General features: G+C 36.7%; 2 protein-coding genes and 1 non-coding gene across 4 annotated transcripts; 2 read left to right on the top strand and 1 right to left on the bottom strand.

Annotated features, from left to right (window-relative positions):
* Positions 1-43,091: 43,091 nt before the first annotated feature.
* Positions 43,092-43,223, top strand: LOC139035779 (small nucleolar RNA SNORA72). Its single transcript, XR_011488492.1, has one exon. It is a non-coding gene; the product is annotated as a small nucleolar RNA SNORA72 (small nucleolar RNA).
* Positions 43,224-43,675: 452 nt separating this feature from the next.
* Positions 43,676-67,492, bottom strand: AP5M1 (adaptor related protein complex 5 subunit mu 1). The gene is made up of 8 exons (XM_020874182.2): positions 67,109-67,492; positions 60,574-61,219; positions 57,021-57,248; positions 56,322-56,461; positions 55,513-55,598; positions 55,302-55,420; positions 52,187-52,283; positions 43,676-49,151 (listed from the first exon to the last, which is right to left on the bottom strand). Exons 1-8 carry the CDS (start codon positions 67,180-67,182, stop codon positions 49,069-49,071), a joined length of 1,473 nt encoding a protein of 490 aa, XP_020729841.2. The 5' UTR covers positions 67,183-67,492; the 3' UTR covers positions 43,676-49,068.
* Positions 67,493-67,636: 144 nt separating this feature from the next.
* On the top strand, positions 67,637-120,850 carry EXOC5 (exocyst complex component 5). Of its 2 annotated transcripts, none has more exons than XM_070469402.1 (18): positions 67,637-67,854; positions 82,692-82,786; positions 83,541-83,688; positions 84,830-85,024; positions 90,212-90,276; positions 92,527-92,555; positions 93,576-93,685; positions 94,418-94,462; positions 94,567-94,707; positions 95,738-95,820; positions 96,781-96,990; positions 98,284-98,431; positions 108,801-108,909; positions 113,650-113,770; positions 115,648-115,734; positions 117,531-117,639; positions 117,833-118,048; positions 118,660-120,850. In XM_070469402.1, the coding sequence occupies exons 1-18, from the start codon at positions 67,828-67,830 to the stop codon at positions 118,828-118,830; spliced, it is 2,109 nt and encodes a 702-aa protein (XP_070325503.1). In that variant the 5' UTR covers positions 67,637-67,827; the 3' UTR covers positions 118,831-120,850. The 2 variants fall into 2 exon arrangements, with proteins under 2 accessions (XP_070325503.1, XP_020729838.1); XM_020874179.2 differs by having other exon boundaries at positions 67,640-67,854; positions 118,642-120,850.
* The last annotated feature ends 23,329 nt before the right edge of the window (positions 120,851-144,179 follow it).

Below are 144,179 nucleotides of genomic sequence, written 5' to 3'. Positions count from 1 at the left end.
AGTCCTCTACATATGAACCTTCGAGTTGCATAGTTTCAGAGATGCAAACGTATTCCATCAATCCCAAAGGTGTGAGTGAATTACAGCTTGCCCATTGTTTTCTGTTGCTGATTATCCTTCAGCTTTACCACCTCCCACCTCCTTTCCTTCCTCCAGTCAGTAACTCTTCTTGCCTGTTCACTCAATGATCTCTCCTGTTCACCAGTTGTTCTACTGCACTACTGTACTTTCTGAGGCACTATACTGTACGATTAAAAATATTTTCTTTATTTTTGTGTTTACTGTTTTATTTGTTTATTGTATTATTTGTGTGAAAAGTATTATAAACTATTACAGTACAGTACTATATAGCCAATTGTATTAGCTGGTTACCTAGGCTAACTTTGTTGGACTTGTGAACAAACTGGATTTATGGAACACACTCTCATAAAGAAACTTGTTCATATGTAGGAGAATTACCATAGTGCTGTTTGTTGAAAAGGGTTCTGTGGACAAATCTGAGACATAGGGTCATGATCAGGTAGAGATGTGGGTCACAAGGTAGGGTGTTCTCACTCATGTGTCTTGTATTTGTTAACTCAGCCTAAGTATTATGGTGGGTATCATCCCCAGAGCTACCAGGATATTCTCACCTTTTCCTCAGGGTTTAGGACTCAGGACCTTAAGAAGTTTGAAACCTGGCAAAACAAAGAGCAAACCCCTAACTCATTATGCTTTTGTGTTCAGAGTAGTTATCTGCATCACTATTCTATTTAGTCACTCTAGTGGCTTTGAAAAGTATAGGAAGATTATCAATTGCCCCAAATTTTCCTATCCCTTGGACGGGTTTGTTTTTCCTTGAGTATTAAGAACTTGTATACTTCTATTTTCTGTATTATCACAATGTCTTGGAGTAATAGAATAATAGATCTATTTCATTCTTTTGCTACTGAGCATAACTATACTCACACCAGCCCCCAATCTTACTCTTTTATCTCCAGGAGGTTCTATATCTTTAAAATTCATCATATCTATACTATATATATACACATACTATCTTATATATAGTATACTATAGTATAGTAATATACTATACTATACATATCTATACTATCTATACTATTCCTATCCTATCTAAACTTTCTTCTGTCATATGTAGATCTACTAAGTTATTCAGTATTACCTTAAAGTCTATCATGCATTCCTATTAAAGTTATACTATTCAAATTTGAAAGTTTGTATATTTTATCTTATCCATTGAATAAATATTCAAAAATGTTTTAACAATCAATGTTGCATTGAACCTAGCTAATGATAAATATTGTTCTTTTAATGATTCCTGAAAGTGTGAATCTTATTTGCCCAAGTTCATAGCCAATGGAAATGTCTTTGAAAATCATGAATAGATGCACTAAAAGAATTTAAGTATAGGAGGAAAGGGACCAGGGATTATATACTAACTGCTGAGTCTGGGTTATTTTTGTATTGAACATTTTTTTTAGTATATAACCATTGAGTTTCAAGAGGACCACAAGTTTGCAAAGAAGAGAATATAATTATAATTCAAAAATTCCTGCTTACTTTTTGTATGGGAAGGTAAGAATGAAGTATCTCACTTTGAGTTCAGAATGAAAAATTATTATTTCGATAGCTTATTTCCCAAAGCACACATATCTCCTGGGAGAGCTATACTTGGCTTCAAATTTCTTAACAGAAGATTCTTACAAGTCTCTTCTTACAATTCTAATTCCTGATTCCTACATGGACTGTTTTAGGTCCATGGGTCAATAAAAGACAAAAGTTGCCCATAAAATTTCTGAACTTCACTTTAACTGATCTGACTCTGAGCAAAAAGCTGAAAATGATTCTGAGGATTCTAGGGCATAAAGACAAGGATATTTTTGGTACAAAGTGATGCTAGTTAAAGAACTGGTAGGTTTATCAGATCCCAACCAATTAATTCCTCGCCTATTTAATTTTTAATTAATTAACTCATTCCAAACCAATTCCTCACTTTCTGTGGACCAGAAAACCTTTTATGAGTCAAAGATAACTTGTTATCTACTAATAAAGAAATATGAAAATATCATCCCCTTTAAAATTCTTTTCACGTAGGACTAGATTCTGCAAAATATATTAAAAATTGGGACACTGATCTAATATTTTGCTTAAGTCTCACTGGAAGCCCAGTGGAACAAGAAAATATTTTAATTTTCTCTATTGTGCACATACATACACACATAAATACTTACACATATTTTTTTTTAACTAGAACTGAAATTGCAAGGCATTTATCATCTGACTTGGATAAAATTATTCTTAATATCTTTACACATCTCCAAAGGAAATTCTTTTTCAAAAAGCTAACCCAGTTTATGTCTGTAAGAACTGGAGTACAAAATATCAAGAACCTAGACCTGAGATGTCATATATTAGGAGTTCCTTTTTTCCCCAAGTAATCTAAAGCTCAAACCATAAGGCTGATGCACAGTCAAATCCTTGCATTTTGCTGCCTTTCTTCAAAACTTCAAACTTCACTGTGAAATAATTTCTAAAACAAACTGAGGAAGTGTGAAGCTACATGTGCTATTACACTTATTACACTGAGGCCAGACATATGTGTTAGATATGTTCTCGGGTAAAGAGGAACAAGAACTGCATTCTTAAGATTTATAATAGACAATGATCCAGCTCACTTTAATTTTTTTTAAATTAACATAAAATTCATATACTATAAAGTCCCCTCTTTTAATATATACAGTTTAGTAGCTTTTTAAATATTTAAAGTTGTACACTATTACCACTATCTAATTCTAATACATTTTCATCCCCTTCCAAAGAAATCCCATGCCCACTAGGAGTTCTCCCTCTCCCTCAGCTGCTGGCAACCAATAATCTGCTTTCTGTCTCTACAGATTTGCCTATTTTGGACATTTCACACAAATGGAATCATATAATATGTGGCCTTTGGTATCTGGCTTATTTTACTTAGCTTAATGTTTTCAAAGTTTATCCATGTTGTAGGAGTATCAACACTGCATTGCTTTTTATAGCTAAATTTCATTGCATGGATGAATATACCATATTTTGTTTATCCACTCACCGACTGATGGACAGTTGGATAGTTTCTGCCTCTTGGCTATGTGAAAAGTGCTGCTATGAATATTCAGTACAATCATTTATCTGAGTATCTGTTTTTAGTTCTTGGGGGAATAAATCTAGAAGTAGTATGGCAATTTTTTGTTTAACTTTTTGAGGAACTGCTAAACTGTTTTCCACAGCACCTGCACCATTTTACATTTATATTACCAATATATGGGGTTTCCAAGTTCTCCACATTCTTGTCAACAATTATTGATTGTCTTTTTTGATTAAAGCTCTCCTAAAAGCAAGAGAGTTCCAGAAAAACATCTATTTCTGCTTTACTGACTATGCCAAAGCCTTCGACTGTGTGGATCGCAATAAATTGTGGAAAATTCTTAAAGAGATGGGAATACCAGACCACCTGACCTGCCTCTTGAGAAACCTGTATGCAAGTCAGGAAGCAACAGTTAGAACTGGACATGGAACAACAGACTGGTTCCCAATAGGAAAAGGAGTATGTCAAGGCTGTATATTGTCACCCTGCTTATTTAACTTATATGCAGAGTACATCATGAGGAACGCCGGGCTGGAAGAAGCACAAGCTGCAATCAAGATTGCTGGGAGAAATATCAATAACCTCAGATATGCAGATGACACCACCCTTAAGGCAGAAAGTGAAGAGGAACTAAAAAGCCTCTTGATGAAAGTAAAAGAGAAGAGTGAAAAATTTGGCTTAAGGCTTAACTTTCAGAAAACTAAGATCATGGCATCTGGTCCCATCACTTCATGGGAAATAGATGGGGAGAGAGTGGAAACAGTGTCAGACTTTAATTCAGGGGACTCCAAAATCACTGCAGATGATGACTGCGGCCATGAAATTAAAAGACGCTTACTCCTCAGAAGGAAAGTTATGACCAACCTAGACAGCATATTAAAAAGCAGAGACATTACTTTGCCAACAAATGTCCGTCTGGTCAAGGCTATGGTTTTTCCGTGGTCATGTATGGATGTGAGAGTTGGACTGTGAAGAAAGCTGAGCACCAAAAAATTGATGCTTTTGAACTATGGTGTTGGAGAAGACTCTTGAGAGTCCCTTGGACTGTAAGGAAATCCAACCAATCCATCCCAGTCCTGGGTGTTCATTGGAAGGACTGATGCTGAAGCTGAAACTCCAGTACCTTGGCCACCTCATGCAAAGAGTTGACTCATTGGAAAAGACCCTGATGCTTGGATGGATTGGGGGCAGGAGGAGAAGGGAATGACAGAGGATGAGATGGTTGGATGGCATCACTGACTCAATGGACATGGGTTTGGGTAAACTCCGGGAGTTGGTGATGAACAGGGAGGCCTGGCGTGCTGCGATTCATGGGGTCGCAAAGAGTCGGACACGACTGAGCGACTGAACTGAACTGAACTGAACTTAGTGGGTAGAAAGTAATATCTCTTTATGGTTTTGATTTTCATATCCCTGATGACTAATGATAATGAGCATCTTTTCATGTGCTTATTGGCTCTTTGTATATCTTCTTTGGAGAGATGTCTATCCAAATCCTTTGCCCACTTTGTACTTGCGTAACCTGCCTTTTTATTGTTATGATTTCATTTTGTGAGTTTGTCGAAAGTCAGAACCACACATCATCATTGTTTGAGAATAAAAGAGGACTTCCCAGGTGGACCAGTGGTTAAGAATCTGCCTGCCAGTACAGGGGATGTGGGTTCGATCCCTGGTCCAGGAAGATTCCACATGCCTCGGGGCAACTAAGCCCATGCAGCACTACTGAGCCTACGTGCTGCAACAAGGGAAGCCACCATCCCCACCCCCCTCCCTGCACCACAGAGATTGCTCTTGCACAGCCGAGATAAACTCATGCAGCCAAAACCAACCAAAGGAAAAAGAAAATAGAATGAAAGAAACGATTATCAGATTTCAATAGGGGAAGAAAAAAATCAAATTTTCTTTCATCATAGAAAAATATACATACTAGATTTCCTTTTTAAATGCACAGTAAAATGACTCAATTTTTAATATTTTTATGTGAGTGAAAATATTTAGATAGTACAATTTTACTTGTAATATGTGAATTAACAATAGCTCTCTTACAGGGTTGTTGTAAGAACTAAATGAGATATAAAGGAAATCATACATTGTGTGGCTTTTGGTGTCTGGCTTGTTGTATTTAGTTCACCACTCTAAATCCTATAACTTCATATACTGTCTGGTATATAATAAGCACTCAATAACAGAGTGAATTTGTGAGTATCTTAGAGAGTCCCACAAGCACCTCAGTAAATACGTTTCTCCCCTTCAGGAAACTTGAAGGAAGAAACAATAACTACACTAGCAGTCCCTCTTGAACTATCAAGATTGTGGTACACTTTGAGTTGAGTCACTTGTCACCTTAATACTGTGAGATTTATGGAGTGTTTTAAAGGATGTGAATGCTAGAACTCCACCTATCTTCAAAGAAAAATTAATATGCTGGAGAATGTTTGAGTTTGGGAAGTGACACTGCGTCACTTACCAACTAATTTTCTGACTTGAAGTTCTGAGTATTGGTGAATTAGACCCCCAGTAAGGAGGTACATTGGTGGTGGTGTTGCCAAAATTCTGGCCTCTATTCTCTGGTGCCAAATAGAAACACAGAGACAGAGTTTTGGGTGAAGTAGAAAAGAGTAGCTTTTATTGCTTTGCCAGACAAAGGGGGTCACAGTGGGGCTAATGCCCTGAAAACCATGTGACCCACCGTAGTGGGGGTAATGAGGAGTTTTATTGTGTTCAAGGAGCAGGGTCAGCTTGTGGACAGTTCTTGGATTGCTTAGCATCAAGGTGAAGTTTCAAGCATCATCATCCTTCAGGTTTCAACCAGTTTAGGGTCTGTGTGTTTGTGGTCTGCAGTTTTCATCTGGAGAGGCTCTGCTTCCTGTAAAAACAACTTAGGAATGTGTGTCAGGCCTTTATCTGTATCTTTCAATACTGGGAGTTTGATGATTCTGTTATGTGGCAGAATTATAGTCTAAATTGTTACCAGTTCCTTAGCCCAATAGTTAGTCTTTGTTTCTACATCTTCACATTTCCCAATCATTAACTCTTGAGACAGCATTTTACTTCAAAAGATAAAGACATCTAGGTTGCTTCCATGTCCTAGCTATTGTAACAGTGCTGTGATGATGATCATTGGGATACATGTATCTCTCTCAATTTTGTTTTTCTTAGTGTGTTTTCCCAGCAGTGGGATTGCTGAGAGCAACCTAGATGTCCATCAGCAGATGAATGGATAAGAAAACTGTGGTACATATACACAATGGAATATTACTCAGCTATTAAAAAGAATGCATTTGGCTAATTCATGTCAATGTATGACAAAACCCACTACAATATTGTAAAGTAATTAGCCTCCAACTAATAAAAAAAAAAAGAATGCATTTGAATCTATTCTAATGAGGTAGATGAAACTGGAGCCTATTATGCAGAGTGAAGTAAGTCAGAAAGAAAAACACCAAAGCAGTATATTAACGCATATATATGGAATTTAGAAAGTTGGTAAGGATGACCCTATATGTGAGACATCAAAAGAGACACAGACACAAAGAACAGACTTTTGGACTCTGTGGGAGAAGGCGAGGGTGGGATGATTTAAAAGAATGGCATTGAAACATGTATATTATCACATGTGAAACAGATCACCAGTCCAGGTTGATGCATGAGACAGGGTGCTCAGGACTGGTGCACTGGGACGACCCTGAGGGATGGGATGGGGAGGGAGGTGGGAGGGGGGTTCAGGATGGGGAACACATGTACACCCATGGCTGACTCATGTCAATGTATGGCAAAAACCACTACAATATTGTAAAGTAGTTAGCCTCCAATTAAAATAAATTAATTAATTTAAAAAAAGAAAAAAAAAGAACTGGGAATGAGACTTCCCAGCAACGTGGGACAAAATGGTCATGAAATGCCCCCCCAAAGTATGGTCGGATTTATGACCACAAGGGGCTGTGTCAACTAAAAATCGGCACTTACCAAGAGCATTGCCAGTGACTGAACAACAAAGGCCTTTGCCATCTTCCTGTACGGAGACTGAACCCCACGCTGCTATAGCTGCTGACCTTCAACACCCCCTGAGGGAGGTCAGGGTGGAGGGAGGCGCTCTGTGCTCCAGGAAATCTGCTGGACAGGTCTTTAGATAGTTGGGTGTTTTTAGGAACAGATTTTATGATCTCCATCCTTGCATCTCCTCATATCTAGAGAAGCACTAAATCTCTTCATGGTGACATCAGATCCTCACGACTAAGAAAAACCTTTTGTAAAATGAGTGCTTCATGGCATCGAACTCCCTCTTCTCCAAAACCTTATATATAGACTTTCCCCGACCGCTGCTTTGGAGCATCTCTCAGAGCTATCTGAGATGCTGCCTCCCACTCTGCAGTCCTCATTTTGCCCCAAATAAAACTTAACTCACAACTCTCAAAAAAAAAAAAAAAAAAAGGGAAGATAAGGAAGGACAAAGAGGCTTGTACAGGGTTTCAGTGGTGGTGGTTTCATCGCTAAGTCGTGTCCGACTCTTGCCACCCCATAAACTAGCCCGCCAGGCTCCTCTGTCCAAGGCATTTCCCAGGTGTGAATACTGGGATGGGTAGCCATTTCTTTCTCCAGGGGATCTTTCTGGCCCAGGGGTTGAACCTGCGTCTCCTGCACTGCAGGTGGTCCTTTACCGCTGAGCCCCAGGGATTCCCTTATACCCTTCATTACAGCACCTTAAATAGACAGTAAGAAAACTTAGCAGGCCAGGCAACTCAAGACAGAGAGGTGGCTCCAAGACAGGGGTGTTGTTTGTTTTCTGCAAGTGGCTGCAGGGTTACTGTCATAATTCATATTTGATCATTGAAATTTCAGGCACCTGTCTTACTATCCCCTGTCCCCATATAACTAGTTTTGTTCTCCAGAAATATTAAGAGAATAGTGCATAAGTGAGGAAAATTTATTATTCAACTTCTAATACTATTAATGTCAATGCACATAGTTCAACACAACTAAAAAAAAAATCTTTTTTACACATTTTTATAAATGGTATGTGACTCTGGATCTGAGAAAGAAATCTACTTATTGCAAATTGGAAATGTCATTCTCTGTAATATAAAATTGCCTGTTAGGAGCATGGCAAGTATACAGTTTAAGACGACACGGTTTATTTATTTATTTATTTTTATTTTTTTTCCATTTACTTTTATTAGTTGGAGGCTAATTACTTTATAATATTGTAGTGGTTTCTGTCATACATTGGCATGATTTACATGGGTTTACATGTATTCCCCATCCCGATCCCCCGTCCCAACTCCCTCTCTGCCCGATCCCTCTGGGTCTTCCCAGTGCACCAGCCCCAAGCACTTGTCTCATGCATCCAACCTGGGCTGGTGATCTGTTTCACCCTAGATAATATATATGTTTTGATGCTGTTCTCTTGAAACATCCCACCCTCACCTTCTCCCACAGAGTCCAAAAGTCTGTTCTGTACATCTGTGTCTCTTTTTCTGTTTTGCATATAGGGTTATCGTTACCATCTTTCTAAATTCCATATATATGCATTAGTATACTGTATTGGTCTTTATCTTTCTGGCTTACTTCACTTTGTATAATGGGCTCCAGTTTCATCCATCTCATTAGAACTGATTCAAATATATTCTTTTTAATGGCTGAGTAATATTCCATGGTGTATATGTACCACAGCTTCCTCATCCATTCGTCTGCTGATGGGCATCTAGGTTGCTTCCATGTCCTGGCTATTATAAACAGTGCTGTGATGAACATTGGGGTGCACGTGTCTCTTGCAGATCTGGTTTCCTCGGTGTGTATGCCCAGGAGTGGGATTGCTGGGTCATATGGCTTATCTATTTCCAGTTTTTTAAGAAATCTCCACACTGTTCTCCATAGCGGCTGTACTAGTTTGCATTCCCACCAACAGTGTAAGAGGGTTCCCTTTTCTCCACACCCTCTCCAGCATTTATTGCTTATAGACTTTTGGATAGCAGCCATCCTGACTGGCATGTAATGGTACCTCATTGTGGTTTTGATTTGCATTTCTCTGATAATGAGTGATGTTGAGCATCTTTTCATGTGTTTGTTAGCCATCTGTATGTCTTCTTTGGAGAAATGTCTGTTTAGTTCTTTGGCCCAGTTTTTGATTGGGTCATTTATTTTTCTGGAGTTGAGCTGCAGGAGTTGCTTGTATATTTTTGAGATTAATCCTTTGTCTGTTGCTTCATTTGCTATTATTTTCTCCCAATCTGAGGGCTGTCTTTTCACCTTGCTTATAGTTTCCTTTGTCATGCAAAAGCTTTGGAGTTTCATTAGGTCCCATTTGTTTATTTTTGCTTTTATTTCCAATATTCTGGGAGGTGGGTCATAGAGGATCCTACTGTGATTTATGTCAGAGAGTGTTTTGCCTATGTTCTCCTCTAGGAGTTTTATAGTTTCTGGTCTTATATTTAGATCTTTAATCCATTTTGAGTTTATTGTTGTTTGGAAAAAAGACAACCTCTTTAACAAGTGGTTCTGGGAAAACTGGTCAACCACTTGTAACAGAATGAAACTAGAACACTTTCTAACACCATACACAAAAATAAAGACGACACAGTTTAAATTAATACAATATGAATAGTTGAAAGTAAAAATTAAAAATCATTAGTTTTTCCAAAGTATTAAAAAGAATTATTTTAATTTTATAAAAGTACTTTGATGATCAACAAACTGCATGTTGCACTTTTTAAACAATCTGATTTTTATAATAAATTATATTGCTGAATACTCATAATAATAATCTTTGAAACAAAAGAAGACTTACCTCTTAAAGCTACTAGACACAAGGAAACCATTGTGAATCTACAAATCTCTTTTAGTCCCAAACCTAAACTGTAGCTAATTTCCTTTCTTAGGGACACACCAGGCAGAACTGAAAGACCAAGTTATTGTGGTAAATTTCATAAGCTCCCCAAGGTCAGTGATTTGGAATACATCTTCCTGAAGCTTAAAATCTGCTAATTCTGTGCTATTCTAAGACAGTTCTTACGTTACTAGCTCTGAAAGGCAGAATTTCCTTTTAACCTCTGGTATTTCTCAGCAGTTTCTAACTGTAGTATGATCACCTGATGGTGTACTTTTAGCCAGCTGTGTATCTTCATGGTGGTTCATCTGTCTTAAAGAAAAAAAAAAAAGGGATGGCTAGTTACAAACAGGTGATCATATTAGTGGAGGTTTAAGGCAGAATTAGACAAAAGTTACTGGAAATAGGATGTACTTTGTAGAAGGATAACATATCCAATAATATGAAAAATCATTAGAAATAAAATTGAAAAAAAGAATATTTATGAAACAGGTAAATGGCTGTTTTACCTAGTGATCAAATGTTCAGAGATTGAAGCCACAGAAGATAATTATGTGGCTTTGCAAGCACTCTTTTATTCAGAAACAGCAGAAGGTTTTTGTCTAATAAGCCTGCAGGCAGAGACGTAGTAGATGATAGCCATGGAAATATCAGCCCTGGGACAACTGGGTGCTGTGAGGGGTGGCATGGTGACCTGCACGCATGGGTGGAAGCAGGCAGCTGTTTTAATATGACCAGTCATGTCCTCGGCTCTCGCAGTAGCTAGTTCTAAACTCAGTTTTGCTTCTTGGGTGTGTTTTTCACTTGGGAAATTCAAAACAAGATCAGCAAAGGGATCTATGGCATTGGCATGTTTTAGACACTATGTGGAATGAATAAAAGAGTCCTCAGGATTCAGGCAATTAAATCAATTCATCTGCTTTATTTCTCAAGTTTTTATTATTTTTAAAAGCCTATTCTGGATTTTATTTCATGAATTATTGTTTTCCTCTGAAGTTGTATGTAAATGCTACACATATAGGAATAAGGGCATATTTTCAAATATTTGAGATGAAAACTTGCCTCTTGACAGATACTACTTTTGTAAACAACAGTTTTCCTCTTTTATTATGGTTTCCTAGATGGCTCAGTGGTAAAGAATCTGCTTACAATGCAGAAGACGCAGGTTCAATCCCTGGGCCAGGAAGATCCCCTGGAGGAGGAAATGGCAACCCACTCCAGTATTCTTGTCTGGGAAATTCTGACTTGAATGGGAGAATCTGAAAAGTGTTTCTAAAAACAAGTTCTTCAAAGTCACATCATCCTGAAAAGATGATAATGCTTATTATACTTACAAGAGGCAGAAGTGAAAGTTGTTGAAACAGTTTGTCCAAATGATCTAATAAATTCACAGTTGAGTTATAATGTATCCTGAATTGCTAGGGTACTATCTAAGTAAATTTTGCTTCTGTTTGTTCTAATAAAAGAATATTGAGGGCTTCTCCGGTGGCTCAGTGGTAAAGATTCTGTCTGCCAATGCACAAGACACGGGTTTGATCCCTGATCCGGGCGGAGCCCTCCTATTGCAGGGCAACTAAACATGCGTGCCACAACTACTGAGCCTGCGTGTCTTCCACTCTCTGCAACTAGACGAAAGCCCAAGCAGCAGCAAATACCCAACACAGCCAAAAGTAAAATAAATAAATAAAATTGTTAAAAAATAGAAGTATATTGATTTTAAGATGATCACAACTGAGGTATAGTTCAAATTTCTAATAATTTTCTCAGCAATGCTGTCTTATTTCTCACCTGGAAGTAAAAGCATGTGCGATTGTGTTGATATTGTATACTAAAGTCTCTACATTTTCATAAATTAAAAAAATTATGAGACAGGAGCTTAGCTGGCAGTCAAAGTGAGAAAAGGTATATTAATATATAATATCCTTCTTACACTTTTAATTTCTTGATATAGTGACAAGATGAAGAAATCATAGAGTCTCATAGAGGTAAGATATATTATGATGTTGAGGCTGACTTTGAAAGCAAAACAGTATTGTCTCTTTATCAAGTAAACCAAGCAGTGGGGTTTTTTAATTGGTTAACTGAATTTTAAAATTCTGAACTTCCAGATGACCATCTCCACCAACTAGTTCCTTTGCTTCAGCTGGAGTATCATTTTTAGGTAAATAGTGAAAAATTACCCTATATTCACTCTCCTAAGGATATAATAAATTAGGCTAATTAGATAACATTCCTATACTACTTTAAAAATCATGGTCATAAAGTTTCATTTTATGGAGCAACCAAAAGCAATTTTTTCAAAATGAAATTAATACTCCTTCTGAAGGAAAACTGAAAATAAGTATGTAATTAAACATATACAAAGAAAAAATTTCTTATTCAATAATTCTAATAGAACTAAATTTATAGACTTTAACATCAAAGACAAGCATTCATTCAAACATTATTGTCAATAACCTACAGCATCACATTGTTGTTGACAATTACTAATAAGACAGGCATTTTGATGAATGCAAAATGTCATGGAAAATATCACAGGATGCAAAATAACACTTTGCAGTTATCTAGTTCTTTTTATTTATCAAAGTGCTTTCACACTTACTATATTAAATATTTTACTCTCAATTTTTAAATAATGATTTTTTTATACCTTATACATATGTACATAATTAAAATTTTCTTTCCCCTGAAGAAATGCCAACCAAATATCCACAAACTCTTTTAACAGGTTTTTTTTTAACCATTGTTTTTCAGATGTTGCTCCTTTGATTAACTCCTATCTCTCTGCCTCTACTTTCCCTTGTTTTATCCTCTGGAAAAATGCTACCTCAGGAAAATCTTTATCCTCATGATCACAGTTTTTTCATGTTTTCTTTCCTTTTCCCATTGAAAAGGTCCACTCAGGGTCTTCCTTGGTAACTGTGGTATATTCTTCCTTGTATTGTAACACAGATCATATTGTTTTGCTGCAAGATGTATTGCAGGCTATTTTCTATACTTGCTAATTTGTACCTTTCACTCAGAACATAACATGGAGCAGAGATAATAAGATTCAGTAGGGAATCAAGTTTAAAATCAGTTGTGTTTGGTAGTGCCTTGGTGGTCCAGTGGTTAAGAATTCACCTTCCAATGAGGGTTTGATCCCCAGTTGGGGAAGTAAGATCTCACACGCTAAGTCTGGGCAACTTAGCCCAGACTCTGATTAGAGAGAAGCCTGTGTGCGGCAACAGAGATTCCCTGTGCTGCAGCTAAGACCTGATACAGCTGAGTAAATAAATAAATACTTCTAAAAATCAGTTGTCTTTGCTATATGATAAAGGCTGCATTTATTTGCTCTGATTTCTTTTAGGACAACAGAAATACTATATTCTATACTTTCATGTTTTTATTACAACTACTCCTTTGATAGAAACAGCTATACATGCTATAAATAGCTATACATAACAGTATGTACTTAATAGGTATCTATTGTCAACATAGAAATAGCCTTAAGATACTACCTGCTGAGTTGTCATTAAAATGAGTCACCAGTCTACATGAAACCAGATTACCAAGATGATTACTTGTCTTATTTTTTGCCTCTTCATTTAACTTTTCCTCTTCCAAAACTAATATCTTAATTATTTTTGTATGTTTCATTGAGACAGTTGTATCAGTTACTTCTCCAAAATTATTGCTTTATAGACTCAGAACAACTGTGTTGACTCTATGGACTGGTATGACTATATAAATTAGAGGAACTTATAATCTCTTCAGTACTATAATACTTGTTTAAAATTTATTCATTCTCTATATGTTTCATTGTTTAGTTGAAACAGAAACCAGATTATTTACTACCTTATTCTTGATGTCACCTTGTGTAGGAATTATCCAACTGTGAATTTCCATGGAAATTATTTGTGGCAAATGTTGACTTGTATCTTGTCAAACCTTTTGCTTCCATCACTATCATTGGTGCCTTTTGCATGTCTCATGATGACTGTCCCAGTTCATACTGAGGAATTGTGTGACTGATCATGAAAAAACAATCACAGTGGCATTTTGGCCTGTTTTATCATTTTAAATTGGATTCTGTGAATAACTTGCTAAAATATATGTGGATTGTTGGATCTACTATGAGGTATCTGTTTTTGGCCATTCACACTGTCTTAACAAGTTGTGAGAGCAGGCTACAGGGTAAATTTTAAAAGATAGTAATCATTGCAAGGCTAGTCATCACCGTATTATAAACTTCTTAACTGTCTCTATGCTACAGTCACAGATGATATTTACACTTAATCTAGTGCATTTCCGTCTTGTTCAAATGAGAAAATGACTCTTGTGGGAATTCTATTGACTGTTTCCACCTGCTACAGGGTATTAACAGATTAGACCAAACATTGAGAGGTGCCTCATGTCATCTACGGGAACAATAGCAGGTTTGTTTGTCTTTCTTCCTTCAAGGATATTTGAAGGTCAACTTTTGAAGAGAGTGTTTAGTGAACATAGAAGAAACCATGTTCTTGTGTGGAAGTGGGCAGATGCTTGACCTGAAAGATCTTCCAACCACATGACTACAAATAGGAAAAGAAAGCCTAACTTGACAGACCGGTTGTCTTAGTGTCTGCTTTTTCAGCGTGCTGAGGGCTTCACCCGCCCTTTGACATCTCCCACTCAGGGAGAACCTGTCTCAGAGAATCACGCAGTGAATCACAGTGTTCAGTGCTCCTAGCTTAGAGTTGACACAGGAGAAAATCCAAAAGAAGAAGTGGTGAAAGAAGTGTCTTTTTTTCCCCCCCCAAATTGCATTCTATAGAGGTTTGAAACATGCACATTTCTCAATATTGTTTCTACACTGATAAATGACAATATAATAGCAATTAAATAATTTAATGGGTGATGTTCCTGGAGTTTCTCATGTCCCCACTGCATGGTAAAGGTATGCAGAAATCACGCAACTGGCTTTTATTTCCTTTTCTATACAATGGAAAGCATAATGGGTAATTCTTTCTTATGTAATAGGATGTTTTATACACATTTAAGAAATGTTCATTGAAGAAATGAATGCTATGGGCTGACAGTTCTTAAGATTCATAAATATCTTATTATGCTTGACATCCATAATATTAGATGAAAGAAAATGCTTTTTCTTTTTACCTCTTATTGAAGAAAACGACGATATTTTAAAAGTTGATATACCATGACAACTGGCAGAAGACACTCAAAAGAGTAGTCTGTGATGATTAGTATTATAGTAAACAGTAAATGGATAATTGAAAGAGAGATTAGTTTGGGTTGTCAAAGGGTTATGTAAGAGATATACATGCTAATATTAGAAGCATGTGGCTAATTCCATATGCCTCCAGAAAAAGGAGACTGCACTTGTGTTCAGCTATTGAAAAAGAAATTATTTTCAACAGTTGTGTCATGCCTCATTTTATAGTTCATTAAAAAAAAAAAAAGAGGTTCAACTTAAAATCAGTGAAGCCTGAGGAATAAAATCTCCATATGAATAAGCATTCAAATATTCAGAAACAAGGAACTTCTGTGACCAGAGTCCCGTCTTCTTGCCGTGGAAAGTTTTTCCAGAGGCCTGCAGGAGGAGACGTGGCCAAGCTTCAGCTGAATTCAGGTGCTTCTCTTCCACAGATAAGGAACAATGTCCAGAGTTAGCCAGCACTGGTTTGTAGTACCCCATAGTGACTGCCAGTCCTTTGCTGGCTTTTGTCTGTTCTTTGCGTATGGCTGGACTCAGCTTGAACCAAAGAATCAGCAACTAAACCTGGAGCCTACCTTTCTGCAGAGAGAGTAACGTTTGATGTTTCTGGACATTTTTGCAACACGTAACTCCTATCTGAGTTCCTGCTGCCTTACAAGCCCTTCTCACATGAAAGTACAAAGCCCTAAAACAGTACCTTCAGCACACTGCCCTCTCGTTTAGGAGGCAAGCAGACTGTTTTCTGACAGCTGCTTGTCCATCTGGTGTTTGATGTGTGGCAGAAAAGCACAGTGGGGTGATAAGGGAGATGCCGTTTCTCTAGGTGACAACTCTGCGTTCCTGAGAGCAGGCTCCTCTGGACTCCCTGCCCTTCGGCCCTACTTCTCCCCACAGGACCCTTGGCTGTCTTCTCAGCGCAGTGCAGTGAAGCTCTTTCTATGTGCCTACTTGGCTTTTCATTGATTCACAATTTCTTGATGACAACAAACATTTCAGCCACTTTATGACGGTGCTGTCAGCATGAATGCATTGGTAAAGGTTTTTTTTTTTAACAGTTCCATTCTTTTTCAGTGTTTATTTGTGCCTGAAATTCTCTTTCATTTTTTATTTATTTGTGAATATTTTCTGGTCTTCCCACTATATTTACATTAGACAAAAAGCTAACTTTTTGTTACTTGGCCCTGTAAACTGTGTCAGGCCAGAGATAAATTTTTTAAAACTCTGATAATCTTCAGTTGACTATGTCTGAAGTTTATAAATAGTTCAGATATTTACATACACATTGCTTTATTATGCATGCCTCTTTTGCCTATGGACTAAGTGGAAAATTCATTGCCACATTCTGCTACCTCTCAGCAACCTTTCTCAGAGCCACCAGCAACTTCCCCTTATGTCTTTTTATTATTATTATTATTTATTTTTTTGCTCACAGCATGCAGCATTCAGGATCTTAGTTCCCTGATCAAGGATTGAACTTGTGCTGTGCGTGGAAGCATGGAGTCTTAACCACTGGACCACCAGGGAAGTCTCAGACTTCCCCTTAAGTCTTATTGGCCAAAAGAACATTGTTTGCCCATGTGTAGGCCAATCCTGACAAAAGAGTGTTGCCATCATAATTAACTCGTATCAATCAAGACTCACCATCTAGGCTTTGGAGCTAGTACTATCCCCTCTGGAAGGACATGGCTTCCAGGAAGAGGGCAGATACCTGAGAGCAGTCAGAACTCATAGGAAGGAAGAAGGGGTGTGGGAAAAGGGGTGCCCAGAGTAAACTTGGTAGCCAGGTCACCTGTATACTCTCTGCATAGAGTACAACAGTATCCATGTCCTTGATTATATTTTAAGTGCAACTGAAATGTTTGTCTGTGATGGTTCCTGTTACATAGTCCCATCTCTTCTCAACTGCCAGAATCAATAGTGAATTTATTTTGTATTTATGTGGGAGGAGTTGAGAAAATGGGATGGAACAAAGTCCAATTAAACCCAGTTACTACTAACAACTTCCTCAATATGTCTTCTCTCCTCTACCTATGGGCTAATTTAAATTAAGTCTGAATATTGAAATTATCTGTATTCAGGAGTTTGAATCAGATAAACTTCCCAGGGAAAATATAATTATTCCTTACTTATTGTTGTCCAGGAGGATCCCTGAAGAGTGAAATCAGAGCAAACAAATTGGCATTTAGAATTTAGGGCCTTTTGATTAGTCACATACACTCTTTGCCACACATAAATTTGGTGAGGCGGAAGGAAGCCAATGTATCAAAAAAGATGAAGAAAATTGCATGGAAGAAAAAGGTGATGAATGAAAGTAGGTAAAAGAGCAACAGTAACAGCACATATTTAAGAGGGAAGGAAGGAGCTGTGTGCTTTTGTCACTATTAAGTTGCTATGGTAATGAAGCAAAATTAGGCTGATGCTGCTGTAATGGTTTTGTTTTGAATGAGGAACCAACTATGAGCAAGAAAATGACAAATTAACTCTTCAGTAAACCAAAAAGAGAGTCTATCTGTATTTCGTCTATAATTTCAATATAACCTTTATAAGAGATCTGACATTCCTCTGAAATAATAAGATCTAAAAACATTCTGAATGCTTAGACAATAATATTAAAGTTTCCTTTTGTGAATTAGCAGTGAATGAAAACATCTCCATTATAAAACATGTTTGTTGTAGAAAAAATTTAAATGAATAAAAGAAAAAAAATCAGATGATTAAAAATAAAAAAGCACCTGATTCTGGCTGTTCATGTTTTCATGAGTAGTTCTTTAATCTTTTCATTTGTGGGTTTTTGCCAAATGGGATTGTACTTTATTATTGTATGGTGAATATTTGGGCTAATTCTAGTTTTTCAGCATCTTAGCTTGGGCTGCTACAACAAATTATTATAGGCTGGGTGGTTTATACAACAAATACTTAACTATTTCTCACAGTTCTGGAGTTTAGGAATTCCAAGATCAAAGTGCTAGCAGATTCAGTGTCTGATGAGAGCTGGTAGTGTCTCCTTGGTTTGCAGACAGCTACTTTCTGATTGTATCTCCATATGGCACAGGGTCGATCGAAAGAGTGGGCAAACTCTCTTGCCTCTTCTAATAAGGGCATTAATACCATTCATGAGAGCCCCAGCCTCATGAACTAATCACCTCCCAAAGGCCTCACTTCAGTGCTGAGAATTAGGGTTTCATCATTTGAATTTTGGAGGAATATGAATATCCAGTTCATAGCACACCGTTATAAATAAGGTTTCAAGGGAAAAATTTAGCTTTTTTGTATACCTCCATAAATTACCTACAGGCTTTCCAAGTGGTACAGTGGTAAAGCATCTGCCTGCCGAAGCAGGAGATCTAGGTTCAATCCCTGGGTTGGGAAGATACCCTGGAGAAGGAAGGGACAATCTATTCCAGAATTCTTGCCTAGAAATTCCATGGACAGAGGAGCTGGACAGGCTACAGTCCATGGGATTGCAAAGAGTAGGACATGACTGAGCATATCGATATATAAAAGTTACCTACAGCTACTTGTGACATATTGTGGACATTCAACAAATAAGAATTATCATTTTCACTAACAACCACACAAGTTTAGTGTGGTCAATAATTATTTTCTGGCTTATCAATTGGGGTTCCTTTGACTAATATAGAAGGTAGTAGTGGGGATTCTGTTCAAGAGTATGGCTGGAAGGATTAACAAGCCTTCTGCAAGCGGGTCCCAAAAAGTGGCATTTATGCAAGCTTTTCTAAGGCTTTCAAACCTGATATTTTGCAGAACCTGCAATTGCCTAAGCAAGCAGGATTTGGAGATGCCAACTCTCATAACTAAACTCACAGTAGAGACGGTGAAATTAACACCAAAATTTAAATTGCCAATGAGAACTATAACTGCTATGAATATGGTGCATTTCCATCTGTACAACCAGTATCTTCCCCCTTTATAGTCAAACAACTCCCCAAAAGAAAATCAGAAGTTCACTAATGAACAGAATTAGATGAGATATATGTAGTCTTGTTATTCAGAGAGGTCACTCTTTTTCCTGGACAGTTCATACAGCCTATCTCCAATTTCAATACCATATAATTCACTATATTAGTTTACCCTTTCTAAATGTAAGTTTCTGATATTCTTAATTAGAATTGTGGGAATTCCTCATTCCCTCATTGTGGGAATTTAAGTCACATATTTATAGACAAAGTCTTAGTTTACTTCCTCAGATGGCTGTTCATTTATTGTGGGTTTCACTATTTAGGTAACTGGGTAACCTTATTTTTCTTTATCAATATATTTATCAATGATCCCTGGAGGTTGGGCATTTTGGCAGACAGAATAAAAAGGGTTTAGTCTATTTATTAAAATGGTTATAGAATAAAAAAATGTAAAGGCTATGGATATATCTTGAAATATATGCTTGACAGATATTTATTATTTAATGAAAAAAATAGATGGAGTAACTCATAACGTCCAGGAACTGTGGATTTCTCTAGTGGCATTGAGAAGCTGCCATTTAAAAAGTATGGTAACTTTTACTGGCATCTTCTGAACTTCTTCGGAGGAAAGGATTTGGTCAAGAATGCAATCTCACTTTAAAACATTTCAAAACAATTTGGTTTGGAGTTACACGAGGTAGTATGGGCCAATAAGCTGAGTATCATCTGAACTAGGGGTTTGGGACATTAAGGAGTATGTGAATATTCAGGTCTGAGTCCAGAAGATAATTCAGGACAGTCACGGTCCATCCTCAGGCTGCTCAATGTCTTCTATGAGTCTCCCGTGATCCTATATGAGCCCACAATAACCAAAACTGATGACCTATATGGTCCAGACTGGAAGGAGAAGGAAGGAGACCTGGAAGGATGATGATATAAGGGAGAAATGGGCAGGGTCTGCAGACTAGAGTCCTAGATGAACTTGAAAATTAGGTTTAGTGCAAGTATGAGATTGGAGTTGATGGAGACAGATGTGGGATGAGAGAAGGCTGTGATGGGAACATGGAATTTCTGATGTGGAGGAGTTACAGAAGTATACATTTTCAGGATGCCGTCATGAGAATGAGTTCTTGTCAGAAGGTAATGAACTAAACTGAACTGAATGAATGATGGATAGAGGGAAGTTGGGGACATTTGTTGCTTTGTGCAGCCCTCTTACATCCTTTGGGAAACAACCCTTCTAGTAAGTAAACAATCCTTCCAGTAAGCCTAGTGAAAAGTGAAAGTGAAGTCTCTCAGTCCTGTCTGACTCTTTGCGACCCCATGGACTGCAGCCTACCAGGCTCCTCCATCCATGGGATTTTCCAGGCAAGAGTACTGGAGTGGGGTGCCATTGCCTTCTCCAGGGGATCAGTAAGCCTAGTAGAGTCTGCAAATCACAGAAACCCACCCTCTTCCCCACAGGTTTGGACGTATCATCAAAACCTGTAGAATTCTTCCACAGGACTTTTTAGTACCTGGTTGGTGAAGTAGGTAGTAGATAGGAAAAGAGAGTTCCACTGGGCACTGAGCTGTGAGGACATGATTCTGGAACAACAGTCCAGATGACTCCCAAATCAATACCTCTGGCTCTAGTCCTCTAGCACCCCTCGAGATATCTCCATCTGAATGCCTCATTAGCCCAAGGCCCAGACAAGAGTCCTCATTTCCCCACCCAAACTGATCTCCATGCTCCACTGCTGTCAATGGCACCAGCCATCCTAGCTAGACATCTGCTCCCTTCACCCTCAAGAACAGTCAGTCCCCAAACCCTGCTAACTCTACCTTATAAACATTTGCAATTTCTTCCCCCCTCTCTTGTTCCACTGCTAAGGCCTCAGTACAGAACTTTGTCACAAGCTCTTAACTGGTCTTCTTGCCACCAGTCTTAAAAAACCCCAATCTATACTGTTGTATTCCCACCCCTGTTCTCACTTGGGTAGAAGGAGCTTTGTCCTCCAGCTCACTCCTTCTCTCTCTACAGCCCCTTCTCTGGCCACATCCCTGCTTGTGATTCGCTGAACCTCCTGCGTTTTCTCCTTGCTCCAGCCTTGAGTTCAAAGGCTGCTCACTTTGCCTAAAATGCACCCTTCTTTTTTCCTCCGTGGCTAACTTCTGTTCAGGGCTTAAGGGGGAATTTGGGTGTTGCGGCTCCGGGCATCCTTTGTGACCTTTTCTTTGTGACCATCATTTTCACCCTTGGCTCCTTGATTGAGATCTTCCAACCACTCTTAAAGTTGTGGCATAGGCTAGCAGAGGACTCACTGTTCTGTGCTGTGAAAACAATTTGTCTTCCTTCCCCACTGAGTTGCAAGTTCTTTGAGGGAAGAGACTTAATTATACGCAAATTTATATTCTATTTCCTCTTTGGAGTCTGACACATACTAGATCCTTAAAAAAAAAACTATTAAAGAATAAATAAATGAGTGAATCCAGGGAAGATGCATCATTAACTTTAGTTCGTGGATTCTGTGGACACCTCTTCTTGAACAATGATGGTTTTATGAAGCTCTGCTAGATCATGTTTTGTCTGAATCCTGTATCCTCATTAAAATTTCTTTTGCTATCAAAGCTGGACAAATAGTCAATGTCTTTAATTTTAAAGATGAGGCAAATAAGGCACGAGAGGTTTGGACACTCAAAGACACACAGCTGGTGTAGGATCTTGAGCTTTTCTGTCCTGACCCAGGGTGTTCTTCCAACTACTAAGCTGCCTCCCTCAAGCACTTGTAATCTCAAATACTTCCAGTTTTGTTTCTGACAGGAATGTGTTGAGTGCTTCTAGCCTCAGGAAATCAACACTCTCACCTGCAGACAACTCCCAGAAATTATCTGACTCCTTTCTCAAATCACGTTACTCTGTATTTCAGGCAGGAGGGTTAAACAAAGTGCTTTCCAACTCGGCTACCCCCAGTCTCCTCCAAGTACTTCAAAAATTCCAAGAAGGGGGAACTTCCCTGATGGTCCAGTGGTTAAGACTCCATGCTTGCTATGCTGGGGTCGTGGGTCTAATCCCTAGATTCCACATACCTTGTGGCATGGTCCCCAAAAATCTTTTTCGAAGGAAATAAAGTCAGCTTCTCCTCTCTGACCGGGAACATGAACATGGACTCTGGGATAGGATCTTCTTGGTTGGGCATTGGGTCTCCCTGGTAGGTTTTTAGAAAAACCATTTTTAAGTTAGTCATGAAACTTCCCTGGTGGTTCAGATGGTGAAGCGTCTGCCTATAATGCAGGAGACCCTGGTTCAATCCCTCGGTCGGGAAGATCTCCTGGAGAAGGAAATGGCAACCCACTCCAGCACTCTTGCCTGGAAAATCCCATGGATGGAGGAGCCTGGCGGGCTACAGTCCATGGGGCTGCAGAGAGTCGGATGTGAATGAGTGACTTCACTTTCTTTTTTTTTCTCTCATGAAACTAAAGCAGTTGGTGCTGGAGGTGGTGAGATGGGTGCTCAGAAAGTCAAGCAAAGCTTTGTTTCTCTGCTCATTTTCCACAGTAATTCAGGCTTTTTTCAAGTCAGGCCTAGTTTCAGCGCTTGCTTCTGCTTCCTTCTTTCTTTCATCCTCTCTCTGACTCTGCCCCCGTCTGTTAAAATGATCACTCTTGATTTTTCTTCAGCTTATTTCTCTGATAACTGTACTTACTACTTGTGATATTTAAAGATGTTTAGCAAGTCAGCCTGGAGGAGATTTCTTTCAATTATATGACAAAACCCAATTTAAACTTTTGATTTATTGGAATTGCTGAATTCAAAATACTGTTGGGCATCTTGCAGCAATTTTAAAGAGTATGCTTTATAGATGGCTAATCTGTTCGTCAAATTATTGCTTTGTACCATTTCTCAAAAGTTTTCCTATTCTTTTAAAAATTTTTTTAAAATTTCTTTTTGTTTTTATTTTTGGCTATGCTGCTGTGCACAGGCTTTCTCTAGTTGCTGCGAGAAGGGCTCTTTTTTCCTTGCAGTGCATGGGCTTCTCATTGGGATGGCTTCTCTCACTGCAGAGCACAGACAGTAGGCTGATGGGCTTCAGTAGTTGCAGCTCACAGGCTCTAGAGCATGGGCTCAGTAGCTGTGGGGCATGGGCTTAGCTGCTCCACAGCATGTGGGATCTTCCCGGACTAGGGATCGAACCTATGTCCACTGTGTTGGCAGGTGGATTCCTAACCCCTAGACCACCAGAGAAGTCCCATATTCCTTCTTGTAAGTGATTGTTAAGAATGCTTACTCACCTAGAGATTAGCATAAAAAAGTCATAAACCTGAACCAAAGAGGTCGAGTTGATGGTGAAGACTTTCCATCAGACTTTCCATCTTAGCCGGGCTTCTCTCGGTTCCACTTTGAACCATAAGTAACACACTGTTTGTATATATGGGTGTGTGTGTGTGTAAGAGAGAGTATGTGTGTGTGAGAGTGTGTATGTATATTTTGTATACAGATATATACACAGTGCATGCTTGTTGGGGTGTCAAATCAAAGCACCCTCTAAAAATTCTCTACTAAGGGCTGGAACAATTCTGAGCACAGGGGGGGAATTCTAAGGAAACCTAATTAAAAATCTTTGCCTAAACAGATATTGATTTTTCATGTAGAGTATTTATCACAGAAATTTAGATTTCTTTAAAAAAAAAAAAGGTACTTTAAAGTAAAACATTCTGAGTCAATTTCTTCCTCATTATAAATTCTAGGTGATGAGATTACGATTGTGATTACACAATATTAGGAAGAAATGATTGATCTGGGGACTAATGCACATGAATTTCATGGCGGCTCCACCTGCCAGTAGGGGTCTGAGCATCTTCACAAACCCATTCTTCTTGCACATGCTTTCCAATAGCCCCTATGGATGCCTGCCCAGGCAGCCGCAAGCTTCCGGTAGGGGTTGCTGTTGTCTAATACAAGACCTATTGTTCTCAATAGAATTTGGTTATCTCTTCAGATCATTGCTCACCTTTGCCCTTTCCCAGGATTTAATCTGTTTAAATTGATATTGGTTATTTGCTCTTGAGTTTACTGTGAATTTAATCTTATATTACTGTTTAATACATTAAAGTGGTATTTTGGTCACTGCCACTGCACTGATTAGCATTAATTTTCTCCAGAATGTGTTCTGAATATCAGTGAGCTTGTTCAGGAGAAGGAATGATAATTTTATTGTTTTTAAAACAGTGAAGTATTTGATTACTTTATAGAATGCATAAAGTGAATTTTGATGAGATCAGTTCTAGAATCAAACTAAGACTTTCAGAGGAATGGAAACACTGGTCTTAACATACAGGTTTTGCCTTTAAATTTTTATTTCCCTGCTACTAGAGATGCATTATATTTGCATTTTTGAGCCTGAATAATTTTAATTCCATTTTTATTATACAAACCCAAGAGGAACATTTACTTTGTTTTCACTGATTAGTTATACAATTATTCTTTTCAGATACTACGTGAACCATGAACCATAATATTATATTCCTTGCTAATACATTTTGGCAAAAGTATTTACATGAAAACACAATACATAAATGTAATGACTTTCTCAAATGAGCACACTGTTGCCATGAAGCAATCACCTCTATTTTAATACAAGTAAAATTCATTAAATTTTTCTCAATTAGCAAAGCGACTTTTCCAAATGAACTAGTGAAGGAAAAACATTGCCTGTTTTATCCTAACCCAGCTGATTTGCCTTTTATTACCAGATGCCTATTTCAAGAGGAGAAAAAAAAAAAAGTCTTTAATTTTAATAAACTTGATGCAATGCTGACTCCTAGGGGATTAAGTATGGCTCTGATATACTTAGTTTCTTTTTGGTTAGTTTCAAAGTAAAAGTTAGATTCAAAAGCAAAAGCCTTTGAAGCCAAGATCCTACCTTCAAGGCTCTCTAATGTTGAAAAGAGGAACTTTGAGACCCAAGGGAACAAATCCTTTGAATTGCAAAACTTAAACAAAAGAATATTTTTTCCCCTTTCATTAAAATGTTTAAATCCCATCATAAGTCTAATAACCAGATTATGTCATTTGACACAGACAGTTGAGTTGAGCCTTGTATCTATAAGTACAAATGTAGTTGTTTGGAAAAAAATATAATTAACTTTGCATTCACATTTACATAGTATAGGTTTCAGACTAATTTAACTGCCCCTTTCTGAAGTAATTTTTTTAGTTGTAGTGTTGGTTATTCATTTTATGTGTAGGGTAAAAACACCTTTTTTTCACCCTTAAGATAAGTTGGAAAAAATGACACTACCTATGCACACACTGAATAACTCAGAGTATGGGATTTATGAAATCTGTTAGCTATTCCTAATAAAAATGCAAAGACTAAGGATGTTAACTATCTTAAATATTTGTGGGCCTCCTGCTCTTAAAATACTTAATATCACTGGATCTAATTCTTGGAATACCTGTTTAGCATTCTTCAGATGGATTGCAAAATGTTAGTTAAGTAATATTTCTAAGGGTACAAGGTTAAGACTGAAAATTCCAATTTCTAGTACTGTTTCTCTAAGATAAGGGACAACTAATACAGTCTTCGTCTTGTAAGAAGCTAGAGTCAGATGTTAAAGTAAAGTTTACATTAATCCTGAGGAAAATTATCAGTATCTTCCTCTTTCCCTGGTATTCAAATAGCTCTTAAGTTGACAGTGGGGTGGAGCACAGCAATAAATTAGGGGTACGTGACATTCTCTAGTAAAAGGAACCAGGTTCCTTGGGAAAATGGCTAATTATAGGACTGAGGCAAAAAAATATTCAAGATGAACCAGGAATATCCTGTAGTGCCAGCTAGTGAGGAAGTGCTCAAAAAACAAAAAGAAAGAAACAAAAAAAATGAGGCAAGTTAAAGAGAAATAAAAGCCAACCTGGAAAAACTTACTATCAGACAAACCTGGAACAATGTGGGCAGCCAAATAAATAAGGTAGTATTAGATGTATGACCCACAGTGTAAAACAGTCATAAATTCACAATTGAACAATGAAATACAAAAAATGAAATGCTAAAATATTACTATGAAATAGCACGATTAAAAACTTTTAAACATTACTAGGCAGTTAAAAATCTTTTTGAAATACTGTTCAAAGAAAATATATTTGTGAACCAAATTGAGTTGCAGTCTTCTATTTGCTTTGGGTTCATTTTTCAAGATTATATAGGATCATTCAAAATTTTCATGGCAACTGTAAACCTGAGTGAGTCACTCAGTCTTGTCCATCTCTTTGCAACCCCATGGACGATACAGGAATTCTCCAGGCCAGAATACTGGAGTGGGCAGCCGTTCCCTTCTCCAGGGGATCTTCCCAACCCAGGGATTGAACCCAGGTCTCCCACATTGTGGGCGGATTCTTTACCAGCTGAGCCATCAGGGTAACCCTGAAATTTGATGTTAATCTTTGGGGAATAGTAAGCTTGTTAAGATGTGAAAAAAGAAGATAAGAAAAATGGACTTAAAATCCTGTACACTCCTTGCCAAGGAGCTACACTATTTTCTCATATAGATTTGACCCCATTCCTCAAAAACCAACCTGCTTTTCCAAGGTCCTTCTGATCAAAATGGATCCTATAGTAGTATCTAGCCTCATAAAGGAATGGAGAAAGTCCCTCACCTTTGATAGGAAAAGACTGACAAGATACATTGTTAGGTGAAATGCAAAGTAGAGAACAATATCTAATATAATACTTTTTGTGTTAAAATAGAGAAAAACAGAGATATATTTTACAGTTGCTTGTATAAGCATGAAGTAAATCTGTAAGGTTACATAAAAAATTAAGAACAACTGTGAACGTATAGAGTGGAAACTGGGCAGATGGGACAGTCTGAAAAGGAGGCTTTTGTTATATATGTATATATATATGTATATATATATATATATATATATATACACCTTTTTCTTCAGGTAGACTATCACCTTTCTGACAAATGAAATTTAAAATATATTCTATTTGAATCACAAATCCATATTCTACTAACTTAAGTTTAAAAAAAATGTGTTTTGTCGGTTCACGTCCTGGAAGAGTCCAAGGACAAGGGTAAGACATGGCTGGAGGAATCAGAACTTTCTTGTTTTTGTTCTCTTTCAGTTCTCAGCTCCTGGGTGTTGGCTGTATTCTCGCTTGCAATAGATGTCTGACCCTCAAGGTTAACGAAAAATGGCCACAAGATGCATGAGTCATAGGCTTGTATTATTCTGAGAGCTTGCCAAAGAGGAAGAGAAAACATCTTACCTTCTCTGACAGAAAAGTCTAGAACATCTTGGTTACATATCCTTCTTGATCCCTGAACTGGTCCTTGTGGTCAGGATATAGAATACTCCAACTGCCCAGGCCCAGGTCACATGGGAAGGTGAGGATGCTCTCATTTGCACCACATAGGAAGGGGAGGAATATTCACCAATGTTGTGATAATGGGCAAAGCCAGAGTGTGTGTGTGCTCAGTTGTGTCTGATTGCAAAGGATTTTGCAATCCTTTGGACTGAAGCCTGCCAGGTGCCTCTGTCCTTGGGATTTTTCAAGCAAGAATACTGGAGCCATTTCCTTCTCCAGGAGATCTTCCTGACCCAGGATTCGAATTACGTCTCCTGTGTCTTCTGCATTGCAGGTAAATTCTTTACTAAAGAGCCAGATATGCTTAGCACCAAAATAAATCCAAATCCCTGTGGCTCAAGCCTTCCTATCTAGACTTACGGCAGAACTTAGGGATCCGCAAGATGCTAGGGACTTGGAAAATGACAATCATATAAAAGTTTGCTCTCCGTTTCTGCAGGTTATGAACTTTAAACTGTAACATGATATCCTTCTCTAAGACCCTACATGATTAAAGGTGCTCTAACAAAACTAGAAAACACAACAGGTCCCTTCCCCTCACTCATTGTTGATTAATTCCTGATATAAATAGTTTTCCAAGTCCAAACTTAAATGATGAGACAAAGGAAGATGTTTGCCAAAGGAAGGAGTAATGCAAGAAGCTCTGACTACATAACTGCTGAATTAATCTTCATAACTGCCATAATTTTAGAGAATAAAAAACTCAGCTAAGCTCATTAAGAAATCATCTAACCTGATGATTGATGACAAAAGGGTGGGTGTTCAGTGAGTGAGTCACCTGACTCATGCATCTTGCAGCTTTTGCAGCTCATTAGGAGAGTTCATTGCTTTCAGAGAGAAAGCTGCTACACTCAAAAATAGCTACACACTCTGCATTGTGAGAGGAAGCAGGGTAAACTAAGCCTCTTGAAGTCCTTTAAATGTCAGTTTGCTCATCTGTAAAATGGAGATTAGTTTGTTTTGCAAAGCTATTGGGGGTTGTATTTGTGCCCTATTGCTGCTATAACAAATTACTACAAACTTAGTGGCTTAAAACAACAAAAACTTATTATCTACAGTTCTGTTAGTCAGAGTTCAAAATGAGTCAACAGGGCTGTATTCTTTCTGGAGTCTCTAGAGGAGTAATCCATTTTCCTGCTTTTTCTAGCTTCTACAGGCTACCCACATTCCTTAGCTCATGGCTACATCCCTCTAGCTTCTGCTTCTGTGCTCATATTTTCTTTCTGATGCTGACCCTCCTGCCTCCCTCTTACAATGATCCTTGTGATTACAGTGGCCCACTGGATAATCCAGGATAATCTTCCCGTATGATGATCCTTAACTCAATCACATCTGTAAGTTCCCTTTTGCCATATAAGGCTTCTCTGGTGGCTCAGATGGTAAATAAAGAATCTGCCTGCAATGCAGGAGACCCAGATTCAGTTCCTGGGTCAAGAAGATCCCCTGGAGAAGGGAACAACTACCCACTCCAGGATTCTTGCCTAGAGAATTCCATGGACAGAGGGGCCTAGCAGACTACTGTCAATAGGATTGAAAAGAGTCAGACACGACTGAGCGACTAACACTTCTTTCACTTTTGTCATAGAAGGTAACACACTACAGAATTCAGGGATTAGAATAAAGACATCTTTGGAGGTAACCATTCTGCCTGCTATAGCTATATAGAATGAGACAATATCTGTGATGATTCTTAGCACTGTGTTTCCACATAACAGATATTTGACCAATGCCTATTGGCAGTTTGTAAATTTTAATAATTCAGGTATTTGACTATGTATTCTGTCCAGCAATAAATTCTTAGATGTTCGGTATCTTTGTAGAGGCAGAATACACAATGCTATGTTCTCATGGACCCCAACATAATTTTATACATTTATGAGTGCTGTGTACTGACCTTAGAAAATACTTTCTATTCAAAAGTAAAGGGCAGTCCTTGAATGGAACTATTTTAAACAGCAAATGGTAAACATGCAAGCTCTCTTTAGTTACTCTTTAAGGAAGACCAAGTGCAGCACACAAATTGTGGAGAATGTTGGGAGAATACTCAATGTCCTGAAGAATGCTACAGCTTGTAAAAAATAGTCAAAAGGCTATTTCATCAAAGTATGTTGTAAGAGATCACAATGTAGCAATACAGAGTTGGTGCCTCAGCAGAACTCCTCATTTGTATTTGGGTCAAGTTCCCAAGGCATTTTGGCATCCCTCTTTTGGGGAGGGTGCTGCTGGCCCCAGACTAGTGCAGTGCACTACTGAATCGGGGTGGGTGGGTGCATGCTAAGTCACTTCAGTTGTGTCTGACTCTTTGCAACCCCACCAGGCTCCTCTGTCCATGGGATTCTCCAGGCAAGAATACTGTATTGGGTTCGAGGTTGCTAAATGTTGAGTTTTTCTCCAGGTGCATGATGCACCAAGGACTTTAGTGACCAAACAAAACTCCCCATCACTTTGAAGAAGGTAGGCAGTAGCCTTCAGGAACCTCTCCAAAAGACTAATGAAGCTTAGTCACATATCTAAAAAGAAGTAAAGTGAGCTCTCCACTAATTTTAGTAAAAAAAAAAAAAAAAAAACCACCCGTGACATCCAGAGGAGCCAATCTTTGCAGTAATGAAGTTTATATTTGGTATGATGGACCATCCCTAGCATGTGCTCTTTCTGGTTAATAATAGTCTTTGTTTAGCAGTCACTTTCCTAGAAGGGAATACTAATGTAATACAGTTTTCTGCTGCTGGCTAGGACCTATTATCAATAGGTCATAAATAAACTACCACCACATAGGAAAGACAATATGATTATATATACTCCTACTACCCCCAATTACAGTTAAGAGCAACAATTATAAGGTTGTACTCCTACAGCTTCCCTAGGGAGAAAATGGGAGGAAAATGTTCCATTAGCTTAATGAAGAGAGCACAGCAGAAGCACAGTCAAATTTTCTCACTATTAGCACCTGTGGTGCTCCGCGAGGGACGCTGGAGATGCAGGGTAACAATTAAACTTTCTGACAATTAGCCCCGACAAAGTGCATTCCCTGAACCCAAAGGAGATATTTAAAGAATCATATTTACATTTTTCTTACCTCTTGCCTATGAAATCTGAGTGAGTCATTTTGCTTGTGGAAACAGAGGGAGTCAGGATGAAAGTTTAGTTCAGAGATGACTACCAAGTATTATTGGCAGGCTTGCTGGAGAATGCACATCAACTGAAAGGTGTCCTTTGTAAAACGGAAGGTTAGGAGAGATCAGAGCAGGGAAACATTCATTCACACCAACCCAAATTAGAGGAAAGATGGATTGATTCACTGTGAATAATTTAGCTCTCTTGTTATCCCTGCTAAGAAGACCATAAGGGTGGGGGTGGGGGAGGGATGCGACATGAGGTCTTTGATTACAACTGCCAAAGAAATCAGATCTGCCTCCTGGAAGGCATTGTATGAGAGAGAGAGTTCTTCCGAGACTGGCTGCCCTATGCTCTGACTCTGGTCCACACTTAACCTCACCAGTTTCCCTGTTCTGCAAGATGGAACTACCAAACCCCATAGGTTATTGGGAGGATTAAAAGAGAAAATGCCTAGGAATTAATCAATAGTAACTGCTTAACAGAGGTTTCCCTGATAGCTCAGTTGGTAAAGAATCTGCCTGCAATGCAGGAGACCGGGGTTTGATTCCTGGGTCAGGAAGGTCCCCTAGAGAAGGGATAGGCTACCCACTCCAGTATTCTTGGGCTTCCCTTGTGACTCAGCTGGTAAAGAATCCCGCTGCAATGCGGGAGACCTGGGTTTAATCCCTGGGTTGAGAAGATCCCCAGGGGAATGGAAAGGCTACCCACTCCAGTTTGTGGCCTGGAGAATTCCATGGACTGTATAGTACATGGGGTCTCAAAGAGCTGGATACGACTGAGCGATTTTCACTTTCTTTCAAGTGCTTAACAAATGTTATTTGTTATCATCTATGTTCAAAATCTGGAGAAGGAAATGGCAACCCTCTCCAGTATTCTTGCCTGGAGAATCCCATGGACAGAGGAACCTGGCAGGGTACGGTCTGTGGGGTCGCAAGAGTCAGATACGACTTAGCGACTAAACTACTACTACTAAAATTCACATTGGAGAAGGAAATGGCAACCCACTCCAATGTTTCTGCCTGGAGAATTCCATGGACTGGGGAGCCTGGTGGACTGCAGTCCATGGGGTCACAGAGAGTTGGATATGACTGAGTGACTAACACACACACACACACACACACATGTTCAGAATCAGCCTAAACATTATGCATTTGGGTACGGTAAGAGTAAATATTTGTGTGGTAATGAATACTGAAAATTTCCTACTAGAGACCAAAATTTAAACATAACTTGGGTGGTAGACCGTGAACAGTTCACTTGGTTTCATCTCAATTTAAGGAGAATAAAATGATATTTTTGCAATCTGGAGTTGTGACTGAACTGCTCTTTAAGCTATTCATAAAAATATGAATGTCTTCAGTTGTGTCCGACTCTTTGCAACCCCACGTACCTCTCTGTCCATGGAATTTTCCAGGCAAGAACATGGGTGTGGGTTTCCATTTCCTGCTCCATGGGATCTTCCAGACCCAGGGATCGAACCTGTGTCTCCTGCATTGGCAGGTGGATTCTTTACCACTGTGCCACCTGGGAAGCCCCCAAAGACATGGATAAATAGAGGCAAATAATGCCTCCCCCCCACGAAACCTGATTATTCAGAGTACAAGGGATTTTTGCATGGTCCACCCCCTCTACCCAAAGAAGCAGAATACTGACCTTGATCACACCGGTCCACAGCTGCTGTGCTTCTTACTGCCCCACAGAGTCGCTGTTGAAAAATATCCACACATCTGCAAAGAGGCATCTCTGAGTAGGACAAAGCCCATCTTAGATGAAGGCTAACTCCTCTTCTTTGAAGCTGGCTTTGATCAGGATATGCCTATTTCTGATTTACACCCTGAGTCCTGCAGTGTACTAGTCAGCCTCAGCAACTCTGGGTCAGGACTGGTTCAACCCATGACCCTTTCTCCCCACCCTTCCCTGGATTTGAGACATCCAGGAATTGGGCAACTTCTCAGTTTAAACCCTTGAAATACCCTCAGAGTGGCCTCCTGGATTACAAATTTCCAAACTCTGACTTTCAATAATAGTTATTGAGAAAAAGTTGAAAAGAAATAGGGTGAGTCCTGTAGCAGACTGTACCTTATTGAAGAATAATATTGCCTAGGACGGTGTTTCAAGCATTACTATCCTTAGTGTCTGTGGACCTTGCTCCTATTTCAGAAGTTAGTTTGTGGCTGCAATTAGGCTTAAGGTGTTTGGTGACGTTATCACAATTGTTTTCAAATCATTTAGTTTGTATCAAGGTACTGAGTTTGAGAAAAAGTACTTCTCAATGACACCTTGAGCAGCCCTTGTGACCAGCGTGATGACTTCCTTTCCTGAATCGTGTGGCTGCTACTTTTCACGATACTTGCTGCTCTTTTCCCAATTACCAGAAGCTCACTCTTGTCCCTGCCACGAGCACCCTCAGTTTCTGTGGCCATTGTGCATTATGTTGTAAGCATTATAGCCCTGGACCTCTGCACCCTTCTTCCTTCCCCCCCTTTTTTTTAAAAAAAAAATTATTTATTTTAATTAATTTCTTTGAATGCACTGGGTCTTAGCTGCAGCACTCAGGGATCTTTGATCTTCATTGGGGCATCTTTAGTTGCGGCATGTGAACTCTAAGTTGCAGCATGAAGGATATAGGCCCCTGACCAGGGCTTGAACCCAGGCCCTCTGCAATGGGAGTGCAAAGTCTTAGCCACTAGACCACCAGAGAAGTCCTCCTACCCCCTTGTTTTAATTTCGAAGAATTTATCGCTACTAACAGACTCCATGTTTTACCTATTGTTATGACTTAGCTAACATTTGTTAAGCAGGGGGCCATGAGGGGCTCAGTGAAAACCACCAGTGAAATAGAGAAGCTTATTACTCACAGGTCCTGGGGAAGGAACATGACCCACGGGGAGGGTCCATGAGAAGTCGAGTCAGGGTGTGGGCAGAGAGAGTGTGGCAGGACCCAGGGCGCGTCTTAATAAGGTCCTCAGGTGGGCTGCTTTGACACTCTCAGGTGAAGGCTGAATTAGTCAGTTCAAACCAAAAACTTGCTGTGGTTATTGTTGAGTTGAAATAGACTACATTAAAGTTTTAAATGAGCACATTTTGATAACCTATCTTTTAATAAACATTGTACCCTGCATGTAAATTAATTTGGACAACTCTTGATTACACTGTTGGCCCCACATGTGGAGCTGGCTGCAGCCATTCCTTTTCCAGAGTAATAACAACTGAGGATTGCTGAAGCTGCCTTCAAAAGCAGTTCTCTGTCTAAGCTTTGCAGCACTACATAATCCTGTGTTTAAGCAGTAATTTTTTTTTTTAAGCAGTAATTTTTTTGAAATTAATAGGTTTGCACAGTGACTGGAAAGATGAAGAAATAGAACCTGAGTTGCTTCGATTCAGTCTTTCTGGGCAGCTTCTATTACAATAGTAGGACAGCATGCTAACTCTGAGGACTGGTATCATGTTTGAGAAGTGTAAATTTTGTTTCACACATCAAATCTTTTACTAATTAGAATAATATTTTCATGTTAATATTTGTTTTAAAATAAGAATACTGAGATAATAGAATGTTACCTCAGTGGTAAGATTTAGTTGTCTCAACTGTACCTTTTTAAATATAAAATTAATAAATATTAATTAATTAATTAATATTAAATTAAAATTCACTTATCAATTACTGTAATGTTATTATTTGTGTATCAGACTGATAAGTAGGTATAAATTCGACCCCCTTTAAAAATACATTAATGAAATTTAAAAGTAAGGACATTTTAATCTATTCTGTAATAAATGTTTCATTTTGTATTTTTATGATTATTATTATATACATGGCATATAGATACATATATGAGATACACACATATGTACATATATATTCAATTTTTACTATCTGCACCCCTTTTTTGGCCATCATTCTTCTCCCTTTGATCTTGCAGAAAATAATTTTGTCATTTGGTAGTGAGAAGTGTTAAAAAATGATCCACTCCATATATTAAATATTCCAGATATGCCACAAATATTCACACCTGACATTACACTGAGATCTTCTACTGGCATCTCTAGTAACAAATAGTAACTTTGCAAATAATACTTTGTCCTTTGGTTAATTTTTCTAGTGATTACTAAGCCAATGGGCTATATAACAATTTGAGTTCCATTTTTAACCCCATCAAAAGATAAGAACTCTTATTATTGTAATTACTTTGTCTTTACTGGTTAAATTAACATTCAGCTATTGGGGGTTGCTGTGCAATATACGATATGATTTTACCTACTGTGTGTTCAAAGTAGTCTTGTCACAGTAACAGCATGCTAGCTTGAAAAGCCTTATAGCAAATAGGTAAATACACGTCTTTTGTGAATTAAAAGGGAGTAATTATGTCAGCCTTCCTGCATTTGTGGGTGAATAGCTAAAAATAATTGAAGTAAAAGTGTCAGGAAATATTTAACCTTAAATACAAGTAGTCAAAAGCTTGTCATAAAAAATGAGAATGACCTATCAAACATAATTTTTTAGTTTCTCTTGATAGAGTAGCCACATTAGAATATGAAAACACATGCACAAATACTCTTTTTTTATTTTTCTTTCATTTTAAGCAGTCCCAGTCCCTTACACTACAGATACAATTGCTGTAATTTTCCTGTCAAAATAGGACTTTGCTATGAAAGACCCCCAAATTATTATTTTTATTTTAAAAATTTATCTTTATGCTTTATACAAACAGAACCCAAGTAAATCCTGATACTGAAAATATTTTGGCTTGCTAGAAGTAGACAGGATTACGCTGTACAGGGTGTGCTTATTATCGAGACTCGTTTAAAAACAAACACACTAGATTTTGCAATTGAGCTTCAAAGTAGTCTTTGGTTAACTACACACTTACTCCATGATTCTGTCTTTGTGCCAGATTTTCCTGAGAATTCCTTTTATTTTTTCATGAATAGCCTTTAAACCGTGTGGCATATTCTCCCAAATATTTGATTTCTTAAATTTAAGCCCCATGACTATAAGATGATTGATTAAGCCAGATAAAATGGTTTTTGTATTTAATACAAAGCAACAATCATAAGGTCCATTTTCCGTCTGCAGCTTTTAAATTAGCTTTGAAGGCTTTTGCAAAGAAATTCCTCCAAATATTTTTCTCTTTCTGATAGCTTCACTAGAATCACCTATAGAGAAGACTAATCTAAAAGACAACATGTATATATTTGAATACTTGGAACTGGTGTGTTATTGATGATGCAAGTCCCATTTTTAAAAGATAGCCAAATGGATTCGAATGGCTTTTGATGTAAAACAATGACAGGTGACATAACTAAGTTAGCTGTCTTTGAGAAAGTGAAATACTTCATGTTAGAATTCACTAGGAAACTGTCTGACATAATCAGTTTCAGAATCACATTAAATTTTCTCCAATCCTTTTCTCTTAAATTTTGCCAGGAACATTATCAGTGGTGGATCAATGACACCCTTTTGCATATAGAATTATTCTCAGCCTCATTCCAAAAATGATTTGAAGAAATTAAAAGTAAAGGATATAACAGTATATTAGTAAAGACCAATATAAAGGCTAGGGTAGTACAATATGATATAGTAGGATAAAATGATAGAGAAATTGAGGCAAAGGGAAAGTAAAGTTAGAATAGTAAAACGATTCAATACAAAGATGACAAAAATAAATATGAAAAATTCTGCACATCTTTAAAATAAGATCAAGATTTCAGCTCTCAGTTTCCTAGTTACCAGAGAGGAAAATGATCTGTTACAGGAACAATAATATATATGTGTGTGTATGAATTCATTCTCTCACTCCCCACTTCCTCCTCTCCCTGACCCCATGTGTTTGTGTGTGTTTAAGAAGAAGCAGTGGGGTTGGTTATCTAACTACATGGAAATCTAAAGCTAACTTTGCTATTAACACAAACTTTAAATTTCTCCGTCCTATAGTAAATGTGGGAATTTAATATTTTACTTTTTCCTATTGTGCTATCACATTACAAAAAAAAAAATACTTGGGTTATAAATAATAGTGACCTACTTCCAGTTCCTAAGTCTTTGGTAACACGGTATCTTTATTGGAGGGAGAGTCAAAGGAATGTATGCCATCACCTATGTACCATTCACTTTATACGAGCTATGTCATTTTATTGATTTACAATTTTTATGAAGATTCCTATTTCACAAATGAGGATGCTGGGGCCAAGGTTTCCTTAAAAAAGAGATGGCTTTTGAACTGTGTCTGCCTAACCTGAAAGTCACACTATATACTCCACTGACCACGCTGTTTACTAACCCCTCCAAGGGCTTTCCTAGGAAACTATGCTGATGGCTCAGATGGTAAAGAATCTGCCTGCAATGCAGGATACCTGGGTTCAATCCCTGGGTTGGGAAGATCCCCTGGAGAAGGGAATAGCTACCCACTGGTGGCTCAGATGGTAAAGAATCCACCTACAATGCAGGATACCTGGGTTCGATCCCTGGGTTGGGAAGATCCCCTGGAGGAAGGCATGGCAACCCACTTCAATATTCTTGCCTGGAGAATCCCCATGGACAGAGGAGCCTGGTGGGCTCCAGTCCATTGGGTTGCAGAGTCGGACAGGACTGAGTAACTAAGAACACATACACACTAGTGTTCTTGCCTGGAGAATTCCATGGACAGAGTAGCCTGGTGGGCTACAGTTCAGGGGGTCGCAAAGAGACAGGACTGAACAACTAACACTTTCACTTTTTTTTTCATTCTCAGTAGCACAATGAAGAGTCCTAGTTTCAGATTCCCTGAGCATCCAATCTTTCATTTTCAACACCCCCCCACCCCAGATAACTTCTGTGCATTCATTTGAGTTTCAACCTTTCTGTCATTTAACACCTGAACTCTTATTTACACAATATTTTTCTTTATACATATTCATTTTAAATTTAGCTTTAAGGAAGACACTTTCTATTACCATTAAAAATGTAAAACCAGTATGTTTGCTAGAAATAAAAACACAGAGAAATAACTATTAAGAGATGTGAGTTTAGATGCCTCTAGGAAGCTCTCAGGAGAAAGCAATGGCAAACCACTCCAGTACTCTTGCCTGGAAAATCCCATGGATGGAGGAACTTGGTAGGCTGCAGTCCATGGGGTCGCAAAGAGTCAGACACGACTGAGCGACTTCACTTTCACTTTTCATTTTCATGCATTGGAGAAGGAAATGGCAAGCCACTCCAGTGTTCTTGCCTGGAGAATCCCAGGGACGGCGGAGCCTGGTGGGCTGCCGTCTATGGGGTCGCACGAGTCGGACACTGAAGTGACTTAGCAGCAGCAGCAGGAAGCTCTCAGGCACTGCTGGCAGAGAACCCAAAGGGTGGCCTCCTTGCAGGACTAGGGAGTTAGGAAGCTCCTCCCCCCTTGGCTGTGGGCAGTGGTCTTCAGCAGGACTTTCCTGGGGTTCACATCCAGGCCTGGAGGATGTTAACACATCACTCACTTTTCTACGTTCATACATCAAGAGAGCGTGGCATGGTGGTAGAGACTCAGGCCTAGGGAAGATGAAGGAGTATGCCCACTGGTATTAGAAATCTGCAGCTGCAACTCAGAGTACTTTATTCCTAAAGCTAATTTGGGCGAAGGGGCTAGTGCAATAACACAAAGCAAAATGTTACTATCCTGTGAGAAGAGAACAAATTATTTTCAACTCTTTTTAGCGTTACTAAGATGTAAGTGCCATGATCTAAAACTTCAGATTTCTAGGAAGCTAAATTTGACAATTTAAATGTTTCATTAAATCAATAAACCAATCAATCTGACATTTAAAAAAATTATTATACTGTCAAATAACTTTTCTACTTTTAGGAAAAAAATTTCAAGAAAATTTAAGAAATGACGTCTACATGTAGCAATTAGTTATGAATGGTACAGGCTGTATCTTGGACAACATAAAGAAAAGCCTTCCAGAAGTTAATTGAGCTCCATTAATATTTTGTGGGTTATTACTGCATTTGTTCAATGTTCCTGTGGATTAATTTTATTTTTGTTCAATCCCACTTTTGGCAGAATATGGCTGCTCAGTCATCTTTAATATGTGAATTTTGAGTAAATGTCTTTCCATGAATAATGATAAATTGTTAAACTTTAGCAAACTTAAACACTTACACCTACTCAGTTCTATAGCCATTTTATTAAATCCCAAATACCCATTCAAGCAATGGAGTAGGCATTCCTGCAATGTAATATACAGCTGAACATTTAAAACCAAGGGCAAATGGACAATACATAAAATTTTGATAGTCTGAAGGCATAACTATCTAATAACTAGTTGCATGAAAAGGCCATTTTAAATCTTTGACATGGAAGGGAATGAACACTAATTGAATACATATGTAATTAGAAATTTGCATCATTCAATGCTTACAGTAACCCTATGAAACTTGGATAAAAGTGAAGACCTCAGATGTTAATTTATCCAAGACTACCCAGCTTGTAAATGGCAGAGCCTGGGATTTGAAATCAGGCCCATATGACTGGAAAGACTGTATATTTCCTACCTTCTGCCTTTATGATAAATGGAAATTTTCAAAATAATCACTTGGAATTCTTGGATACAGGCAACTCTATTTCATCAGTACATGGGACTCACTGAAAGCTGTGGCTTTATGGGGTGAGGGGAATCATAGCATATCAGGTCATATTATACTGAACAAAATCAGGATCAACTCTGGTGAACAGTGGGGAGCTCTCAAAGCCATTGGAGAGTGAGCTCCAGAACAGAATTCCCAAGATGAGAGTGCCAAATGCTTTAGGGTTCACGAAGCATAATTGCAAAGAACGTGTCCTAGGATGGGCAGTAAATGCAGACCTCAGCTGTTGCTAGTTTAACAGGTTGAGCCAAAACTCTACAGAGTGTGTCTGAAGGGAAGTGTCACAGACAGCAATAAATCCTCCAAATAGCGTTAGAGATGACAATCACAGGGCAGAAATCACCTGTGCTGAACGTGGATGGAATCACAGTTTGCACAAAACCATAATCACTAGTCATCACTGATTTGTGTGAAGTGAGAGAACAACCTGCTTTACTTCATTTTTAACATTTCACTTAATGAATCAAGATTAAGCTTGTTTTGTGTTTCTAGTGGCACTTGGAATACAAAGATGTGAAGAGATGAATGTCATTGTCCTCAAGAAACTCAAAATATTAGCATGAGAGGTGGGGTACAATTTGCAAACTAGTATGTAAGAGCAGTGCTCTGGAGCCTGTAGTTTTCTTTTACTTATACACATATGCACATTCGTGTGTATATGTATGTGTATACACCCAAATGAAACATGGTTAAGAAAGTGTTCCATGGTAGTTCTGTGGGATGTGAACTAAAAAATTTAGCTTATCAATTGACTGAGTATGCTGTATATTAATGTATCAATAGATTATATAACAGTTCTTCACATGTATTTTCTGTATAGTCCTATTTATATTTATTTTCTTCATTGATAATGCAGATCTAAGTCTCATATGAACACATGTGAACATGCATTTAATTATTAGCAAGGAAGGAAGGCAGAAAGGGGAGACGGAGTGTGGAAGTGTATGTCTGTCTTTAGGAATGTTTTCACATGCCTGCATATTCAGGTGGAAATTAAATATAGTAATTGCTTTCCTTAGAAATTTATATCTATCTAAATATCCAAATATTGAACATTTGGAAGGAAAAAATATTCCCTTGTATGCACATGTACATACTTACTATATCAGACGCTCAGGTTTCTGGGGTGCTCTTTTCAGAGAACTAGACATCCAGGTTTATGACGTTGTCTCTGGGATGTCCTCTTTCCTTTGTATGCCTGGTGAACTTCAACCATCACACCTCTTTGGACAATTTCTGTACAATGTATAGTCTTCCATAGTACAGTGCTAATACATTGCAGGAGTTATGTACCATTCAAAATCAGGTACTATTTGTTGTCTTTTTGTCTAGTTCTGGAGTGGCATGTAATAGCACAGTACTAGTATTAGTTATGCATTTTCCTTGCCTAATGTCTCAATTTCAACCGGATTACTCAGCAGGTTTTATTTTACTTTTGGCCGTGCTAGGTCTTCGTTGCTGTGCATGGGCTTTCTCTAGTGGCGAGCAGGGGCTCCCCTCCACTGGCAGTGGCCTCTCTTGTAGATCCGGAGTAATAGGGCGTGCGGGCTCAATAGTTGTAGCACACGGGCTTAGTTGCTCTACGTCGTGTGGGATCTTCCCAGACCAGAGATTGCATTCGTGTCCCCTGCACTGGCAGGAGGATTCTTAACCACTAGACTAACAGGGAAGCCCACTCAGCAACTTTTTTTTTTTTGGTTTAGGCCTTTAACATTAAATTATAAAATTTAATGTTTATACAATGTGACATTAAATTCTCTATTTTAAGTATAAGGGAAATATGTTAATTATGGGCCTGAAGCCACTTATATTAAAAAGTCCTCTTGCTGCTACCAGTTAAGAAACCAGTTAAGAAAGCATTTACTAACCACTTCTGGTGATTTCTTTAGCAAAAGCAGAGCTAGAAGTTTGGCATTTGCTTTATTTTAGATTCAAAACTTTTTTTTTTAAAGATTATGGACAAAGATTGAAGTTCCATAGGATATTTTAAATATTTAGGATATTTTAAATATAAAATATTCAGTTTAACTCAAGTAATTTTAATCATTTCTAGACTTTAAAAAATATATGCTGCTCAGCAAATACCATAGGAAATGGTAAATAATAAAATATCTGACAAAGAGGTTCTCAAGAGCCTATAGCATGGTTTAATAATCTTTGCTAAGTATAACATAGATTTTCAGGCTGAAATACAGAAGACTGACAACTTGTTATCTTGATGAATCTAAGAAAATTATTCTTCAAAAATGAGTCAATCCATCAAATTACAGAATACTGAATTGTATTCCATAACATCTGCTAAGATACCAAGTAAAGTATGATACTTGGATCCCTATTAAATACTACACTTCTACTTCTAAAAGTGTTTCACATTGTTTATTTCCCATAAATGAAAGCTAAAATTTTGAATTTTTAATTATTGCTTTCCTCAATTTTACCAATACATATAATACTAAATTTTTAAATGTGAGATTGGCATTCCTGCTTTTCACTGACGTATTGTTTAATTCTCAACTTAGTCTTTATGAGGTAGTTCAAAAAAGCTCTTATAATTATCAAACTTTTTCTCCAATACACATATATCCAGTAACACTCACTTAAGTAATTTCATAACTGTTTTTATTCAAAAATTATTTTATTATGTCTCATGCATTGCAGAGTCTGGGAGGAAAGTTACATAAAGCATTTAGAAATAATTTGAATGTGTATTCCAGTAGATGAATTTTTTTTTAATAGGATACTTTTCCTAGTGACAAAAAAAATCTTTAAAAGAGAAAGTATTGATACTTATTATTTTTGATACTTGAATATTTTGAAGTAAGATGGCTCAGGAACATTTAAGTTAAATGTTACTTATTTTTCTAAAATGTACAAATGATTCATTTTTATTATCACTCATGCATTGTAATAGTCAGAGAATAGCAGGTTGCTCGAAGACGCAACATTCTTTGAACACTTCAATAAACAGAATGTAAACATTCACTTTAATAATGTTTCCTTTGTTAATGCAAAACCGAGTGCATTTTTTCCTTGCCTCTGGCTGAACCATGACTAGCTGAGTAGCAACAGCACAGTGCTGAAAGAATTTTTCAACAGCAATTTGCTTGTTCTAATTTACTTTTCAAGGTTGATGATCAGGATCATTATGTAGCTTGCAAAAGGATCTATTTCTATTAACTTGATCCAGTCACTCCTCTACTTCTCGTCATATTTAGTTTCCCTGGCAGTTTTAAGTGAATCAGAAGTGCCACCAGTGCTCCAGTTCTATAGTTTCATATAAAAAAAGAATTCCTATATCCTTTCGAAATAAATCTGTTGCACTTGTTGAGAAAGTATGGGTACTTTGAAATGAGTGACTCAGATATGAAACCTCTGCATTTTAAGTAAAAATACTCTTTCTAGTTAGTAGATCTATGCAACAATAACACCAAAGCATTATCTGTTCAATCTTAACTTTGTTTGAATAAGTAAATTCTAATTGGCCTTATGTTTTGAGCTTGAACCCAATCACCACTCACCAACAAGATTAAGAAATAAAACTTATGTAATTTAATAAATTTACATGATGCATATTTGAAAAGGCTTATTTCAATGTATAATATTCTAAAAATGTAATTGAAATAATCAAGTGTTTCTCCACATTTTCAATAAATTTCAAAATAGCTGAATATTTTCCCAATCTGCTTTCTGTAAGAGAATGTGTATTATTATAGTTCTAACATTTAAAGAGTTCCACCAAAAAAAAAAAAAAGCCAGCTAAGTGATTTGGAAAATTCAATGGTATTAACATGATATTCTTCACACTAAACTATAAAACTGACAAGCCCCCACCCCACCCCCTCAAAACCTCTTACTTCAATCACTGGCAAATTAACAAAGTTAACAATATGGATAAAATAGATCACATCAGGCTTTGGTTCTAAAAGGGAAAAACCACAGAGTTTAAAAATACAGTCACTGCGAATATTCTCACTGTTCTGATTTTGTAATAATTAGGGCAGGTCAAATGTTCACTATGTTAAGACCGTGCATGTGTTCCCAGATCTAGTTCTTTACCTAGGTCTGGTTTTATAAATGCTGGTGATAAACCAAGTCCAATTTATATGTTGCATCTTGTGTGAGAAATGTCTGTGACTCTAGGTATCTGATCAACCTTGAGAAATGGCAGCACAGCTAGTGTGATAACTTTTGAAGACAACCATTGCTAGTTTGATGATAACCAGTTACCATTAAATGAATTGAAAAATTATTGTGTTTTATTTTCTAGGTGATTCTGATATCATTAAAAGACTGGAACAAACTGGTGAAAAGTAAATCGTGTACAGTTTTTCTTTTTAATAAAACTGGTTGGAGCTTGTTTTGTTTTAAATTACAGTCATTGGTTATCTCTATAACCTGTAGAGGGCACTCAAGTCCCTTGAAAGAAAAAGTAAAAAATTTAAGAGGTTTTCATTATTTATTAGTAGTTTGTTAACTAAACAATCTGTTTTTCTTCTATAGAAACCATTATTTAAAAAGAAGACATTTAAACAAAACATAGCTTCATTTTAAATGTTTAATGGACTATTAAGATATACAAATTTTCACATGTCCTATTGGAAAAACAATTTAGCAGGTGGTTTCCATTCCAGGACATCTGTCCATCTGTAAATGCTGTGCATCAAATATTAAACACTACACTGCCATCAATTACACAGACTGGCCAAGGCCTGAGAGAAGTCAATCTGGACCTCAGAATAATCTGCTTTCAAAGCAGTAAACTAGTAATACAGGTAAGGCATTCCACTGCTCCAACCTATTTACGGACAATAATGTTATCATATCCATAAAACAGCTGTTGATAATAATAGTTGAGAAACTTTCAACTCATACTAGTTTTAACCATTTTATAAGAGCAACCTCAAGAGTTCTTTGGCAATACTCATTTTATGCTTCTCTTCATTACTACTAAGTGTGGTGAGATGGAAGATATTTGAATATTTGACTTCGAATATTCTTCTTCCTGACACGTTAATGAATTATTTCATAGGGAAACCTTCCAAGTTGGACACACTAACATCTAATTATATAAACACAAGCACATAAACATCTATGTTTTATATTCTTTCTCTGATAGCATATTTCAAAATATATTGCAATGTTAACTAAAAATTTATATATATATATAAATTTATATATATATATAATTATTAAAAATACTATTGTAGTTTCTTAGCAACATGGTCAGGGATCCTGCCTTCTATCTTATATTTTTTATGATCCTCAGTTTTACCATGATTAAGTAACTTGCTATTAAAAGATATTCAGAAAGTTTAGTTATCAAATTCAAATTAGAGATGCTCATTTGGCACCAACGTATGTTAGATATGCCTTTATTTGAGTCACTGTTTCTATTTAGAAATTGGAATATAAAAGTCTGAGCCAAAAAGATGTGTAAGAAAATTATACAAATATATAACCTACAAATTGATACCAGAATAATGAACAACTATAAAGCGTTTAAAAAAGCTTTGTCTATAATAATAACACTAGTCATTAAGAATTTACTATTTAAAAACAAATTTTGTTATTCATCATTGTCTCTACTTTTAAGGTTCTCAAAATATACTCGAGAGATAAATCTCCAAATTTGACATCTGGCAAGGTAAACACTGATACCGATATTGATAATAGTTTTACAAAGTGAATTTTTTAAGAAATCTAGCATGAAACATCTTACAAGTTTATCCTTCAAATACTGTACATATTTTCATAGAATATTTCAAAGGTGAGAGTTATGGAAGAAGGATACCCAGTTAAGCAAGAAAAAGGCAGAAAAATTAGTAAAACAGTAAGCAATACTGTGGAAAAGTTATTTTGATAAATTTAAAATAAGGAGTTTGAAGTATTTTTGTAGTGGTATCTTTCTTTATGAAAAAGATCTGATTCATGATGGGAACATAAGCTTTTTCCTCAAGAAAGGATGAAGTTAAATAAAGCTCTGAAATCAGAAGTCTTAAGATGAGTAATTGTATATCGTGACGTGTTTTCCCCAATTGGATTTACCACATTCCATGACAGTTTTTAATGGGGGCGGATGGGGAGAAACTGAAGTTTCTTAAAATAGAAGCATTTCTCTTAGCCTAAGCTGCAGCTTTGATTTTTGGGTTATCGCAGGGCCAATGTATATACACTCTAGTATATGAAACAAAACTAAAAGATATACTTAGAATGTAGTCTTTGTTACTTCAAAGCCTAAGTTTCCTAAAATCATTGTTGGGCAAAGTAAAAAGAAACGTTTGTTCTATTACATAAGAAATAAACTTCATTTGGTATTCAATTGACTTTCTAACTTAGCAGGCAGGACTTTTACATCTTCAAATACTGAAAATAAATTGCATTCTTGGCCCTTGCTTTAAAAGGTTATGGAGAATAAATGCACACCATGGTAGTGTTCTAGTGATCTCCCTAATCTCAGTTGCACTTTGTCAGAACGAGGTAACTGGTAGTTAAGTGAAATACCCTAGATCAAAGGGGGATTAATCACCAACTGAATCCTTGCTGAATAAACCTGTCATTCAAGAAAATTATTTCCACTGAACTTAGCAGAGGATTGAAGGTATTTGCATAACAGGGACCAACGTACTTCAGCCAGGTTAAAAGGTTCAGAATTCATCCCATGTTTAGCTTTTTGCCTCCTTTTCCTTTCAGCAGGCTGGTACAATGGTTTCTAATCTGATAATACAGCTAACTATCTAAATGATGTCAGAACAGGAAAGTATTGCAAAGTTTGGATGAGGGATGGATCAATTTCACTTTCAGTAACTCCTAAATCTGATTTGTTGGAATTTAAGATGTAATCCTAAAAAAGTCCCTTAAACCTGAGGGCTGTTTATTAACATCCCTTTTCTGACCTTTGTCTTAGAAACAACCATTGTGCTGTGGCAGCGGTCCCAGCAGAGACTCTAGATGATAACTCGACCTACCTACCTCCCAGGGGTGGTGCAGGAGTCCATGAATGTCTATAAAGGATTCTGAAATACGACAATAAAAACTAGAAGAAAAATACTAGCGTTGTTCTATGTATAAAATTGTGCTTTGAAACACCTTAAACCATATGATGTATAAAACTACAGTTTTAACTCACTAGAAATAGTTAGTGTGAATAAATTAATTTTATAAGACTAATGTTTAATTAAAATTTTTTAAACAAATAATTTAAGAATCCCTGACACGTTGTTTACTTCAAACCTGACATTTGAATTAATTATTTAAAAAGTAAAAGGTAAAAACTGCCCACCACTGTGAGGGGACTGACTTACACTGTAAGGGTACTGCTGACTTTAAAAAAGTTTAAAAAACACTGTTTGTAAGAAATGAAGAGTTTTATCAAAATCATGAACTATCTTTTCTGGAGTACATTTTCAGAAATTTAACACTTTTTGTATATTTTGGGTCTACTGAAGAATAATCACTCATATGATAGACACCAGATTTCATAATCATATTTTGGCACTAAAAGGGAATTTAGCAATTCTGCCTCTGGAGTAGGTCTGACACCATCCAAATCTTCAACTGGAAGTAGGTGCTCATATTCAGTGCAAATGCACAACATCTTTCAAGTTAAAAAATGCAAAGAATAGTTATCAAAGAAAATGAATAAAATCCATAGTGGGATAATTTTTTAGAAAATGATTGAAGTTTTAACCCAAGAAAGGACTCTTAGAGTGTCTTATAGCTTAGAATAAGAACATGTCAATCACGATTAAGCTTCTGGAATCGGAATCCCTTTGAAATGCAGCTGTTTCTTCTTTAATTGTGGCAGCGGACTCTGAAGAAAAGAAAGGTCCAGCCTTAAAGATGAGTAAGGAATACAAAATAGCTCAGGATTAGTTGTGGAGTTCAAAGGTCGCTAATTACACTAAGGAGTTCCCAGACACAGAGAAAACATTAAACAGGTCACCTACCAAACGGGAAACAGACTTTGTCTTCAGAAATTATCCTGAAGTGACAGGTTTCTAGACAAAATCAAAAGCATCACAGTGTGCCCAGCTGATCTCAACAGGATGAAAACATGAGTTAGTTTAAGTTCTGTAGCGGTATGTTAGAATGGAATGGCAACAGATGGCATCAGGTTCCCCATCGTCCCTATACTCCTCCAGTACTTCTTAGATTTTCCTCAGGTTTCTAGAAATGTCAGAGCAAAGATTCACTGGTTTTTCCAATTGCTTATACAGTTTTACCTAGGGGTTCATTATATGGAATCTCAGCCCACTCACTAGAGAAATGCCTCTTCCCTGTTTTATACTTGGATAAACATTTATACAATCAAGATGTACAAATAGCTCCATTAATAAGTGAAATGTTAAACTTTGCTTGAGTTTAAGAGATTAAAAAAACTTAAGGGAAATGATTTCTTCTTTCAAAAGGAAAGTTTTTTACTACTGATTATCTGTGATTAGCCTAGAATAACAAGCTAAAGTCCTGGTCTGGAATTAACTCTATTTTCATTACTTGGGATAATTTTGAACATAGAACATTATGCCATAATGCTTTGCAGAAAAGGAATTTATAATGAGTAGGACCGACCTTAATTTTATTTATTTATTTTTGACCTTAATTTTAAAAATCATATTTCAAATCCTAAATTAATATGCAATCTCATTTCAAAGTATCATAGCTTTCACGAAGTTCGCAGCTTTTTCTAAGCTTTTCCTTAAGAGACTCATAAAAAAGAAACCAAGATACAATTTAACTGAATATTAATTTGTGATGCATATTTTTTATAACTCTTCTGTTCTGTAAAAAGAAACTTGACATGGAGTAAGTTTTGAGGATCTTGAGATTTCATCTTTTCTTGCATTTCATCCTTCCTTTAAAGTCCAACTTGACAATAAGCTACTATGAAAACAGAATGTGATATATAATTGTAAAAACAGGTAGAGGATAGAGTATGACTGGATGGTTCCTAAAGAAACCCAGAGCATGCCAATAAGGAAACAAGAGTGACAGCTGTAAAGACAATGTGCTACATGAAACTGAAATAAGATTAAGTGGTACTTTACACCCATAAAATAGTTTTTGAATTTTAACCTGAATTCATCCATTAATGAATTATAATAAAACAGAGAAAAACCAATACTATATCTAAATTTATCTTTAAAAATTTGGCTGCAGATATTCAGTAATCACAAAACACTATGCTCATCTTCAGAAGGTATCCCACACCTCTTAATATGCTTACTGACATCCTAAACAAGATGTTACTGTTGCAGCTTAATAAGTTTGCCTGAAAAGTAACTCCAGAACAGAGATAAGCACTGTAAATAGAATTATGCAGATTCTTTATTAGTCAGTAGGATAGTTCTTATTAAAAACAGGTTACTATTTAAATGATTTTCCTTCATTTTCATTGGCTATTTTCTCAAGAGATTTACAGTTGTTTCTAATGTGTTGTCTGGTATTCTGTTACAAAGCATTGTACTAGCACTTAGTACTCAGGTTTGCAAGAGCAAATAGTTTTTTTTTATCTTACACGTCATCTACAATTTATTGGGAGTGGCAGCCTGCAGCTCTGTACTGAGAAGGAGCCTGATTCCAAATCCAGGAATGCCCAATGGAGAAAGAGGGCTGCGATTGATTAGCCATGTCTGCCACAGGGGCAGGAAGAAGCACATATGGCAAGCAAAGTCAAGACTAGTCTAAAATGAGATGAAAGTGAATCACTAGATTTTATGCTCTGAATCATACTTAAGTAAAATCAAGGGAAAAAAAACTGGATATATTAGTTTTTAAAATGTTCTTTCAAACTAAATCAGACTAAAAACATTGAACAAGAAAAATTTATAATTAAATAAATGATTTTCAATTACAGGTTATGTGCATATGCATTAAAAATAAAAGACTATGATTTAACTTGTTACTAGTGTATAAATCCCATTTAAACATGAGACAATTACAGTAATAATGATCCATATGTTACTGGAGCAGGAGCTTTAGAATTCCAGATGTAATAGTCAGAAGAAATTAGCTTCCGGTCTAAAAAAAAAGATAAAAGATTATATTAACAAAAATTCAGTGAGAAAACAAAGTCATGGTATTTAAAATTTTGGAACACATTTATTTCAAGGAAGGAAATTCTTGGAGACAGTCATTTCAATTCAGTTTTTATCAAGGCATTATTATAACTTTTACCACTTTAAAAGTATGGGTTTATTAAATGCATGAATAATCCATCTTTTAGCCTATATATGCCAAATTTATGCTGATATCCCTCATGCTAAACCTGCTAATTTTTTCCTCACATCTTCCCTAAATTCTGTTTCTTATAGACCATTACTTCAGCTACAAAAACATTAAAAATATTTTTATTGGTTTCCTTCTGTAACCTCTCCATCACAGTCCTGAGTCTATTCTTGCTATTCTTTATGCATTCAAAGTTTCATAGACAGAAATACATTCTCAACTTTCCAGTAATGTTTTACAAAGGTTGCTTTAGTGGTTTCTTATAGTTCTGATCAGATTTAAGGTTTCTGTTTTAATAGTTTTGAACAAATGACAACTTCTTTCAATTAAAGGTTTTTGACATGTAAAACTGAGATGATAATGCTCGTTTGGAGCTGCTGCTGCTGCTGCGTCACTTCAGTCGTGTGTGACTCTGTGCGACTCCATAGACAGCAGCCCACCAGACTCCCCCGTCCCTGGGATTCTCCAGGCAAGAACACTGGAGTGGGTTGCCATTTCCTTCTCCAATGCATGAAAGTGAAAAGTGAAAAGTGAAAGTGAAGTCACTCAGTCGTGTCCAACTCCTAGCGACCCCATGGACTGAAGCCTACCAGGTCCCTCTGTCCATGGGATTTTCCAGACAAGGGTACTGGAGGGGGGTGCCATTGCCTTCTCCACGTTTGGAGCTAGACATATGTAAATTCTTATTCCATACATCTCTATTTATCCAATCCTGCCTTTTCTACAATACCTCTTCATGCATCTTCTTCATAATGAAAAGGATAAGTGTACGACACTGGCTGCTACTGTCCATGGGGTCACAAAGAGTTGGACACCACTGGGTGACTGAAAAACAACAATGATACATTACCTTGTTGCCTTTTTCCACTGTTACTTCAGTTTGAGAATCTAGTAACACTGAGAGGCAACAGCATGTTGGTTAGGTGGTCAGGCTCTAGTGACTAACTGCTTGGATTGGAGTCCGTTTCGCCACTTACTAGCTATGTGATCCTAATCTCTCTGTTCCATCAGCATCCTCATCCCCAAATGGAGATAACACTTACATAGGGCATTCTAAGGATTAATGGGTTAGCCCGTACTCAGAACTATGCCTGGCACATAGTAAGCAATCAAGATTAGTTATTATTATTTAAATTACCATTATTAAACTACTATCAGAACTAAGTTGTATATTATGAATATAGATTTTCTTGTCAAGATGATGGCAAAATAAAGTTTCTCACATAGCTGCACAAAGTGATAGCTATATTTTGAAACTAAAAGATGGAAATAAAAGATTGGTTATAATTATCCATTTAAAATAACCTCTTTCATTCATATATTAAGAAGCAGGTATATTACTGAAACATTCCATTCTGTATTATGCTCTCTGAAAATTACTACAATGTTTAGTAATATTAACAATATACTTATTGCTTAAAATATTTTAGATTTTATCTAAAGAGACAACTATTTCCCATAGAAACACTGGTCTATTTATATTTAGACAATACTTCTGGTTTGTCCAAACTGACAACTATACTATGCCTTCAAAAAAATTTTTAAAAAAGCATTATGAAGATTCTTTCATATGTATGAATTTCTTAAAAAATAAAACAAAACAAAAAGTGGTACAGGAGAAAGCACAGGGAAAACCTACGGCAGTAAAGAATATGGCTTATTCTGATTAGACCTCACAGAATTTATTACTTCCATTCACAAGTAATTGCCTAGAATTCAGCAGTTGAGTTCGATAATCTTTTGAAACTTTCAAATTATAAAGTCTTGTCCTATCTTTCCTACTTTAAGGACCCTAACCCTTAGTTTAAGATTGTTGTTTTTCAGCTGCTAACTTGGGTCCAACTCTTTGTGACCCTATGGACTGCAGCCCACCAGGTTCCTCTGTCCACATGGTTTTCCAGACAAGAATATTACAGTGGGATGCAATTTCCTTCTCCAGGGTATCTTTCGCAACCAGGGATTGAACCCGCATCTCCTGCATTGGCGGGTAGATTCTTTACCACTGAATCACCAGAGAAGCCCTGATGCTTTAGATATACTTATCTAAATATGACAGTTTTATTCTTAACATATGAGGCAAAAAGGTTTCTACTTACGTTCTGCTAACTCTGCCCTCATTCTAATGACTTGTTTGCTTTATGCCATATGTCTGTATTTGACCCAAATTAAAGTCTTAATAATTTTAATTAAATTGCTGTTTACCTATATTTTCATGTATGTGTTTATATATAAAACACTATATATATATGAAACACATACATATATATGTAAAAACTAACAAACTCACTAAAGGCAGGAAACTTTCTATTGCTCTCCTTCTGGTAAAACAGGGTACTAAGTAATGGTCACTGACTATGACACTGGCTAAAAATATTTCAAATTTTAATACTAATACTTAATATTTATTGAATCCATGCTACATGCTAAATATTATGTTGAGTGCTTGATCAATATAAGTTTTATTTAAACGTCATAAAAATCCTGACATAAATACTACTACTAATTCCAATTTATACATGAGGAAATGAAAACTTTAAGAAGTTTACTAACTTGCCCAAGAGTCAAAGAGTATATTATAAACTGAGCAAAGCAAGTTCAACTTTAGACTAGAGCCCTCTATGTCAATCCTTGCTCATTCAGACCACTTTATAAATAGAAGGCAGAGGGCAATGTACATAACCTATTAACACAGGATGGATTAGGCCAGAATTTTTATAAATTGGGATTATCTTCTGATCTTTTTCTTTCACATTTTAATTTTATCTTAGTTAATAATAACATAACACCACTTTAATTCCCCCAAGTTGGCTTGAATCTGTACAACTTACGTGTACTTATTTTTGGTTTCCCCGATGCAAAAACTTGAACCGAATGCTGATCAACATAACATCCAGTGAGTGTGTAATCTAAGATCCTAAAATGAAGCTAGAACAAGAAGAGAAATGTACCAAGTTAAGGTGATTATTTGGTAAAAATGATGGTCACATTTTTTGACACAATTTTAGGAATTTATTTCACACAATTCACAAAATAAAAATCAAATAATATTGTTTATGTGTGCGTATATACACATGTGTACATATGGACACATATACACTATCTTTCCATTTTACATTAGAGTCATTTCTTTGTAAGGCTGCCATTATGAAGTGCTTAACACATACCAGGCCCATCATTAATATACAGTCTAATCTACACTGCAAGTTATCTGTATTCCACAAACCAGGGAACCAAGGTTCAGAGACGGAAATACGTAGGTGGTAGAGCTGGCACCTGAACTCAGAACTGACTGACTGCAAACGTTGCTGGTCCTTCCCAGGGGTGTCTGTTGTTCTGTGTGTTCTCTTCTATCTCTAAGACTGGGTGATTGTGACATAGTTCAGATCATAATACTTTTACACACCTTTTAGCCAAACACAAGCATGTAATTACTAAAAAGGGAACAGGAGTTTATTTGGTTTTGGAGGGAATAAAATGCTCCACTTAATTTTTCAGAAAACTAAAATTTAACTTACATAGAACTAACTTTTCTAAAATGTAATCAATGAATGTTATGAATGAATGTAAGTTCCTGAATTTAACTGATCATGTAGTGTCATTAGTATGGTGCCAGTTAATATATTGTGCTATAACAGAGAGGGCCATTAGTACCTTCTCTGAAGGCATAGTGATAGCCACATAAACTATGAAAGGTCTATCACAGACCAGCCTTCTTTTGCTGTGATTCTCCTTACCTTTGCTGCTAAAAGCTTTTGAATTTGCAATAACCTGATAGTTTTCCTATACTTTTTTCTTTCTTCTTTCCCTGGATATTTCTCTCATTTCCTATCTTTCTTCTTTTGACTGTCAAACTAACTGATCACATGCATAGATGTAATTTTCAGGTCTCCTCAGCAATTTTTTCCCCTATTGCCACTCAAATTATCTAACAGTAAAGGGCTCTGGCTTCCTTGTTTGGCATAATTCTGGATGCTGGAAGTTATGACAAGGCAGATTTCCACAAAACTAGCTGTTATAAAAATAAATTTATTTGGTGAATACAAATACCTATTACGTGCTTTCTACGACACTGTTACTTTTTATGTAACTGGTTAGGTGATAAAAATGAATAGAAAAGTTACAGTCCCTATCTTTGAAAAAACATATAGTTAACATCCCACTTTTTTTTTTTCTGAAAAACATACAGAAGTGGGAATTTTTTTTAATCATCATTGAAACAAACCTTCTGGACACAGTTGAAGTCAATACAGAAGAAATACCATCAGTGTACTTCTGATTTCACAACTATTTCCCCTAGTCACTTTTATGTATAGATTGAAATCTATCTTCTTTGATTTCTTTGATACTATTCTATTTAGATTTTCCGCTACCTTTCTGACCACCTTTTCACTTTCCTTCACTGATTCTCCTGAATCTTCCTATTTTCTCTTATCTTTTTCTGACCTTATTCATTTCAACTGCCTCAACTATTTCTTTTCCGTGGATAACTCCTAGATCCTAAGAATAGCTGAGCTTTCTCTTAAGAATCAACTTTAGATTTTTTAGCCCCTACTAGATACCCACCTTGGTATAAGTTGCTATTACCTGCAACAATGTGATATGAAGCCCACTCCCTCTCAACTTTCTCTATACTTCTTCTAAGAAATAGAACTTTCTTTGAAGTATGTTTATCCATTCATCAAATATTTATGTGTGAGGTACTGAACTAGATGCTCAGAATAGAATAATGAATGAATGAGATTCACATGGTCTCTGCTCTCCGGGAGCTTCAAGTCTGGTTTGTTGTTGTTTAGTCACTCAGTTGTGTCTGACTCTTTTGTGACCTCACAGACTGTAGCCTGCCAGGCTCTTTTGTCCATGGGATTTCCCAGGCAAGAATACTAGAGTATGTTGCCATTTCCTCCTCCAGGAGTGCTTCTCGACCCAGGGATCAAACGTATGTCTCTTGTGTCTCCTGCACTAGCCAGACAGATCCTTTACCATTGAGCCACTTGGGAAGCCCCTGTTTTAAGTCATAATTTTTTTTAATGACACCATCTTTGACTTAAAACTATTTCTTATCTTTCTACTTAAGTAGTGAGATTAAAGGATTTACCCTTATCACAGCTCTATTCTTTTTTTTCCCTTTCTTTCTCTTCTGTGACACTAAACTAGCTCAGCATCATTTATTTATCAACTTCCATCTGAAATATTAAAAAAGTTTTGTCTCTAGCTTTTTTCCTTTCTCATCTTCTTCACATCCATCTCAGGCTGATCCTTATAAAGTACCACTTTCTGAAGGGACCACTCCCATATTCAAAAAAAAGTATAACATTTTCTAACAAGCAATGAAAGCCAGATTCAAACCTTCCATAGTCCAGACCTAAATCACTTATCCAGCCTTCTGTGTGACTACTGTTTCTAGCACGGGTTCCTAAATATGCCTAGTTATCCTTCATTTTCATGATTAAACCATGTCTTTACCTATACAAATGTTAGTCCATCTTCAAGGCTTCATAGTCATGCTCATCTGGGCCTCAGAGTTTTCCTTAAAGTTCATTGCTACTACAAAGTTTTCCATGACCACTTTGGTTGGAAGAGCTTAGTCTTTTTTTGAAAGTCCAAAAGTAGGCAGTCCTGATTAATTACTGACAAACATCACTGAAAAATCCATAGAGCGCCAAGACTGTATCTTACATTCTTTGTATACAAATCTCAAATGTGGTATCTTAAGAGCTGGGTAGAAAGAAGTTAAATTGAAGTGTTTTAAATTTTACATAATTCTTTCACCTTAAAATATTAAAGTATTACGTGAAATAGAAAGTGATTAATAAACAGAATTTTACTAAAATCTAGAATTCCTACCACCAAAAGGATTAGAAGACATTAAAAATCAATTAGATACATGCACTTCAGAAACAAAAGAAAGATCTCTAATGTAGTGAGCCATATAAATATATTTACCTTTAAATATGCTGTACCTCCAATGCAAATCTGGTCAAATGGCTGCTTTTCATGGTTCTTGGCTCCGAAAGTTACAGTACCAGAAAGACTAATTTCCATTGATTTGGGAAACTTCTGTCCTAAAAACAGAAATACACCAATCAACTATTATAAATTAAATAGGTTCTATAGCAAATGAATGAAAGAAAAAAAAAAACAAAACCTAGTTTACCAATAATCCAGACCAATAAGCTTTTCTCTCGAAATACTTCAAGCTGGCCAAAACTAGCTTTGTACTCCACATGTGTGATGGGACCTCTAAAAAAGAAATGGAGATAATGGGGAAAAAAAAATCACAGATTTAAGTTTGAAGAGATGTATGTCAAATCTTGCTACTGTCGCTTAATACAAGGACAACATAAAGCAGATCTGCATTTAAGTTTGCAGAATAGAGCAGAATAAATAACTGAGTATCGTATCTCAAAAAACAGAGAAACACAATAAACTTTTTTGATGATGCTATACATTTCATTATTAATTCTAAAGATGACTACAAAGTCATACAGAATGTATTAATACAGGCACATGAATTGACATAACATGAAAACTATGAATTTTTACTATATAGTATGTAGCCTTTGAAAAGAACTATGCTGTAGAACAAATTTAAAAGTAGAACTGGTAAGGAAAAATCTTGCAATTGACTTAATTCACCAGGTTTTATCATTGGCTTAACTTATTAATATAGGTACAGTGCAGAGAAACTGCTAGAAATAAAGCCAGTAGAAAAATAATCCCCAAGGAAGCTATACTGGCTGAAGCTTATAATTTACTAGCAAATTTAACCAGAAAAATGGTGACATTTAAAAACAAAGAGGTTATTTTTATGACTATGTTTTGGTTCAGAATCAACATATATTTGAATAACACAAAATTTTTAAATCTTAAAAATAAGGTAAAAATTAAGACAACTTTATTACAGGGCAGTGCGAATGTACTGAAGAAGGCAGAAATCATGGCATCATGTAATTTTATTCCTACCTGTTGTAAAAAGGTATATGAGCTTCACAGAATTCAAAACTATTTTTCACACTTTCATGAAGTTTTAAATTAACTGCTATCTTTAGTTGTACTTCTTCTTCTTTCACTTGATAAAAACCCAAAATTGGTGGAACAGGGACCTGGAAACAAAACAAAGACATTTTTTACATGATTCTCAAGTTAATGGGTCTAAAATGCCAATGGTGACTGAGGAAAGAGCTGTGCAGTAATGTAGTCATTATATACACATATGCCTTTAATGACTAATAGGTTACTCCAAGTCATCCTGACAATAGATGATGGAGCAACATTCCTTCTAAGAACAGGGATTCTTCCATCTCATTCCATTTCCAGAAAGGTACCTTACAAAGGTGTGTGATACATTCTTTTTCCTACTCTTGCTTGTCCAGGTTCTCCTCCTCCGGGTGCTCTATGACGTACAACACAGGACATGCACTAGACATACTGACCCCTGACCCCTGCCCATAGTCCCTGCTTGTATCTTCACTCCCCCACCCTCCCAGGTCAGCAGTTACTTAAATTGGTCATGAAAAAGCTGATTAAGGGGAAACAATCTGAATCTTCTGGTAAGTAACTCATGAAAAGGTTTTGTTTGGACCAAAAGTATGGTGATTTCCTAGCAACACAATTCATAGATATAAAGATTACCAAAGTGCCAACTTTTCCAAGGTTGCTTACCTGGGAAGTGTAGTAGCATAAGTTGAATGACTCTAATGGTGGAGTGAGCGGAAATTTGTACGGTCCACTAAATGCAGAATCATCCATTGCATCAATGCTACTAGAAGTCAGAATGGCAGAGTCAAGAGACGTCACACACGGATGAACCAGAATATCCTGAAGTGGAGATCCATTGGTAGGGAGACTCAAGCTAATGGTAACATTTGGCATGCTTCCCTCTAGATCACACTGCAACAAAACAGGTATCACCGAGAGCTTTCAAGAAGTCATCTTCTGGATGAGGCTTTTCTTAATTTATCTGAGGCACTTTTCGCAACTTAACTCACTTTTCTTTCAAGGAATTATTCTCATTGCCTTCTGTGTTCTAGATAACGATTCTATTATGCTCTCAGACACCCAAGCCAGAGACCAGGAGAGCCTTCCTAGAACCCTCTGCTTACATTTAAAATCCTTAAAAAACTACTTTTCTCTATTCATGTTACAAAAAATATTTGTCACAGCCCTCTAAGTGTATCTAGACTCACTTTCCTCTAATCAATAGATTCTCCATCAATGCCAAAGCTATCTTAATAAGATAATTCTAATTCTACTGTACCCATGTCAAAACCTCTTAATAGTTGCCCCTCAGTTTTATATTACTTTTAAAGCCTTTTGCTATTTGGTTCCCACCTATTTCTTTAACCATTTTCTACCCCACAAGTAATGCTCTAGACTTACTGGGTTCTTGAATTTACCTGAATAAATCATATCTTGTATCTACACTTTTGTATGTGCTATTCCCTCCAGCAACAATGCTCTTTTCTTCTTAAAAAGTCAATTCATTACATGCGTTGTGTGAAGCCTTATATTCTGTATTGTCACCTCTGTGGCCTACCTTTGTTATGCAGAGAAGCCCAGGACCTTCTTCCCTATGTGGACTGGGTTAGTTTGCCAATGAGAGGTACTCATGAGAGATTTAGGAGATAGAAGGGAAAGGGAAGTCATTATAGTAGGAAAGTCATGGAAACCAGATATGATAGCTTCACAGACCTCACTCTGAGCTCTGCTTGAAGGCAGTGGTGGCCAGACACCGCACTTTCACAGACTTTTCCATGAACTGCTGCTTTGGGGTCGTAACAGATATGGTTGCTTTCCCGTGAACTCTGGCTTCTCTGTCTATCCTCGTCTCTAGGCTGGAGTCATTAGTGACTGCCAGAGGGTCAGAGACTTACTCTCTCAGCTCCTCTTATATTTGAGTAAACAAACCCTCATTCCTATACTAAACATCATGATCATCTATCTGTATTAGACCAAGAATAGGAGCCAATTCAAAATTCCCAGAAGCATAAAACTTGGGTCAGTCTACCAAAGAGTTATTTAAATACCATGATATGAATTAGTATTAAATTATATATAACATATTCCCCGTTCATTACCACAGAATGAAAAAACACATAGTGAATTTCCCTACTTTTATTTCACAGAACTTAAGAGAGAAGTGCATTCAACAACTTTAAGAGGTGTGAATGACATAATCTGCAAACACCTTAAGTTGGAGACATTTATGATAATTATTTCCATTAAAATTAATAACTGGAATGTATTTTTGACCATAATAGAAGAGAGTGTAAGGCAAACACATACATTTTTAGGTCACTTTAAGGTTAAAAGGGGCTTCCAACATGGTGCTAGTGGTAAAGAACTCATTTGTCAATAAAGGGAAAGTAAGAGATTCAGATACAATCCCTGGGTTGGGAAGATCCCCTGAAAGAGGGCATGGAAACCCATCCCAGTATTCTTGTTTGGAGAATCTCATGGACAGAGGAGCCAGGTGGGCTACGGTCTATAAGATCTCAAAGAGTCAGAGTTGGACACAACTGAAGTGACTTTGCTCGCACACAAGGTTAAAAAGAAAAATAAAGACTCAATTTGTCTGCCAGAACTGTTTTAATTCTCTGTTCTTGAAATCTACTTTTTATCTATTAGATTTTTACATAGCTACTCAACATTAATATGGGCTTCCCGTATAGTTCAGTTGGTAGAGAATCTGCCTGCAATGCAGGAGTCCGGAACTGGGAAGGGTTGGGAAGATCCACTGGAGAAGGGATAGGCTACCCACTCCAGTATTCTTGGGCTTCCCTTGTGGTTCAGCTGGTAAAGAATCCTCCTGCAACGCAGCAGACCTGGGTTCAATCCCTGGGTTGGGAAGATCCCCTGGAGAAGGAAAAGGTTACCTACTCCAGTATTCTGGCCTGGAAAATTTCATGGACTGTATAGTCCATGGCCTCACAAAGAGTCAGATACAACTGAGTGACTTTCACTCACTCAACATTAATATGATATATAAAAAATTTATTAGTTCAGAAAATAAAGGAGGAAAACAGAAAAAGACACCTCAGAATATTAATATACATGTATAAGCCTTCTTTTTTGGAGGGTTTCTATTTTTGATCATTATTGAATGTGGCACTTATCACTGCTAACTGTATTGTTATTTTCATTGTCTTTTCCTATTATTTAACCTCAAACCAGAGAACCCTATATTAACCTAGTGACTTGTTTAAATAAAACATGAGTCCTTGAAAATGATTTCAGATATTAAGTCAAAGATTTGTCAATTTCACCCTCTCTAGAAAAAATGGAAAATAAGTAGGGTGACTATAAAATATTTTCACAAGTTCTTTGACATTACTGTTTCAAGAGATGGAGCCTAATTCCACTTCCCTTGAATGTGGAATGACAAAGTGATCTGCTTCTGGTGAACAGAAAGTGGTAGAAGTGATGCAATGTGACCTCTCAGTCTCGGTGATAAGAAGAGTAGCTTTCACTTGTGCCTCAGGTGGCTGGCTGGCTGCCTGCTCGAGCAAAGGGAAGTCACCAAGCTGTGAGAATGTTCTTAAGCAGCCTGCTGAGAAGTCCATGTGGAAGAGAACTGCGGTCTCCTGCCGATAATCAGGCCAACTTGCCGGCCATGTGACTGAGTCGCCTTGCAAGCAGAACTCCCAGTCCTGCTCACGCCTTCAGGTGGCTACGGCCCCAGCTGAGACCTTGACTGTGACAGACATCCACACTAGAAGCTCCCGGCTAAGCTGATCCTAAAGTCCTGACCTGCAAAGACTACAACTATTGTAGATGTTTATTGGTTGTGATGACAGGTTAACTCATTACACAGCAATGCAGCTCACCCTCTGTGCAGTCAAAAATCCATGTATAACTTTACAGTCAGCAGTCTGTATCCCAAGTTCTGCATGTACAGATTTAACTGTATATTCAGCCAATAGCAGATAGTATGGGACTGAATATAGTACATATTCAATGAAAAAAAATCTGTATATAAGTGGATCCATGCAGTTCAATCTCATGCTGTTCAAGGGTCAACTGCATATAGCTAGTATATTTAGTAAAGCATGCAAAAAGATAACATAAAATTTCACTTGAATATAACATCTAATGACTGCTGTTTATGGTAAGAATCAAGAATGTTACATTATGATGTAAAATAAAGTCAGCAAAATTTACTTTTCTCCATAAATATTAAGTGGTATGATAAAACAAGTATCAGAGAAAATCTCACCTTGCAAGTGACAACTCCAACGACCTGCCATGTATCTGCTATCTCTTGTTTATCATACTGCATGGAGTTTACCTTTTCAGTGATAGAAATAGAAACTTGTGGTTTTCCTTTGTATGTTCCAGTTTTCCACGCTGGCTGTTTTTGTGGGTGAGTAACAGAAGCAAAATTAATATTGTCCAACGAATTCTGTAAGTTGGCATCTAACAAAGTGCCAAAGGGACAAGTTTGTAAAAGCAAGTCAGACAACTGGCTCAATTTGGTATTTAGCTCACTGTCATTTTTTTGACCTGAGGAAAGAAAATCCTGTACCCCAAAAAGAAGTTCAAAGCCTTGTGAAATTCCACTAATGCTAATTAATGGTGGACGAGGGGACAATGTTTGTTCAACCAGTGGAACACAAGCATATATCATGCCATTCTTTAGAAAAGCAACAACTGGCCAGAGTTCTTCACTTCCTACTGGGAGTCCATAAATGGATGTTTTATTGATGTGTGAGCAGCTATCACGACTCTCCAAAAAGTCCTTCTCATCATCCAACAATCTCAGTTCAAAAAGTAGGGCTTTCAGGAAGGGACCATCTTCAGGAACAGGCACATAACTTGTTCCATTGAAGACTTTAGCTCTTTTTTCAACAGTTGGATACCGTCTGCATCAATGGAAATAAAAACATAATTAATTTCTGCAAAAACTGGAAGTCCAAAACCAACAAAAGGCAAATACTAACAAAACACAGAATAACAAACAAATACATACACTGACACATGAAAATCACAACCAAAAAATATTATATTAAACTCTTATGTACTTGATATATCTCAAATGATAAAGTACTATTTTCTTTTATTTTTAAAAATTGAATTTAGTTCATTTTTTAAATAGGTAAGACACCTATTTCTAATTCAAAATCCTAGTCTCTTGGGTATTCAGATTCTCACTTGGTAAGCAAGGCATGTATATGTTTAAAACATAAACACACTGTCATTTTCAAAACACAATGATACATTTTGCAGTGAAACTCACTTTTTTCCAAGTTAGTATACATGAAGCTACAGCTGTACAGTATTCTGTTGGGTTAAGGAACTATGATCTATCTGGATTCCCATTGGTAGAAACATCACTTTTGTTATTACAGGTAAGACTGCAAAGAAGATTTTCTTGTCTTGTTTTTCCTTCCCTTTCTCTTTCCTTTCTCCCTCCTTCTCTTTCCAATTGAAGTATAATTTACATATAACATTGTATTAGTGTCAGGGAAGCAACATAATGATTTGATATTTGTATATGTTGCAAAACGATCACTGCAGTAAGTCTAGTTAACATCTGTCACCTTATATAGTTACACATTTTTTTTTCTTATAATGAACTTCCTGTCTTAGCAACTTCCAAATATGCAATGCAGTATAATTCAACTATAGTCACCATGCTGTACATTACAACCCTATGACTTACTTATTTTATAGCCATGTTTGTACCTTTTGATTCCCTTCATAAATTTTTCCCACCCCACCACAGGATATTTTTTCTGATTCCATCTTAGTAGAGCAGGATAGAAAAAAGTGGTTCAATTTAATCCTCCACATTAGGCATTCATTAGTACCCTGATTCTTCTTGCCAACCCCTACAAAAATATGTAAGGGCATTTTAGTAATAGTGGTTTATCTATATAGCCTTGGAAGATACTATGAGGTAACAAAAAGAATAAAATAAGAATAACCTTTTATGGCTTGCAAGCTCTATGCTGAACAGTAAGTTACTAATTCATCCCTTTTTGGGAGAAACAGGAGATACTTTTTGCTCATTTACAAAAATGTTAGGTCACATTTTCTTAATTAAAAAATAAAAGTACTTTCCCCTATTCCTTATTTCTCCACTCCGAAGTCCACAACAAAATCAATTATTTGCTATTGGTTTCTGTATAGGGTTTCCTTGGTGGCTTAGACGGTCAAGAGACCTGGTTCAGTCCCTGAGTTACAAAGATCCCCTGGAGGAGGCATGGCAACCCACTCAAGTGTTCTTGCCTGGAGAATCCCCATGGATAGAGAAGCCTGGCAGGCTACAGTCCATGGGGTCGCAGAGTCAGACACGACCAAGAGACTAAGCACAGCAAAGCTTTTGTATAAACTGCCTAACCTCCCAAAGTCTATTTCCTTATTTGTAAAATAAAGTATGGCTAAAGAACATAGAGAACACACCTAGCCAAAATGTTTTTCTACTAATTCTCTAATGCTACTAATATTTTATTAGTATAGGATAAATAAGTGACAGATGAATTATCTGAACCCAACTTATGGCCTTCATAGAGATGTTGAAATGTCCACCCAAACATATCTGAAGTTTTGTTTTGAAATATTCTGAGCATGGCAGGAAAAAACTCTGAAAACAAGAACAACTTCTTCAAGAAACAACTGTACACAGTATAAAAACCTTACCTCTACAAGATGTTAAAATAAGCTACAAAGCCACAGATATAAATACAATATGGTGCTGGCACAAGAACAGATAAAGTAACAGAACTGAGACAAATTGGTGTTTAAATAATTTTAAAAAAGAAAAATGAGAATGTATTCAAAGTTATTCATGTAATAGTGAACCTCACTCATTTACATTTTGATGTGTTTTCTTGATTGAGGAAAGGGAAAATTAAGCTCTTAAGTGTTCTCTTAAAATTCTAAGTGCAAGAATTTCATGACTGATATTGTATAAATAAGTCAGTCTGGGACCTTATGTGTGGTGCTAAATCGCTTCAGTTGTGTCCAACTCTTTGCACCCCTACAGACTGCAGCCCGCCAGGTTCCTTTGTCCATGGGATTCTCAAGGCAAGAATACCGGAGTGGACTGCCATACCCTCTTCCAGGGGATCTTCCCCACCCAGGGACCGAACCCAAGTCTCCTGCATTGGCAGGTGGGTTCTTTCACCAGTAGTGCTTCCTGGGAAGCCCCCTGGGTCCTTTTATGATACCTTAATATGTGCTCAATAAATACTTTGTTGGATGACTCAACCTGTCTTTTCAGATTTATTCTAGGCCTTTTGTAAAGCAGGACTTGAACTTTAAATGGTCCCACAACTATAGGGAAAAATACCAACCTAAGCTAGACTTGAGGCTTCCCTTGTGGCTCAGATGGTAAAGCGTCTGCCTGCAATGGGGGAGACCAGGGTTCGATCCCTGGGTTAGGAAGATCCCCTGGAGAAGGAAATGGCAACCCACTCCAGTACTCTTACCTGGAAAATTCCACGGATTGAGGAGCCTGGTAGGCTACAGTCCATGGGGTTGAAAAGAGTCAGATACGACTGAGAGACTTCACTTAAGCTAGACTTGAGTGCTGCTGTTACTGTCTATCCAGACAGCAAATCTCTAAACCAGAATCTAAGTCAAGTTTTGTTGTGGGGAAAAAAGTAGTTAGAGAAAAGATCACTTGGATTCTCAAATCTTAAGTGATGGCCTTTATCCTTTGGCAAATATGTGGATAATACACACACCCATTTCACTCTAACTCTAGCCCCAAGAGGTCAGAAAACAGAAAAAAAAAAAAAAAAACCACCTAATTAATTTGCTCAATGATACAAGATAAACAAGTGACAGATGAATTATCTGAACCCAACTTGCTGCTTTCATAGAGATGCTGGAAAGTCCACCCAAACATATCTTAAGTTTTGTTCCGAAATATTCTGAGAATGGTTGGAAAAAAGTCTGAAACAAGCACAACTTCTTCAAGAAACTAGTTATTGTATGCAGTACAAAAATCTTACCTCTATAAGATATAAAAATAAGCTACAAAGCCACAGATACAAAAACAGTATGGTGCTGGAAGAACAAAGTAATAGAACTGAGACAAACCAATGGAAGACACAACAAACTATCAAAACAGCCCACATATCAATGAAGAAAATACATACTGTTTGGAAGATGATTCAGAAAAACTGGCCCATAGTACAGAGAAAAACGAAGTAAGATTCCTACTTAATATCACATCCAAAGACAGACTATAGATGGATTAAAGGCCTAAATATAATAAGTAAAATGACAAAGTCAAGAGAAAATAATGTAGGAAGACATTTTGGGCTATAAAGGTACGGAAAGACTACAACAAATCCCCTAAAGGGCTAACTACTATGTAACAAAACTAAGGGTTTCTGCTTAACCAAAGTAATGAAAAGTTCATTGACCATGATAATAAGTTAAAATCAAGTATCTGTAATAGCGAAAAATGACATAGGACTAATATCAAGATTACAGAACGAACTCCCAACAAGTTACCAGGAAAAAGCCAGCAAATCTCAAAGAAAAACAAAGAATATGTATAGGCAATTCACAGAAAAGGAAAGCCTAAGGGCTAACATCATTGCTGCCATAGAGAAATGCAAATGAAAGTAAGATATTATTTACACCAATACTGGCAAAAAGTGCAGTAAGTGTTAGAAAAGAATAGAGATAGTGATGGTGAGAGTGTAGACTGTTCAAAGTATTCTGAGGAGCTAATTATTTGGTAGTAGTCAAAATCAGTATAGATATGTCTTATGTAACTGAGGTTATCTACTGCAGCATGGTTTTGATAGCTGAGTTGGAGGCAATTTGGGAGATCATCAGCAGGAGAAGGGGATATGTAAAATGTGGCAGATGGAAACCCTGGAGTACTACAGAGCAAGTAGAAACAATGGCCTAGATCTGCACTATCCAGTATAGTAGCTGCCAGTCTTACATGGCTTTTTAAACTTAAAATGAAACAAAATTAAAAACTGAGTTCCTTAGTTACAATAACTACATTTCAAAAATTCAACAACTACAGTGGCTACAATTTAGACATTTAGATTAAATCTTATAGATTTAGAACATTTCCCATTTCCATCACTGAAGTGGTGGACAGTGATGCCCAAGATGAACACAAAGTAACCTGGATATTTCTTAAAAATAGGGCCGAGAAGACTTCCCTGCTGGTCCAGTGGTTAAGAATCTGCCTGCCAATGCAGGGGACACAGGTTTGATCCCTGGTCTGGGAAGATCCCACATGCTGTGGAGCAAGTAAGCCCTTGTGCCACAACTACTGTGCCCTAGAACCTGCAAGTCGCAACTACTAAAGCCTATATTCCGTAACAAGAGAAGCTACCACAACGAGAAGCCTGCGCACCACAACTAGAGAGTAGTTACCACTCACTGTGAGTAAAGAAAGCCCACACAGCAAGGAAGACCCAGTGCAGCCAAAAAAAAAAAAAAAAAATTATCCTGAGAAATCTGACAAATGTTAAGAAATGGGAATGACATCTGTATCGTTAAATTATATAATTTAAATATATATGAACATACAAAAGCATAACACCAATCATATGAGGTAGACAAATGGCAGACATAAAGATACCAAAGGGAATATATAATTAAGCAGGAGTATCTGGAAAGGATGGGCCAAAAAGGTTGATGAACCATATTAAAGATTATAAATAACCTCCTGAGATACAACAACAACAAATGTAAGCCAAGTATCCCTGAGAAAATGGTAAACTCCAAGTCTCTATGTCTTCAGTAACAGAAATAGTTTAGGTAGGAAAGACGAAATTATTCATATTCACATTACCTACCACTTTTCACTTAACATACACTCATCTTTATCAGCCTCAATCTAAATTCAGAGCTAGCTAATAATACTTCACTATAGAGCTTTTCTCAGGGAAGAATGAATGTTTACAAAAACTGCCCACCACGGAGAATAAAAGGTGAAACAAGTTACTCAAATGACGCCCATATTTTACAATGAGTTAACGTACGTGTAACTCTCTTCACAGTTATTTTGATAAAACGTGGCGAATTTTATATAAGTGGCACTAGATCAGCTTACACCATTTAAAAAAAAGTGAATTCAGTTTAATATTTTTGTATTTTTTCAATTTTCAACAATTAGGAAGTTTAGAAGTAAACAGAATTTCTAGGAATTAAACATAAGAAGCTGAAAGTAACAGTCTGATACTGCCCAGCAAGGACTTTCCTGAAGAATGCCTTAAAATGTCCTTGCACGATTTTTATTAACAAAAGTAGAAAAATCTGAAACATTTACTGCTCAGAAAGTTTCCTTTCCTTTTGCCAACTCTGTACCAATCTTACGCAGGTGGTAAGGCTGGTAAGATGGTAGGGCTTCGCTGGTAGCTCAGCTGGTAAAGAATCCGCCCGCAAGGCGGGAGACCTGGGTTCGACTCCTGGGTTGGGAAGATCCCCTGGACAAGGGAACGGGCTACCCACTCCAGTATTCTTGCCTGGAGAATCCCATGGACAGAGGGGCCTGGCGGACTACAGTCCATGGGGTCGCAAACACTCGGACACGACTGAGCGATTTTCACTTCACTTTACTCAGGAGAAAATGTGCCAGGCATCAACTCATTTAATTCTCACAACACTATGAGGTAGTATCACTGTCTCCACTTATTAATAACACATGTTATAAGGGTGAAGTAACTTGCCCAGGTGTTGGACCAGGCATGCACAGTATCACAAAACTATGCTACACTATCCATCCATCCTATCTATCACGCCTAAGGATACAGACTTGCATTTACCTGGAGAATTTGACAATGCCACAAAGTGGAGTTCCTGGTTCGTGGCTTATAAGCCACACTGCCCGCTGGGCCATGATAAGCCACTAAGGCATCAGCTTATCACTAAGGTGGCCACCGAGGCAGAGCGCAGGCGGGCTTTCTCAGGCGTCTTCAGAGCCACCTTCTGCTCCACTGAAAACAGATTGGGCTCAGCAGAGAAGGTAACTCCTTCAGGCGAAGTGACTAAAACCTTCGAGTCTGTCCGGGACAACACACGCCACAAAAAGTTCTGTGAATCCGCACTTTAATTCCTCATAAACTTATCTTCACCAGACCAACTACCTTCTTTCTCCCGAGCCCACTTCCGGGACGGTGGCCCTCAAGGATCACGATTCCTCACTCGCTCGCGCGGGGAGCCTTTCTGCAGTTGGCCCGCTGCTCGCCTCCTCGCCGGCCCCTCCCAACAGCCGCCCTGGTGCGCGCAGCTCCACTTCCGGCGTACGAGGCGGTGACAATGGGAGCGGCGCGGGCGGCGCCGGGAGGCAGCTGACAGGCGTCTGCGACTTCGCTTCATGGCCGTTCTCCCGCCCCGCCTGGGCTCTGTGGGGAGCGGGGCGGCCCGCAGCGGCCGGGAGCCGAGGCTGGCGAGCCGAGCGGGGACCTGTGTACCGCGCCGCTGAGGCGCAGCATGTGAAGCGGAGACGGCATCCAGTGCGAGGCGAGCCTCTCAGCCGGCCGGGATGGCCACGACGGCCGAGCTCTTCGAGGTGGGTTCTCACGGCTCTTCAGGGAAGGGCAGGCCCGGGGTGCAGGCAGCGAGGTGGGTGGGCAGAGGAGTGGGCGTTCGCCGCTGCCCGGGAGCAGCCGAACGGAAGGAAGGTGCGAAGGCGAAGGAGTGGGGTGGTGGCTCGGGTGTCGGCGCAGGCGGAGCGTGAAAGGGGGGAGGGGTGGCTTGGGGCCCCGGGTGGGGAGGCGCGCAGGGGCGCGAGCCAGGAGTCCTAGTAGAGCAGCATCAGCTGGAAGGGAGCCTCGGAGTCTGGGCTTTGGAAGATGAGCTCGGGACGGGACGGGCTGACTTAGGGCGCGGAAGGAGGAGGCTGACCGTCTGGCGAGTTCTGTCTGTCGCCTGGATCCCCGCAGGATATTCGGGGGCGGGGGGGGGGGGCGGCTTGAGATTGGGACGCCAAGGGGGCTTCTTGTGATTGAGTGATGACTTGGTTAGCCAGTGTTGGAAGCGGCACTTTACCAATTTACTCTTTCATTTGAGAAGGCTGTAGTCTTTTTTTAGGACAATAGAGGCCTACTAAACCCTTCCCACTGAAGAAAGTCAGAACTAAAACTAACGTTTGTGTTCAGGTCTTGAGGAGTTGGAAGTGTAACATAACTTAACCCCCCTCAACTGCTAGTTTGAGAATCCTTAACGTGTGAGACATTGACATTCTAATGTGTTTTCTGGACCGTTTTCAGTCTCTAAAACTTAAAATTGAGCTAAGGGGAATCCAGTGTGAGAAGCTGTGATGCTTGAGATAATAGAAGAGGAAAATTCTAATTGGACCACGTAACAACAGGGTATCTCCTTTTGTGAAAGAAATGAAAGCTCAGATGTGAAGGAAAGAGAAGGGTGGACCCTTTTTGTGTGTACTTATGTTTCATACTGAGTAACAAAATGTAGGTATTAATTAAGAAGACTATATTTAAGTCAATAATTAAGTTGACAATAGATAATTTCTCCATAGGTGACAATTGGATTCTTTTTTCTGCGTAAGATTCTGCAGGCTTTGTTTTGTTATTTTGGGTTTGTTTGTGTGTTTTCTTTTTTTTTTGGCTTAAAATTTCAATGCCACAGCTTTTGTAACAACTGGGAACTTTTCATTTGTGTTAATATAACTATATTTTGGATTTCTGTCAGCTTTTGGATAGATACTGCATTTGTTGAGGAATAGTGTATGCTATTGTTATAATAAATTGTAATAAAAAGTAATTTGTGAGTGAAAGAGTATAATTATTAGAAAGAATTGGAAAATATTAATTATATTTCCTCAGATTTAAGTGTAGGGACATATATTTATTGCGTTAATTTCTCTAACTCCAAAATTGTGCCATTTGTTTATTGATTGACAGGAGCAGGGAGACATTCTTTTTGCTAAAAGCTTTTACTGTGTGTTCCTGAGCCAGATACTAATTTATGAAGTTGAAATCTTTAATGAAATAGGGAACCAGCTAGCTGTTAATATGCAGAAAACTGTTAACTTTGTCATACCGTTCATAAGATATTAACCTTTGAATTCCCAGTTGTCTTTTTTTCTTTAAATGTTTGATCGTATGAGTCCACATATACTTCCTTGAAAATGTATTTGATTTCTGTTCCACATGGGGGAAGGAGAGGAAGTAGGGAAATATGTGTAGTTTATTTTGCTTTCTAATGTCTTGGCATTTAATAAGGTAGTTAAACTAAATTAGGGTCTGAGTTAATGCAATGACTTCAGTTATGAGAGCAGGTAATAATTAACAGTGATGATACATACAGCAAGTCCTATGTCCACGGGGTTTATAGAGTGCCCTCAATTGAACATGCTTGTGGGTCTTAACACATGCGACTTTCTCTTTGCTGACCATGTGTAGCTTGTTGCTTCGTCAAAATTAAAAGCATATTACATTAATAGTTACAATTAAATGTTAATAGGAATGATAAGTATATTTATCTTTTCAGCCTTACAGTGGATTCTGCCCTTGAGTAAGTTTTCACTGCTAAGTGAAAAGTTGGTCTCTTTGCTTTACAGGGAGAAGAAAAAAAAGAAAACAAGAACCAAACTGTTGCTTTTGCCTTAAAACATAGGTTGTAGGACAAGTCAGGGAGTGCCTTTTTTTCTGTTATTTTCCTTCCTTAGTCACAGCTGGAGAACTAGGGAAAACAGGTTAGGATGTAGTCAAGGATATTTAGTTTTTATGCATTCTGGCTTTCATGCACCAATAAATTGAATTGTGCCTTAATTTTTTCACACTGAGAAAGAAGTTAAAGCAAGATTATGCTTTTAATATGTGAAATGTCTTAAGTGTTAACCCTGTTTCTTTTAAAGTCTTATTGATCCTGCGAGACTTCCTTTTTAACATAAACACCTTCATATAACAAAAGCGAACTACAAGATATTTCCTCAGTTGACAGAAATGATTTAAAAGTTCTGTCTGCAGTATTTCTAAATGATCACCTCAGGATGGACATTCTAAAAAGAGTTCATATATGGTTTGTGTTATGTCCTCTACACATAAAAAGTGGCTGGGATAGTAAATTTTTTCTCTGTTGTCCTAAGTATTCCCCTCTTTTCACTGCATTGTTGAGAACTTTGTACTCCCTTTTCACTTGGTATTTTTCTCTGCTGTCATTGTTCTGGAGTTTTCCCTTCTGCTTGGGCAAGTTGCCTTTATGGGAGGATTCTTCGTTAAGCAGAGTCTGTTGAGTACCTACTAAGTTAATGAGGCGTCATGTCTCAAAGAATTTGCTATAGACATATTAATCCTATGAGATGTGAAGCAAAAAACACAACTGGTTCAGAGCTCGAAGAAGTTTGGGGTGTGGGCATGCTTCGTTTCCTTAGAGATTTACAATATTCCTTGGTATGTTAAATATTTTAAGAAGTTCATTTCCCAAACTTCTTTGACCATGAGAATGTTTTATTTTCTACTGTTAATTTTGTGAATTCCATGGAACATTGGAAAATGTTGAATTTATTATAGAACTTGCCCTTAATGTTAAATAGGGGGAGAGAAGAAAGATATATAGCTACATACTCTTGAAATAAAGTTATAAATGGTGTCAGAGGTCTAGGTAAAGTGCTATAGAAGTTGAAAGAATAGGAAGATTACCTCTAGAAGTGGGAAAGGATTAGAAAGTGGCATTTGAATGAAATACAAAGCATAAATTAAATTTGAGTTTGTGGAACTGGGTGGAAGGACATTCCAATAAAGCAGGCCATCCAAGTGTAGACCCCCAAAACAAGGGAAGAGATCATCTTAGTTCATGAAGTATAGTATGCATGAAGAAGAGGAGTGGCATGTAAGGTAATTGGAGTTTTTAATTGTCGAGGTTCTAAATACCAGGATTAGGAATTTGATTTTTTTTTCTTTTTTGTAAATGTGGATGTGTTAATAATAGTGTTTGAAGTTAGGTAATTTGACTGTGGTGACAATGGCTCTTTGACTTCCAGATTAGAATTTGAATAGTGAAGAACACATTTGTATAAAAACATATTTATGTCTCTTAGATTTATAAATTAAGTTACACAGACTGAAGACTTATTAAAAAAGACTTAATTCTGTTGTTCAATTAACTAGTTAGTAATGAACATGAAATATACAAGTAAGGACCACTCCTTTACTTTCAAGATGTTGATATGCTACTTGTTTTAGCCATATTAGCTACTAAATACATATTTATGGAACTTGGCCACCAATTATAGTATCATGTATATGAGAAAATGGATTCATTCAGTAAACATTTAGCTTTCCTTACCTTACCTACCCTAGGCCAGAAATCCTTCCAGGTACTGGAATTAAAAGACGGTTTGAGTTAAAAATCTAGTTGAGGGAGTGAAAGAAAAAAAAAAACACCACCTTTCTTCTCTCAGCACTTTACCATTACTCTCAGTATTGCTTCACTTCTGACACCAGATGTATGGGGATGGGAATTTTTTTCCCACAACAATTCAGTTTTGCAACAGACACTGACTGGGTTTTCTACAATTCATTCTAATTCTGATACTGTTTACCTGGAGTTAGCTTAAGTCCCACAAAGGGCTCAAAGTTAAGGGTTCAGTCTCAGAAAAATGCCCCCACTTTGGAGACCAATGTTGTCATCTCTGTTTCTGATCCACCAGCCATAAATTGGAGGTTCTCATGACCTCCTCTTTGGGTTCAGTAGTTTGCTAGAATGGCTCACACAACTCAGGAGAACAGTTTAGTAACTAGGTTACTGGTTTATTAAAAAGCTCAGGAACGAGAGGGAAGAGGTGCATGAGGCAGAATATGGAGAAGGAGTACTGCACTGTCGTTCTCTCCTTGGGTATACCACCCTTCTAGCAACTTGATGCGCTCCACAACCGGGAATTTCTCTGGACCCCACACTTAAGGGATTTTTATGGAGATTTCATCATGTAGAGAATCAATGATTTGTTCAATCTCTAGCCCTTCTCCTCTTCACAGAGTATAGAGGATGAGGCTGAAAGTTCTGGGCTTCTAATCATGCTTTATCTTTCTGGTGACCAGCCCCCACCCAGGAACCCACCAAGAGTTGCTTCAGTAGAGCCAAAGGTGCTCCCAGGAGATTTCAAGAGATTTAGGAGTTCTGTGTAAACCACTCCTATCAACTTCGTCACTCAGCAGATTAGAAGAATTTTAGGAGGACTGTGTCAGGAACCAGGATCAAAGACCACTGGAACAAAAGCTCTCCTGGCACGCTTACCACTTAGCCTCTTTGTTGTCTTGTGTGTGCTTTCCTTCAGCCTTTCCTTGGGTAGGATGAATCCCATTTTGCTAACCTGAAACAAAACATTTGTAGTGCTTTTCAAAAGAATCAGTGTTCAATAAATGTAATTCATTTAAATCCACCACAAAACACATAGTCTCGTGAGAATAAAATCAAATGTGGTTAAAAGGAGAAGCCAAATGGGTAAAATTCATTTAGTTCCAGTGCTGGAATTGCATAAAGCTCATGTTTGGTTTCTAGTAGAGTCTTAGATTTATAGCACCGTAGAGTGCCTATTTTTTATTTCTGGAGTGGAGCATGGTGCTCCTGCCTTTTTTGGTTTTGGATATAAGGGGCAAATCTTGATTCTCAAGGTCCTCAGCAGGGTATTCGGAGAAGGCAATGGCAACCCACTCCAGTACTCTTGCCTGGAAAATCCCATGGATGGAAGAGCCTGGTAGGCTGCAGTCCATGGGGTCACTAAGAGTCACACACGACTGAGCGACTTCACTTTCACTTTTCACTTTCATGCATTGGAGAAGGAAATGGCAACCCACTCCAGTGTTCTTGCCTTGAGAATCCCAGGGATGGCTGAGCCTGGTGGGCTGCCACCTGTGGGGTCACACAGAGTTGGACATGACTGAAGCGACTTAGCAGCAGCAGGGGATTTGGCTATGGGCAAGCAAGTGTTTTGATTTATTGTGCATTTGTGATCTGCTCAACGTTGTTCTGTTGACCACAGCTGGAAAGTAAGAGAAATGGATGACAAAACCTGCCCTTGGTTTCAACTTAAGTGTAAGAAGAGAGAAACTTAGAGATGTTACTGCTGCTGCTGCTAAGTCGCTTCAGTCGTGTCCAACTCTGCAACCCAACAGATGGCAACCCACTGGGCTCCCCCGTCCCTGGGATTCTCCAGGCAGGAACAGTGGAGTGGGTTGCCATTTCCTTTCCAATGCGTGAAAGTGGAAAGTGAAAGTGAATCATGTCCGACCCTTTGCAACTCCATGGACTGCAGCCTACCAGGCTCCTCCATCCATGGGATTTTCCAGGCAGGAGTGCTGGAGTGGGTTGCCATTGCCTTCTCCCACAGATGTTAGTGTAAAGTAATAAATGACAAAATGGAAGTGTTAACTGGTATTAAATATTATTCTGTGTTGGGATTTGAATTTTTAAGCCTCATGTGCACGTGTGTGTGTGTGCTTAGATCCAACTCTTTGCAACCCCAAGGACTGTACCCTGTCAGGCTCTTTGGTCCATGGAAGTTTCCAGGCAAGAATACTGGAGTGCATTGCCATTTCCTTCTCCAGGAGATTTTCCTGACCCAGGAATTGAACCCTGGTTGCCTGCATTGCAGGCAGATTCTTTATGAAGTGGGCCACGAGGGGAGCCCTTTCAGCTTCATGGGGATTGTTTAAGAGTGAAGAAATCAGTTGAGATAATCTAGGGAAAGAACCCTTTCCCCACAAGTATCTTTGTGGATTGAGTAACTTGGTCACAGGTAAGGAAGCAGAAGTGACATGAGTTTGAAGAGAAGGCGAGAGTATGCTTGTGGTAGTGTGCCTGTTCATTTTGGGATACAAATAAATTTGGTTAGGTAGTGTAAAATAAGAACTTAGAAGGGTAGATTTAAGAAGGTGAACATCATAGTTTTGAAATTGCATAGGGAAGTTTCTGACTAAAAGTGAATAGTGTTTTAAAGATTAGTTTGACAGGTCTACTAATAGATTCACATTTGATAGTGAATTTAAGAAAAGTACTTTCTACAGGAAGTACCTGAACCTACTTGTTAGTTGCTTTAATGGGACCCAGAAATACTTCTTCCTGAAATCCTCTGAGCCTTATTTTTTTTTTTTTACCTAGGTAAGTGAAAATATTATAGGTTCTTTGAGTATGTAGGTGGCTATAACATATTTTGTTGAATCTTTTTGAGACAATTTAGTTGAATTTTCTCAAGGAGAAAGTGTTAAATTAGGAATTTATGTTCCTGTTCAAGGGCTTGAGGTCTTAATTTTTAATAGAAATGACCACAAACTCCATGTTTTTATTACAATTGGTAATAAAGAATATGAAACTTATATAAGGATATGAAATCAGTTTAACAGATAAACACAGTAATAAATTATGTAAAGTTTGTCTTCCCTGGTGGCTTAGTGGTAAAGAACCCACCTGCCAGTGCAGGAGATACTGGTTTGATCCCTGGATCTGAATGTCCTGTGGAGAGGAAATGGCAACCCACTCCTTTTTTCTTGCCTGGGAAATCCCATGGACAGAGGAGCCTGGGGAGCTACAGTGTATAGGGTGGTAAAGAATCAGTCACAATTTAAGTGACTGAGCATGCATGCAAAGTTGAATTTAACATGATAGTATCTTTGTAGTACATACTTAGATTGTTTTGGCTGATTTTGCTTTTAACTACTACAGAAAAATAGAGATTAAGAGGATTCATGAAATTCTAGAAGATTTTGGGGGGAATTGTTTACAGGTATCTTTGAGAATCCTCTTAGGAGGAGTTGGTCATTTAGAGGTCTTGAGGAATTTGTTAATTTGCCTGTCTTTTCTCATTGTAAATGCCTTTGCAGTGCTAAGTATTAATAAGTTACTGGGATTTATTTAGTTTTATAAGCAGAAAAGATTTTTTTCCCAAAACTTCCATTTTTTTGAAATCAGCAACTGATTTATCTTTAACTCTTGTGATAATTTGATTGCCTCTGAAGATAAAACCTGCACTTCACTTCCAGGATACTGTTCTCTCCTAATAGTTCCTTCTCCTTTACTGGTCCCTCTTATTTTGTCTCTTGATGGTTTCCTTTCCTCTTCATATTTCCACATGTTGGCATGCCCTTCTCCTGGGTGACCTAATCCAGTTCTGAGGTTTTAAATAATTTTAAAATTATATCTAGCACCAGTTTCGTCCCTGTAATACAGCTTATTTTTCTGACTATGTGCTTTACATTTTCACTTGTATTTCAGATTGGCATCTTCAGCATATAATATGCAGAATAGAGCTCTTATTTCCCCACTCCCTTTTCCATCTCCTTCCCAGTCTCAGTAAATGGTACCACTCACTGTTCATACGGTGGTTCTGGTTGCAACCTCTATGAGTCATCATGATTCCCTTTTAAAATTTCTTCCCACATCCAGTTTATCAGCATTCAGTTCACTCACTGTATCAGTTCAGTTCAGTCGCTCAGTTGTGTCCGACTCTTTGTGACCCCATGGACTGCAGCACGCCAGGCCTCCCTGTCTATCACCAACTCCCGGAGCTTGCTCAAACTCACATCCATCAAGTCGGTGATGCTGTCTAACCATCTCATCCTCTGTTGTCCCCTTCTTCTCCTGCCTTCAATCTTTCCCAGCATCAGGGTCTTTTCCACTGAGTTAGTTATTCGCATCAGGTGACCAAAGTATTGGAGTTTCAACTTCAGAATCAGTCCTTCCAGTGAATATTCAGGACTGATTTGCTTTGGGATAGACTGGTTTGATCTCCTTGCAGTCCAAGGAACTCTCAAGAGTCTTCTCCAATACCACAGTTCAAAAGCATCAATTCTTTGGTGCTCAGCTTTCTTTATAGTCCAATTGTCACATCCATATGAACAGATCCTTTAAAAGGTCATGAACCTGGCAACATGACAGTATCCCTTACATTGCTACTTTGATTTGAGTCATTAGCATCTCTTGACTAGACTACTGCAGTGTTGCAGGTTTTCTCAGAAAAGCTGACTTTAAGACAGTTTAGTGTGCAGAATATTTATTAGAAAGTACCCTTCAGTTCAGTTCAGTCAGTTCAATCGCTCAGTCATGTCTGACTCTTTGCGACCCCATGAGTCGCAGCACGCCAGGCCTCCCTGTCTATCACCAACTCCCGGAGTTTACTCAGACTCATGTGCATCGAGTCGGTGATGCCATCCAGCCATCTCATCCTCTGTCGTCCCCTTCTCCTCCTGCCCCCAATCCCTCCCAGCATCAGGGTCTTTTCCAATGAGTCAACTCTTTCCATGAGGTGGCCAAAGTATTGGAATTTCAGCTTCAGCATCAGTCCTTCCAATGAACACCCAGGACTGATCTCCTTTAGAATGGACTGGTTGGATCTCCTTGCAGTCCAAGGGACTCTCAAGAGTCTTCCCCAACACCACAGTTCAAAAGCATCAATTTTTTGGCACTCAGCTTTCTTCATAGTCCAACTCTCACATCCATACATGACCACTGGAAAAACCACAGCCTTGACTAGACAGACCTTTGTTGGCAAAGTAATGTCTCTGCTTTTTAATATGCTGTCTAGGTTGGTCATAACTTTCCTTCCAAGAAGTAAGCGTCTTTTAATTACATGGCTGCAATCACCATCTGCAGTGAAATAAAGTCTGACACTGTTTCCACTGTTTCCCCATCTATTTGCCATGAAGTGATGGGACCAGATGCCATGATCTTAGTTTTCTGAATGTTAAGCTTTAAGCCAACTTTTTCCACTCTTCTCTTTCACTTTCATCAAGAGGCTTTTTAGTTCCTCTTCACTTTCTGCCATAAGGGTGGTGTCATCTGCATATCTGAGGTTATTGATATTTCTCCCAGCAATCTTGATTCGAGCTTGTGCTTCTTCCAGCCCAGCGTTTCTCATGATGTATTCTGCATATAAGTTAAATAAGCAGATTACAATATATAGCCTTGACGTACTCCTTTCCCTATTTGGAACCAGTCTGTTGTTCCATGTCCACCCTTGGGGTGAGTATATGTGAAAGGACAGGGTAGATAAGCAAAATTGGGTCTTAGGAGAAATAACAGTACAGTGCTGACCCAGCAACAGTGGTGATGGTTCCTATGGGAAGTTCTGAAACTAAAATTACCTCTCAAGAGTTGCCCTGATTTTTACTCAAGTGGTCAGGCCTTTCTATCCCCATCTTAATTAGTAATTAGATAGAGACCACATTGGCTTTCCCAGGTGGTACAGTGGTAAAGAATCTGCCTGCCAGTGCAGGAGACACAGGAGACCTGTGTTTGATCCCTTTGTTTGAAAGATCCCCTGGAGTGGGAAATGACAGTCTGTCCCAGTATTCTTGCCTGGGAAATTCCCTGGACAGAGGAGACAGTCCATGGTGTCACAAAGAGTTGGACACAACTGAGCACACACAGACAACATTGGGAAAAATGTGACATTGAGTGAAGCGGCTCTGTGCAGCTGAAGGATCCCTGAAAATGCTGCCAGGTGAATGCTCTGCTGACAGCACTGCTAGCGGCTAGAGCAAGACCCTTCTTGACAGGACATCTGGACCACACATCTGTGTTCGCTGCAGAACACTCCTGTGCCACTAAGCTCCGTGTTTTCATGTACATTGGCAGGGGGAGGGGGCAGGTGGCTCCTCTAGCACTCCATTTAGGGTTCTTACTCTGGAGGAAAATCAGAAGTGTGATGAGTGGCAGAGTCATTATTTATTATTCTTCCATAGTAAATGTCTCCCTGTGGATGTTAACATGTGATACTAAGATCTTCATACTTCATGCCCAGTCTCATGTGTCCGTTCATGTGCGTCAACCCCAGATTTCCCTGTTCTCTTTCTTCCAGTCCTTTTTCCTCTGATAGCTAGGTCCTTGGCCACTATCCATGAGTCCATGTATATTCTAACTAGGTCAGTTTTCTGACCACTCATGAGGATGACCAGTCTTTGTCTTTTGGGAGGATATTTTTCTTGTCACCGAGTTTTAAGGCCACTGCTGAGGGAAGTTGTGATTGCAGTTGCTGTTCATTTTTATTTGACACCAACATGCTTAGCCAACTCTTCATGAAGCAAGCTCATGCTTTTTCCTTCTCTATCATCTGGTTTTAAGTGATTCCCATAAGGCCATACATATGAATTAAGGGAAGCATGCAGTACAATAGTAGTGAAAAACATGGGCTACCTGCTTATGCAGTTTGCTTTCTGGTTCTGTTCATGTTTGATCCTGGGGTTACTACTTCCATCTTACGATGACTAGTTCCTGGATCTGCTTGACATCATGATTTGTTGAGTCTGTTGGAACCCAGACCTCCAATGAAATCTTGTGACCCCATGGATTGTGGCTCACCAATGTGGCCTTGAATTAAATATACCCCTTGTATCACAATTTCTCAGGCGTACAACTAGTCTATATTAATAGAACCTACTTCATAGATTTGTTAAGTATATATTAAATAAGATTGTAAGTGCTAGGCACATATTTGGCACGTAGTAAATACTTTTAAAAATTAGCTGTCATTACCGTCTTATTTAGAAGTCTTTCATGTGTTTGTCAGACTTTCTAAAGTTCTAAGTAGCTCTAAGCATAAATTCCTTTGTCATTGTTTCTCAGTTAGTGCTTTTAAATTAAGATTTGTTACACATGTCAACTCTTGTCTTAAGTGAGGTAGACTCAGGTGTGATTATATAAATATGTTTGCTAAATGAGTAAATTGTATTTTAGAGGGTCAGAATATTTGTCTGACTGTCTAACTCATCCTTATGATTTAATCATCAATCATGTCAGCACCTGGGTAAACTGAATTTATTTACTTATTTGCAGTTATTCCAAAATATTGGCATATTCCCCATGTTGTATAATACATCCTTGTAGCATATCTTACATCCAATAGTTTGTACTTCCCATTACCCCACCCTGATACTGTCCTCTTTCCTACCATTGGTAACGACTAGTTTGTTCTCTATACCTGTGAGTCTGCTGCTTTTCTGTTATATTTACTAATTTGTTGTATTTTTTAGATTCCCATTATAATAGATTCTGTACAGTATTTGTCTTTCTCTGTCTGATATATTTCACTTTCAGCATAATGCCCGTCAAGGCCATCTGTGTGGCTGCAAATGGCAAAATTTCATCCTTTCTTATGTGCTCAGTAGTGTTTCATTCTATCTATATACTTCACCTTCTTTATCAGTTCACCTGTTGATGGACACTTATGTTGCTTTCATATCTTGGCAATTGTAAATAATGCTGCTATCAACATTGAAGCGCAGGTATCTTCACAAATTACTGTTGTTGTTTTTTCAGATATATACCCAGGTATGGAATTTCTGGGTCATATGGTAGGCCTGGGCTTCCCTGGTGGCTCAGATGGTGAAGAATCTACCTGCAGTGCAGGAGACCTGGGTTTGATCCCTGGGTCAGGAAGTTCCCCTGGAGAAGGAAAAGGCAACCCACTCCAGTATTCTTGCCTGGAGAATTCATAGACAGAGGAGCCTGGTGGGCTACAGACCATGGGGTGGCAAAGAGTTGTACATGACTGAGGAACTAACATACATGGTAGTTCTATTTTTTGTTTTTTGAGAGATCTCCATACTGTTTTCCATAGTGGCTGCGCCAATTTTTATTCCCACCAACAGTGTACAAGTGTTCCCTTTCTCACATCCTGGCCATCATTTGTTACTTGTTTTCTTTTTGATGATAGATTAGCCATGTTGAGCATCTTTTCATGTGCCTTTTGGCCATCTATATGTCTTCTTGGGGAAAATGTCTGTTCATTTCTTCTGCCCATTTTAAAATCTGGTTTGAACTGAATTTCTTAAAAGTAGCTAGCTGTTTTGTTTGCTTTTCATGCCTTGATCATATTGGATGTTTATATTTCCTAGAGCTGTATTACTGTGGCTGTTATTTTTCAGTTATTTTGACCACTATAAAAGAATCTTTTAAAAAGAGTCTTTAAATTTTTTTAAAAACATATTTATATTGTTATGTGTTCTTGCTACTTGATGTTTATTTTTTAGCAATAGCTGATATTAACAATAAAAAATGATACGGTTTTCTTTTAAAATATGTACAGTTTGAAAGTTGATCATGGATTTTATGTACACAAGGCATGCAACAGTTTATCAATTGTTTGATAAAATTATTGCCTTGTATTTTTGATGCCATATGAATATAAGGAGAAATTTTAAAAGACGGAATCAGTGATGTGCATGTGCCTTCACGTGGCAGTTTTCACCTTTTTAGCTTCACCTTTTATTCTCACCACCTAAACTTCAGGCACAAGGAGCTATTTGTAGTTTCCCAAAGTTACTATTAAGTGTTATATAGCAGTGGAAACAGCAATTTAAATCTCAGCTCTGCCATATACAGCTTGTGTTATCTTGGGCAAGTAAGTATCCTCTCTAAATCTCAGCTTCTTTGTTATAAACTGGGGATAAAATAGGACCTCTGGTCTTAACTGCACACAGTGAATGTTAAATGATTTTGTGAGCTGTTACTCTTGTTGGTGTTCCTCTTTTTCCAATGGTTATTGTTCTGACTGAAGCTTGTCCTCTCAGTCCTCCTCTCACATCAGACTGGTAAGCCATTCTCTCAAATTCCAATGTGATGATGATGATGATAAAAGGACAGGTTATCATCTATGGGTTTTAATTGTCACTTCTCTCTACATGCTTCCATATGTGGTATTTGTGATCTAGTCCATTTTCCTCTAATGGGTTAAGCTCTATCTTCTCTTTCCCTAATGGTCTGGAAAACTTCCATTTTTTTCTGGCTGACTTTTCTTCTTTCCTCTGGACTCAGCTAAAGTGTCATGCTCTCAGAAAGTAAGACTGTTGCAATACTCACTTTTTCCCAGTCTTCTTACATTTCCATCTTCCCTTTATCTCTGTTGCTGTTTTTAGAGCATTCAGGAATTTCTTTCCCCCACATTTATCACAATTGTGATTAGTTATTTCTGTAATTACTGTTTAAGGTTTGTATCCTTAGTAGAAGATCATTTCTGTGAGAACTTGCAGAGACTTCTGTATTGAATTCACAACTGTATTCTTAGTGCCTGCCACAGTGCTCAACACAAGAGTAGTTGTTTACTAAACATTTGCTGAATTAAGAAATATCCTGTTTCCATCACTCAACTACCTATTGAGTTAACAACTCACTCAGCAATGTTAGTACTGAAGTTTGTGCACAAATTTTAAATTTTACTTGTCACATACTATTACTGTATTCTTTATACTTTTTCCCTGTTCATGCTGTGTTTCTGAAGGGTGCCATTTGTGTTATATACATCTTTTTATTCCAACACTTAACAGACTACTTGGCCGTGGAAATTTTACTGTTCAGTGAATGTTCATCAGTGAAAATATGTTTTTAAAGTATGATTAAGAGTGGAAAGTTTTACAGATACAAGAATTCAAACTGAAATCATCAACAGATGCTATCAGTTTAAGTTATATGCTAAGTGTGAGGCAATATATGATACCTATTTATATGAAATAGCGTAATATAGAAAATATGTAAATTCATGTGTTAATATTATGTGTCTAAAAACACATTGTCAGCTGATGGTGAACATTTGAATGATAATTTTCTTAATTGGGCCTTCTATTCTGATATTCTTTTTTTTAATTCTTTTTTTCTATAAAGTTTAGAAAATTTTGTCTTGCTATTTTAATATTAGATATTATATGTGAGCATTTTTTCTCATTTCATTAAATTTTTTTACAACATGATTTTAATAGAAACATAATTTTTATCCTATAAATTGACTATAATTTTTCAATAATGATTCTGTTGATATTTATGTAAGTAACTTTTCAGCATTATACATGATACAGAAATTTTGCGTTCATGTCTACTTTTTCCCTTAGAATTTTAAAAGTAGAATTACTGGGTTAAATGGTGTGAGCATTTTTGGACCTGTTGATGTTACCAAAATGTTGCTCCTTGCCCTCCAAAAATATTGTACATTTTAACTTTTCTAACAATAGTGAGAGTGTGAATTTCAGCTTAACTGCTCCTGCATTGCATATTTTAATTAACGAAATATTGTATTTAAATATTGTAATTAAGGAAAAAGAAAAAACGTTGCCAGTGTGAGGCCCCCCAAAAAAGTAATAACTTGACCTCATTTGATTACTAGTGAAGCTTTATGTTTCATGTTTCTTGGCCATTTTTATTTCTTTTATAAATTGTTTCCTTTGCTCACTTTTCCATTAGTTTGTTCCTGCTTATCAAACTCTTTAATATCCTAATTTTCATTAAATGATTTGTTTATTGAAGCTTTTTTAAATAGAAAAAGCCTGTACATTTTAATAATTAGATATATTTAATTAGTAGTTTAATTTCAGTTCTCACATAGTATAACCTATTTCATTTTTGTAAGTAGTAGTAAGTTATGACATGTGAAACTTTTTAAAGAACATTTATTTTGTAAACTAGGAGCCTTTTGTGGCAGATGAGTATATTGAACGTCTTGTATGGAGAACCCCGGGAGGAGGTTCTAGAGGGGGACCTGAAGCTTTTGATCCTAAAAGGTGAAGTAAAATTTTTTTTAATAGACCCAATCTAGTACAAGTTTGTGTCTGGAATAGAGGCGACTGTTGGAATTCCTTTCAATATTCATGAAAAAGGAGTTAACAACTGGCCAATAAAAGGAAGAAGCATTAGAAGCTTGAGATTTTTTTTTTCCTTTTATGTTTCTTTTATTTTAGAGAAGGACTTTAAGTGATATGGGGGAAGGGATTTTATTGCATTATGAGAATTGTTAATATTTTCTTCAATTAATAATAAATTAGAAATTATTGGTTATACCTCTAACATGTAAATCCATGGCTAATTCATTTCAATGTATGACAAAAACCACTGCAATGTTGTAAAGTAATTAGCCTCCAACTAATAAAAATAAATGGAAAAAAAAAAGAAATTATTGGTTATACCTCTAAAATAAAATATGTTGAGTATGCTGTTTTAAGAATTATTGTAAATTGGGGGAACAAAAATTCACCATACCCCGGAATGCACAGTATTATGTTTATATAGTGCATTTTACCCTTTTGACTATTTCTGTAAAGTTGGTTTCATTTCTGGGGGTTAATCTGGAGATTCCCTATGAGGCTTTTGTTGATATCAGAGATAATCTTTAACATGATGTTAGAGAGAAAATTAACATGTTCATCCCTACCTCAAGGAATGCTCACTAATGCTTTATTTACAATTATAAGTGAACTGATCAGTTCCGAGTGATCAATTATAGATGGATTGATACATATTCTAATTTTCTTTTGTTAGATTGTTAGAAGAATTTGTAAATCATATTCAGGAGCTCCAGATAATGGATGAAAGGATTCAAAGGAAAGTAGAGAAACTAGAGCAACAGTGTCAGAAAGAAGCTAAGGAATTTGCCAGGAAGGTACAAGAACTCCAGAAAAGCAATCAGGTAAACCATTAATTAAATAATGAATATACAGACTTTAATATATTTATATCCTTTCAGTTTTAAGTTTTTTAAAAAAAAGTCTAGTCAAATAGTCGGAGAAGGCAATGGCACCCCACTCCAGTACTCTTGCCTGGAAAATCCCATGGACGGAGGAGCCTGGTAGGCTGCTGTCTATGGGGTTGCACAGAGTCAGACACGACTGAGGCAACTTAGTCAAGTAGTAGTTGTTGAGGTTTCTTTATACTGCTCCCATCTCATGTCATAAAATGTTAATGGATTGTTACCAGGCACTCTTGGTGCACTTGTTTGCTACTGAGTGATGGTTTGGGGTCAGAGTACTCCCTTCTTAGGATGGGATGGTATTCAGTACAGTGTGGTCCTTGCTTCCTCTCTTAACAATGCAAATTTTTAAGAATGATACCTCAGCAGACCAGTATTTTTAGGAAGTCATGACTAGCTTGGATATTTAGGTGTCTCTTTGCATTCTCATTTAATCATAAGGCAAAATAATAATACCAGACCAGCTATTGCCTGGATCACATTTTTCCCTAGAGAAAACCTGGTCTGGGAAGTTTCACAGAAGTCGTGAGGCAGATACCCTAATGAGAATGCTGGTGTAACTGGGAAAAGCAGATGCAGAACTCTTCCTCAATCCATTTTGGAGTAAAACTGGACCATTAGCTGACTCTGGGGTACACAGGCCAAACTTCTTAGCCATTCTTACTTCTTAGGCCCTAGACTTAATCAGGAACCTCTGAACCTCTTTCACATTCTGGGCCTGATGTGGAACTTAATTGACCTTTATAAGTGTAGTTAGAAGAGCGTGTTTAGCATTGCTGCCTTGTAGGGGTTGTTTGTTCTTTAGTATTAGAGATTAGCATTCTACTCAGTTTTCATATGTTTAGATTCCTTCACTTAGGTCTGTATAAAAAATATTTATAGATTTTAGAATATATAGATTTTAAATATTTAGAAAATATTTAATAAACTCAGTAATTTACATAAGATAATGTATTTTTAAGTAGTTAAAGTAATAGATTCAAAATACTTCTAATGCAAATTCCCCTTGGTAATAATAATAGTATTAATAGTTAATCTGGGTTCTCTGATTATATTTTATGCTTATGCATGTTTCTCCTAGGTTGCCTTCCAACATTTCCAAGAACTTGATGAGCACATCAGCTATGTAGCAACCAAAGTCTGTCACCTTGGAGACCAGTTGGAGGGGGTAAACACACCAAGACAACGGGCAGTAGAGGCTCAGAAGTTGATGAAATACTTCAATGAGTTTCTAGATGGAGAACTGAAATCTGATGTTTTTACAAATTCTGAAAAGGTGAGCACTGTCAGAAGGATAAAAGCATATAATAACATTACTAACAATGCTCTAATTATGAACTACAATTGCTGCTTTCCACAGTCAGACTTCAAATCACTGAGTAGCTGACTTATTAAAAGTCTTTATTCCGAAAAATACACTTGCCAACAAAATTTATATTCAGATTTTTAGTTGGATTGCCTGGCATTTTGTTTATGAAATGTGTATGGTTTAGAAATATTGAGTTAACTATGTTATTAAGTATATTTTTTCATAATTGACTTTTAATATTAACAGAATTTAATAGTCATATTCCCCTGGGTGAGGGGGTGGTGTGACCCTAAATCATTTACAAACAAGTATATTTCTGTGCAAGGAATTCAGAGCTTCTAGTTTTTGTTATTGAATAAAGTTCTTTTATAAAAATTAAAGCATAGTTCGGAATCAAAAAGAATTGAAAAATCTGAATTAATTATTCATGTTAATCTTTTTCATAGCACTAGTCACTTAATCCTGGTCTAAGGTTGTATAGTATTGGTTACTCTCCAATCTTGGGAGAAGGTTGTTCAGCTCCTTTTCTTCCCCTCAGGGGGAAAAAATTTAAAAGTGCATGAAAAAGACATGGATAGTATATGCACATAGTAATAACATTGTCTATTAATATGTTAAATACAATCTTCCAGAATATTTTCCAGGTTTACTCCATGGGACATCTCAGGTAGTGGCATGTTAAAAGCTAAGTTGTATTGAACTTCACTTTGAATTAAGCAACACATTGTTTTGTGTGTAGGAAATATATAGGTTTATAGAGTTTGCAATTTTTAGAGATCTTTGAAAGAAATGCTTATGTGTAGAGAAAATTCCTCTATAGAAAAGACAGTATTTTATTTTATTTATTTATTTATTTATTTTTTTTCAACTATCAGATAAGATTAAAAATTTTTTTTTTTTTACTTTTTTTTTTTTAATTAGTTGGAGGCTAATTACTTTACATCATTACAGTAGTTTTTGTTATACATTGAAATGAATTAGCCATGAATTTACATGTATTCCCCATCCCAGTCCCCCCTCCCACCTCCCTCTCCACCCGATCCCTCTGGGTCTTCCCAGTGCACCAGGCCCGAGCACTTGTCTCATGTACCCAACCAGGGCTGGTTATCTGTTTCACCCTAGATAATATACATGTTTCAATGCTGTTCTCTTGAAACATCCCACCCTCGCCTTCTCCCAGAGTCCACAAGTCTGTTCTATGCATCTGAGTCTCTTTTTCTGTTTTGCATATAGGGTTATCGTTACCATCTTTCTAAAGTCCATATATATGTGTTAGTATACTGTAATGGTCTTTATCTTTCTGGCTTACTTCGCTGTGTATAATGGGCTCCAGTTTCATCCATCTCATTAGAACTGATTCAAATGAATTCTTTTTAATGGCTGAGGAATATTCCATGGTGTATATGTACCACAGCTTCCTCATCCATTCGTCTGCTGATGGGCATCTGGGTTGCTTCCATGTCCTGGCTATTATAAACAGTGCTGCGATGAACACTGGGGTGCATGTGTCTCTTTCAGATCTGGTTTCCTTGGTGTGTATGCCCAGAAGTGGGATTGCTGGGTCATATGGCAGTTCTATTTCCAGCTTTTTAAGAAATCTCCACACTGTTTTCCATAGTGGCTGTACTAATTTGCATTCCCACCAACAGTGTAAGAGGGTTCCCTTTTCTCCACAGAAAAGACGGTATTTTAAATAATGAGTTCCAGGAATTATATTTATAATGTAAAGTAGAGCTGATAAGATTAACATCAAGAATTTAATCATACCTAAACACTTGTAAAACATTGGCAATATCTAACTTTTATACATTCATGTGGTTCACACACACACACACACACACACACACACACAGGGCTTGAACACCAAACTCTTTTTCAGGGTGCAGTTTTGTTTTGTTTGAATGTTTTTGTTTTGTTTCCTACATGAAACATACATATTTCTGATATATTATAAAAGCATATATTAATACTTACATGTATTTTAAAATTGTTCTCTCTATATATAAAGTTGTATGTAATTCAAGTCTTATACCTTGGGTTACCTTGGATTATACCTGTTGGATTGTAGAGTATATTTATGCTTTGTTATAAACAAAATGCAGATATTTTACCCAGTGCGAGTTGGTCTGTTTATTTCATGCAGCTCAAGGCAGCCATTTAGAATCTAGAGAAAAGTGAATATTTTAAAATTGACTGATTACACGTGTGTGTGTGTGTGTATGCTCAGTTGTATCCTACTCTTCTGCGATCCTATGGACTGTAGCCCACCAGACTTCTCTGTCCACGGGATTTCCCAGATAAGAATGCTGGAATGGGTTGCCTTTTCTTTCTCCAGGGAATCTTCCCACCCCAGGGATCAAATCTACATCTGTTGCATTTCCTGCATGGGCAGGCAGATTCTTTACCACTAGTGCCACATATATTTTTTTAAATGAAAAAGAATGATTTTACTATTTATTGCAGAGTATTATTTCTTTGTATGGAAGATCTTGTGGGGCACAGGTTGAAAGTAGTTAAGTATAGAATGTTTCAATCACTCACACATCCATCTGTTTTTATTTTTTCATCTCTAAATAACATCACTGAGGATTTAATACTCTCCATATCATGCTAAGGGTTAATCGCTCAGTCATGTCCGACTCTTTGTGATCCCATGCACAGTAGCCCACCAGGCTCCTCTGTCCATGAAATTTTCCCGGCAAGAATACTGAACTGGGCAGCCATTCCCTTCTCCAGGGGATCTTCCCCGCCCAGGGATTGAACTCAGGTCTTGTGCATTGCAGGCAGATTCTTTACTGTCTGAGCCACCAGAACTATGCAAAATCAAGTAACATTGGCCCTGGTTTTCAAGAAGTTTACTTTCAGCTGAATTCAATGATGAATATTGTGGCATTCTAGAAAGACATAAAAAGTTCAGGCTTGTTATGCATATATATTAGGTTACAAATAAGTAGAGCCCTAAAACCTGATATAATAGTGATGAGGTTGATAGTGATTGCACACATATTTTAACCCAATTTGTATTGCTTATCATGTTTTATATGATGAAATTATCTTCTTTACACTTTAAACATTTTAGTTATCCTCAAGTAATTGTGTATTTCATGATGTTACTATTGTCTCTTAATTTTTAAGATTCTCATTGAAAGATGAATAAATCTTCATATCCTTGCTACCTCATTCACTTGGGTCACTAGCTGTCTAATTTTTGAGGAATAAGTACAGACTTCACAGTGTTTAAGCTAATTCCTCTTATTTTCTTTACTTTGCTTCACTCTCTCCCATATCTCATCTTCTTTCATCTTGTTTCTTTTCTTGTTATGCTTTAGGCCTCTTTTCACAGTTGTCTTGTTTTTCTCTCATGTCTCCCACAGATTTTGGGTTACTGTTGAGTCATTATTTTTGCCCTGGTACTGTCACAGTTAAGTACACTTAGGAACCTCATATATGGTACTAGATTGCTAATTATTAGGTAAATTTCTGCTGTTTAAGTTTCTGCACTGTGTACCAGCTACCTTCCCAGTGGAAAGAAAAGGAAAATCACCCATGTCGGTGTGTGATTGTGGGAGGAATTAGAATGGGAAAAGATAACACATCTTAGTCCTTTTTCTTCCTGCTCCATAGTCATTTTTGCTGTTTTTTTTTTAATCTTTGCTTTTCAGAATCTTCTCATTTTCTTCTCTGGGGGAAAAAAAACATTTTATGTCCATAGTATGTATTTCTTCTTACCTCCATCTTTACAAAGTATGTTAGTTGTTTTTCTTCTTAGAATCACAACTTAATGTTCTCCATGTAGATAATGCCTGGTGACTCTGATTATCTTTAATATGGGTGGTCTCTCACCTCACGCTGACATCAGTAGCAGGTGTAAACAGGTTATTAGATTGTGGTTTTGAAAACTGTGCCTAGAGTATATTTTAACTGATGGATGACTTTAAGAACTACTTGTGCATGAAATAGTTTTTGTAAAATAATTTGGTAATTCCATAAAATCATATATTATTTACTCTGCTGTACTTCTTCCTATATTAAGTGAAGTTTGCAAACACTGCATAATGGGGACATCCATCTTTTAACAAGAACAAACTCCTGATGGAAACATAAAGCATGTACCTGGCAGGTTCCTTCTGAAGGGAGTATTGGTGAGGAGAAAATGGCGGACCTTGCTAGTACCACTAAATGGCATGTTGAAAAGTGATCTTGCAGTGTTAATCTGTGCTCATGTGCAGCAGAATTAGAGTGAGCATCTGGAGTGACATGCTAGCTAGGAGAGAAGTAGCTGAAGCAGAAATGCTATCTATATTCACTCTTGTTTGGCATCAGCAGTATCATTTGGCCCTGCTCTTGTTTTCCACTGTTGTTTGCCAGACTTCACATGAGTACTCACTTCGAAAGGTCTGTTTGAAGGTTCTCAGCTCTTCTGTCAATGTTTGTAGGAATCTCTCTCTTTTTTCTTTTTTTTTCTTAGTGTTAAAGAAAGTGAATGATAAAATCAGTTAAAGGTGTGCCAAAACTGAATTCAGTGCTTATTTGAAATTTGTTTTCAAAAGTTAGCGTATATAACTCTCTATACATTAGTAGGAATAAGCACAAATTTCTGCATTTAAAAAATTTTAGACCCCTTGTCTAAATCCTTTAGTTACACAGCTTGAATAAGTACATTTTTGTATCATATTCTTCAGAAGACTTCATGTTAACACATTTTAAAACTTGGTATGTTCATTAAATGACAAGCATTTTGTTATTTTCTTCACCTAAAGTGGGGTGTTTGCACCATTATGGTCTGAATTATTTTCATAAATCTTGTTTCTCTGTTCGTAAACTCAGAAGATACTTAAACTCACTTTTGGCAGTCAATTATTTGAATTTTTTCAGAGTAGACTTGAACTGCAGGTTTCATTGGGAAGGGATTGTGGCATTATAAAATCACAAGATTTCAATACCATAATGACAAATGCTTATATTTCAGTGACTCATTATTGGTGATACCCCAGATGTATTCCTGTTGCTCACAAGATTTTGTTGCGTATCTTAAAATTGTTTGGGTGAGGGTCTGTGGACATACATAGGAGAATATTACTATTTTTAAATACAAAATTATTTTTTGATACATATAAAGTTTTTTTTTTAATTATTGTTTTTATTTTTTAATAGATAAAGGAGGCAGCAGACATCATTCAGAAGTTGCACCTAATCGCCCAAGAGTTACCTTTTGATAGGCAAGTTTATTTCTCAAGAGTTAATTTGGCTATATGGTGTGTAATGTGTAGAATAAAATTGTACTTTTACCTGTATTATTTTACTCATTAATTCAACAAGAACTTACTGAGGACTGCATTTGAAAGATACAGTATGCAATAGTTGATTGAAAAAATGTGGTCTCTTAGCAACTAAATTTAATGATATATGTTGAAATAATCTCAATCCATTTTCTTTTGGAAAAAAATTGATGGAGAATTCTGAAATTGACAAATGACATTTTGAATTTTCATTTTTTTTTGGACTTTGATAACAGTGTAGAAGGGCAGAGAAAGATTAAACATTTTTCTTGAGCTGCTTTTTCCTCTAGATGAGAGTTCTTAAGCTTTTGGGAGTCTTGGACACCTCTGAAAAGCTGGTAAAAGCTATGGAATTGCCTTAAAAAAGTTCAGATAAACAGACTGTTGTATACAGTTTCTTGGAGTTTTAGACCATTTAACCTATCTGAAGACTCCTTCCTAGGGACCTTCAGGTTACAAAGTCCTGTTTTAAATGCCAGGCCTTAGGACTGTTGCTAAGTCAGGTATTAATAGTCTCATCCTTAAAGAAGCTTCACTGAGAAGAAAATTCTTTCGTGATTTCCTTTAGTCCATGGAATGTCAGACTCTTTAATTAATTTTATTAATAGTGGTTCTCCCATTTAAATATCTAGAAAAACATATCTTCTCTTAAAATAGATAATGTATCTTACTCCTTTTGTGGTACTTGAAGATCCTTGGGTACAGGTAGAATGTAAATGTATTACTACTATACTTAAAGTTTGCCCATTATGTCCCAAACATAGAGTGAAAGTGAATTCCCTACCTGTAAATATATTTTATTTTACTTTGAACTTTACATCATCATAGTTAGCAGTAATAATCATTTAGCTATTATTGATGCTCTCATGCTTTTCCAACATTATAAGTAATGATTTTTAATGTCACCCACAAAAAAACTTTTATTTCAGAGTTAAACCATTTACTTAAATGGATAAAATGTATGGCTCACAGTGGGTACATGATAGTTTTCTCCCACCCATACAAACATCAGACATATACTCATCTTCTCCCACTTCTCAGTTACATACTTCTCTTATAGTTTTGTTTTAACCTCTCTCCCAAGCCTTAGAATTGAATTTACATCCTAATCAAATTTTCCCACAGAGATCGATATAACCTAATCTGTGTTCTGTACTCTGTGATCCACCATGACTTTGATATATCAGTTTTGCTGTCTGTGTGCTCAGTTGCTAAGTCGTGTTTGACTCTGTGACCCCGAGGACTATAGCCCGCCAGGCTTCTCTGTCCATGGGATTTCCCAGGCACAAATACTGGAGCGAGTTACCATTTTCATCTCCAGGGGATTTTACCAACCCAGGGTTCATTCAAACCCACATCTCCTGCTTGACAGGCAGATTCTTTACCACTGAGCCATCTGGGAAGCCCATATCAATTTTGTATAGCTGTTTGAATTATTACCCTCTTTATGTATCTTTGGCATCTTTTTTGCCATCCCCTCACCTATCATTTTAAACTAATTGCGTGAGATCTTTCAGTGTTAATTTTCCATGTTGTGATTCCCCTTTGATATTTATGATTTGAAAAAGTTCGAGTGTATTTTAATTGTTATTTTAATTTCTGAATTTGCAGAGGTTGAATGCTAGGCACACACGGGGTCCTTTTTATGGCTTCTGTTTTATTTTTCCAGGTTTAAAATAGCTCATTTATATATACTTATTATTTTCTTTTAAGTGACAGTAATGAAACAGTGTGAAAAAATCCCAACAGAAGGGAAAAGAGACAAATATCAAGTGAATTTAAAATGGCAATGAATATGAGTAGGGACAATAACTCAGTTGTTGGGACTGGCTCAGTTAATTAATGTCTTGTTCAGAATTCCTCCCTCTTTAAAAGGGAGTTGGTTATTCAGTGTGAATTTCCTCAGTGAGAACTAGATACTCCATCTGAATTGCCCAGTTTCAGTTTTGTTAAATGGCATGCTTCCTGTCAGTACTCTCTCGCCTCTGGCCTTGTCTTTGCCCTCCTTCCTCGGTCACACCCTCCCTCTCACCTCCCTTCCTCCCTCCCCTCCCTCCCTCCCTTCCTTTATGAAGATATTTAGTATGGAGAGTTCCTATGTATCCTCATTCTCCCTTTTATTAATATCTTACATTACTATGGTACATTTGTCACAAATAATGAACTTCATCATTGGTTTTTATCTTGCAGATTTTCAGAAGTTAAATCTAAAATTGCAAGTAAGTGGGGTTCTATTTATTTAACTTGTTTTGGATAGGTGAGCAAACTACTTTTATAAAAGAAAGAAAATTGTAAAAGAAGAGAGTGGGAACAATGTCATTCTCACCCCATCCGTAAATTTGATTCCTCTTCCTTGAAACAGCTATTAAATATTATCTGTTTCTTGTGTATTCTTCCATAGTATTCTATGGATATCTTGATATAAGCATAGAACATAAATCATGTATATAATATGTAGAATTTTTTTCTGTGGTCCCCATGTATTTTAAAATTGGTGGCATCTTATACAAATAGCTTGATACCTTGTGTTTTTAACAACATATCTTAGACATTGTTTTTGTATCCATACATACCAGTCTGTCTTTAAAAAAAAAAAAGCTCATAAGACCATTTCAGTACTTATTTAACTCCTTACATGGTAGCTTGAATCTTATTCTTTAGGTTGTATTTCAGGCAGATCATTCCAGATTTCTTGAATAGCCACTATATTTGCAGGCTCTAAGTCACTATTCAGGAACTCACTAAAGTTCAAAAATCACCTGTTTTGCCAAAAGTGTACCGTAATAGTCCCAAGAATGTAGTGAATCAAATACCATATGTTTTCTTAAGGTGTTATTTGGTTTTGAATCTGCCTTTGTTCACGGTAAAGTCATTTGAACTCTAGTAAAGACTTTGGTATTTCTCTTTACTCTTTCTCTAAAGTCTCTTTACTCTTCCTATCTCTTGTTTTCAGAAATGACATCCAGGAGGTTTTTCCCAGCCAGCTGTTTTTTTTACATAGTTGTAAATGGAAGTTAGACTATAAGAGCTGATCTGTTTTGCCAGTTGGGAAGATTTTTTGTGTGTGTTGAAAATATAGATTTATATACCTTAGTATATTATAGGGTTTTGCTCCACTACCTGTACAATTCTTTTAAAAGAAAGCTAGATTCATAGTCATTATATTTATAGAGAAACCATATACTTGCAAATAACAGGTGTGCTTTGTCTCATTGTACTGAATGACTTTCTGTTTTTAGGTAAATACCATGATCTAGAATGCCAGTTGATTCAGGAGTTCACTGGTGCTCAAAGAAGAGGTGAAACCTCCAGAATGAGAGAAGTAGCAGCTGTCTTACTTCATTTTAAGGTGCGCAGAGAAACTTAAAGTGCAGATTAGTCTTAAAGAATGTAGAGATGATGTGAATTCTGTGTGTTGTTGTTTTGCCACTAAGTTGTGATTCTTTGTGACCCCATGGACTATAACCCGCTAGGCTCCTCTGTCCATGGAATTTCCCAGGCCAAGAATATAGAGTGGGTTGCTGTTCTTTCTCTGGAGGGTCTTCCCCACCCAGAGATTGAACCCGTGTCTCCTGCATTGGCAGGCAAATTTTTACCACTGAGCCACCAGGGTGTATTACAGTCTGTGATTTTGCCCCGTTGTTTTAGTGTATCACAGTGTTAATTTTCATTGTTTGGAATAATTTGAATGTATATTTTTATGTTTCTCCAGAAATGATATTAAATCCTAGGTCTTAAGGATCTTATATTCAGTACTATTAATACTTTTTATTATTAATATTAATACTATTAATAATAAAACTATCACTGGATTTTTATATAGTTTGATGTAGAAAATTGTCTTGTCTCCTTTCTGACTATTTATTGGTTTTTTTAGTCAAACATTTTATGAAATAATTCAAAAGCAAAAAGGCTTGACCTTAAGTGTCCGTTGGAATACAGAAACCAGAGAGTAGCTGTTACTGCTGGCCATTTATTGAGGCATAGAGATAGCTTTATTATATATAATACCTCTTTTATTGATGTTGTTGTTGTTATAACTTAACCAAAACAGTGATGTGTATTTCTCTCTTCTTCATAGGGTTATTCTCATTGTGTTGATGTTTATATAAAGCAGTGCCAGGAGGTAACATAACAGTACACTTCATTTGATTTTATTTTATCCTAATTTGTGTTTTAAAAAGCATTTTAAATTATATATTCATTATATAAAATTCCTCTACTCTTTAGGGTGCTTACTTGAGAAACGATATATTTGAAGATGCAGCAATACTGTGTCAACGGGTAAACAAACAAGTTGGAGATATCTTTAGTAATCCAGAAACAGTACTGGCTAAACTTATTCAAAATGTATTTGAAATCAAACTACAGGTAATTTTAAACAGTGACTAAGTAGTTCTTAAGACTATGTGTTTTTTACCCTCTGTTTTAAAAGTTTTTAAAAATTGAGTTTATTTCCTCGGTGTGTATTTGTGTAGTATTCTTAGGAACAGGAATTCACTTATTAAGTATAGGGGAAAGGAGTGACAGTGTCAAGCTTTAAAACAAAATATTAAAAGGTGCCACTCACGGTCATCAGAGCATGTGTTTGAAATTACGTGTGTATCAGTAGTAGTAGTAACAGGTGTGACAGATTAGCCTCAGATTTTAATATTCACTGGGCTCTCACCTCGACCAATTGATAGCATTTTTGAAATGCTAAGAATGATACTTAGCATTGACATTGCTTACCTTATTTTACCTTAGTAAAGTAAAATTTAGTGAACAAGAATTACAAGATCTGTAGAACTTTTTATCATATGGCATTGACATGAAAAGAAAAAGCTCTGAACGTTTTGTTTACAGCCTTTACTTCCATAGCTCTGCACTTTAAGGCAACATTTCCTAAACTGTTTACCAGTGGATTCAGCAGTGTTAAATAAATGTTGTTTTAAAAACATGACTTTTAGTATCCTTTAAAGGTACAAATATGTATTGTGATCCTCTAGAAGTGGAAATGTAATGTACTGCCTTTTCCAGTTTTATGGTAACGTCTCTTAGTGTCTCAAAGGACACTAGTGTTACTTAGACTACAGTTTGGGAAATGCTGCTTTAAAGAATTGATGATATTGATATAGCTTCAAGTGTTGTTTTGGGGGATTTTTTTCAAAAGACAAGGTATTTGAGATTCTTAATGCTTAATCCCAACGCTGATATAAATGTACAAGTAAATATGAGAAGCAGTAAACTAAAAACCTATTTTCTAATTTTTTTTATATTGGTCTATTTCTTCTGCATTGCCTTTTCCACTGGATTTTAAGTCAGAACAGTTCAAGAATGTAGAGTAATTCTAGAGGAAAAAAATATTGACTATATAATTTAAAATTTACTTAATTAACAGAATGTTGACTTTTCTTTTTAGAGCTTTGTGAAAGACCAGTTACAAGAATGTTGGAAGTCTGATGCAGAGCAGTATCTCAAAAGTCTTTATGATTTATACACAAGGTATATTTTTAATTATCAGAAAATAGTAATATCTCACATTTTCTTTTCTTCAAATAGAAAATTGGGAAGTATTCAGGTGTTTTTTAAATAACAGTTTGTCAGATAGCAGTATAGCTTTTAGCATTAACTACTTGGCTGTATAGACTAGTATTGTATAAGAGTATCTTTCTTAGCATGTTAACTATTAGATATTATGCTTTATGTTAATATACTTTAATGAAGTATAAAACCTTGTTTAAACTAAGACTTGAGAACTATGTTTTTCATCTTAATTGTAAACTAGTTCATTATTTAATTTTTTTTTAAGAACGAGTAATAATTACATTTATTTTCAGTTAAAACTTTAGAAGTTGAGAAAAGGAGTGACAAATTCTTAACAAATGACAGTTTCAGACTTAAGTCTGATGTGAAAATTTGTCTTGTGTTTGTGTAAATGGCAGTTATACTTTGTAGAAGCTTTATGTGGAGTTTTTTTCCAATCCTGTTGCTTTTCTTCATTGTCATTTTGAGAAGAGGGTTTTCAAAGTCTGTTTGAAAACAGCAGCACTATTGTGAGTCTATCTTCAGCAGTGAGAAACAGAAAATTAGAGGCAAGTCTAGATAAGAGAATGAACAGAGGAAGTATTTTGACTTGGTACCATGTCATGAATGGCATACTTGAAGCCATTCTGCCATCATTGCCATTTCTAGACTGGTTGGTGGTTGCCTTTGTTTCCTCTTGTTGAGTTGTCTCTAGGAGTTTATGGCAGTTTTCAAAACCATGATATTATTTGTAATATACATTCTACTTAAAATATTTATATAACCATATACAGTTGCTCTCTGCATCCTGAGTAACTTCCCAGGGTTTAAGAAATGGTGGTTTAATGTAAGTTTTTCAAAAGTCACATTGTAAAAATAGGTATTTATTACTATACCTAAAATATACATTTATCTTTTCCCCCTCTTTTCCATGAAAAGAACCACAAATCTTTCCAGCAAGTTGATGGAGTTTAACTTAGGTACTGATAAACAGACTTTCTTGTCTAAGCTTATCAAGTCCATTTTCATTTCCTATTTGGAGAGCTACATTGAAATAGAGACTAACTATTTGAAAACCAGAAGTGCTATGATCCTACAGCGCTATTATGATTCAAAAAACCATCAAAAGAGATCCATTGGCACAGGAGGGTAAGTGTTTTTGTTAAATGTTAAAGTTGAAACTAAAGATATTAAAAACCTTTTTATATTTGGACAACTTGTGAAATATTGATAGTCATTAGAATTTTCTGTGAAGAATTCTTTTAATTCAGTTTTTTTATACCATTCATCAAATCCTGTCTTTTGAGCCACATGTTGAAATATTCTAATAAAACATTATTAAAATGTAAAACATAATACCAGTACCATAAAGAGTTCCTCCCATCCTCCCTCCTTTCCTTTTTTCAGACTGAGTTAATTATTCCAGGTTATTAATTAGGAAGTAAATTATTTTATTGCTGCTGTTGCAGGTGTGGTTAAAAAGAACAAAAACCCCTGCAAATTGATACCCTGAGCTTTTTAAATGACTTGGACATGAACTTGTTTAAGTAATACATTAAAATCTGAATTTACTCATATCCTAGAAGAAAATAAAATGATTTGCTATAAGAATTTGTGGCAACTCAGTAATTTAGATTTTACCTATCTGGAATTTAGTTGATTCTAGGATGAATCAAAATGACTTTTGTGAACCATCAGAGTTGATGGTTCATATAATATGCATTCAGCTAAATCAGCTTCTTATTTCCCAGCTTGTTAATATATTAAATAATTATCATGGAGAGCTTATAATTAGGAATAAGAAGTGACATCTGAAAGGCAGTAGCAAGTAAAAGAAAAAAGCTAAAAAACAGCCATAAGAATTTTTTTTTAAGTTCATAGTCTGGAGCTATATATTCTATTAATAGGAACAAAGGTAATCTAGCCTTCTATACATATAATAAATGTTCTTAATAACCCTCAGTCATTTAGAAAAGCTAAATTATGTTTAATAGTAATAAAGAAATGTACAATATGCTTAGGTAGTTAGTATATTTAAAAAGCTTTAAAATTTCAAAGTTTGTTTTAAGCGGGGCCATTTAATTATCTGAAATACTAGCTTACTTTGAAAAGCCTGCTTCCTAAGGAAACCAAACAAGGAGTTTTTGGCTATTGAGTCAGAACTGTAGAGCTACCTATCGAGTCAGAATTGTAGAGCTAAAAGAGACTTTAGAGATAATAACTGCAAATCTCCTCACTTTTTCACATGACAGTCTTCTATTTAGAGATTAATGCTTGCTTCACTTGACAGAACTACTGATTGAAATCAGAAGTTTTAGGTCTCCTGCTATTGGTCCATTTTTCTTCTTTTTATTAGTTCATGTATACTAAGTTTGAGAGTACTTGAAATTGAAGTCTATGTATAGTAGTCTTCTTTTTTCATTTGTTTCTATTATGCACTAGTATTCAAGATCTGAAAGAGAGAATTAGACAGCGTACCAACTTACCACTGGGGCCAAGTATCGACACTCATGGAGAGACTTTCCTGTCCCAGGAAGTGGTGGTTAATCTTTTGCAAGAAACCAAACAAGCCTTTGAAAGATGTCATAGGGTAAGAACTGTACATTTATTTAATTTATATATAGCTGTGCATTTTAAGTTTTGCTTGTTTATACTAAGATGTAGCTCTGCTCTCTGGTTATGAACACCTGTGTATTATAATAATAAAATAGAATTTTTGTTTAGGGAACAGAATTATTTTTAAATTGTTTAGAAATATATTTTAATATGATTTTAAACGAGCATACCAAATTTTTTTCAGTGAGATATTAAATCAAGATATGAAAGTGAGGGTTAGAACCAGATCATAAAGAAACATATTAGCATTAGGGAGGGAAGGATGTTTTAAGAACAGATCAAAGGAAAGGAAAAATTGTCTCCATTAAAAATTTAGAATGTCTTCAACAAACACACTTTTAACAAAGTAAACAGTTAAGCCAGAGTGTGAAAAGAAGGCTTTAACCAGTTTTACTAGCAGAAGATTTATAAAACAAATAATACTTGTAATACTTGTTAGTAATTGTACAGCACATACTATGTTCCAGGCACTATTCCAAGCACTTTAGGTATGCATTAACTCATTTAGTCATTGTAACATTTCTGTGAGGTTGTTATCTCTGTTCTACAGAGGAAGAAACTGAGCTACATATTTCGTAAGTATGAAATTGAGAGTTGAGGTAGTCTTAATTTTTTATTTGTGTGATGTATGTGGTCTATATATTTATATTGATGGATCAACATAGACTGCATCAGTTCAGTTAACGGTTCAGTCGCTCAGTCGTGTCCCACTCTTTGCGACCCCATGAATCGCAGCACGCCAGGCCTCCCTCTCCATCACCAACTCCCGGAGTTTACTCAGACTCATGCCCATCGACTCAGTGATGCCATCCAACCATCTCATCCTCTGTCGTCCCCGTCTCCTCCTGCCCCCAATCCCTCCCAGCATGAGGGTCTTTTCCAATGAGTCAACTCTTCGCATGAGGTGGCCAAAGTACTGGAGTTTCAGCTTCAGCATCATTCCTTCCAATGAACACCTAGGACTGATCTCCTTTAGGATGGACTGGTTGGATCTCCTTGCAGTCCAAGGGACTCTCAAGAGTCTTCCCCAACACCACAGTTCAAAAGCATCAATCTTTGGCGCTCAGCTTTCTTCACAGTCCAACTCTCACATCCATACATGACCACTGGAAAAACCATAGCCTTGACCAGACAGACCTTTGTTGGCAAAGTAATGTCTCTGCTTTTTAATATGCTATCTAGGTTGGTCATAACTTTCCTTCCAAGGAGTCTTTTATTTTCATGGCTGCAGTCACCATCCGCAGTGATTTTGGAGCCCAGAAAAATAAAGTCTGACACTGTTTCCACTGTGTTTCCACTGGCATGAGGTGATGGGACCAGATGCCATGATCTTAGTTTTCTGAATGTTAAGCTTTAAGCCAACTTCTTCACTCTCCTCTTTCACTTTCATCAAGAGGCTTTTTAGTTCCTCTTCACTCTCTGCCATAAGGGTGGTGTCATCTGCATATCTGAAGTTATTGACTATGTATATAAATATAAATCCATAGGAAACAAGTCAAAGGCTATACATAAATACAGAAAATGTGAGTTATCAATACGATATTTAGTCTCACTGGTGGGAAATGAAACTTAAGCCAGGGAAAATACTAATTCTCGATAGGTTGGCAAAAATTTTGTTGATACTGTTGGTAAGGATGTGGAGCATGAGAAGTTCTTATACACTGCCAATGGAAGTAATAATCAGTATACTTTGGAGACTAATTTGTTAATTTCTTAGAGAATTTGTAGGTTCACAGGACATGTCTAACATCATAAGCTACATTGTCATTGTGAAAAATTAGAAGCAAACTAAGTGTGCTGTAGAAAGAATTGATAAAGTGACTGTTCATATACTGGAAAGCTGATATACAAATTTAAATGACTAAACTAGAGTTACAAGTATCAGCATGAGTAAATCTCAAAAATATAATGTTTAGTGGAAAGAGCAAGATGGGGAAAGATATATTCATTATACCACAATATAAAGTTTTAAAAAGTAAAAATATTTTGTTCAGGAGCATACACAACATGGGTGTGATAAACAGTTTCAGAGTAGTGGTTGTCTTGGGAGGAGTACCTAAGGCACTTTATAATGTTGGACTGCCCCTTGCACCACAGAAGAAAAAAAATCTGAAGTACATTTGGAAAAATGTTAAGATATGACACCTCAGGGTATGTGATGGCTATATTTGATACAGTAATAGCTCTACTCTCCTGAACACTGGAAATATGTTAAAATATTTCTGCACCATCAGATCATCAAAGCTGAAGCTGTCAACATATTCCTTGTTTTGAGCCACAGTGTGTGCTTAGTTACTTTAGTTGTGTCCAACTCTCTGCAACCCTATGGGTTGCAGGCTCCTCTGTCCAAGGGATTCTCTAGGCAAGAATACTGGAGTGGGTTGCCATGCCCTTCTCTGGGGGATCTTCCCAACCCAGGGATTGAAGCTAGGTCTCTTGTATCTCCAGCATTGGCAGGAAAGTTCTTTGCCACTAACACCACCTGGGAAGCCCTTGAGTCACACTCAGTAACTAGATCTAAATCATGACCTTCTGTCTGGATAATGACAAAATTGAAAATCAGTTTAATTCATTGCAGTCTGATTTAACAAACATTATTTTGTGTTTATTTTGTACCACCTGCCATGTTGGGCGTTAGGGTTCTAAGTACAAATATACACATTACTTTTGCATAGTGAGAAAAGGGGTAGATATATAAAGAATTAGTGCAAGTAGATATGCACTATGTATATAGTGACAGAGTTCCTCTTCTTGGGCTCTGAAATCCCTGTGGATGGTGACTGCAGCCATGAAATCAGAAGACAATTGCTTCTTGGCAGGAAAGCTGTGACAGACCCAGCCGGTATATACTCTGCTGACAAAGGTCCGTATAGTCAAGGCTATGGTCTTCCCAGTGGTCATGTACCGTTGGAAGAGCTGGACTGTAAAGAAGGCAGAGCACCAAGATTTGATGCCTTCGAACTGTGGTGCTGGAGAAGACTCCTGAGAATACCTTGGACAGTAAGGAGATCAAACCAGTCAATCTTAAGGGAAATCAACCCTGAATATTTGTTGGAAGGAATGATGCTAAAGCTGAAGCTCCAGTATTTTGATCATCTGATGTGAACAGCTGACTCATTGGAAAAGTCCCTGTTACTGGAAAAGATTGAGGGCAGAAGGAAAAGAGGGCGTCAGAGGATGAAATGGCTGGATGGCATCACCGATGTGATGGACGTGAACTTGGGCAAATTTTGGGAGATGGTGAGGGAGAGGGAGGCCTGGCATGCTGCAATCCATGGAGTTGCAAAGAGTCAAACAGGACTGGGTGACTGAACAGCACAACAGATATACACTGTTGAGACCTAAAGAGGAAGCAGCCAGTTCTGACTGGTTAAGGAATTGAGGATGAGTATTTTTCAGGAAAGATTTCAAAAAGGAGAGGATGTTTGAGGTCTAGGTCTTGAAAGATAAATAGGGTATCTTCAAGAAGATGATTCTGGCAGGTGGTTTCAGGAAAAGAGAGTATTACATGCACAAAGACATATACAGAGAACAATCATGCAGCATGAAATGCTTGAACTGAAAAAGGATATGGGGAGAGTAATGAGACAGGAATTTGAAAATGTAGACAAAAACTCTTTGTATACCATACTTAGAAATTTGGACTTGACCTTGTTAGATGTTGATGGAAATATTAAAGGATATAAAATAGGGTAGTGTAATGAGAAGTTTGGGTGTATTTTTCTTTTTTAAAAAAACTTAGTAATTTCGAGATATAATTGACATTCAGTAGACTGCATGTATTTGAACTGTACAATTTGATAACTTCAGTAAATTATGTGTACATTTTTGAAGCTATAGTGCAATCAAAGTAATGAACAGATCTTCATCCGCAAAGTTTCCTTTTCTCCTCCCTCTGTTTCTGTCCTCAGGCAACTGTGACCTCCTTCACTGTAGATTAGTTGTCAAAAAGAAGTTGTCAAGACTCAGGACTGAGTCTTGAGAACTAAATAGGATTTTTCAAGAAGTTGATTAATTTTCTAGAATTTTTAATAAATGGGATTATAATATGGTATATACATGTGTTCTGGATTCTTTAACTCAGCATAAATGTTTTGAAATTCATGTTGTGTGTATTAGTATGTTCTTTTATTGCTGAATAGTATTTTATTGCATGGAAAAGAAGTGAAAGTGTTAGTTGCTCAAGCATGTCTGACTTTTTGTGACCCATGGACTTCTCTGTCCATGGAATTCTCCAGGCAAGAATACTGGAGTGGGTAGCCATTTTCTTCTCTTGGGGATCTTCCCTACCCAGGGATGGAACCGTGGTCTCCTGCATTAAAGGCAGATTCTTCATGGTTTTGCTTATCCACTTACCTATTGATGGCAGTTTAGATTGGCTCCAGTGTTTGACTGTTAAAAATGAAGCTACTTTGAACATTCATGTATATATCTTTATGCAGACATGTGCTTTCATTTCTCCTTAGTAACATCTTTAAGCATTGGGTTCTTATTTCTTGACAGTTGTATATCTAGTTGTTTTTTTTTTTTAAGTGAAGTCGCTTAGTTGTGTCCGACTCTTTGTGACCCCATGGACTATAGCCTACCAGGCTCTTCCATCCATGGAATTTTCCTGGCAAGAGTACTGGAGTGGTTGGCCATTTCCTTCTCCAGGGGATCTTCCCAACCCAGGGGTCGAACCCCGGTCTCCCACACTGCAGGCAGATGCTTTACCGTCTGAGCCACCAGGGAAAAACTCATTTATCAGATACCTAATCTGCAGATTTTTTTTTCAGTCTGTGGTTTATCTTTTTCATATCTAAACAGTATTTCAAAGAATAGAAGTTATTAATTTTGACACTTTTCTGTTATGGGAGGTATTTTTGGTATCATATGTAAGGAATCCTTGCCTAACCTAAGGTCACAAAGATTTCCTTTTATATTTTCTTTTATTGTATTTGTTTCCTTTAAGTTTTCTTTCTTTTTTTAAAAAAAAAACTTTTTTTAATATGATTTTGAAAGGTTATGCTCTATTTACAATTACTACAAAATATTGGCTATATTCTCCATGTTGTACAATACCTTGAGCCAGCCCAATAGTTTGTGTCTCCTACACCATATCCACAAATCCCCCCACAGTGGTAACCACTAGTTTGTTCTCTGTATCTATGAGTCTGCTTCATTTTTTGTTATATTCACTAGTTTGTTGTATTTTTTAGATTCCACATATGTGATATCATACACTATTTCTCTGATTTATTTCACTTAGCATAGTGCTGTGCAGGTCCTTCCATGTTGCTGCAAATGGCAAAATTTCAATTTTTTTATGGCTGAGTAGTACTCCATTCTGTATATATACACCACATATTCTTATCCATTGATCTGTTAATGGCACTTAGGTTGCTTCCCTATCTTGGCAATTGTAAATAATGCTGCTGTGAACATTGGGATGAATGTATCTTTTTGGATTAGTGTTTTTGTTTTTTTGCTATGTACCCAGGTATGAAATTGTTGGGTCTTATGATAAATCTACTGTCAGTTGTTTGAGGAACCTCCATACTGTTTTTCATAGTGGCTGCACCAATTTACATTCCTACTAACATTTTGCTAGGGTTCCCTTTTCTCTACATCCTTGTCGACACTTGTTGTTTGTAGACTTGATAGCCATTCTGTATGAGGTGTGTGTTTTGATTTGCATTTCTCTGATGGTTAGTGATGTTGAGGATCTTTTCATCTGCCTGTTAGCCATCTGTCACCTTTGGAAAAATGTCTGTTCAGGTTCTCTGCCCAAGTTTTAATCATTTTTTAAAAAAATCTTGAGTTATATGACTTTTTAATATTTCTGGATATTAATAACCTCTTACCTTGCATATCATTTGCAGATATCTTTTCCCATTCAGTATGTTGACTTTTTGTTTTGCTGATGGCTTCGTTTGCTATGCTAAATTTTTAAGTTTTATTGTGTGCATTTTATTTTTGCTTTTGTTTCTCTTCTCTTGCTTTAGGAGACAGATCTGAAAAATATTGCTAAGACTTATGTCAAAGAGCATACTGCCTCTGTTTTCTTATGTGAATTTAATACTATACTTTTTTGATCACTGTAACTATAAATCTTGAATCAGTGAAATAAATAAATCTTGAATAGTGAAAATCTAACATTTCCATAGGAGGCGTTTTCATATAATTCACATGATCAATTTGTCAGTTTCTGGGGGGGAAAGAAGTTTGGTATTTTGACTGAAGTTACTTTGAATGTATAGTTCTGTTTGTGGAGAAGTGACATTTTAGCAAAACTGAGTTTTCAGATACAGTTGATTTTTATATGTTGATTTTATACCTTCAACCTGACCTAACTCACTCTAATAATGTTTCTTGTAGATTCCATAGGATTTTCTGTATAGAGTATCATGTTGTCTGCCAATAAAATCAATTTTAACTTATTCCTTTCAATATTTTGTTTTCTTGCTTTGTTGCACTAGTCAGAACCTCTGCTACAATGCTGAATATAAGTGGCAAGAGCATGCAACTTGCATTATTTTCTTAAAGTGTTGTCTTTTATCATTAATATGATTCCAACTGTAGATTTTTCCTTTTTAAAAAATTTTTTTATTGAAATATAGTTGATTTATAATATCATGTAAGTTTCAGAATGTGTGTCTGTGTGTGTGTCTGTTAGTAGCTCTGTCACGTCTGACTCTTTGTAACCCCATGGACTGTCGTCCACCAGACTCCTCTGTCCATGGGATTTTCCAGGCACAAATAGTGGAGTGGCTAGCCATTCCCTTCTCTTGGGTATCTTCCCAATCCAGGGATTGAACCCAGGACCCCTGCATTGCAGGTAGGCTTTACTGTCTGAGCCACCAGAGACGCCTCGGTTTTAGGTGTACAGCATAGCAGTTCAGCTGCACGTATATTTATGTGTGTATATATATTTTTTCCCTTATAGATTGTTACATAGTATTGAGTATAGTTCCCTGTGCTATACAGTAGGTCATTGTTGGTTGCCTGTTTTATACATAGTTGTGTGTATATGTTAATCCCAGCCTCATAATTTATCCCTCCCCCATCCCCTTTTTCCCTTTGGTAAGCTTAAGTTTGTTTTCTGTGTCTGTGAGTCTCTTTCTGTTTTGAAAATAAGTTCATTTGTGTCTTCTTTTTCTTTTAGATTCTACAGATAAGCTATATTGTATATTTGTCTCTGTCTGACTTACTTCACTTAGTATGATAACCTCTAGGTACATACACATACATATACACATACACACACTCATATATGTATGTGTGTGTGTGTGTGTGTGTGTGTGTGTGTGTGCTTAGTTGTGTCTGATTCTTTGCAGCCCCATGGACTGTAGCCTACCAGGCTTCTCTGTCCATGGAATTTTCCAGGCAAGAATACTGGAGTGGGTTGCCATTTCCTACTCCAGGGGGCCTTCCTGACCAGAGATGGAACCTGCGTCTTTTGCATTACAGGCAGATTCTTTACCACTTAGCCACTAGAGAAACCCTGTTTGATTAGGACCCATTTGTTTTTCATAGATGCTCTTTATCAGATTAAGGTAATTCTTTTATTCATAATTTTCTGGGTATTTTTATAAGGATGGATAGTAGGCTTTGTCAAATGCTTTTTTGTTGTTATTCTGTTAATGTTGTGATTACATTGATTTCCAAATGTTAACCTTGCATTGTTTTAGTAAACCCCCCCGTGGTCATCATGTATTATCCTATTTATGTATTGTTGGATTAGGTTTACTAAACTTTTGTTAAGAAGTTTGGTGTTTTTGTTCACAAAGGATATTGATTCATACATATTTTTTCTCATAATGTCTTTGTAGCTTTGGTATCAAGGTAATGTTAGCCTCATAGAATGAGTTGGAAAATATTCCTTCCTCTTTCATTTTCTAGAAGAATTTGTGTAAAATTAGTGTTACATCTTCCTTAAATATTTGGAAGAACTTAGTGAAGTCTTTTTGTGCGTGTAGTTTTAAAATTTGTGAGTTTTTTTTTTTTTTAATTTGTGAGTATTTTTAACTACAAATTCAACTTCTTTAGTAGATATGAAACTGTTTTAGTTACCTATTTCTTTTAAAGTGAACTTTGGTAGTTTGTGTCCTTTAAGATTTGTATATTTCATATAGATTGTTGAATTTATTGGGATTAAGTTGTTCATGTTATTGCCTTATCCTTTTTTTTAATGGTCAGTTGATTTGTGTGTGTGTGTGTATGTGTTTTAATTGAAAAAGATTGTTTAAAGTTTTGTGTTAATTTCTTGTGTATAAAAAAATTTCTGGTGTATAGCAAAGTGATCCAGTTATGTATATTATATATATATGTATATATATATATAATATGTATATTCTTTTTCATTGTAGGTCATTATAAGGTATTGAATATAGTTTACCATACTTTACACTATGACTTTCTTACTTATTACATATATAGTAGCTTATTATCTTTTTAAAACCTGTTGAATCATAGTGATGTCACCTATTTATTTTTGATGATTTGTGTCTTGTGTGTGTGATATAGGTTTATCAGTTCATTGGTTTCCCTGGAGAATCAGCTTCGGTATCATTGATTTTCCTGTTTTGTATTTCATGGTTGTCCACTCTTTATTATTTCTTTTCCTTCTGCTTACCTGGGCTCATTTGACCTTCTTTATCTAGTTGTTTAAGGTGGAAGTTGAGATCATTGATTAGAGACCCTTCTTATTTTCTGATATAAGGATTTAATCTTATAACTTTCCCTTTAATATACTGCTTTAGCTTCATACAACAAATTTTTATTTCTTGTGTTTATTTTCATTCAGTTCAAAATATTTAAAATTTCCCTTTTGATTTCTGTTGGCCGAAGAGTAGCTTAGAAGTATGTTATATCATTTCCAGATATTAGAGAATTTTTTAGATATCTTTCTGTTAATGATTTCAGTTTGATTCTGTTGTGGTTAAAGGATGTATTTTGTGTGATGTGAATCCGTTTTAAATTTATTGAGACTTGTTTTTTAGCCCAGAATATGATCCATCTTGGTAAATATTTTATGAATACTTAAAGAAAATGTATATCCTAATGTTGTTGAATAGCATGTTCTATAAATGTCATTTAGGTCCAGTTGTTTAACAGTTATTTTTATCTTGTATATCCTTACAAAGTTTTCAGTCTGCTGCTTCTTTCAATTATACATGAATATATGGATGTAGAGAGGAGGAATGTGGAAAATGGCTTGCTAATGGCATTTGTAAAGCATCATTGAGCAAAGAAGGGAGGTGAGAGTTGTGGTAGAGAAGGGGAAAGGTTGGGGTGGTATTAAGACTAGCAAGGGAATCAAGTAATACCAAACTAATTATTATAAGCAGTAGAGATTTAGAGGATTTAAAGTGGGTTATGCACTTTTTAACACCCAGCTGTATATATCAGATAACAAGCATTACTCTCAGAGGGAGCATGAATAGAGATGACAAATAGGCAACAATCAATTGATTAATAATGTAGGCAGCAGTTACAAGAAGTTGAGAGGTTATTTTCATTTAACATTTAAGAGGGATTTAATTTTCTCAGCATAACTACTAATGATTCTTTTACTAAGTAGTTAATCAGCATCAGCAACATCAACATCAAAATGAATTTATTGTTGTGAATTTATGTGCCAGACACTAAGCTAAAAATACCTTACATGTGTTTTCATCTCAGTGCTAGGATATGAGTACCATTACTACCATTACTACTACTCCTACCTTACAGATGAAGAAATTGAGATTTGGTGGGCTTAAATAACATCTCAAAGGTTCACTCAGTGGGGAGTGATGAAGACGGGGTTGAGCCTGACCTATTTTATAGTGTCTATTACCGATTTCCCTGTCCCCACCCTCCAATAAAATGAAGAATCCTTTCTGGTTCTGAGTTTTACTAGAATAGCTTTTATTCAGTAGGTGACTCTCAGACTTCTTTTACTATGACATTAAGAAAGGCATTTTACATGGCAGTTGAGTACATTTATTATATATACTTATGTGTATGTTATGTTTGTGTGTATTTCTTTAAAACATACTTGGCTTTAATGTGTACTTTAGATTTCATTTTCTATTGGTTCTTTCTCCTCTTCTTTCTTTCCTGTCACGTTTAACATGGATTGCAATCCAGGTCAGAAAACAGTAATCTTATTTCAGCCAGGAGAATTGTAGACAAATATGGAGCACTGCAACTATATGTATATGAGAAATGCATTTTGGGTGGGCAGAAGAGATATAAGTCACCATTTGAAAACAGAACACTATGTCTTATACAAAGTAGATTGCTTTAAAGAAAAAAAAAGTTGCCTTTTTTTTAAAGGTAAACCTGAGGAGTGATGTATTTGGTTTTTCTTTTTAAAGCTCTCTGATCCTTCTGATTTACCAAGGAATGCCTTTAGAATTTTTACCATTCTTGTGGAATTTTTATGTATTGAACATATTGATTATGCCTTGGAAACAGGACTTGCTGGTAAGTATATTTATTTGTATTATACTTCATCTTAAATTCCTTTGACCCTGTTTGGTTAAACCGTATGCATACTGTTGTTTTATATATATTCATCTCAGTCAATGCAGCAAAATGCTTTTTGAACTTCCTGTAGTGCAAGGATTTGTCAGATGCTAAAAGCTATACAAAGACATAGTTCTCATGTTGCTTACATTGAGCAGGGCAGGATAAGCTACATAAGTCACAGCAGTGTATGGCAGAGTGTAATACAATGCTGTAAGTTATTAAATGCCAAGGGGGCAGAAATGGAAATGACAGCAATTCTTGAGACAGTTGAGTAATGTAAAGTTTGGAAAGGAAAATGAGTCTTACCAATAAGCCTGGAAAGGAATATATTCATATGATATTTTTTCTTTTGTTTTTGGCCTTTTGGGTTTACTGATATTAATAAGATAATAATGACCTCTTCCCTAAATTCTAGTCCCATTAGTTCAGTTGCCTCCTTGACTTCTCTCATCTGTTCTGTGTGCATCTCAAATTTAATGTATCCAAAATGAAACTCTTTATCTTCCATCTATACTTCTTCCTTTCCCATTATTTCTCATGTCTTTAAAAGGCATTGCTGTTTACTATTTGCTCAAGCTCCAAACCCGGGAGTTGTCATAATTCTTCTTTTCATCAAGCCTGAAAACCAGTCTGTCAGCAAATCCTGTCTATATACTGTCAAACATAACTCAAATTCGCCTACTTTTCTCCCATCTCCATCGATGCCAAACTGATTTAAACATTGTGATCTCCATCTGCTCCTAAGTGGTCTCTCTGTATGTTCTTACCTTTCCAAATAACTGACTCCATGTAGCAGTCATGTTATAAATTTAAGAGTCTTAAATTTTTTTTGTTTAAGACCTTTTAGTGGTTTCCTATTACACGTAGGTGGAAAACAGCAACAAACTCTTTACAAAAGCGTAGTTTTGATCTGGCCTCCTCTTATATATTCATCCTCCTCTCATCTGCATTTCCCTTCACTACCCCAGCCACTCTGGCCTTTATTCTTTTTCCTCACTCAGGTTCTTTGCACTTGGTGTCCTCCGTCTCCTGACCCCTATTTCTTTTTCTTCAGCTCTTCTCATGCCTGGCTTTTCAGCCTTCTGATCTTCACTGAGGTGCCACATTTTTAGAGAGTCTTTTGCTGATGAACCTAGCTAAAGTGACCCACTTCTTCCAGCCTACTTACTCATTATTTCATCATTGAATTAACTTTTTTCATAGCACTTGTTACAATAAGATTTTCATCCATTTGTATTTGCCTCACTCATTGAACATATGCTTAAGTGCTTACTCTTATGAACTTACATTCTTATGGAAAAGATTGACAAATGACTAGTAAGTACAGTGGATAAAAATAAAATTGAGTAAGAAATAGAGAATAGTAATGGGAGGTAGAATGGGGAATTCAGGGTGAAGAGGGCTTTTTTAGAAAGGATGGTCAGAGAAGGCCTCTCTGAGGAGACATGAATCAGCTTAATGAAGTGAAGGAATAAATTGAATATTTGGAGAAAGAGTATTTTAGGCAGAGAGAATAGCATATAAGTTAATGTAGATAGGAATCTTATTTGTCTTAATTACATTATAGTCTGGCACCTAGAAAGCTAGTGGAGGTGATGGATTTCCAGCTGAGCTAGTTCAGATCCTAAAAGATGATGCTGTTAAAGTGCTGTACTCAATATGCCAGCAAATTTGGAAAATTCAGGCCACAGGACTAGAAAAGGTCAATTTTCATCCCAATCCCAAAGAAAGGCAATGCCAAAGAATGTAAACTACTACACAGTTGCACTTATCTCACATGCTAGCAAAGTAATGCTCAAAATTCTCCAAGCGAGGCATTAACAGTATGTGAACCGAGAACTTCCAGATGTACAAGCTGGATTTAGAAAAGGCAGAGGAACCAGAGATCAAATTGCCAACATCTGTTGGATCATAGAAAAAGCAAGAGAATTCCAGAAAAACATCTGTTTCATTGACTATACTAAAGCCTTTGACTGTATGGATCACAACAAACTGGAAAATTCTTAAAGAGATCGGAATACCAGACCACCTTACCTGCCTCCTGAGGAATCTGTTTGCAGGTCAAGAAGCAACAGTTAGAACTGGACATGAAACAATGGACTGGTTCAAAATTGGGAAAGGAGTGTGTCAACACTGTATATTGTCACCTTGTTGGTTCAACTTACAGAGTACATTATGTGAAATGATGGGCTGGGTGAAACAGAAGCTGAAATCAGGATTGCAAAGAGAAAACACAGTAAACTCAGATATACAAATGACACCATCCTTATGGCAGAAAACGAAGAGAAATTAAAGAGCCTCATGATGAAAGTGAAAAGGCTGGCTTAAAACTCAACATTCAAAAAACTAAGATCATGGCATCTGGTCCTATCACTTCATGGCACATACATGGGGAAACAATGGAAACAGTGACAGACTTTATTTTCTTGGGCTCCAAAATCATTGCAGATGGTGACTGCAGTCATGAAATTAAAGGACACTTGTTCCTTAGAAGAAAAGCTATGACCAACCTAGACATCATGTTAAAAAGCAGAGATAGTGCTTTACTGACAAAGATCCATCTAGTCAAAACCATGGTTTTTTCAGTAGTCATATATTAGTGTGAGAGTTGGACTATAAAGAAAGCTGAGCACCGAAGAATTGATGCTTTTGAGCCGTGGTGTTGGAGAAGACTCTTGAGAGTCCCTTGGACTGCAAGGAGATCCACCCAGTCAATCCTAAAGGAAATCAGTCCTGAATATTGATTGGAGGGACTGATGTTGAAGCTGAAACTCCAGTACTTGGCCACAAGATGCAAAGAACTGACACATCGAGAATATCCTTGATGGTGGGAAAGATTGAAGCCAGGAGGAGAAGGGGATGACAGAGGATGAGATGGTTGGATGGCAACACCGACTTGATGGATATGAGTTTGAGCAAGCTCCGGGAGTTGGTGATGGACAGGGAATCCTGGTGTGCTGCAGTCCATGGGGTCACAAAGAGTTGGACATGACTGAGCAACTGAATTGAATTGAACTGAAGCTATTAGAAAGCACATAGCACATGCTGAAAAATGTTTGTGTATAACATCTTTCTTTAAAGTTTGTAAGGTTGAATCAAAATTACCCATAATTCAATAACCTTGTGGTTTATTCTTCCCCTCCCCTGCTTTTTTTATTATTATTATTTTAACCTAGTTGCTCTCAGGATGTGCATAAACATTTATAGCCTGCTTGCCTACCCTTGCACTTATAGCAGAAACTTGACATTAAGTATTTAACATTAGCAATTGGCAAATAACCTAATTTGGTCATTTATATTGAGATAATATCTGCCTCAAAGATATGAAGGTAATTAAAAAAGTAACAAATTTGATTCCATATGGTAGTAAGGATTTGTTCTTTAGTATGGAAGTCTAGCATCTTCATTTTAATAGCAGTGTTCATAATTTAGAAGGGCTTAGGAAATTTTCTGGTAGGGTGAGAATATGCCTTCTATTCCTACGCATTTTCTATGCGGCTGTAGTGAACTTTGTAGAACTTACAAAGTGTTTTCCTTCTTCTGAATTATTTACTCTGGATAAAATTCTGGAACTAAAATTACCAGGTCAGTGTGTTGCAAATTTTTAAAATTTCTGTGCATATAAACTATTTTCCTAAGGATTTTTTCCCCCACTAATCTATACTGCTACTGGCATGTATGCTTATACCCATTTTTCTACACTCACTGAATTTTCTCTAAGAACTTTAATAATTTAGTAATTTAAAGACATACGTAACTATTGCCTTTCATGTCTTTCATCAGTAGCTGGGATTAGTATTTCATATATACAGGTGTATTGACTATTTTTTTCTCTTGTAAGTTTGTGTTGGAGGCTTTAGTTTTCTTGCCAGTTGGTGATTTTGTCATTTGTGGGAAAATAAAACACCTTGTTTTAAAACTTTGGGGGAAAAAATCATCCTTCTGTAATGAACTCTAGGTATTAAACTTTTAATTTCTCATTTTCTCTGAGTATTTCTCCTGGCCCTTTATTTAATTTTAGCTAGAAACATAAATGTCTGTGGTTAGTAGGCATCATGGAATTCCTCTTTTGCAAAAGAGGAAACTGAAATCTGAAGAGGTCAGCTGTCTGTTTTTTGGTCAGAATGTAAAGTGGCTTGAATACAATGCTGAAAATCAGGAATTTATTTTGTTGACAGTGAGGAGTCTTTGAATATTTTCTAGGAAGTGGTAGATAGAGAACATAGTGAAGTATGTTAAGTACCTTACTCTGGCAACAAGATATAGCATAAAAAAATAAGGAGATTTGAACTAATAAGAAAGATATTTTAACTGTTATCAGAGTTATTGAGGCCTGGTTATAAGAAAAATGGTATTAATAGACGTGTGTTCATGGTTCATGTGCATCTTTAGGCACAGGAGGGTGGGGAAGGAGAAGGTATAGTTCAAGATGTTTCACTTACAAGTTTAGTTTTTGATTTATCTCAGCAAACAATGAAGACTTGAGTATATGGTGAAAATTTTGGCATTAAAACTTTGTTATTAACGAGCTTAATTTTACTCTTTTTGTCCACAAAAATTATTGCTGACTTATTGAAACCGCAGTTCTTTTTATGCATGTGTTATATATATATATAAAAAACCACATTCTTTTTTCTGTTGCCTAGATGAATTTCTTTAATATGATTCTAACATATGCATGCCTTCCAACTTTAGGAATTCCTTCTTCAGATTCTAAGAATGCAAATCTCTATTTTTTGGATGTTGTGCACCAAGCCAATACTATTTTTCATCTTTTTGACAAGCAGTTTAATGATCACCTTATGCCACTAATAAGGTTAGTCAAGTTGTCTGATTTTCATTGGTATTTCAAAGAATATTATAATATTCTACTTTATGTTAAATTTTAAAAGTAATAGCTGTTCATTGAAATATCAAACAGGACAGGAGGGTGTGAAATAAGAAGCCATCTAGTTGCTCTCAGGGTGTGTGTAAGCATTTGTAACCTGCTTCTTCCCTCCCCTTCCTGTCTCACAGCAGAAATTTGACATCAAGTATTTAACATTTACCATTTGCAAATAATGTAGTGTGGTAATTTGTATTGAAATAATAATATCTATCTCAAAGATGTGAAGTTTAAAGAAAATTTTTAAAAAGTAATATAAACTCTTCTTCCTTGCCTTCCTGTATTCTCTTCCTTCTGTGGTATTAATTTTGTTTTATTTGAAAACACTGTGTCATGATCCTAAATCTGTATGAAAGGTGACTTCTAGCTTGTTCCCACTTCTTATAATGAAAAGATGTACAGTAAAAATTTTATGCCATCAGTAGGACAAATTTTTGGAGAAGGTAATGGCACCCCACTCCAGTACTCTTGCCTGGAAAAATCCCATGGATGGAGGAGCCTGGTAGGCTGCGGTCCATGGGGTCGCTAAGAGTCGGACACGACTGAGCAACTTCACTTTCACTTTTCACTTTCCACACATTGAAGAAGGAAATGGCAACCCACTCCAGTGTTCTTGCCTGGAGAATCCCAGGGACGGGGGAGGCTGGTGGGCTGCCGTCTGTTGGATCACACGGAGTCGGACATGGCTGAAGTGACTTAGCAGCAGCAGCAGCAGCAGGACAAGTTTTGATGAGATATTAAATAAGATTTGGTTTATATCTTCCTGTCAATTTATGTGAACTTTTGAAGCCTATGAGAATTAAGTAAAGTAGTGTGTATGTGAACATGCTTTATAAAATTGTATGTGTAGTACTATCATTAAAGAGGAAAAATATTCATATAAAAGATAAAATTCTAGACATTTTTTATAAACATTGACATACCAAGAAATTATTGTCTAGAAATGACCTCAAAGATATAGATTACTTATGATCTCTGAATCACATTTTGAGAGGAAATTTACTTTTTAACGAGCTCTAACTAAGCCATGCCGTGTGAGGCCTCCCAAGACGGTCGGGTCATGGTGGAGAGGTCTGACAGAATGTGGTCCACTGGAGAAGGGAATGGCAAACCACTTCAGTATTCTTGCCTTGAGAACCCCATGAAAAAAACTTGATGGGCATGAGTTTGAGTAAACTCCAGGAGTTGGTGATGGACAGGGATGCCTAGTGTGCTGTGCCAGAGTCGGACATGCCTGAGCGACTGAACTGAACTGAATGCCACATAGTGAAGAATTCACATATAACTATTAAGGTTGCATATTCTTAGTATTTTGGGTGTTATTTGACATTTAGGTAATATTCAGAAGGCAATAAGACTACCAAGTTGTTTGGTTTGGTTTTTTAATATAGGAAAGCTAAATACAACTGGATTGAGTGTTAGTCTACAAATTTTCATTAATAGAATTTACTATAGTTTCAAGATGTTGTTATTTTTCTTACCCAGAAATTTAATTAAAAAGGAAACCAAATAATTCCAAAATCATGTTTATATTCTAAAGGGATATCTCCTCAGAGATGAAAATAATAAGTCTAAATCCTCCTCTTTTAACTGATAAATTTTTCCTAGCATGACTGTTGGAATGAATTGAGTGTAGTGAATACTAAATAATTACTGTTTATAATGCTTCTTGGATTTGGAAGCAAATTAAAATAATGTATGTGTGTGTGTGTGTGTCTAGGTATGTAACAATAAGCAGGAATTATGAAAACTTTTAGAATTCTGAGGTTACTAATATGATTTTTATTCCCCCTTTAAACATTCAATAGCTCTTCTCCTAAGTTATCTGAATGCCTTCAGAAAAAAAAAGAAATAATTGAACAGATGGAGATGAAATTGGATACCGGCATTGATAGGCAAGTTTTTAGTTTTACTATTTCTCTTGCATTTTTTTATTTGTAAAACACCATTATAACAACATGAAAACTATTTTCAGACAAGAAAAAGGTCTATTTGAATTCCACTCTCCTGCTATAATGTTTGATTTTATTTTTACATATTTATTTCATCCTAATAATTTATTTTATTGGATTCCAGATTATTTATGGAAGTCAGCAGGTTTAGATTAACTTTAGACCAATTCTGTTTGAAAATCTTTCTTTTTTTTTTTTGGTAAATGCTGCCTCCTATAGACACTCTGTCTCTCTCTGTTCCCACTCCTCCCTCTCTCTCCCTGCCTTCCTCCCTTCCCTTTCCCTCTTCCTCTTCCTCTCTCTAGACTCCTTAAAAATGGTATGTAGCCTGGAAGATTTCAGGCTTATATCTGAAATGCATTAAATTAATATACCAATTTTCTAAAAGTAACTTCCATTAAGTGAGTGAACACTACATTTGAAAAATTTTTTGATGTTTATTTTAGTTAGTTACCTGTTCATAATATGGAGTGGTGGATTCTGTCTTTTGAGATGATAGTGAGCATATGTTGATGATGATAATCATCTTATTTATCAAGCATTTATCAGGCGTTTGCTGTATGCTTGGCACAATTCAAGGATCTTTACCTGTATAATTTCATTCACCTGCAATGCAGGAAACTCAGGTTTGATCCCTGGGTTAGGAAGATCCCCTGGAGAAGGAAATGGCAAACCACTCCAGTATTCTTGCCTGAGAAATCCCATGGACAGAGGAGCCTGGAGAGCTGCAGTCCATGGTTTGCAAAGAGTTGGACATGACTGGGTGATTATCACTTTCACTTTCTTTCACTGGTACAGTACAAGGATCTTTACCTGTATAATTTCATTTAAGTAAGAAATACCATTTCCATTTTACAGATGAGGAAGTGAAAGCTTAAAGAAATGAAGTAGTTTTCTAGAGATCATACAGTTAATGCTGGTAGAACTGAAACTAAAATTCTAAAGCCCATGCTACCAGGTTTGGGCATATTTTTACTTTAATTCTCCTTTCTCTTCCATTCAAGAAGATATACGAATATAAGTTACTTATAGGAACTCTGGCTCTAAATATCTTTGCCTTTTACCAATCTGTCCTTTCCCATCTTTGTTTTATTCACTGTTAACACTAGATTGCTTGTTCCATATCTTTAATTACTCCCTCGTAATTACCCTAAAATTTATTTCCTTTGATCATAACTATCTTACAGATCCTAAACTCTGGATTAATGCAGATTCTATTATTCTGATAACTGGATGGCTCATTGCTGTTGGAGAATGTCGCAAAACTCAGACATTGTTCATGCCATTACAAACTCATACTTCATTTCTCAACTGGGCCTTCAGTACCACTTATTCAACCTCCTGCTTATCCTTAGACTATGAAATTCAGGTTCTTTTTACCTGTTCTTCCAAACTTTGGCTATTCCTTATAAGTTCTTCTATCTTACTCCCTTCCTAAGCATTCTCCAAATATACTTGGTGAAGGAAATGAATTAGTGACAGTCCTCTAAGATCTTTAAGATTTCCTTAAATAAAGTAATAGACAAATGAATCTTTGCCCTGTGTTTTGAGCAGGAAGCTAATAAAACTAAGATCTCTTTGCTATCCAGATCTAGAATTTACTTGTTTTAAAATCTGAAGTACACCAATAGTAAAATAGTTTTATGGTGACATGAAATTAAATAACTTTAATTTAGTATAAATAATATAAATTAAAGTAAATTAAATGGATCAGATATATGGTATTCTCAATTCTCTAGGACGTTAAATTGTATGATTGGACAAATGAAGCATATCTTGGCTGCAGAACAAAAGAAAACAGATTTTAAGCCAGAAGATGAAAACAATGTTTTGATTCAGTATACTAATGTGAGTAAAATGATTTACTATGTTAGTAAGAATATCTGCTTTATTCGTACTCTTATTAACATTTCATTGATGTATCTTATTATGTTCCAAGTTTTTTTTTTATACTTAGAGATTAGTGAGAAATTATATGTAGTTTCTTCTTAGCTATGCTGATACATATTTCTGTGTAGTAAGTGTAGAAAAAATTTTACAGGCCTGTGTTAAAGTCTGTGCTTACGTAAGAAAACAAGTGGAGAAGATTAAAAATTCCATGGATGGGAAGAATGTGGATACAGTTTTGATGGAACTTGGAGTACGTTTTCATCGACTTATTTATGAACATCTTCAACAATATTCCTATAGCTGTATGGGTGGCATGTTAGCAATTTGTGATGTAGCTGAGTATAGGAAGTGTGCCAAAGACTTCAAGGTATGTATTCACAAATATTAAACTTTAAATAAGTTCAAGAACATAAGTCAGATCATAAAAATGTGTATTGACATAATCATTAGTGGAAAGTTTATAACTTTTGTTGATACTGTAATGAGACAGATCTGACATTTCCTAAATGAAGAAGTATTATTCCAATCATAATTCCAATATTAACACATTTTTGCTTTGAGCTTTTAGAAAATGCCTTATTTTAGTTCCATAGTCCAGATGACCTTATTAATGCCCATAACTAATGCTGTATATCATGTATCAAGAAAATATGTTCTTTCTTCATTTATATCTCTCTGAAATCAGTTTCCATCCAATGTTTAAATTATTTTAAAAAGCTGTAAATTAATGATAACTGGATCTACTTCGCAAAAGTATAAATGATTATTACTGTTTGAATAAATTGGCACAATATGAATCTTTTCAAAAAGATTTTAGTTTTTAACACTTTGGTAGCTTTAAAAAATTCTAACATCGAACTCTTTAACATTGGTTAAGTCCTGACAGTACCTAAGTGAGAACAATTTACAAACTGATTATAAAACTAGAAATATTTTTTTCCTTCTCTTATCTCAACTCAGATTCCTCTGGTATTACAGCTTTTTGATACTCTGCATGCACTTTGCAATCTTCTGGTAGTAAACCCAGATAATTTAAAGCAAGTCTGCTCAGGAGAACAACTTGCTAATCTGGACAAGAACATTCTCCACTCCTTCGTACAACTTCGTGCCGACTATAGATCTGCGCGCCTCGCTCGGCATTTCAGCTGAGGTTGGATTTACAGGGGATGTGCTGTACCCCAGCACGCCTCGGTTGATAGAAAGCACAGAAGGTTCCTTATGACACAGCCAACGTTTTACTGAAAAATGACTGTTTGGAAAAACAGCAGCCATACTTACCCTTGAGGATCTATTTGAAATTTGGACAATACGAGAATATTTTGCTTTTTTCCTTAAGTTGAATTTTAATTCCATTTCTGAACTTATATAAATTTCAAACTCTGTAAAGCTATATGTCATTGTTTTCATCCTGGAAAATGTTGGTGTCAGAAGGTAAATGAGATTGTTACAAGTATTCCAGTTCATGTTCTTTAACATAGTCCATTGGGAAATTTCAGCATCCTGTTTTGCACTAATGATGGGTAAAATACAGCAAGATTCATTTATTATTTATCAATTTTCAGTGACCTTTTAGCACTGGTAATTGTTAATCAGATTATTTTTAAGTTTTCCTGGAGAACTTTTTGCCTATTTCAAAGGTTAAAAATTGGGCATAATTTCTGTAGTTGGTTGATTGAATTTTTTCCTGAGGTATAGCAGTAATTCTATTCCAAAAAAAATGTTATAAAGAAAACTAAAAGGAAATACATTTTATGTAGGTATTAGCAGTGGATCAAAATACATCTGCTTTCTGGGTAAAAGGAAAAAAAAGTTTACAATTTCTTATTTGGTAAACAGATTTTAAGCCAATGCTAGCAAGAAATTAATAAAGCTACCTTATTTTATATTTCACTTAAGATAAAATAGAGGATCTTAACTAAAGGACCATATTTATTCATTATTTTAATATTATAAGGGAAGTTTAAAAGTTGAGGTATAGTCTAAATGGTGCATATGAGAATTATTGGCAGTGTTTAGCAGCAATGCATCCTTTAAGATTTTTATCCTTAACGCTAAACTGGAATAAGATGGAATGGCTAAACATGCAGGTAGTCTTCTATTTTAAGAGGAATTGGGAATTGATAGTCAGCATTATATTCTAGTCCAGAGATGAACTTTGTAAGGACTAGTAGTTTTTAAATATATAGTGTCTGTCATTATCTTTTTCAAGGCATTTCTGACGTGATTCCTACTGAGTGTAGTTAATTGAATTGGCTTAATATGGTGACATAATAAATCACTTATAAAGTTTTAATTATCAAGTGGAAATTTTAAAAAATTATTAGCTATAAACTTTCTCTGCAAGAATACATTCTTAGCTGTATGTAGTGTTTCGTCTTCTCTTATATTGTTCATAGTCTTCCAGGAACAGATAAACTTCAATGTTTGATTCATTTTTGGCTTTTCTTTTTCCTTTAATGTAGGCTTTTTTGGCCTAATTTTGGAAAACTACATTTAAGAATATGTTTCTGAATGTTCGACTTCACCAAAACTTCCAGGTCCAGAGTGAGCTAGCTACTGTTGAAGTTACTGTTAACTGAATTTTCTTCATTTTCTGTTTAGCCCAGTGTTATCAAGTTAAGCAAGAGAAATAAAGTATGCCAACATTTATCAAAGCATTTTAGGAAATTATGGCAGCTTTGGAAGGCTGTCTAGTTTTCTATTCCTTAGCCAAAGGAAAGCCAGAACAAGTTTTGGATATTAGAGAAAGTCATATGCTTGCTTGTACTATTGCCATTTTAGAAAGCTCTGATGTGAATTCAAATTATACCTCTGTTACTTAAAGCCAACAATTTTAAAGCAGTAGTTTTACTGGCCATTTGAACTCTTTGTACACAGTGTCAATTTGTTTTAAAAAAAAAAAAAGGAAAAAATATCAAATAAAACATGAGAGAACGTTATAAGACTTCTACATCAGAGAAGTGTTTCAAATTATTTTGTTTGGATTAATTTTTAAAATGTAAAGCATATATTTGTTGCTTAGCTATTTTGTTAATTTTTATTTTTATATTTGAGTTCTGTGCAATATTTTCCATTATGACCATTGACAGGACACTAACAAAGAAAACTCATAAGTGAATTCTTAATTTAGAAGTGTTAACATTATTGCTCAATAAACAAATTCCCTGCAGTTGTTTTTTTATTTCACTCCATTTTTACATTTTGAAGACATCATACTGAATTTTATAAATTATTTTTATTAAATTTTTAAGATGTTCCTTATTTCTCATGGCATATGTCTTCTCACTTCCTTTTTAAGCAGAAAAATAGTTGACTATATAATCAAAATTAGGAACAAAAAATTTCTCTAAGAAAAGATTTATTGTATAAAACTGTGTGCATTCTTTGGATTCGTTATATTTTATTTTTAAAATAGTTTTCATATTAGTGGACAATATGAAATTTTGCCCAAAATGTATATGACTCAAAAGAGATGATAGATAAGTAAAATGTCTTCATATGCATATGGTAAAATTTTAGGTAGTGATAATGGAGCTTTGTAACTTTAGCCAACATTTGAATGAGGAGAATCTTCATAATTTTTCCAGTTTTGCATGAGCTAACATGCAATGTTTAGATAATATTTTCAAGTTAAAAATATGCTCTTAAACACTGCATTTTTAGAATATGCAGAAACACTCAAGAAAAAGCTTGAGTGTATTATGTTTTCATAAAATGATACAGAAAGTGAAATACAGAATGCAGGTGATATTGAAAATGACAGCTAACCAAAGTAGATGAATACTTCCTCTGAGGAATTATTAAATAATGGCTGGATGCATTCTTAGACAGTTGGCTATCTGACTATTCTGAGACAATTATTAGTAGCCTCATTTTGAGTACCATCATTGTTGCAAATCCCTAGCACCTTTCTTGTTTTAAAGAGAGCTTCTAAGTAAGTTAATTTATGGTATAGTTTAGACTATCTCTTTTCTCTCTCACTTGAAATATTTCACACCATAAAATAATTATCACCTAGTAGATAGATTCAAAGTGGAGAATTTGCTGCTTCCTTAAAAATGCCTTTTGGTCATCTCTGATGATGAATATTTAATACATCTAGTTAGATAAAGAGATTTTTGTTCCTGAAATGCCAGAAAACCTGTTAAGATGGTCATGTTTATATATTGCCTAAGGCATACTTGAACTGCATGTGAGAGTCAGGTTCCCTGGGTGTGTAATTTGTTAGTGACTTCAAAAACTCACATTTTGGAGTTTAGCTTTTTTTTTTTTTTAAATGCAGAGATATTCTATGTATTACCCTTATTTGCCCATTGACTCAGAAGTGTGAGATATTTTCTAGAAGCATAATTTCTAGTGGAGAATTTGACATACAAAGTATGGTGTGCTTTCATCCAATAAGTTTAGCTGTATTCAGTTCTCTGGTACTTCTCTTTGCTTGAGAAAGTCTGTCCTGAAATACATTGTGTACTTTGGAGGAAAAGAACCAGTCCATATTGTTACTTTAAATAATTCTACATAAAGTAAAAACAGCCTTTAAAAATTTTTGATGCATAATAAAGATAATTATAGCTACATTTATGGACTTAAGTCCTGTGCACTGTGCTAAGCCCTTTGTATACATTATTTCATCTAGTTTCAAAGCAGCCCTAAGAGCAGAGTACTGTTATCTCCATTTGAAGATACCCATTGCCCAGAAAGTTTTAGGTAGATCTGCTCAAGGTCTGCAGCTAAGTAAAAGGCTCAGATTGAAACCCGAGTCATTTTTTCTCTTTGTGTTTTATATACTTTTATCCTTATGTAACATTAAATAGGTCCTTTAGTTTGATGGGCTCATTAGTTTTGCTTAATCTTTCCTTTCATCCAATATTAGGTTCTCATTGTAGTGTTTAGATTACGAAGTTGAGATACAGAGCTAATAACTAATTTACTGTTAGACTTTTTTTTAATGTGTCCAGTGTGTGGTCTTACTTTTTAAATTTGGTTTTAAAATTTTATAAGTGGTCATGCAATTTAATTGAATATTAAGTTTGTGCCTACTAGAAATCTTTCAGAAAGTTCTTTAGTATTATTTTGTGTAATCATAGTGCTACTTGAGCTATAAGTTTTGCAATAGAAAGAATTCAGATATTTTGTGCTGTATTTTGTAACATAGGAGTGAATGGCAATTCCACCTTTATAAAGATATGAAGAAATCAATATTTCTGCCTTCAGAAACAAACTATTTTAATGTCATAAGTTTGCCAGTTCTGTTGATCATTTAGTGCATGGTAGTTTTAAAATAGCTAATGCTGGAGTGAAAACATGAGAAAAATGTACTCAGTGTATTAGCAATAGGCTGTCATTTTCATGCAATCAAATATTGCATATTTAATCTTTTTAAAATTGCCTTAACTCTTAACTTTTATTTTCACTACTGATCAGTCTTTCTCCTTCCTAATTTAAGGGGATAAACAACCCTCAAGTGTATGTAGAAGAGAAATCTGACACATTAGAAAATAAGAATTTAATTGGTGATTTGAAGCAGCTAGATTGATAACCCTGGGCTTAACAAGACTGACATTTTTCAACAAGGCCCTGTATACTTTCGGGGCTTCCCTTGTGGCTCATCTGGTAAAGAATCTGCCTGCAATGCGGGAGACCTGGGTTCGATCCCTGGGTTGGGAATATCCCCTGGAGAAGGGAAAGTTTACCCACTACAGTGTTCTGGCCTGGAGAATTCCATAGACTGTGTAGTCCATGATGTTGCAAAGAGCTGGACTTGACTGAGCAACTTTCACTTTCACTGTATACTTTTGGACTTACCCTGGTGGCTCAGACAGTGAAGAAATTGCCTGTAATGTAGAAGATCTGGGTTTGAAAAAAAAAAAAACAGATCTGGGTTTGATCCCTGGTTTGGGAAAATCCTCTGGAGAAGGAAATGGTAACCCACTCCAGTATGCTTGCCTAGAGAATCCCATGGACAGAGGGCCCTGACAGGTTGCAGTCGATGGGGTCTCAGAGTCGGACACGACTAAGCAATGAACACTTTTTTCTCTGTATACTTGAACATTGTTACCTGGGAGGTAACGCTAAACTTCAGTTCTTATAATTAATAGCACTTTTGTGAGGGAGAGACAAGTAATTAACCATACTCGCTCATTTCCTAAGTGGTTTAGAAGGTTGCTATCTGCCTCACCGTACATACAAAGCCAATTGAAATATGAATATATCACAGTCATACTCCAAACAGCAAACAGGCTCAGAGGAAAGTCATTTATTCAGAAGGCATAGATTTGTGCTAGACAGCAGTGATGCATTACAAATATATAATTATTTTCACTAATATTTGAGCAGGTGGAATGGATTAGAACATGGTCAACATTATGCTGCTGATAACATGTATTTTTCTATATTAATATGTACTGTGCAACATGTATTAAAATTGTCAATAATTCATTTTAGCCGAGATACTAATATTTATATTACTGTGTTGAAGAGACAGCATCCAACTGAGCCACTTTTAATTTAAAAGTCTGAAACTGGAATTAAGTTTACTTTCAAAAACCAGTTAAATTACTTTATAATTACTGGAAGGTCAATAAAACAGAATTATCAGTGACTGGTCACTTAATAGGAAGAAATATAGATAATTAAGAATAGGGATAAGAATCTGAAATAAGTTAAATTTCATTTATAGCTCAAATGAGTTACCTCCTTTTGTTTTCACCATTGGCAATCTTAAATGAAGGAAAATGTCTTTTTCCCAGAGTATCTTCACGTTGATAAACTAAGTCTGAAGATTGGATGGAACCAACCCCAAGGCTGGTTTTCAGTAGTAGGCTTTCAGATTTTTAGATTAAATTTTGAGAGGTAGGAAGCCTTCTTGATTCCCCTGTAACCTTAAATAGACAGGTGCCTTGGAATGGGGCCACCCCTTTTTACCTATGTGTCATTTTAACCTTTATACTGTGGACAAAAGTTTGGTTTCTTTGAACTTGGGCATTTTGTGTGGCAATCTATCAAACCTTCAGCTTTTTGCTATAGAGTAATTATCCAAATAGAATCTGGACAGTGCTGAACTAAAGAAAACTGTGACACTACCTCTTAAGTATATTGTTTGCAAATGCTGTGTGCTATTTAGAGGATTCACATAAAAATATGTGAAAATACTTTATAAGGAATAATACTACGTGCCTCTATATTAGGATTCTTCAGTAGAATGTATTTTCAGTTTTTGCCACAAGGGGGAGAAGTTATTTTTCTAGTAATACAAACATTTTGTTCTATTAAAAAATAGAACCCACATAGCTTCTCTCTCTCACAGCACCTATGAACATGTCACTATCCTAACAGGAAGAGGGTGTGAGTTTGTGTGTGTCTTTAAGATTCTGAAAACCCTATGTGAAAAGAATTCTCTGGGTGAATTAATGACATAAAACTAAAACAGTTTTGAAGAACATGTATGTTCACAGTGGACCCAGGAGCTGGACAGAAGAGTTCATCATAATTAAAATTGCTTTTTAGGGTTACATATCTCATAGAATTCCTTTATCAACTCTTTAATAGGAGTCTATTGATTAGTTTTTTGGTTTTTAAGGAAAAAATTTTGAAACAATCTGTAACTTACAGAAAGGTTTTAAATACTGTACAAATAAACTTTTTCCACTTTGAGAGTAAGTTGCTGTCATGATGCCCCATTACCCTGTAATACTTTTGTATTTACAACAAGAAGAAATTCTCCTATATAGTCATAATACAATTATCAAAATCAGGAAATTAACATTGATATATTACTCCCATCTAATCCTAAGACCCCTTTCAGGTTTCACTGATTGTCCCAATAATGATTTATAAGGATCCACTTTAAAATCATGTGGTGTTTTAGGTCGTAATGTCTCTACTTTCTTCCACTCTGGAATGGTTTCTTAGTCTTTCCTTGACTTTTGCTACCCTTGACATGTTTGTAGATTATAAGCCAGTTATGTAAAATGTTCCTAAATTTGAATTTATTTCCTCGTGAATAGATTGCAGTTGTGCTTTTTTGGCAGGGATATTACAAAAGCAAGTCTGTGTTCTCATTGCAGCCTGTGAGGTAGTGCACCATCTCAGTGTACCATTTCTGATAATACTCATTTTAATCACTTGCTTACATTGCTACCTATCAGGGTTCTCTACTGTAAAGTTACTTTTTCCCTTTGTAATAATTTTGTGAGAAGATAGTTCAAAACTGTGCATATATCGTGCTCCTAATCAGAATTTCAGTTTGAATTAATGGTTTTCTGGTCAAAGGATTATAACCTGTTGCTTATTTTGAATCTCAAATTGTCTCACATTTGGTCAATGGGATCCCCATCAAGTTGGCTCCTGTGTCCTTTTGACATGTTGTCATCATTTTTAAGTACTTTCTTACATTGGGCACACAGCTTTCTCCAAACTCATCTTGTATTTGCCGGCCCCATAGTTTGAACCAGCTGTTTCTTCGTCTTTTTAGTGGAAATTGGTACTTAGAAACTACAGTTTGTACATGAGATGTGCTTATAATTGAGGTGTCTGTGCCAGCCCTCCTCAGTGGATGGTGCTGTGGGGCTCTGTGTGTGTGTACATGTGCGGTTTAAATTGACATACACACACACGCTCCTCCGTGATGCCCTTTCTACCTCATTTGGGCTCCGGTACCCATGCTGGGTTTCCTCCCCCATGCGAGAGGGGGGCTTCCTCACTTCACTCAGCCTTTGAGGCTTTGGCCACAGAACAAGGTAGGGAAATGAAAACAGTCATTACAGAAAACAGGTAAAGATTTAAAAATTCTAAATAAAAATTACTCATAATTGCTTTATTCAGAAACAACAAATTTTTGGTGTATTTTCTTTTATTGTAGTGATCAAATTAGAAACACTGAATTGAGAAGGGTAAAGTGTTTATGCCAAAAACATGAGACTTGTATTTACTTTGAAGGAATTGAACTTGAAATCATGTCATATGTTTGTCTATAATACATGTCCTTGCTATTGTGAGTAGTTGTTAATTAATGATAAAGTACATCAGAGAAACCAGTCCTGAGAATGGAAATCTGACCATTAAGGACCTTGCACTTACTAATTATGTGATCTTGCGCAAGTGTTATAAAGTGTGGAGAAAAGACACTTGTGACCTATTTCAGGTGTTTAATAAAAGGTAACTTTAAAAGTTTTAATTACATACCATCCCCACCAGCTAACAAATGTAATAACAGCTTGCTGTGGGCTTCTACAGCACTTGGTTTCATGCTGCCATTTTAACACTTATAACTGACTTATTATTGGCTGCATACTTTAACTTTCTCAATAGGCTAGAGTTTTGAGGGCAGGATGTTTTTACTTAATATCCCTAACTTTTAATACTGTACTGAACAAAGGACAGCATTTCAATAAATGTTTGTTAGATGAAAAATAAGTGAATGAGATGATCCCACATAGGACTAGAAATACCTTTAAAAAACTGACAGAAGAGATGATGAAAAACAATCACAAGTATCTTTTCTCTGCACTTTGTAACACTTGTAAAAGGTCACATAGTGACAAAGTCACAATGCACATCTGTCGTTGGGCTGATTTAAAAGCCTTAGCTCTTAATCAAAGTGGTATATGGTCACTGCAAGCTGGTAGTATTGTAAGAGGATCTAGCTCTCAGATATCCTTATTTGGGTTCAGACATGATGTCTTAAGCTAATCTATTTCTGACATCACTATAGGCTCTTAAGAGAATGCCTTTTATTAAACACCTATTGTGTGTCAGGCAGACTTCCCTGGTGGCTCAGATGGTAAGGAATCTGCCTGTAATCCAGGAGACCTGGGTTCGATCTCTGGGTTCAGAAGATCCCCTGCAGAAGGAAACGGCTACCCACTCCAATATTCTGGTCTGGAGAATTCCATGGACAGAGGATCTGGTGGTCTACAGTGCATGGAGTCACAGAGTCGGACACAACTGTCAGACACCTTACTAATAATTCATTTGTTATTGCACTTAATATAATGGAGGCTAAGTACTGTTGTTACCCCCATTTTACAAATGAAGTAAATGAGGCACAGCGAAGATAGCTAACTTGACTGAGGTTACATTTCTAAAAAGTAACAGAGTCAGAATTCAAACTATAACCATGGGTTGCCAGAGCCAGTGCTTTAACCACTTTGTTCTATTACCTCTACCTCCAAAAAGATTTAACAAAAGGAGGTTAGATTTCAGCTAGGCTTTTAAAAGACAGGGTATTTCAGAAATGGAACAGGTAGAGGGCATTGCATGTAGAGGTGACTCACACTTTCAAAAGTGTGGTGCATGAGTCCCTGGTGTATTCACTGTGAGCAGATCTTAGGGTATGTGGTCTATCAAAAAAGCAAGTAAAGCTGGAATATTTGGATCAAGGTTAGTTTCTTAAGAATCTTAAGTGCTATGCAAATTGTTTAGGCTTTACATAAAAATAATAAAGAACCAACCAGTAATAATTAAGTAGGTGAAGAACATGAACACTGAATAGATGGCTGATAGGAATATGTGACATGATTGAGGGGGCAGAAGAGAGCTAAAGCTAGGCTACTGCGTTAATCTGGATGGTGAAGGCCTGAACTAGGGGAGTAGCACAGGAATGCAGAGGAAGCAATGGATTCAGGAAACACTTGGAAGATTAAACCAATGGGACATATGTTGTTGATTATTGAATACGGAGGGCAAGGAAGAAGGAATCAAAATGATCCCAAGATTCTTACATGTTGAAGACTAACGTTACTGACTTACATTATATACATTAGCAAAAGTATGCATTTTTAATCATTCTTTTAAAAAATACTAGAAATTATTGTGGCAAAAGAAAACATCTATTTTTTTATGGCTTTGAAACACAGAGGAATGATTTTGAAATTTGAATAATATTTGATAAATGTATAGTTGAATTTTTGTTCTTTTAAAAATAAAAGCTTTATAGCGTTTTAGTATATGGATATGATTGGTAGACTCAAATGACACCAGTCCTCGAAAATTTAAGTTGGGAAGTATGACTTCCTATAGTTGGACTGTAAGTTCACTTCAGTCGCTGTCGTGTCTGACTCTTGTGACCCCATGGACTGCAGCATGCCAGGCTTCCCTGTCCATCACCAACCCCCGGAGCCTGTTCAAACTCATGTCCATCGAGTTGGTGATGCCATCCAACCATCTCATCCTCTGTCATCCCCTTCTCCTCCTGCCTTCAATCTTTCCCAGCATCAGGGTCTTTTCCAATGAGTTGGTTCTTCACATCAGGTGGCCAAAGTATTGGAGTTTCAGCTTTAGCATCAGTCCTTCCAATGAATATTCAGGACCAACTTCCCAATTCTGAACCAGAATTTTAATCTTTAACCTGGGGGATATCAAGTGTCTTCTGGGAACACCCTTCAGATCTGTAACAGTTCTCAGCCATCATATTAACTGTAATCCCAAAGACTGCATGTTTATCTCAATAAGGTTAACAATACTCCTTAGAAATAGTATGTGGAAGCATGAATACAGATTTGGGTGTATCACAAATTAATTGTATTTGATGGATTTCAGACACATTTTGAAGGTATATTTTTGGATCTTTTGGAAGTTTTACGTAACTGAGTTGTTTGAAGCAGGCTACTAGTTAACCAAAGGATTAGCAAAATCTTCTAGAGGTAATTTATTTCTGAATTTGATTAAAAAAAACCCCACACATTGTCATTCTTATACTACAGATGCCTTTCTTTTTTAAAGTGTTTTTTTTTTTTTGATGATCATTTTTAAAGTCTTGACTGAATTTGTTACAGTATTGTTTCTGTTTAATATTTTGGTTTTTTGGCCATGAGACATGTAAGATCTTAGCCCCATGTCCAGGGACCGAACCTGTACCCCTCAGCATTTCAAGGCGAAGTCTTAACCACTGAACTGCCTGGGAAGTCCCTTCAGGTACCTTTATGTCTGCTTTAGCAATTTTATTAACACAATGAAATAAAATTACTTTTATTGTGCTTACTAATGGCTTTGATCAGAAGAGATATACAGAATATTGAGTATTTTTATTAGCTAAGAAAATTATGGATACACTTTAAAATTTTATAATTTAGAAAATATTTTAATATACATATTTAACTTTAATCAGTAAAGAGAAATATGTTTTTTAAGTAGATTTTAATATTTTGATTTTTCTGTAAAGGAGATTACAAAGTAAATGATAGTCACATATGACTACAGAATACATATTCATTTTAAGTGCACATGGAAATTTACAGAATTGACTGTGCTAGGGCTATAATATCCTAACAATTTCAAAAATTTGACATTCAGAGTGTGTTCTGTGACTATGGTGGGATAAAGTTAGAAATAAAAGAATCAATTTGGAAAAAAATAAAATTTCTGAATAACTCAGGAATCAGAAAAATTACACTGGAAATTAAAAAATATTTGAACTGAGTGGTAAAAATACAACTTACCAAAACTTGTGGGATGCAGCTAAAGTAGTGCATAGAGAAACATTTGAAGCCTTTAGTGTGAATATATTAGAGAAGAAGAAAACATTTAAATCTATTTCAAAAAGTTAGAATAAAGCATCAGATTAAACACATAGGAAAGAAGGAAAGAAAGTAACAAAATATTAAAACATACAGAAGAGAGGATCAGTAAAAACAAAATTTGGTGTTTTGTAAAGACTAATGAAACTGATAAACCTCTGCAAGATTGATCAAGTGAAAAAGCACAAATTTATCTGAGGAAAGAATGAAGTTCTGTACATATTCTGCAGACAATAAAAAGTAAACAAGAGATTAATATAACCAACTCTTTGCCAATAAACTTTAAAAAATAGATAAAGGTTACGCTTCAGTAACTTTTAAAAACTTTATGCTGATATAAACTAGAAAATATGAACAATTCTGTATCTATTAAAAATAGTTACTTCGTTAAAGACTTTGCTGTGGAGGAAACTTAGGCTCTGATGACTTCCTTGGTTAGTATTGGTAAGAATGGAAACTTATCTTCCTGAGATCAGTAAATGCTTGCTACCACCACTTAACATTTAATATCGTAATGGAGATCCTAGCCAATACGATAATGCAAAAAAAAAAAAAAAGGCGGAAAGGAAGAAATAAAACTCATTATTTGCAGATATTGTGATTATGTACATAGAAGGTCTGCAAACAAGTTATAAGTGAAATTAACAAGGTTACAAACTCTATACTACAGATTAGAAATTATTCTTTATACCAATAAACAATTTTAAGGTAAAATTACAAAAATATCAAATATCTAAGAATGAAACTAGTGAAAGACATGTAAGACCTCTATGCATAACATTATAAAACATAGAACTTAAAGGGGGTGAAAGGCCATATTTGTAGCTCAGGAGACTCAGCATTATAAATCAGTCCTCCACAAAGTGATCTGTAGACTTAATACTAATCAAAATTTCAGTTCATTTGTTGTAAAAATTGACTAATCACAACAAACTGGAAAATTCTTGAAGAGGTGGGACCACCTTAAAAAAAAGCGGAGACCTTACTTTGCTGCTAACAGTCAATATAGTCAAAACTATGGTTTTTCCAGTACTCATGTGTAGATGTGAGAGACCATAAAGAAGTCTGAGAGCTGAAGACCTGATGCTTTCGAATTGTGGTGCTGTCTTGAGATTTCCTTGGACAGCATGGAGATCAAACCAATCAATTCTAAAGGAAATCAACCCTGAACATTCATTGGAAGAACTGAAGCTGAAGCTGAAGCTCCAATATTTTGGCCATCTGATGCAAGCAGCCAACTCGTTGGAAAAGACTCTGATGCTGGGAAAGATTGAGGGCATGAGGAGAAGGGGGCGGCAGAGGATAAGATGGTTGGATGACATCACCCATTCAACAGACATGGGTTTGAGCAAATTCTGGGAGATGGTGAAGGACAGGGAAGCCTGGTGTGCTGCAGTCCATGGAGTCACAAAGAGTTGGACACACAACCTAGCGACTGAACAACAAAATTCATATGAAAGTGCAAAGGTCCAACAGTAGCCAAAATTTCTAAGAGAAGAAAAAGTCGGAAAACTTTCAGCACATTAAAGTGTTAGAGTAGTTAAGACAGTGTGATATTGAAAAATAGAGCAGCAGAGCAGAATAAAGGGCACAGAAATAGGTTGGACTGTTACATACATGGATACTTCCATTTATTGAAGTTGGTGTTGACGAGTAGTATATTTATGAATTTTGATCCTTCTTCCCTGCTTAATACTATACACAAAAAGGAATTCTTGGTGGTTTATGCACCCAAGTGTGAAAGATAAAACAAATCTTCTAGAAGATAGCAGGCAAATATCTGTGTGGTGGTATAGGGAAAAAAAAATCTTTGCAGGTAACAAAAAGAATTACCTCTATGTTACATTTAAATTACATTTAAATTAATTGCATTTAAATTAGGAACTCTCAGAGTAAGGAAAATATTTGCAGTATGCATAATTGAAAAAAGATTAGTATCCAAAACATGAATAAACTTCTATAAATCATTAAGGATATTTCAGTAGAAAAATTGGCAAAAGACTTTGAATCACAGTCTACAAATCAGATATTCAGTGCCCAACAGATAGATAAAAAGATACTCAGCCTCATTGGTTGTCAGGAAATTGCAAATTAAAACCACATTGAAGTACTATTAACGCATTCCCCAGAATAGCACGAATTAAGAGGCCTTGAGAATTCCAAGTACTGGCAAATGTGAAGCAAGAGGGATTAGTATTTGTTTCTGGTAGGAACAGATGTATTGCTATTTGGGTGGCTATTTGCTATGTTCTACTGAATGTACATACCCAGCAATTCCACTGTTTCCTTTGAGGGGAAAGATAGGTAGTATCTAAGGAGGTAGTTCAAGAGCTTAAGTTCTAGAGGGTTGTTTTATTTCTTGATCCAGGGCACAGTTACATGAGTGTGTTCACTTTGTAATAATTCACAGAGAAGTAAATTTACAGAATGTACACTTTTCTGAATTTACGTTATATTTTGTTTAAGAGGTTACTTAAATAATTGAAACAGAACTATTCTGGTTTTGTATTAATAGCCATTAATGGTGCTATTAAAATAATATAAAATCTAGAGGCACATTTTCTAGAACTTTCTGGATATAATACAGCTCCTTGCTTGTGCTGTTTGTTGAATAATTTATATGACCTCAGAGGATAAGACTTACTAGAGTAGTAGATGGACTAATCTACATCTAGTAGTAGATTAATCTACTACTAGTAGTAGATGGATTTAATCCACCTGTGTAGGTGGATTAAAACACATGCATATATATACAATATTTTTTCTTTCCTCTTTTATAAAGTAACATGCACACTACAAATACCCCAGACATTACATAAATACACAGTGTAATATAACCAGAAATATATAGGTGGTGCACCCTTGCTTCATTGACTTGGATAGCAAAAGGTCAATTTTTTAAAAATGCTAAAATTTGAAGATGTAAATCCAACACCTTGAATTCCTTCAAACCTAAGGTTGTAGTGGTTAATAAAGCCTCACTGCATGCTTGGGGGGGAATCAAAGAACAGCTCCAAAAGTGATTTACTCTGCCATTGGCAGTGATTTTTCTCAGGTTCATGTGCCTGTAATTCAGTATCAGGGACCCTGTGGAGTTTCTCTCTGGCTCCCAGATGTTGAGGCTAATTTAACGCCCATCAACAAAACTCCAAGAGCCTTCAGGCTCCAAATCCAGACTCAAAGAATCTCTTTCTGCCCCATCCCCACACTCTTGGTCCGAGGACCGTGCATTTTTCTGCTTTAAAATGATTGACAGAGGAACTAGATGGTCAGTCACAGTAGAGTGGATTTCTCAAAACCAAAGTAGGTTCATTTTAATAACACCACAGAGGAACACTGAGAGTCTTATCTAAATATACATATAGGAAAGCATCTCTCCAGTGCTTCAAGTGCCCAGCACAAGCAACACCGCATCTGGTTGCTAAACAGAACTCCTCATAGTAGTTAATGCTCATGGAACATTTACTTTATGCCAGATGTTGTTTTAGTGAGTTTAAATCTACACAAAAGCTCCATGAAGTAGGTACTAATATTGTCATTATTATCTTATGGATTAAAAGAGTTGAGATGTGGAGAAACCCAAAGCAAATTCACTCAGGTAGGGGAAGGTAGAACCAGGATTGGACACGGGTCATCAGCCATTGGTGCATGTACTCCTAACCACTGTGTTTCATTTCTTAGAAAATAAGCTGCTCAGATAATATCATCTGGATTTGGACTTCTGATGACTTCACATGTTTCTCCAAGATCATCTGAAAAACTATTACTTTCTTGTAATAAGAGACTACCCTGGATAATTTTCCCCAAACATAGGATATATCTCAGAATATAACAGATTTATCTACTATCAGAAACCCAAACTATCCAGCAACCCCCAAAGCCCATGTCATGTCACAAAACCTTGACAAAAAAAAAAATTGACAAAGTGAAAAATTCTAAGAATCCTGCGCAGTGCTCAACTCTGTTAGTAGTCATGTCATGAATTTTGACTGGGGTAGCTTCTCACACTTGTTCTTCCTCTTAAAGAAATCTATACTTTTCACACTTAAATATGCAAGTTAAGCATTGATGTGACCCTGAGCAGAGCATGAGCAGAGGATGAAAATACCTGAACCCTGAAGAGTTTAAGGAGTGAGCCTTTCCTATGTTATTTAGAGCCAGTGGGTAAGAATTCATAGGCTAGGTGGGCATTGTTGTTCAGTCACTTAGTCATGTCTGACTCTGTGATCCCATGGACTGCAGCATGCCAGGCCTCCCTGTCCCTCCCTATCTCCCGGAGTTTGCCCAAGTTCATGTCCAGTGTTTGGCTTGGCCAGACCCAAAGCCTGCTCCAGGTTCAAAGATGGTCAATAAAGATGACTTGAACTATTTTAAGGTTCTGACCCAATTGACAAACCTGCAAAAGAGCAGCAATATGAGATGTGAGTGGAGAGGCCTCAGTGTCTCCTTTGGTCTTCATGGAAGGATGTCCAATGTTCAGAAGTCAACGTGACGTATTTCCGGTAATGAATCACCACACAGCTCTATCTCATAGAGTCTTACTAGCCTAGGGTAAAGGCTCTATCCGCACTCAATGGTTTCTTTTTCATTCACTCAGTTCAATATTTTCTGAACACCTATGTGCTAGGCATTGGTCTAGGTACATGGGATTTATCAGTGAACAAAGTCCCAAATGTTGTTGAGCTTCTAGCAGCAGAAACCAATCAATACAATTAATAAGTAAATTCTACTGTACATTAGAGGGTAATAAGTGGTTTGGGGGAAAAAATAGAGTATAAAGAGAGAGAAGAGTTGGTAGGGAAGAGTTTCTCTTTTAAATACGGCAGGGTCAGGTCTATATGTGTGCCATCTGTGCAGTTATGCAAGGCCCAGGCTCAAGGTTTGAGGTTCTGTTCACATCATCTTGAAATTCTTAGTGATTTTATCTTTGCACTTGATTTTTTTAAGTGAATTTTGATAGCACAATGGAATATGTGTATAAGCAGAGGAGATACTGTATGCACAGTGTGCATGTCTGCCCCCTCTTGAGATTCTAATTGACACTGCATTACATTGGCATATTAATTTGGGGAAAATTGGCATTTTTAGATTATTAAGTTCTTCCCATTAAAGAAAATGGTGTGCTTTTCTATCTGTTTTAATGTCCTCTGGTGATATTATACAGATATTTTCCACATAGGGTCAGCACATTTCTAATTTATTTAAATTCAAATTCTATTATAATTTATGCCTAGGACTTTTCTGGGGAAACAGCACTTTCAATGCAAGGGACATCTTTTTCATATTCAAAATTAGCATTTTGTCTTTTGACTTAAAATCATAGGAGAAGGGAGAAAGTTCTGGAAAAACACACAACTAGGAACAAAATAGTCTTTTGTTCCCTGGCATGTTGTATTTTTGGCCATCCTTTGCTTACAAGTTTATTCTTCTCATTCAGACCAATTGGAATTGGACAAATAATCCCTTTCAGGGAAAAAACGCAGGGATCGGTGAATCTCAGAGTAGAAGTGGATAGGACAAAGCCTATGCTGGCCATGAGAGCAGGCTGCTCTGTGGTTACTTGTTGGGAAAACCGTGGCTATCAGCAAGGCCAAAGAGAAGTAGCCAGAAAGGTGACTGACCGCAGGCCTTTGGGTGGGGTCTACATATGTACCTCTGACACCACTGGCCACTGAGAACTGAATGTGAAGAGCCACACAAGCAGAGACCACAGGGGCGGATGGAGTGTGTGGCGCAGGCCTGATTTGTGCAAACCAAGGAAAATGAAGCTCATTCCAGATCAAGAAGTCTGTAAATGTTGTCATAAACATCAATGGACACATTTAGTCGGCAGAAATATTTTCACAGCAGTGTTGGATGTGCAAATGCACAGAGGTGGAAACGGATGAAAAAGAAGAGCAAAATCTGAAAAGTAGCAACAGCGTCATGGCAGAAACAGGTGAACGTTCTAGACTAAAATTGAGTGGACACAGAGATGTTTTGGTAGGCAGCTACAACCCAGGAGCATACTGCTGGAGACACTGACTCCCAGAGAGCATCAGCCAACCCCGCAAGACAAACACGGATCCAAGAGGAAATGAGGCAGAGAGAAGAGGTACCACCAGTTTGAGACAGCTTCTCTCTGCTCTGGGCCATAGGAAGATGCCTAAATGTGTGGAATGTAACAAGTTAGTTGTACCCAAATGAACCATTTTAGTAGACCCCCATGTCATTTACTCATATGGATGTATTTTCTTACCAATAAGGAATCAGGGACAGGGACTTCCCTGGTGGTTCAGGGGTTGCGCAGGTTCCATCCCAGGTCGGGGAAGTTCCGCCTACTTTGAGTTGCTGCCAAAAAAATAAAAAGGAATTGGTGAGGAGCCAACTCATAATTTACAGTGGCCAAGAGAGATCTTCATTCAGGTGTTAGAAGAGAAACAAAAGAATCTTGCACCCATGTAAATTTTAAGCCATGATATTGGTTTCTATCGGAACACTTGTGAGGCCCCAGTTCATCAACCACTGCTGTTTTGAGGATCTGGGAAGGTAGAATGGAAGGCTGATATTTCAATCCAGAATGGCAACACTACTCTGGAGCATTCCCTTTTCAACTGAGCATTGTGAGAACCACAGGCAAGGAAAGAGTTAAGTATGTAAACTGCATACACAAAGTTAAAAAGAGGGAGACAGAAATGTTACCAGCATATTTTTAAACAATAGAGGTGAAAATGCCAGCTCTTCTGAGTATGGAAAAAAATATCCTTTTCATACATATTGACAGCCAGAGGGGGTTATTATTGAGAACATGGGTGAGGTTACCACCAGTTTCTACTGGTACTCATGTTTAAAAAGAAACTATGGAAACCAGAAGAAGGAATATTAATTAAGTTCAAATTTGGAATGTCTTTGCCAGGAGGGGATGAATGAATTCAATGAAGCAACCTGTTGGGTTGTAATTCAGTGTTTTGTTAGCAATTTAATAGAATGCTGAACTTTTCATAAATTAACACTTTGTTTTAATAACCTTATTAAAAGGTTGTTTCTTGATAAGGTTAGTTCTAAAATATGATTTTGTTTTAAATTTAAAGAATCAGTATGTATTTCTTTATTTTTCACAATTTAAAATTATTGGTTATTTATAAAAAATATTTAATACATTTATATGTTAAAAATAAAGAGCATAAAATAATATAGATAAGTAAATCTTTCCTACTTTATATTCTGTCTCCCTCCACCCCTAACTAAAGAAACCTGTCATTAGTTTCCTGTGTATACTTTAGAGATATTATTTGCACATCTCTTTCATACAAATTCACAAAATCTGTTTTTTGTTAGATCAATTGTAACTCTTTTTATAAGTTCCCTATTTATATTCAAGGCCCTTTGATAATCACATCTTTGGGGTATTATTTATTAAGAACACATGCCTTTTACAAGAAAATATTTTGTAATAGTGAAAGTAATATGGATATCTGGAGAGGGTAATGCTAATGAGAAAATACAGAATGGGAAAAATTATTCACTTGAAAAAACCTGGAGAGTTTACAAGTAAAGCTTCACTGGCCACTGCAGGGTTTAAAGGAAGTTTCCACTTTACAACATGAATATGTTGTGGTCGTCTTAGTCCTTAGACTAATTTGCTTCTTTCTGGTGGGGAGGATAGCAATGTTGAAAAAACACTGACTAAACCAAAAATCAGCTCCATTTAAATGTGAAGCTGCGTTCTAAACACAAGCAGAGTCTGCTGAAGGGCTCTGAACATTAAGCTGCATGCCTTGCTGAGTTTTATTCCAAATAGACAACAGCAGATGGTAACAATGCACTTCTCATAGATGGTAGGAGGGAGGCAGTCTTGTTTCAAGTAATACTATTTCTGGGCGATAATCCAAAATGCGCAGTAGGCAGAAGTTAAAAGGAAGCGCTTGCTTTTAGGTTTTTAAAATATATCCCTTAATCCTGGGTGATGATTGACAATCATGATTTAGAGTATGAGGGGCCTCTCTTTAATCTGGCAAGTTTGATGTTATTTGCGTATCTAGTAGGGCTTTTATTCAACTAAAACTAAGTGGAAGCCTGTGCAATTGATGCCGCATTTCAGAATTGATTCCTGGCCTGGTACTCTATTTACAGATTAGTAAGTACACAGGATCCGTCCTCCTCATCATCTTTTTGAAATTTAAAGGCTCTAAAAGACACATTTACAATTAAAATGTGTCTTGCTGTGTTAGACTATGACCAGGAGATGACGTTTTTTTCCCTATGATTTAATTTGAGAAAAGAAGCAGTCTATAAGGTTATATTATAATCCTGATTTGATTCTTAAAATATAATATTAGCCATTGGTATTTCCAGATGATTAAAATGTTTTCATTACTGGCTTCGTGTGATTTGTTATTAAGTCCTTGGGAAAAATTTAGAATTACCTCCAATTCTCCTGCTCCTATTACAAGGTTTCTAGGGAAGTTTTTGTAAGAAAAAATCAATGTTCAGCCATTGTATTCCTATTGTTTTATTATTTGTGACAATAAATTGATTTAAAAACACAGTATTAAAATAGAATTAAGTTATAAATTCTCAAACATGGTATAGCTGAGAAAAGGAAATTCACAGACATGAAATTTAACAGATGAATTTGACAATAGTAAGAACAAATGTGGTTTTCACTGAGGTTTAATCAGTACCGTTAACGTCTCTGTCACAATGCATTAAACAAAGCAAGATGGGCTTATGAGAAGGGAAAGAAAGCTATTAGGAAACCCAATCATTTAGTGTTTAACTTGTATTCCCATTATTATGATGTTTTTAATTATGTAATTTGGGGGAAATTTGTAAGAAGTAAAACATATTCATTATAGAAAAATTTGGAAAATACAGAAAAGTATAAACAGAAAATAAATATTACCCTCAATTCCAATTTTTTTCCCCTTATCTTGCTTTAATCCAAATTTAAGGGCTAAAGTATACCTCCCAGGACACATTCTGGCTGCTGGGAGTGTGCAGAAGTGTTCAGAAAAGGTCCCGGGCAGTTTGGAGCCAGGGTAAGTGACACAAAGTGCTATAGGTTTGATGTGTTTTGTACTGCAGTAGCAGAGCTTTCTTCTCATAGAAACCCCAGTGATGGGAACCTTTGTGTTTAGAATATATTCTAACCTAATAAATGAATGTTGATACTACTTTCTGTTAACATTTCAAAAGCACATTTTTGCAGCAGAATCATGTGTTTGATATTTAAAGGCTAATAAAATAAATCCAAGTGATAGAAGAATAGTATGAAAATCATATTAGGAATATCCATTGCAAACAGTTATTAAACCCAAATTTCCTTTTTGCCTTTGGACCTTCAGTTTCTTGCCAGTAAGTGATTGAGTGATTGCAAAAATGAAAACACTACTTGCCTACAGCTTTGCTCAATTTATTCGTAAGAATTGCATAGGTTAACTCATCAAATCTTTATGAGAATTTTCTGAGAACATAGACCTAAGTCTACAGGCTCAAAAGTTAAATCCCAGGCCCTCAGAATGCCAAATCTGGGAAAAGTCAAGGACCTTCCTCTCCAGTCAGTGATGGCCATCATCCCAGAAACCTATTCCTGTCACATGGTTTTCCCTCTCCCTGGGGTGCTCTTTGCCTCCCTCCCTCACACCCTCACATCACGGGCTGCACTCTTCCTTGGAGATGCTGCTCGTTTGTCTCCCATGCCATGAAACCTTTGCCTCCTGCCCCTGGCAAGGTTTCTGACACCTCCCTCCACAACGCCAGGGTTCTTTGCACACACACACACACATGCGCACACATCCCCTCTGCGGCTCTCATCAACTCCTGTTTCCACCATTTATTTACTATCTGTCTCCTTACTTGTGAGCTTCCACAGCCTAGCACAGCATTAAAAAATGATTTGTTGGCTGATTGACTTACTAAATAGTTGAATAAACAAACAGATGAGTGAATTTACTCTTATGATAAAGGTGTCTAGCACCCAGCCTAACAGCACAGTTAGTTAGCATGCATCGTGGTGATAATGGTTTCTGATGCTATGACTCTTACTGAATAGTTACTAGATACTGTGTCCAGTGCTTTAATGAATTACTCTTTTATGGTAATATTATTAACCCTATCCTTCAGAGACTGGAGGGCTTCCCTGCTGGTGCAGATGCTAAAGAATCCGCGTGCAGTGCAGGAGACCAGGTTCGATCCCTGGGTTGGGAAGATCCCCTGGAGAAGGGAATGGCAACCCAGTCCAGTATTCTTGCCTAGAGAATTCCATGGACAGAGAGTCTGGTGGGCTACATGGGGTCCATGGGGTCGCAAAGAGTCAGACATGACTGAGTGACTAACACACATACATACAGAAGGAAACTCTGAGTCTTAGAAGGAGTAAATCACTTACCGAAAGGCATACAACAAATAATTCACAGGGAGGGGACTCAAATTCATGCTGTCTCTTTCCAAAACCTGTGTACTTACAAATATCAAATACTACCTTTTCCTGCAGAAGGTAGTCAATACTTGTTGAATGAATCAATGAATAAGTGAATGTGTACTCTCCCTATATGTGAGAACTTTTGGTAAGAAGCAAGTAAGAAAAAAAAAAAAAAAAGGAAAAAGAAGCAAGTAAGAAGCTGAAGTAAGACTTAGCATCATCAGTTATATAGTAAGGCCTAAGAAATGGCAGTGCAACTAGCTTTATTTAATCATCTGTTCTATTTGGAAGCAAACAACACAAATAGCATCAATGAAAGCCTGACTTGAAATTAGGGTGAGACTGATATGTGTGAACACCCTGAATGTCAAAAATACTTGTTCAACATTTGTTTAGTGGGAAGGGGTCAACACTGGCAAGAATGCTTCCTTTTCTCCCTTTCAATTTCTTCTAAAAGTGAATGTGCTGCTGCTGCTGCTAAGTTGCTTCAGTCGTGTCCGATTCTGTGTGACCCCATAGACAGCAGCTCACCGGACTCCCCCATCCCTGGGATTCTCCAGGCAAGAACACTGGAGTGGGTTGCCATTTCCTTCTCCAAAAGTGTATGTACTTCAATAGAAATGGGACCATGTTCCATTTTGCTCTCTATGTCAGGAGGCATGTACTGCAATACACTTTGTGTTATTTTTAGCACTTCTGATATATCGGTAATACCAATTGGTCTGGTTGGGTCCACTGTTTAATCTGGCTCTGCATAAAGAGGGATATAATTGTGAAAAGAGTCAACAGATATCACAAGTTCCAGGTGATCTCCATGGCTCAACAATTCTCAACCCTACTTTTGAATCAACTCATTTGGGGAGTTTTAAAAATCTTCAGTTTCCTAGCACCCAGTCTCAGACTTTCTGTTTAAGGAGACCCAGGGAGAGTTGTGGTTGGCATTTGTGATTTCAGGAAGCTCAGCTCTGTGGATTGGGATGTGCAACCCATGTCCAGATCTGATGGAACAAAGTACAGAAAGACTTTGTCATAAAAATGTAAACTTTCCTTACCCTGAACCCTCCTAAGCAGGAAGGCAGACAAGAGGGAGTAAGGATTTATTTCCAGCCCTGTCTGAGGACAAGCGACTCTGACTGCGGATATGCTAATTGGATTAACAGATATAGTTCATTGGTTCACAGAGTTAACTTTTCTTTGGACTCACCCCAGGGTAGTTTCAAAAAATAACCTGAGTTCGCTGGCAACACATTTCTGTGGTATTTTTTGAACTCCTAATATACTGATGCCATGGACTCCCCGTAGGGGCCCTGATCTCATTGGTCTGGGGGTTGATGTAGGTATCAGGACTTTTTAAAGCTAGCGGGTAACTCTAGTATGTAGAGGAGCTTGGGACTCACTGGGCTAGTTGAGGAGACTACATCGGATATTGGACTGTTTACAATATGTCTAAAATAAGTTTGATCCTTCTGCCACGCCCAAAGCCTAAATCTCAGAAAGCAGGTCTCTGTTTCAAAGGCAAGGGGAAGGAGGGGCAGTGAGGATGGCTAAAACGGGAATCTGTGGTTTTCTAGAATTTCAGGATCTCAGGAAGCATTTTGTAGAGGCACTTTTGTATTATGCATTTTGTTCTACCTTTATTCTCCCTGAGAAAGCTCTTGACTTTAATTAAACTTCCTAAGTTAAGGTGTATGCTAGCCAACAGGAATAGTCCTTTTGGCAACCAAAGGTCCCAATGAAAATGAATATGTTGGTATTACGACTTGTGAATGAGCCACCTCGTGAAGGCCTGATCACTCTCAGGTACAATGATAGGAGTGGTGCAGAGCTCAGCAAGCCGAGACCCAGACCCAGCTTTCTTGATGATCGTAACAAACTGCCACCCCATGAGACTTGTGCGGAAAGAAACATCTCTTTCATTTTAAACCCGTCTCTTTATAGGAAGACCCAGAGACCATCTGACAGGATTTACCATGTTAAATAAATTGGAGCTTCTTGCTCCCTTAGCTGAGTGCTGGAAATCATGGGCAGGTATTTGACTTAGACCTAAGAAGGAAAATATCTGACAAAATAAATATAACTGGAGGGTCTCAGTGCAGGCACCACTTAAAGGGCAGTGTCTCTGAGAAGTAGAGCATGAGATAGAACAATCCTAGGCCAAATGCATGTGTTTAAAGGACCCTCCAATGTCCAGTTCCATGAAGTTCATTAGTGGAGATGGGAACCATAGGATACTGGGGGGCAATTTCAACACAGAGATCTCTTTCCGATTCTTCCTCTACTCTGCATCAATCTTGTGGTCTGCCTGCAAATCTCATCACTTAAGTTTTGTTATTTGATATAGAATACAACTACTATTTCCATAGAGGGTAACAAACCTTCCCATTAATGTCTTTACAGTGATTCTCAGCCCTGGCTACATGTTAGAATCACTTGGAGGGATTTTTGTTTTGTTTTTAAAATACTGAAGCCAAGGCTTCATTGTTGGAGATTCTGATTCAGTTGGTCAAGGGTAGGGCCTTAGCATTAGTGTATATTTTAAAAAATGAAAGGTGATTTTAATGTGCAGCCAAAGTTGGGACTCACTGGTCTAGAGTGTGAAAAATTTGATCATATCCTTTCTGGAGGGCAGATTTTGATTGGAAAGGAAAGAAAACTGAATCCTTGGGCAGAGGGAGGTAGGAAGAAGTACCTGGGGTTTTTAAAGGAAGATGGGGAGAGTGGAGATTAGGAATGAGGAGGTAGTGCTGAAAATAAACTTCTATTTGTCAGTTTTGCCTAGGGCTGGCTCTGACCCAGGACATAAGAGAGATAAGAGGCGAGGAGGAGAATGAGCTTATGAGAGAAGTGCATCTTCATGAATACATATTTAAAAACTCTCAACAAGCATTCTCAACATCACTGGGCTTTGGAAATTGACCACCTCTAATAAAGCACTTTTAATTCCTGTAGTACTGATTCTCCCTGGAAAATCATAAAATAAAAATTAGTGCAAAATTTAGTATTAAAATGTCTATAGGAGTAGTGCTGAGTGAGGGGTTTGCTTTAGGATCCCTTAGGACAAGTTTCTGTAAGAACCTTGAAGTGACCACTACAATATTGTAAAGTAATTAGCCTCCAACTAATAAAAATAAACGGGGAAAAAAAAAGAAACTTGAAGTGTGCCCTTAGAGAAATAAGTCATATATTTTATTGTGAATTCACTGTGTAAATATCTTAAAAAAAAAAAAAAACTACCAATCCAATTTTATCTTGCTTTAGTTAGCTTCTTCATCATTTGCTAGCCTAAACAGCTTGCCCCTCGCCCTGTTCACTTGTCACTTTACTTGGCTTGAAGAATATTAATTGGTTTTGTTGGTTGTCCTGACTTTTGATTAGAACACTTTCCAGGGCTTCTGTGGTACATCTGATCCACAGCCTCTGAGAGGCAGTGTGGCATCATGCACTGAGCTTGTGCTTCCTGGATTTCAGTCTCAAGTCTTTGTCCTTGGACAAACCTGATTGATTTCTGTTTCCTCATCTGCAAAATGGGAATGATGCTAATACACTGCCAAATTATGAGAATTGAATGACAATATATGTGA

The sequence above is a fragment of the Odocoileus virginianus genome, chromosome 6 (assembly GCF_023699985.2).
Source record: "Odocoileus virginianus isolate 20LAN1187 ecotype Illinois chromosome 6, Ovbor_1.2, whole genome shotgun sequence".
NCBI classification, from domain to species: domain Eukaryota; kingdom Metazoa; phylum Chordata; class Mammalia; order Artiodactyla; family Cervidae; genus Odocoileus; species Odocoileus virginianus.
The sequence above is the reverse complement of the archived record's forward strand: the minus strand, read 5'-3'. Positions and strand labels throughout refer to the sequence as shown.

Bases quoted from the DNA above. Each gene is read 5' to 3' on its own strand.
- EXOC5 (XM_020874179.2), top strand. From the start codon at position 67,828: ATGGCCACGACGGCCGAGCTCTTCGAG. The intron at 95,821-96,780 runs GTATATTTTTAA...TTCCATGAAAAG, and splicing joins CTTTATGATTTATACACAAG to AACCACAAATCTTTCCAGCA. The intron at 113,771-115,647 runs GTTAGTCAAGTT...AACATTCAATAG, and splicing joins CACCTTATGCCACTAATAAG to CTCTTCTCCTAAGTTATCTG.
- AP5M1 (XM_020874182.2), bottom strand. From the start codon at position 67,182: ATGGCCCAGCGGGCAGTGTGGCTTATAAGCCACGAACCAGGAACTCCA. The intron at 56,462-57,020 runs GTAAGCAACCTT...TTTTGTTTCCAG, and splicing joins TATGCTACTACACTTCCCAG to GTCCCTGTTCCACCAATTTT. The intron at 55,421-55,512 runs GTAAACTAGGTT...TTCTGTTTTTAG, and splicing joins CTTATTGGTCTGGATTATTG to GACAGAAGTTTCCCAAATCA.